General features: G+C 43.1%; 2 protein-coding genes and 4 long non-coding RNA genes across 12 annotated transcripts; 3 read left to right on the forward strand and 3 right to left on the reverse strand.

Moving 5' to 3' along the window:
• Positions 1-3,574: 3,574 nt before the first annotated feature.
• TDRP (testis development related protein) lies at positions 3,575-37,115 on the forward strand. 2 transcript variants are annotated; one of them, XM_081189221.1, is made up of 4 exons: positions 3,575-3,718; positions 4,423-4,634; positions 33,050-33,153; positions 33,943-37,115. In XM_081189221.1, exons 2-4 carry the CDS (start codon positions 4,527-4,529, stop codon positions 34,286-34,288), a joined length of 558 nt encoding a protein of 185 aa, XP_081045347.1. In that variant the 5' UTR covers positions 3,575-3,718; positions 4,423-4,526; the 3' UTR covers positions 34,289-37,115. The 2 variants fall into 2 exon arrangements, with proteins under 2 accessions (XP_081045347.1, XP_081045348.1); XM_081189222.1 differs by lacking the exon at positions 3,575-3,718 and adding an exon at positions 3,914-4,025.
• Positions 18,108-19,159, forward strand: LOC308584536. Its single transcript, XR_014006898.1, has 2 exons — positions 18,108-18,860; positions 18,974-19,159. It is a non-coding gene; the product is annotated as an uncharacterized lncRNA (long non-coding RNA).
• On the reverse strand, positions 36,637-42,192 carry LOC308584556. The gene is made up of 2 exons (XR_014006916.1): positions 40,804-42,192; positions 36,637-38,570 (listed from the first exon to the last, which is right to left on the reverse strand). It is a non-coding gene; the product is annotated as an uncharacterized lncRNA (long non-coding RNA).
• Positions 42,193-45,798: 3,606 nt separating this feature from the next.
• On the reverse strand, positions 45,799-65,173 carry FBXO25 (F-box protein 25). Of its 3 annotated transcripts, none has more exons than XM_081189185.1 (11): positions 65,022-65,173; positions 62,186-62,328; positions 57,430-57,530; positions 56,282-56,331; positions 55,665-55,757; positions 54,156-54,249; positions 53,551-53,735; positions 50,992-51,174; positions 50,331-50,474; positions 48,508-48,534; positions 45,799-46,934 (listed from the first exon to the last, which is right to left on the reverse strand). In XM_081189185.1, the coding sequence occupies exons 2-11, from the start codon at positions 62,320-62,322 to the stop codon at positions 46,845-46,847; spliced, it is 1,104 nt and encodes a 367-aa protein (XP_081045311.1). In that variant the 5' UTR covers positions 62,323-62,328; positions 65,022-65,173; the 3' UTR covers positions 45,799-46,844. The 3 variants fall into 3 exon arrangements, with proteins under 3 accessions (XP_081045311.1, XP_081045310.1, XP_081045312.1); XM_081189184.1 differs by lacking the exon at positions 65,022-65,173 and adding an exon at positions 63,794-64,084; XM_081189186.1 differs by lacking the exons at positions 48,508-48,534; positions 65,022-65,173 and adding an exon at positions 63,794-64,081.
• Positions 65,174-90,516: 25,343 nt separating this feature from the next.
• On the reverse strand, positions 90,517-111,036 carry LOC308584491. 4 transcript variants are annotated; one of them, XR_014006835.1, is made up of 4 exons: positions 110,967-111,036; positions 98,190-98,256; positions 92,235-92,353; positions 90,517-91,267 (listed from the first exon to the last, which is right to left on the reverse strand). It is a non-coding gene; the product is annotated as an uncharacterized lncRNA (long non-coding RNA). The 4 variants fall into 4 exon arrangements; XR_014006836.1 differs by having other exon boundaries at positions 98,088-98,256; XR_014006837.1 differs by lacking the exon at positions 98,190-98,256 and adding an exon at positions 102,646-102,870.
• LOC308584523 lies at positions 97,385-104,065 on the forward strand. The gene is made up of 2 exons (XR_014006884.1): positions 97,385-97,443; positions 103,007-104,065. It is a non-coding gene; the product is annotated as an uncharacterized lncRNA (long non-coding RNA).
• Positions 111,037-144,179: the final 33,143 nt, after the last annotated feature.

Raw genomic sequence — 144,179 nt, forward strand, 5'->3', positions numbered from 1 at the left:
CCTATTTTTGGGGACTCCAAATAAAGAAATCCCCCATATGCACTATCCGTGTATAAGACGAGCGCCCCCTATTTTAAATTTGAAAAAATGGGGGGGGGGATATAGTTTTACACACGGAAAAATACAGTCAATAAAATAAATAAAACAAACTTTCAGAGGAGTAACCTTATTAGTCTGTTTTAGCAAAAATAGCAAAGTCTTATAACTTTGTTGCAGAATAAGCCTTTGTGCACTAGACTAGAGCTTACTTGATGATATGCATAAAGTGTTTTACACACACACACACACACACACACACACAGAGAGAGAGAGAGAGAGAGAGAGAGAGAGAGAGAGAAAGTTATACATTGTAAAAAGATGGCCAAATAACCATGAAATGCAAGATGTGCAGTCTGTGACAATTCAATGTAAGATTAAGTGTATACCGGATTTTTAAGAAATGACTTTTCTTAACAGCAATAACAAGTAATAATGCAATGTTCCTAACTTTGCCATGCTGTTTGAACACCTGCTACAAAAGAAAAGAAAAACATTATTTCAATTAAGACCTAAGTAAACAACTTTACTTACTAATAAATTGTATTTCAGCGATTTCTAGTTCAGAGAGTTAAGAGCTGGAGTTATCAAAGTAGTTACAAGGGCTTAAATCTGGCTGAAATGGTTGAAAAATTAGCTCTTTTTGTTTCATAAAATCATCTGAATGTGGGGTATAGGTTTTAAAAATTAGTAAAGCAGTTGAAACCTTTATTTTATTTTTTATTTTTTGAATTTGGAGTGAACCAGTGATTATGCACAGGATTTTTTAAATGGAGAAATTATACAATCTGTAGAAAAGATAATTAGAAGTAGGTTACTGTATGACCCAATTATGTTCTTATTAACCTAAAGCATACTACCATAGAAACAGGAATTAATTTCAGTATTATAACAGTTGCACAGCTTTGTAATGTTAGGTACTGGAAATCATTTATAAAAAAACCACCATCACTAGGCGAATGGAGCAACAAATTTTATAATGTTGCTGTAGCTGAACAATTTATAATAGCAATAGTAGTAGTAGTAGTAGTAGTAGTAGTAGTAGTAGTAATAATAATAATAATAATAATAATTTATTTGTACTCCGCCCATCCGGTTGGGTTTCCCCAGCGACTCTGGGCTGCTTCCACAAAGATTAAAAATACATTAAAATGTCACACATTAAAAGCTTCCCCAAACAGGGCTGCCTTCAGATGTCTTCTAAATGTCAGGTACAGTGGTACCTCGGGTTACATACGCTTCAGGTTACAGACGCTTCAGGTTACAGACTCCGCTAACCCAGAAATAGTACTTCGGGTTAAGAACTTTGCTTCAGGATGAGAACAGAAATTGTGCTCCGGTGGTGCGGCAGCAGCAGGAGGCCCCATAAGCTAAAGTGGTGCTTCAGGTTAAGAACAGTTTCAGGTTAAGAATGGCACTCTGGAACGAATAAAGTTCTTAACCCGAGGTACCACTGAAATTGTTTATCTCTTCGACATCTGATGGGAGGGCGTTCCACAGGGCGGGCGCCACTACCAAGAAGGCCCTCTGCCTGGTTCCCTGTAACTTTGCTTCTTGCAGTGAGGGAACCGCCAGAAGGCCCTCGGTGCTGGACCTAAGCTACACACAGTTACAGCAGGACACCTCGCCCCAAGTGGTCCACATACATTAATTACTGAAGAGAGAAACCACATTCCTCAAATATATTTCTTATCTTTTTAATTTGTTGTGATGCTTACTAAGTGGGTAAGAAGATATTTCTGTATTTGCTGGAAATTAGTTGGATTAAGAGCTGATAATGAGCTTAAATACAAACTACTTTTATCCCCTGTAATTTTTTATGTTTATATATATAAAAATACTAGCAAATGGAAAATGGATCACCATGGGAGCTGTCCTAGCTTGTATGGGAACTCATGGGATGGATAAACAGTGAAGGACGAGACAAAACACCTTCAATGTCTCTTTGGTCCATGGAGGGGGGGGGGCGAGAGTAACAACTTTGGGAGGAGCTGTGTTTTAGTTTCTTGCAGAACAAATAACCCCAAGCAGCCTTGTGACACACCTTGTAGGCTGGCTCTTTGATTCATGAGCAGAGTCTACAAAAATCGCAGCCTGGCTCCTGCCACACCGAGCATGCAACGCCCTTTTCACATGCCACGGGACACCTTGTCCGTGTGCAATGTGCAGGGCCAGATTTAGGTTTGATGAGGCCCTAAGCTGCTGAAAGTAATGGGGCCCAGCTGTCCTTTGTCAACAACAAATTGTTGCTGTTTTTGGTGTTGGATATATGCTATATGGTAATTTATGGACCTAATAGGTATCTACCACTGTTGCTGTATGTAGGTTTTATTTTATTTGTTTTTTATCTTATATTTTGGAAATGTACATCTAGGCTTTTTTTCCCTTTAAATTTTTTGGGGGGATCCCAAGAAAGTGGGGTCCTAAGCTATAGCTTGATTAGCTTATACATCAATCCGGCACTGTTCATGAGCAGAGTCTACAAAATCGCAGCCTGACTCCTGCCACACCAAGTGTGTGACACCCTTTTCACATGCCACCGGACTTCTTGTTCGTGTGCAATGTGTGTGTTATGTGTGCACACACACCCTTCTCTTTGCCTACCAGCCTTTCTCAACCTGTGGTTCCCCAGATGTTGTTGAACTACAACTCCCATCACCCCTAGCTAGCAAGGCCAGAGCTCAGGGATGATGGCAGTTGTAGTCCAACAACATCTGGGGTTGAGAACCGTGATGTGCCCCTGCTCACAAGTTCGAGACACGCATTGAACTCATCTGGAGGAGCTGGATGGAGCTGGGGGGGGGAGCGTTGTGTGAACCTGTAGGTGGGAGTGTGTATCTATATATGCACAATGTTGGTGGGGGGAGAGTGGAGAAAGAAGGAGTGTAATTGGGAGGTGCTGCTGAATGAGCTAAGTGAGCCCTATGCTCCTGGTTGTGAGTCAGAAGGGGACGGGGGCTCGTGGCATAGAAACTGGGGTGTGTGTGCATAGCAGGCAACTCCTAGAGACCGAGGGGGCTAATAAAATATTTGAGGTGGCTGGGTCCCACCTCCTCCCCCCCCCCATATTTTTTGATGGGCATTGCATTGCGTGTGTGCCCTGTCATGTGATTGATTAGGCAAGGCGGCGCTGACCTGCCTACCCCCACCCCCACTATTCCATTCAAGCTGGCACCCCTGTGTGTGTATGAAGGAGGAAAGGGGGAGGGGGTGCAGGGGTGCCAACTTGAGTAAAATATGGGGGGCAGGTAAACGCCACCCTACATAATGGATCACAATTACGCGCACCATTTGAACGGCAATGGCTATCAACTTTGACGAGGCCAAAAGGGACCTCGGGCCCTAGGAGTTGGCGCCTATGCCAGGGTGTGTGGGAAAAAGGTGATGCGTCGACTTTAAATATATATTTAAACACACGGGCAGGAGGAGGACCAGCTCCGGTTATCAGGCAGGCTTCACCTCCTTCCACAAGGCCCAGCGGTTGCCATGGCGACGAGGCAAGCCCGCTCGAACGCCCTCCCTCCTTCCCCTCGCGCGCCCGCCACCCCAACGGCTCTCGCTCCGCTCGCGCCGCCCAGTCAGCCGCAGACATGGCAGCGGCCGCTCGGAGGCTCTGCGCTGCTGCTGCAGCTGCGGTGCTGCTGGCGGCTGGGACGGCGACGGCCGCGAAGGAAGGTCACAGGTGAGGCGAGCGGGGCGGGGAATTGAGGTGGCAAGGCAGCCCCGGCCAGGCCTTCTCCTCCTTTCTTTCTCCTTCCCTCCCATCCTCTCCCCTCAACTCTCAAACAGCGGCGCCCTCTCAGGCTGAGGAGCTCCTACCGCCTCTCCTTCCCCACCGGAGAGGAGGAAGGGGAGGCGTGGCCGGGGGGAGGTCAGGACTCAGCCCCACACTTGGTGCCTCCTCCAAACCCCTCATTCCGGCATCGGGGCTCCTTCCGGACCTCACCACGTAAAACGCGTTTTGTTTCGGGCTCTTTGGCTCCCCCTGAGTATGTACAGAGTGCATCCCACCCCAACCCCCCCCCTTGCCCACATCACAGCCACATTGGGGAGGTTTCTGCACTTCTTGCTTGAGGGGATCAAACTTGGGCCCCCAGTATTTTTAAGGTGGGGGCCGTGAACTGTGAGGCAGGGGAGGTCTGATGGTGTGGGTTTTGTTTTTTTAGTGGGGTGCATTGCCTGCACAGGGAAGGGGTTGTGTCCCCCCACTTTCTCACACCTTGTGCCTGTCCCATGTCTATCTTGCATTGGGATCCCCTTTCCTGGACCATGTGTCTCTGTGAAAGCTCATTTTCTCTCAAGAAGGGCTTGTTGAGCTGAAGAGCAAAGTCATCTCTTTTTTTTTTTTTAAAAAAAATGACCCTCTTTCTTTTCTTCTACTCTCAGGAATAAATAAGACCGGAGTCGCCTGTCCGCTACACCTCTTCCTCCTCCCCTCCCCTCCCCTCCCCCTCCCCACATCCCTCTCTTCTCACCACCACCCTCTAATAATGTGGAAACTCAACAAGAGCGGCAAAGTTCTCCTGGATGATTCTCCGGAGGAAGAAGAGAGCCAGTCCCCACCTCCAGCGACACCAGCAGCTACCTTCTCAGCACAGGTAAAAGGCACCAGACTGCTGGCTCTGTGCATCTTTGTATTTTTAGTACCTTTGCAGCCCTGGCGTCTGTCACCTTTCCTTCAGTTTTGTAGGACAGTCTCTTTCTCTCCTTCCGCCACCCCTTTTTACCCATGCCAGAATCTTGGCATTTTTATCTCTGATCTGGCATTATGAGTAATCACTTTCCATTCCCCTTGGATGCCTTAATAATGAGTCTTGTGGCAAGGAGGAATCAGTATGAACCACTGCTGTTTTGTACATACCCTCTGGGAAGCTGGTGTCAGTCTCTCTCTAAAACTTCATGCTCAGCAGTGTTAGGACTCCTGTAGTCCAGTGACTTCATACTTAAGGCTACTCTCTTTTGTCCCTGTCTTCATCCTTAGGCATAGTCAACGAAGGCACAAGCTCAGTTAAACACAGCAAAAACAGTAGTGCGTTCTGGCATAGCTGTCAACATTTCCCCTTTTTTAAAGGGAAATTCCCTTATTCCGAATAGGATTCCTCGCAAGAAAAGGGAAAAGTTGACAGCTATGCGTTCTGGTCTGTTGAAAATTTTTATGATTCTGTTGAAAAGCCTTATGATTATGATTAAAGCAAAGAGGCTTAAGATTTGAGATGGAATCTCCTTGCATTTTAACATAAGTTGTTTATGTTTGAAATATGTAAGTAGTTTTGTCTCAAGTTTCCTTTATGTTTAAAGTCTCTTCTTTTACCTTTTTGTACAAATGCAAGTTCCATATCTGCACTATAGTCTACTGAAAGCATTACAATTTATTGTTACAGTTTACTTTTTAAACAGAAGGGTGTGAAAGAGGAGGAAAATGAATTATATCATAAATGGATGGATGTATGACTTATGTCCTGATCCAAAATGTTGATTTCAAAACTTATTTAACTTAGTGAAACGTAAGTGGCGTACCTGGAGTATAAGTTTAGATCCATTAATTATAAATAGTTCATGTATTAAGACGCTACTAATTTAATTGGGATGTATGGGTTTTTTTAATGTAAAGTTTAAAGAATTCTGAACAGTACAAAATGTTGAAGGTAACTTGGGCAGTATCCAATGCTCCTGTTCTTCTAGCACAATGGATGTGTACTAGCAGAACTTTTCCACCCTCTTCTCTCTACTGCAGCCCTTTGTGTGCCCCTAAAATCAGATCCAGAGGGTTGGGGACCCCTTTAAAGAATGTTGGGTTGGGGGGAGGGGATGGAAGAATTGGAAATAGAGGTGCCACTGCACTGAAGGCACTGCTTTGGAGACAACCCCTTGTACTTAAAACTTTTAAAGGGTGGATTTAGGTTAATGTTTGAAAATATGAAGATTATTTAGAATTAAGAAATATTTATCCGACTCTGAATCCAACCACTTAGGTCTCAGTTCCAGCACTTCATATTTTGACCTGCTTTAAAAACAAAATCCTTGTAAAATACTCATAATCAGGAAATATCAGCACTGAAAAACAGGATAAAGACAAGTGAACAATTTGGAGACTGAATTGGTGGCCTGCACATTCTCACCCCAATTCAGATAAGAAGAGTCATCATGTGTAGGCTTCTACTACATATCACTTGTTAGATCAGGAACTGTGGGTGCAGATAGGATGTGAATCTAAATGCACATCCAAATTTGGACATTCTCTATCCAAGCTTCCACAATGCTTTACTTTTCCTCATACAGTATCTACAACTCCACCCACATTCTGCATAGGACTAGAGGTGTGTCAGAATGCTTATTTGTGGCTGAGCAAATTCCTTTTACTAGAACTGCAGCCCTATGCACATTTACTTAGGAATTAGACTCACTGAACTCAGTTAGACTTATTTCTGAATAAACATGCAGAGGATCAACCTGCAGATACATTGCAAAGAGAACTGCTGTCCTGGCTCTACAAGCCTGAGATGCCACAGAAGTTGTGAAATCAAGTACGTGAGGCATCCTAATGCAGAATTAGTTCACTAACAACAAGTACTCGCTCCTTGTAATTCCAAGCTTCTTGTCTTAGATAGTTCTGACAACAATAATAATTACCTGAATGTATGTTGTATGTAATTGTTCATGAGGAATATGATTAGGATTTGTTGATAAAAGATAATGAAGCTGCTTGCCTGTTTTGCTGGCTAATCCACAACTTGGTTACAGTAAAGTGCTTGGATTTAGGTTGATCAGAAGTTTATATTAATTTGGGTTGTAGATAAGCAGTAGCTTGCCTGCAGTGTGGAGGAGGTAGAAATGGGAGAGTGCATGTCGCTCCCCTTCTCCTTGGATTCAGAGATGGGCAGAGTTGGGTGGGATTGGATTCTATTACAGTTGTACTTTCAAAATTGTTTGCTTTGGTCTGCTTTGGCATTTTTGTTAAAAAAGTTTTCCATTACTAGGTTCTATAATAAGTACATTTTTGAATAGCAGATTAATGTTCAAAACATTCAGTAACTAAGCCAGTAATAAAGTGCTATAATAATGCCAATAACACAGAGAGCTGTCTGCTTGGTTTCCAAAGACCAACAGAGAGCTACTACTGTGAACAGTAACAAGGACTCAACCTGCCATCCTTAATCTCCTCATTGGATAGTAGGTACAAAACAAATGTGGCTTGAGACTCATTTGCTTCTAGAATCAATGGTTAACTGGCTACTAGAAATGGTTGACTACTAATCCCAGCCAAAATATGTGGACCTTTCCGTTCTACTCAATCAGGAGATTTGTTCCTAATAGCAAACTAGCAACTAGTGAACTCAGCTTTTTCATTTTTTGATGTGTAGCAATCTTATTCCTCAAGTCCATGACATGTTTGCCATCTTCCATCACATGACACATCCTCAAGGCTGTGTGAGACAAAGGCATTCCTTAGTGAAACCTACTGTGCATAGTAGCTCCATAGGTCATCCTCTTTGCTGGTTGTGCATTAATGAGCTATTTTGGAAAAAACTGGGGAAATGAAACTTTACACAGTATTACTAACTTCTGTTTAATCAACTGATATTATACTCTGCTTCCCCTCATAGGTGCTTGATTTGAAATCATACATGCTGCCAAATAATTTGAGGAAACACATTTCATAAACCTATCTAATGTCTGGGATCTTGGGATAGCAAGAAGCTTTTTAATGGTCTCCTCTATATCATGGTTGCACAATTTCTCCTTTATGTAGTCAGCATCTGCATGTTACTCCACAATTTTCACCTGAAGTCGTTGCCAAATCTTCTGTTATATAGAATCATAATCACTGGGGGATTTTGCCATATCATTTTAATATAACATCAACAATGAATGTTGTAAAAAAGCATTCTGATGGAATGAAAGCAACTATTTACCGTGCCAAAATGGACACATGAGGACTAAGGGCCAAACTAGTCAAGTTCCTGTCACTTTAAATATGGTTAAGTGTGTGTGTTGTGGAGAGAAAAGTGTAGTTAAAAGGCATACTTGATAAATTGGTGTGGATTGTATTTTGGATTTGCAGTAGATCTCCTAATGCATCATTTTATTATAAGCTGTTTCATTATAAGCTGTTTTGATTGGTATAATAAAAGAAAAAAGTGAAGGGTATGCTACTGCTGGCCCTGGATGCACAAACGGTCATATGGAGACACCCCATAGAAGCTTTTAAATAGCCTTCCTGGATCATTGCCAGGTTGCTTTAACATTGCTGTTTCATATAGCATTGTAGCCACATTGTAATCCCCAAGTGAAGGTCTTTATCGCTTCTTCTGGGCATTTTGAACTTCTTTGCTGTCCAGGCTACTCCTGGAAAAATGGGAACAGAGCCATATCTGGAGCCATGAAGAACAAGATACTGGATATTCCCAAGGGAGGTGCATGAGACTTTGTCCTGGAGTGTAGGGACTGGATGCTATATTGCATGCCCCAGTATTATGGCAGCTACTGGCGTCTATGGGGAAGCTCAGCACACTCTTCTTGCTTTCAGGGCCACAGGACTGCACCCGTCATCTTTTCAGATATTCACTTAATCAAAAAGGTTAATGTTACAGACACAGCAATAAGAGAGCCAGCAGGATTTCAGTCACTACTATGCTCAGTCCGAAATAAAACATCCCAGCTCCTTCATATTCAATCATATTAATGGAGTTCCTGTATAGATAGTGTGTGTGTGTGTGTGTGTGTGTGTGTGTGTGTGTGGAGGGGCTGTCTTCTAAAGCTGCTTATATATTATAGAGTGGGAGGCTGTGATTGTCCCTGCTAGTGTACTGCAGCCTGTGAAAGTTGTCAGTGATGTGTCAAACTCTAATACTTGTATTGACAGGGTGTGTTTTTTAATTTAGTTAATGTAATAAGATAAATATTGAAAGCAGACTTTAATTTTTGAACTTTGAGAATGAGCTGCCAGCTTGATTCTCCTACCCTGAAATTAAAGAAAGTGAAAAAGATAGAAAAAGAGCTGAAATTTATTGATGTTTCCCTTTGACCTGTTTTCCTTTGATCTTGTATTATGTTGTACTTAAGCAGCAGAAGTGCAGAGACATGTTTCATATTAATTGCAGCTTATGACTGCTCAGTGAATGTTTCATAAGTTGGCCATGCAATTTTATCTGTATATTAATTAATGACTTTAAAAGTTTTTTTAATACAATTTTGACACTAGCTTTTATGTTAACTGAAAGAACTTCAAGAGAGTCCCTGAGGGTATAGGAGGAGATCAGTACCTTCCAGATGTACTTTAGAAAGATACATCAAATGAGAGTAATGAAGTCAGATTTTTATACAGTACGCAACAAATAAATTGTTTGAATTGGGAAAGTAACATTTTGGGCAAAATCCAGATGAAATTACCAGTAAATAAATTCTCTTGAAATCGGAGAATTCCAAATGTGAACTACATGCATTGATAAGATGTGCCTAATATTCCCTAGATTGCACAATTTGTCTTTTTACCTTCAGAAGTAGCGTGTGATATGCAACAAATATTCCTTTGCAATGTATTTTCACCCCCCTGTAAGAATTCAGAGCTCCTGTTCCAGCCAATCAGCCACACCTTCCTCCAGGACACTAAAGATTGCCAATTCACTCTCCCTATCCCCCACATTTCTCTATTTTTTCCCCCCAAAGTGACAGTCAACATTCCCTAGTTCCTAAAGGCTACTGAACATTCTTAGTCCACCCTGGACTGATTTGGGGTGATGGTGACTCAGCCCTTTTTGGTGGTTTCAAAAATCCCCCCAACAGTATTATTTATTAAATTTATATGTTGTCTAACTTTCAACTAAAACAAGAATGACACAAATACATTTTTAAAAATCAATGCAATAACACTGATGCTACAATGTTGTTAATTCCTTCCTCTTGTTTCTCACTTCCTTTTTTTTTTTTACTGCAAACCTGCCAGCACAAGACTTTGTGCTTACTATTAGAAGTGATATTCTGCCAGCAGGTACTTTTAACACTTGTAAAGTGAGGGAAAGGGAGTTGAAGGAGTGGCTGTAAGCACAAGTGTAGAAGTGGGGTGCTTGCCTGGGTTGGGGGGGCTGTTTTTTGTTTCACCCACCACCACCATCACCTTACAAGTGCTTAGTCATTATCCCTATCTCAAGGCTGTCATGTTTATCATAATCCTGAGGCTATGTCTTCTTAGTGTCCAAAATTCTAACTCTTAAGTACATATCCCAAATTCTCTATCAGAATTAACTATGCAAATAAAATTCTTGACTTATGTACTGATATTTTTGCTTCATTTCATTCCTGTCAATCAGGTATGTAACCTGAGAGTTGTTTTCATCTCTCAGACCTACACTTTTTTGTAAGCTTAACTCATTTTTGCTGACCTTGTTGTTTTGTGTAGCTGTAAGAATGAGATATTGCGCCCAAGATCAAATATTTCTGAGCACTGTGCTCTAGTAGTGGCCCACTGCTAAGATCTTAGGGAAGCCTACATCTGGGAAGGAGATGCTTTATTGAGATGGATTAATTACTATCCCTTTGTCTTAACCACCCTTTTGTGAGTGGTAAAACTGCTTGTAAGAAGTGTGTGGTCTAAGGCAGAGGCTTGGCCCTTAATATAGGCAATAAAAGATACTGTGGTCACATTTACTGACCAATGTGACCACAGATCCCTTTTCAAGTTAGAGATGGTTGCTCCAAGATGCCTTTTGTTTTAAGTACTTCCAGGCTGGGCAAAGCTTTCCTTGGAGACAGGAGCTCCAAAGTGTCATAAGCAAAAAGTGGGAACTGATTCTGTATTCTTTCAGGAAATATACCGTATTTTTTGCACCATAACACTCACTTTTTTCCTCCTAAAAAGTAAGGGGAAATGTCTGTGCGTGTTATGGAGGGAATGCCTATGGGTGGCATGCCTACGGATTTTCCTCCTCTAAAAACTACGTGCGTGTTATGGTCGGGTGTGTGTTATAGAGCGAAAAATATGGTACTTTATCCCTATGTGTGTGCATGGCATAATATAAGGGCTGGAATTGCCTTACTCTTCTTCTTACAGATTCATAGAGTGACACTACATGTTACTTCAGCAAATACATTTGCTAGTACTGGGGCTGGGGTATCCAAAAGGAAGAATCAATGGTGGGAAAGGAGTATTTGAATCTTCATTTGCCTGCATTTCCCCCCCCCCCCATGCAACTCCTACCTCACAGGCTTTTTCTCTCATTTATTTCCACAGACTTTCCCTCACTCTTAGAACTGGGGGGCAGGCGGGGGGGGGGATGGTCCACTGGAAGGATTACGGGTGAGAATTGTCAGGCGGGAACATGTTAAATAATACTCTCCTGTCCACTGATTCTCCCCCTGCTAATAGTGATGCCCCTCCCCACTCCACTGTGCATAAGCATTATGGGACAGACACAGAGTTGTGAATTTTCTAAACCAAATAAAAAAAAGATATAAAATGCTTAACCAGGTTTCCATTTATGATTATCCAGACAAGGAATTCTCTATTTTTACAACCAATAAATTTGTGCAAGAGAGAAGGTGCAGGAGAGAAACATATTGGAAAGGATAAACTTTATTTAGGATGCCCCCCAATTTTCCAAATCAGTTATACCTTGATTAATGGTGCGCTTTGAATTTTAACATCCAGACCTTGTTGTATGAGGGTCCACAATTTGTTTTTCAGTGCAGACCCAACTATTAAAGTGAATGATCAAACAAGACTGGTTTATTATTTAACCATGAAAGAAGCAGAGGAAAAGTAGATCTAGAGTGTAATCTGTATACAAAAGAGATCTGTGTGCTTGTTGAATTAATCCCTCGAGCACCTTATGGTTTGCAGAATACTCAAGAAAAGAGCATTTGCACATTCCTCTGGAAGCACGCTGAATGTACTGGCACTATATTGCCAGAAGTGGAAGGTTGTTGCCAAGGCGTTAAATCAGGATTTATTTACTGCATAGAAAGCAGCCATTAGTTACCTGTTCATTAACAAAGGAATGTTAAAATGTTCAGTAGTAAAAACACTGTTCAAAATAAAAGTAAGAGGCAATTTCAAGCTCTCGTCATAACTAAAACATACTAGCATAAGGGAAACTAAATCTTAGATACACAGATAAAAAACTAATATCCTCATAATATTTGGGGAAAGAAATACAACCTGTTAATAGATATGTGTTAACATTAGGGCACTAGCTTAAAATAGGCCATTGAAAACATAGCTGCATATCCTGAGTGTTGCCCATCACATCCATTGGTGTGTGGGAACTTTGTTGCATACTTGGGCCTTCCCTGCCTGCAATAATTTCTAATGGAGGAATATATCATTTCTTTGGAAACACTGATCTGCTTCTTATGTTGGAATGATTAGAATGGCTTCCGAGCAAGAGGCCCCAAAGTGTATTTGAGAATGCATGAATCTCTTGAATTGATGTAATTTGCAGAACGTTCCTGCAGGAAACATTCCATATTTAGATGTGCTTGAAATTTCCTCATAACCATTGCATTTGCTACAGAATCATCACCCTGGTTTTCCTTCAAGGAAAGTAATATAGATTACTACTGCTCATAGGGAAGAACTCTGAATGAGAACTTGGCTTGAATGCTGTGGACAGAATTGCTAATCAGTAGTAAGACTGTTCCCTAAACACAATGCCCCTGCCATTTTATTGTTGTCATATTCTGTGGCTTACCTCAGTTAGAGATAAAGAATGCCACATTGTTATTACTACTTCCTGCGGTGCTTTGTTTTTATTGGAAATATGCATTTAGTCTTAGAAACAGGCACAGCCTGTTGAGCAGGCTTGACCCAGGCAACTAAATTTATGAGAGCTACATGGATTTTGCTTGAGGAAATATACCCATCAGTGTGAAAAGGCCATCTGCAAAATATGGTGCTCAAAATAGTTCCCTGTCCCCCGCCCTGAGGTAATTTATAACTACATCTATTGTAATTTTTTGAAAATCTGTTACTATGTTTTACTTCTCAGATAGGAGCAGGAGTGTATGTGTGTGTGTGTGGTCCTTCACCTTTTCCTTACCTGGCAATTTTACACTCAAAATCCCCAAGCTCCTCTTTCTACCATCCAGGGGGAAGATACCCATGACCCCATGGAAAGGCCAGTAGCTTTGAGAGGGTTTTTTGTTGTTGTTTGCAGAAAAATAGTATTTGGGAGAAAAGGTTTAGGCAGCCTTTCTTCCCATAAAAGAGCAGCATAGGAAACTTAATATAAAAGTAAAGGTAAAGGACCCCTGACAGTTAAGTCCAGTCGCCGACGACTCTGGGGTTGCGGCGCTCAACTCGCTTTACTGGCTGAGGGAGCTGACGTTTGTCCACAGACAGCTTCCGGGTCATGACTAAGCTGCTTCTGGCGAACCAGAGCAGCACACGGAAACTCCATTTACCTTCCCGCCGGAGCAGTACCTATTTATCTGCTTGCACTTGATGTGCTTTTGAACTACTAGGTTGGCAGTTAATATAGGGATGCTTAAATATATTCTCCTAAGCGCTGTGGCCTAAACCACTGAGCCTTGGTCTTGCCAATCAGAAGATCAGTGGTTCGAATCCCCGCAACGGTGTGAGCTCCCATTGCTCGGTCCCAGCTGCTGCCAACCTAGCAGTTTGAAAGCACACCAAAAAGTGCAAGTAGATTACCATTCCGGCGGGAAGGTAAATGGCGTTTCCGTGTGCTGCTCTGATGTTGGGGTTCCGCTGCGCTAGAAGCGGCTTAGTCATGCTGGCCACATGACCTGGAAAAACTGTCTGTGGAGTGGACAAACGCTGGCTCCCTTGACCTGTAAAGCGAGATGAGCGCCCCAACCCCAGAGTCGTTCGCAACTGGACTTAACTGTCAGGGGTCCCTTCACCTTTACCTTTACGCAATTAAAACATGCAAGTCTCTATAGCTGCTTTACATTAAAAACAAAATCTGCCAGAAGACATGTCTCCTGTACAGCATTTAGTTTTTTACCTGTGTGTATCCGAAAGTGAGGCTATAGAAAGGCACTGTAGATCAGAAGTATCCCTGAGATGTTTCTGCAAGGTTGGGAGGGTTTATCTGGGTCAGTGGTAGCAATTTGCTTTGTTTATTTTTTCTTAGGCATAATGTTGCTCTTCAGTAGTTCAAATGGGTGTGTACAGTGACCTTTTTTGTTTGTTAAATAGCAGTCCTTCCAATGTTATTCAGAGCATAAAGTTTACTGAGTGACTTTCAGCCTGTCATTTTCTCTCAGCCTAACCTGCCTTCCAGGATTGTTGTGAGCATGAGGTAGGAAAGGGAGATATTATTAAGCTCTCTAGTGAGTATATGTTTAGAAGTATGAGGTAAGCATGAGTGAAGGTTAGCACCTGAGATACCATCTACAACAACTGTAATTGGAGAGGAAAAGTTTGATTTAGGAAATTTCCAAATTGCAAAAGAAAATGGATTGTTATCAGATCTGAACTGGATATAAACATTTGAGCAAGCTGCAGAAAAGTTAGAGGAATCGACCCTTTTCAGTTTTTACAAATAACCTCTTATCTAAATGAGATCAGGAAAAATTACCAGCTAGATAGAGAAAATACTTACAGTGAAACTATATTATAAAAATCTATCAAATGCTCATAAAAATATTGTTGGAGAACATTACAAAACATTTATTAGAAAAACCAATACAGTGAAGTAGAAAGCGTTTTATATTTTATATACTATAACTGTCATTATATCTAAAGGCTGTAGGATTGTCCAGCTTGTTTTGAAGGTTCATTTGGCTGCTCATATTTAGCTAATCGGGAAAATATCAAGGTATATTTTTATAGTGATATGAAGATAGTTTTAAAAGGACTTGAAGTGCATTTCATGTTGTGCCAAGCCAGGAATAGAATGGAAAAGTTGGTTTTACAGTGCAGTACAATTCTGAGCCTCTGGCTGCATTTTCTGTAAATTACACACTTTGGTACCTGCATTAATTATAATAATGGGTTTAGCCAGAAAGGTGTGCTGTTTCATCTTTGATACTGGATATGGTAGCATAAAGTTCATATACAAGGGAGTGTCTGCATTTTGTTTAAATCAGAATACTACTCACTTTTCCAAAGTTTGGTTCATTAGTCTATAGATGTAGGGAGAAGGTGGTAGCTGAATGCAGCCCATTTATTACATGCACACGAATTTAAAACATGGATGAGATAACGAACAAGGAACAAATTGTACTACTTAAATGCTTACCAAAGGAGGCTGCGATCTGAAGCATCATATATGTTTGGAAGCAACTTCCATCAATTATAATGCACTTCAAAACAGAAATGGTTAGAACTGGAATGCCAATGTGTAATATATAGTGGTGCTTTAATTTAGCAGATTAGGACTCCCTTAGGTGATTCTAAGCATATTTCAGAAAAGCTATGGCAGCATCTATTGCTTGCATACAAACTGTACTGACAGTAGACCTTTGTAAAACTGCTACCTGGGCATAGATCCACATATTTAGAAAACATTTTTCTTTGGCTCCTGTTCAGATGCCAAATTTGGAAGAATAATTTTACAGTCGCCGTTTGCCTTGTACTCCTCAGTCACCATCTGGAGAGTATGCTGCTGTTTGAGCCTTCATCTGTGCGACTATTAAGAGGTTGTCAATGAAAGGGGAAAATTGTTACTGATAACCGCTCTTTTAATGAGAGATACTCTGTATACCATTTCAGAACCTTCTAAGTTAAAGGTTGCTCAGTTTAAGACTGAGTTGAGATATGAAAGAACTGAGATACTGTATAAGCACCCAACTCTTCCCTATATTTATTTGCTCTTACATATGTTTGAAGGTGAAGGGAATGCTTTCTAATGGATATTCTGAATTGGCTGTGGTTTCAAGCCGCAGAACAGTAGTTACATGTTAGAAATTGTGATGGCTATAAAATCATTTTTTAAGACCAAGCATCATGTGGTAAGCACAATTGCTGCATATACATCCAGAACTATTTGTGGCTACTGGTCATTGCTTCACTGACCCTGACCCATATTCCTTAGTGACCTACCCACCCACCCATTTAAAGCAATACATCCTGGCTGTCTGGATTCTTGAATCTTAAGAGGAACTTCTGCTGGGGAATCTTTTTAGCATATTAAGTGAAGGGGAATACTCCTTCATCACTTAACTATGGGACACTGGTGAACACAGACTTTTGCTAGAAGCTGGTGCCCCAGATGCTAGTGAGAAAGCTTTTGAGTTCCCCACAACACTTTTAAAGTTGGATATTAAGCAAAACAGCAATAGTGGGGAGAGGAGAGAACAGCTGGACATGATGTAAATGATCCTAAGTCTGCAGTCTGTAACAGTCTTAGGACAAAGTGCAGGAGATGCCACAGAGACATAATAAGACCTTGGGGCAAAACAGATTTCAGGTTGCACCAAGGACAATTTTGATGAAGAAGCAACAATGGCTGTTCCACTATCTGTATGTGTAAAGACCAGCAGTTAGTTGGATCTACTTCCAGCACTCAACTAGTTCTACAGTTTTTGTGTGTGTTGGAGAGCGCCGAAAATAGTTGACCAAAGCTACTACTGAAATATAGAATTTAGCTTTTGAGCATTCAATGGCCTCTAACCATTAGATGGCACTACCCAATTTGGCTTGTAATGATTCTTTAGAACAGGGGTCAGCAAACTTTTTCAGCAGGGGGCCAGTCCACTGCCCCTCAGACCTTGTGGGGGGCCAGACTGTATTTTGAAAAAAATCAACAACCCAGAGTGAATTCCTGTGCCCCACAAATAACCCAGAGATGCATTTTAAATAAAAGCACACGTTCTGTTCATGTAAAAACATCAGGCAGGTCCCACAAATAACCCAGAGATGCATTTTAAATAAAAGGATACATTCTACTCATGTAAAAATACGCTGATTCCCAGACCATCCGTGGGCCGGATTTAGAAGGGGATTGGGCTGGATCCTGCCCCCCGGCCTTAGTTTGCCTACCCCTGCTTTAGAAGGTACACCATCTAAAATTATTATCCAGCTCTACTGCTGCTTCGGAGAATCTCTGTATGCAGAAAAGGTGCCCAGCACAGTGAAGTGTATATTTGATTTAAATTGAAGAATGGGAGTTTCTATGGAAGAAAGTAAACTATGGACATTTAATCTATGCATTTATAGAAATATCTGTGGTTCTAATTAGTGCTTAATCATTATAAAAGTTTCATGAACTCTCTGAAACTGAAAACTGATTACAGTTTCTAATTTTTCTTTTTCTTTGAAGAATAAAGATCCATGTCTTCATAATGAAGTTACATCCTCTGTTTCACAAATTGCAACAAAGGTATAAGCTTAATATTGAGATATGAATTCAAACTTGTTTCACACAGTATTTCCTTTTCCTGGATATTTTACAGTGCACCAACTTTATCTGGGTAGGCTGACAAACAACATTCCTCTATTACGTCTTCAGTGACTCGACTTAATTGTTTTGGTATTAGAGTCACAAGCATTTTGGCCTTTGGTTTTTCATATGTTCATCACATGGTTTAACGTTTGAAAAAAATATGAATAAATAAAGAATCCTAATAGGAGTTCATTAAAACAGTTGCAGCACTGATTTATTTTGCCCTTTGAATCTTAATTTTAATGCTTTGATGTTTAACCTTTGTACTGAAAGAGCTAAGATTGCTGTGAATAAAATTACATATGGATATGTAGTTAACAGGCTGATCTTAAACTTCATATTTCAACTTCTAGCCGATTCGCATTTAGGAAGAAACACAACAGTAGCTATGATTTCACAAAACATTCTATTATGGCAGTAATAGAGAATTTTTTTTGGCACGACAAGCCGACCTGCAAGATTGCAGGTACAAATATTTCGAGTCCATGTGTCAGTATAATTAAATAATACACAGTGAAAGGTCAAATTAAGTGTGTGCAAGGAAAAATTTGACATTTTCTGACTTTCAGATGATTAATCTTACAGTATATTTATTATTATTATTATTTTAAGTATAATTTTTCTTCTTTTCAAAATTAGAAATGATAGAATTGCAATGCTTTCTTTCCTCTCCACTCATGAGATTCATGAATCACCAGCTGGTGTCTTTTTTACAGTCTTAATTATAACATTTACTGCCTGAAAGTACTGAAATAATTAACACGCGAGACTGGGATTACACAACAAGGTTCTTATAATAATGTAACTTTTACATAATGTGGTGTTATATGAGCATGGCTGCTGCCTTCCATTTCTGATTCTTCAAAGTGCTCTGTTCTAGTGGCACATCACCTGAACACCTGAATGCCCACTTTAGGCTGCAGATCATTTGCATGCCCAACAAAGTCAGACTGAGAGTGTATCTTTCCACAATACCTCCCACTTCTGAAACCTTTACTTTTAAGCTTACTCTTTTTTTTTCTTTTTTTAAAGTCGTTTAGCAATTCACAATAAAAGCCACAAAAGGATATGGAATGTCTCCCATTCTTCCCTACTTCCTGTCTTCCATACGCATTCCTTTGAAATGTGTTATTCTTAGGTGTTCTCAAAGTAGTGCTTTTCCTTTTGTTCTGAAGTTTGAATGAGGCCTCTAGGTGTTTGTATTCTGTTATTATTCTGAAATGCTGCCAATTTCAGCATTTTAATCTATGTTTTAATCTAAGACTCAGATTTTTACCAATTCATTATTCACAGGAATGTCTTGAGGACACATATTGTCATTTCCAGAGACCTTAAACCTAGGGAATTGTCAAGTCTTCTCCTTGAAGCAGTTTTCTTAGGTGCCAGACCTATGGACATGATTTTGTGAGAAGCATGATAGTTAGTGTGGAAACTGCAGTGTCACAAATAGTGGCCAAGGACCTTTAAAAAGAATATGTAAGTTCACGTTCTGTGTATGAGGATATGGGGCACAGCTGCTATATCAGAGTTTCATTCTTACTCAGTGAAACATGGTTTGCTTCTCTAGCACATGTTGTTTGCTTTTGTAGGTAGAAGAAGCCTATTCATTGTAAGAAGTGGCAATTGTGTGACTTGGATCTGACTAGAACATTTCTTAAGAAGAAACTTTGTCAGAATCTCAAGGCCGACTTCATGAGCTAATCACTGTAAATCAAGCGTGACAATATGTTCAAACCCTGTCAAATGGTTTAATATTAATGAAGAGCTTAGGCCAATCAGTCTGATCTCGATGTCTGACACATAGGTGCTAGACCTCAGGACGCAGTCAGTGATCTAGAGTTTCCTCCTGAAGGACACCTCACTGTAAGGTGGAGTTCAAGTTGAGGTCTGACATTCAGACTCTGAGAATGAGTGAACAGGAGATATCTAGCCACATGTTACCCATTGGCTGTCTGATGCAGATGAATTAAGGTAGGCTAGCAATGGTTTTCAGTTGGTGCGTTGGGATTCACTCACAGCCTAATCTAAGGTGGGTCACAACAGCAGTACTGCCACCATACAAATAGACGGTTAATAATAAATAATGATGATGATGATGATGATGATGATGATGATGATGAATTTTACCCTTCCTATCTGACTGGGTTGCCCCAGCCACTTTGGGTGGCTTCCAACATATATAAAAACATAATAAAGCAATACATATTAAAAGTCCACAAATACATTTGGGGCCACAAATTTGGGTCTATAAATATATGTTTAGGTTAGAGGTGGGTCCCAGGTCAGGAAAGCTTGAATGGCTTATCCTAGTAACAGCCCTTTCCCCAGCCAGGAAGGCAATACTTTCTCACCAGCAACATGTATGCAAGTCTGCCCGTCCCCTTATTTTGTATTACTTCTTTTTCCTTGTTGTTTTCTACAGAATGTTTTTGCTGGCATTTCAACATCAAATTATACTAGCTTTCTTCTTGTTTTGCAGCTTGTAACTTATGACACTGAAAAAATATGACACCTTGTTGTGGCCCAGGACTTGTAAACATTTCCTCAGACATGATCTAGATTTTAGTCTGGCATGCTCCCAGGAAACAAGATAATCCACATACCCGCTCAATAGAAGAGGGATTTTTTTTGGGGGGGGGTCACAGTAGGGATTGCTATAGAAGATATGCTAGACCAAAGGTAAAGAGTGTTGTAATTGAGGGGAGGAGTTTGTTAGTAACAGGTAAAAGTACCTACAATAGAAGAGTTTTGTATTCAGGAGAGAAATGAGCAGCATTGCAGTACTTAGGCGTCGGTGAATGCTGAATCCTAAGTATGCTGGTAAGAATTGATTTATTTAGGAATAGAACTTCAGTTGGAGACTAAGTATGAGTCTCTGTCTCTCTCTTTCTCTTTTTCTTACTGGAATTCTACCAAAATAATGTATGTTTTCAAGGAGCCGTGGGCTACAATTCTATACTCACCTGGGAGTGGGCTCCATTGAACTCAGTGAGACTTACTTCTCTCTATGTGTGATTGCATTGTTAATCTGAGGTGAAATAGATGAAATATCTGTTTCCTTTTGTGGCACAGAAAAAATGAATTCTGTATTTATCCAGTGATGAAAGGAGGAAGGACAACTTCACTACCCAAGAGGATGGGAATCAGTTGAAAAGTAGAAGTTGCTTTTTCCATTCAGCCATTGCTAGGCTGGTCCAGGTGCATGGTTGTGTTGAAAAGAAGGATTTGATGCCAAAGCATTTTATGTTTGAGTATATCACTACTAGAATATATCTTGGAGAGCTACAACCCTAGGCAAAAAAAGGCACCCATTCTATTAAGTAATAAATCTGTGTGTTCCAGAGTCATACAAGTAACATCTAAAACAGCAGAAGCACACCACAATTATAACACTTCAGAGTCTGTCCATATTGCATTTGTAGAGTTGACAGTCTTTAACTTTACTGTTACTAAGTCTTTGTTACCTTAGTTTGGTATCAAGGGAAAGAAATGCCTCTAGTTCCAGCTCTGCATTGTTATAGCCAAACTAAGCCTTGATAAAACAGGCCTAGTTCAATAATAACGGAGTCTCTTGTCAGTTGTGGTTTTTCTTTTCTCCATAGAACAAGATTCTTACTAGTATTTCCATAATTATTTATTTAATATTTGTTTTTCAAGTCCCAGGAACAATACTGAAAACTTATGCTCGAGTTACATAAAAGAATGGAGACACGCTCCGGTACATGCCAAATGGCTATTGCAGAGGCAGTTCAGGATCCGTCCATTGTTTCCATTGGAGTTCTGCTAAGCTAACCAAACATTAAACATTAGGCACTCCAACATGGCTGTAGTGAGGGAGAAATTACTCTTTTTGCACCCCTGGATAACACTAGCTTTTGTGGTCTTTTTATTCATGTGGCTTCAGTGAAGCTCCAATGGACATTGCTCGGGCTTAGAGGATAATATTTTTTAGAAATAGAGAGGGAATTGATCTAGGTTTCGTATGAACAAGAACTGTGCACAACAGGGGCTCAAAACTGTTAAGGATTGTGAGGCCCATTGATTTTGATAGCAGTGACATAAGCATGCTTTAATTTTCTCATTAGCACCAGAGCAACTTAAAACACTTTGGTTGAATCATGCCATAGAAGTTTTTGTAATAATAAACAACAATTTCATAACATTATACTCACATTCATTAATCTGGAATAACTACCATATTATCTCTCCATGGCAGAGAGTGCCTATCAGCAGCTTCAGCTGGTACATCAACTGCACCCTTTCATAGACAGGGATAGCTAAGCCACTATGATACCTGCACTATTAACCTCATGTTTAGACTACTACAACATGCTCTATGCAGGGCTTCCCTTAAAGTTAGTTTGGAAGTTGCAGCTGGTTCAGAATGCCACAACCTGAGTGGTGGGTGGTATCCCTTTTGGGGCACAGATCATACTCAAAGGAAGGGATCTTCACAGGCTAATTTTAAGGTCTCGCTGCTTACATACAAATCCTTAAACAACTCTGGACTAGGTTACCTGAAAAACTAGTTCCCCTCCATTGCACTATAGGAACATTAAGATAATCAAACAGAACCCATTTTGTCTTGCTATGGCCTGATGATAACTGACTTGTGGTGATGTGGAGGCAACCTATTCGCTGGTGGTGCCAGTGTTATGGAATGCAGTCCCCACTGAAATATAGGAGGCCCCAAATGTATTTACATTCTGCCAACTGTTAAAGATTCACCTGTTTAGACAGACCTTCCCTTGATCTCCCAACTTGAGTCTTCTGTTTTAATGACTATGTTCTTTTAATTGGATTTTTATTGTGCATTTTAATTATGAATAGTTATATTTTAATGCTTGTGTACCGTATTTTGCGCCCCATAAGACGCTCCGGCCCATAAGACGCACCTAGTTTTTTTGGGGGGAAATAAAGGGAAAAAATTATTTCCCCCCCAGGCGCGGGGCTGGGGCAGCCCGAGCTTCCCCCGACCCCAGCCCCCAAACAGGCAGCTCTCTGCAAGCCGTGGGAGCCCAGCGGTGGTTCCCGCTGCTTGAGGAGAGATCCGCGAAGCCTGCACGTGCTGGGATCAGCGCGCGCAGGCTTCGGGATGCCTGCAACTCTCCCCAAGCAGTGGGAACGTTCCCGCTGCTTGGGGAGAGATCCGCGAAGCCTGCGCGTGCTGGGATCAGCGCTTGCAGGCTTCGGGATGCCGGCAACTCTCCCCAAGCAGTGGGAACGTTCCCGCTGCTTGGGGAGAGATCCGCGAAGCCTGCACGTGCTGGGATCAGCGCTTGCAGGCTTCGGGATGCCTGCAACTCTCCCCAAGCAGTGGGAACGTTCCCGCTGCTTGGGGAGAGATCCGCGAAGCCTGCACGTGCTGGGATCAGCGCTTGCAGGCTTTGGGATGCCTGCAACTCTCCCCAAGCAGTGGGAACGTTCCCGCTGCTTGGGGAGAGATCCGCGAAGCCTGCACGTGCTGGGATCAGCGCTTGCAGGCTTCGGGATGCCGGCAACTCTCCCCAAGCAGTGGGAACGTTCCCGCTGCTTGGGGAGAGATCCGCGAAGCCTGCACGTGCTGGGATCAGCGCTTGCAGGCTTCGGGATGCCGGCAACTCTCCCCAAGCAGTGGGAACATTCCCGCTGCTTGGGGAGAGATCCGCGAAGCCTGCACGTGCTGGGATCAGCGCTTGCAGGCTTCGGGATGCCGGCAACTCTCCCCAAGCAGTGGGAACGTTCCCGCTGCTTGAGGAGAGGTCCGCGAAGCCTGGAGAGCGAGAGGGGTCGGTGCGCACCTACCGCTCTCGCTCTCCAGGCTTCAGCGAAAGCCTGCATTCGCCCCATAAGACGCACCCACATTTCCCCTTCATTTTTGGAGGGGAAAAAGTGCGTCTTATAGGGCGAAAAATACGGTAATCAGTTTTTAAACAACTTTGAAGCCTATTTTGGCCCATGATGTACAAAATTCATCTGTAAATACTTCCAAATATTGGTTATAAAGATGTTCATTCTTAACACACAGAATCTGAAAGTGCTAGCTGGTGCATTAAGCTATACCGTCCATCTTTATAAGATAATAATTGCAGCGTCACTGGCTGCATTGTTGCCCCTGTGTTTCGCAAGGTGACATCCATTCTTGAAGAAAGGCGAGGCTTGGAGCAGCTCTGTACTAGGCTCACCTTGAAGTAATTGTTCCAGCCTCTCATGGCTGTCATATTGTATGGCTGCCACAAACAAATATCGTGCATTAGCTGTGTCAAGGGCAGAAAGGTGGGAGGGGGGAGCAGGATTTCCAAATCAACACAGTTAAAACTTCTCTCCTTTTGCAAACTGAGGAGGGTAGGACAGGAGCAGGTGGCTCTTCCTTAAGCTGCTTCAACGCCTAGTTCAACAGTGGCCACCAAGCTCAGAGTAACTCTACAAGAGATTATGAGCCCTCTGCTAGACAACCTTTGAAAGAATGTCAGTGTGAAGCAATATTCTGGGAAGGCAATCATCTAACAGGTTCAGCCTATTGCCTACTTTGTTTCTACCCTCTCCTGGAAGCTGTAACCCTGGAAACTAGTAATTGTGAACTGGACTAAGTATTTTTGTCATCCCTCCCCAGAGGCTATGCTCAGCCCAAGGACTGAGCAAAAGCCTAATACCACCCCTTTAAGGTGGGGTTTTGTAAAATCTAGTTCCATGAGACTTTCTAGCTCATTTAAAACTGTAGTCAAGATTTTACATAGGCATACAACGATAATAAATTATGTAGCTGAAATCACTGGCAGTATATGATAATAAATCCTTGAGAATTGTTACTTTTGCGTTGTCTGTGATTTTACTATATTTAGAAAGTCAGACCTATTAATTAACAGTATTTATAAACCATATGAAGACAGAAGTGCCTGGCGTGCTCTGGTCCATGGGGTCACGAAGAGTTGGACATGACTAAACGACTAATCAACAACAACATAAACCATATTTCACCCAAAGGTCCCAGGGAAGCATACACACACACATATTTATAGCCAAATAGTATGTCAGCTGAAATCAAAATAAACAAATCGCTATATAATTTTAGAGAGAGAGAGAGAGAGAGAGAGAGAGAGAGAGAGAGAGAGAGTTAGTTGGCAGTGGGAACTAGAAACAACATATTTACAGGGATAACCATACTTCATAAGGTTTCATAAAGGCTGGGCAAAGAGATGCATCTTCATCTGATGCTGGTAGGAGAATACTTTTGAAGCATGATGCACCTCAGAGTGGCACATCTTAATATATGATGAGGACAATAGGGGAAAAGGTGTTAATGCAGCTATTTGGGGTTTAAGATTTTAGGATATCATTAGTGCTTTGAATTGGGCCTGGATGATAACTGGCAACTTACACACGCTAGCCATTATCAAGAGATACATGCAGTGTATGATGCAACGGAGGTCTCATTGGATGACTTGCCTCTAGCCATAGGAGCCAACTCCAGTGGGCTGTGGGTGCTTGGGCACCCACAATAATATAATTGTGGGGGCTGGGCACCCCCAAGGTCAATCAGCAAAGCCAGAGAGAGGCAGCCAGCCAGCCTTTGCGGCACGCCCTCCAAGAGAGCAGTTCAGCGTTGCCCTCGACAGCCAGCCAGTGAGTTACCCTTTTCTGAGCGAAGGCTCAGATGTGGGGGCAGAGTCTCTCTGTCTCTGAGTCTGAGCCCTCTCCAGAGAAAAGGGTGTCGCTGGTTGTGGAGAGAAAGAAGAGGCGATGCCACCGGCAGCTGCAACACAGGCGTGTGACGTCACATGCACATGCCTACACGTAGCCCCCCCCTCCAAAAACACAATGCAATGTTGCGTGTCGTGCGTGTGATATCACATGCACTACTTAAAGGCAAGTGTGTGTGACATCGAAGGTCTGTGTTACAGTGGCGGGCACCCACAATCCTGAGGGTGAGATGGTGCCCTTGCCTCTAGCTGCCCATTGTAATGCAGATTTATGTTCGCTCTGTACATGCAGTTTCATTCAAAAAAACCTGTTTTGGTATGTGGATCTCTTTTCAGGAGCAATTATTAGTCAAATTTCCATTCCATTGTATCTAATCAGCTAAAATGAGTATCTGTTTTCAAAAAGGCTTTGAGTCTCTAAACTGTCATAAATAATTTAAAGATAGAATTCTGAGCACGTGATGTAAATGGAGATAAATGATTCTTAACAGAACTGATTTATATTTACAGTAATTTTTAAAGAAAACATATCTTTAAAAAGCTTTCTACTTTTGGAAACACATATGGCAACCTTACGAAAAATAGACCAGGATTCTATTACAGTGGTACCTTGGGTTACGAACTTAATTCGTTCAGGAGGTCTGTTCTTAACCCGAAACTGTTCTTAACCTGAGGTGCACGTTCACTAATGGAGCCTGCCACTGCTGCCGCGCCACCGCCACACAATTTCTGTAATCATCCTGGGGCAAAGTTTGCAACTCGGGGTACTACTTCCGGGCTAGCAGAGTTTGCAACCTGAAGTGTTTGTAGCCCGAAGCATTTGTAACCTGAGGTACCACTGTATCTCTGTGTGAAACTCATAGGCTGTTATGGAGGGAGTACAGTTTCTTGTTCCATTACAATCTTTAGTTCCTTTCCCCAGTTTTTAATTAATTACTAAATAAGAAGTTTCTTAAGTCTAGGAAGCACCTTTAGATGCTTGCAGGTTGAAAATCTGTTTATTATTTTTATTTTTTAAATTATTTTATTTTAATAATTTTTTATTGTTAAAATAATTCAACATTAATACACATACAAACATACATTTCATACAACATGCCTACATACATACAACATACCTACACTCAATCCCACAGATAATTCCTATCACCATCCACCACCCCTCACCCTTTGTGTTAGACTTCCAATCTACTCAATTGCAATTTCTTTCCACTTCTATTACTTTCTTTCACACACCTTTAACCTAATTTCATACTTCTTTTTCTATTACACATTGTTATCCATCTTATTTAGTATTCCAATATTTGAAATGAAACTTGTTTATTCTAATAGGAGTTCTGATTTTTCGATACAGTTTTGCAAGTATCTTTTAAACACCTTCAAGTCCCTGTCTGCCTTCTCTTTTGAGATCCTTCCAATTTCTCCCATTGTTTTGGATATATTGTAGTACTCCAATAATTTGGTAAGCCATTCTATCTTTGTTGGTACAGTACCACTTTTCCAATTTTTCGCAATCAATAGCCTTGCGGCTACTGTTGCGTATAAATATAAGGTCTTGTCTTCTTTCTTTAGGCTTTCTGGTACTATTCCCAATAAAAAACCTTCTGGTGTTTTCCTAAATGAATATCTGAACATTTTTTTCATTTCGTTATATACTGTTTCCCAAAATTGTTTGATGTTTAAACAATTCCACCATATATGTATCATAGTACCTTTTACAGTGTTGCATCGCCAGCAGACATCGCTACAATTTTTATTCATTTTTGCTATTCTTTCAGGTGTTAAATACCATCTGTGTTGCATTTTGAGATAGTTTTCTTTCAATGTATAACACATAGTGAATTTCATATCTTCCTTCCACAATTTCCCCCATTGTTCAAACATAATATTTTTCCCAATATTTTGCGCCCATTTGATCATTGATGCTTTAACCAATTCATCCTTTGTTTCCCACTCTAAGATCAAATTATACAATTTAGATATATTTTTTTATTTTTCTTGTATTAAGTATTTATCGAATTTTGATATTTCTTTTTCAAATCCTAGCTTTTTGTCTTTCGCTAATCTGTACTTAATTTGAATATATTGAAACCAATCACTAGTATGAGCTTTAATTTCTGTATAATCCTTTAATTCCAATTCTCCGTTTTCTTCCTTTAATACCATTTTATAGGTAGCCCAGTTTTCTTTCATATTTAATTTTTTCACTGCGACAATTTCTGCTGGCAATGCCCACCAAGGAGTTTTCGGTTCTAGGAGTCTTTTATATTTCTCCCATATTTTATATATATACTTTCTGACTATATGCCCTAGGAAGCCTTTATGCGCTTTGACTTTTTCATCTATTAGATAGGCATGCCATCCAAATCTCGTCTCTACTCCCTCTAAATCCAATACATCCGAGTCATCTAATTTGATCCATTCCTTTAGCCAGGTCAGACCCACCGCATCATGATATAACTCCATGTCAGGGAGGTCAAATCCTCCTCTCTCCTTCTTATCTATCATTATTTTGTGTTTTATTCTTGGTTTTTTCCCTGACCACACGAATTTAGCCAAATCTCTTTTCCAATTATTAAAACATTTATCTCCTCCTAGTATTGGGATACTTTGAAATAAAAACATCATCCTTGGTAATATGTTCATATTTATTACCGATATTTTCCCTAGTAAGGAAAGATTTAATTTCCCCCATATTTGCAAATCATTTTTTATTTCATTCCATGTTTTCCCATAATTCTCTTTACTTAAATCTATAGTGTTCGATGTTAAATTTATTCCAAGATACCTTATTTTCTTTTTAATTTCCAATCCTGTAATTTCTTGTAATTTCACTTTATCTTTTTCTTCCATATTTTTCACTAGTATTTTGGTTTTCCCATAGTTTAATTTGAATCCTGCTAATCTGTCGTATTCATTTATACATTCCAATATTCTAGGTGTGCATTGTAGGGGATTTTCTGTTGTGATCATAACGTCATCTGCAAAGGCTCTTAACTTGTATCTGTTTATTTTTCGTTGTTGTTTCACATCATGAATTCAGACTGTTCTTCCTAGGATTTCATTATGCATTTGGTGTTAAGGACATCTATAAATTATTCTGAGCTAATGATCTTGTATCAACACAACAAAAATTGCATTCAGGGCCATCTTACCCATTAGGGTTAGTGGCACCCTGTGCCACAGTGCCTGCCCATCAGGGGTGCCCAGCAGCAGGAGTCCAGGACTGACCAGGAACAGCCGCGAGGGCATGCTGGGTAGTGACGATGGCTCTTCCTACGGCCAGCCGTGCTCTCTTGCTTCCTGCCTGGGAGAGGAGGCAGCGGTGGCGGCGGCACAAAGCTACGCAGTGCCCTTCTCCCTCCTGCCCCCCCCCCCCCGCGGCAGTAGCGGGACTGCTGAGAATGCCCACGTGGCAAGCAAGCCTTGAGCTGCCCATTGCAGGGGGCAGGGAGGGGGCGTGCCGAGAACGTCACCCCCCCACCCCTTCTGTCACGGAAAAAGGTGGAGGAGGGATACATTCAGATTTGGGGTGGTGGGAGGGGAAAGTTGGGGGGGCGCACTACCATTAGGACTCAGTTCGGAGGTAAGGATGGACTTGAGAGCGTGTTCTCCATGCAGCTAGTGGTTAAAAACAAACAAACACCAACAAAAAGTCCTTAAAAAGTGGGTGTGGGTTTTAAGGTGGGTGTGGGTTTGTACTTAAACACAAATTGGCCAGGAGCTTCATTCTCTGTCTTCATCAATTTATTTAAAGAACAAGCTGGTGATTGCTTTAAATTTTTGATGTGTGGTGATGTGAATCATGAGGATGAATTAGAAGAACTTATGAGTCTTGAATGAGTCTTGCTTTGGAATTAGATTTTCTTCTGCCTTTTCATTTTATTTTGTTCTAAGGGCTTGTTGTTAGAGATAATGTGTAAGCGTGGTGTCAGCTCCCTAAAAAAAAAAGGTCAACAACTTTGCCCCCCCCCTTAAAAAAGGTTGACAACTCTTGGAAACGGGGGGGGGGGGGCGCTGGAGGGATCTTTGCACCATGGCGCCGGATATGCTTAAGACGTCCCTGATCGCATTGCAACCCTATTTCTTTGGAGATACCAGAGTTCTATTCTGAAATGTTCTTCTGTAATATTCTGAATATTAATGACCTATATTTGATATTCTTCATTTCACAATATTCCCCAATCTTACTATTTGATTCACTGCATTGTTTGTGTGGGATCTTTTCCTTCCAAATGACAGTCACCTCTGTTTCCCTCTCCTATCTCGAACAAAATGCTTTCAGGAAAGGTTTGTCATGCACATGTTATAACTTGAGCAGCGCATTTGGATTTTTTTTTTTTTTTTTTTTAGCTGATGTACCTTATGATTCAGGGCCTCTTGATTTCACTGCTGATACAAGTAGAATCAAAATTGTCATCTTCATTTGTTTTCCTTTAACAGTGACACATAGCTGTTCATATTTCTTGTTTCACAAGCTGTGCTCATTAAATTACAATTACTTGATGGCAGAAGATTATTTTTGGGAGCTGGGAAGTTGGCTACTGAAAGTGTAGAAACCTGCTCCAAGAAGCTGTGTGAAGTTGAAAAATAAGAAGACAAAATGGCCTCTCAAGAATCTTCAGTTAGACTTTCACTACATAATCAGTTCAAGCACACTTGTGAAAGATCAGTCATGAAAACAATATAATGTATTATACTTGCTCATCTACTACTTCTACTACTTCTGCTACTACTAGTAATAATAATGATGATATTGCTTCATAAGGCTGAAATTATATAGTGTAGCATTGAATTATTTGAACATTCAGGGGAAATAAGTCAATTTAAATTAAGTTTTACATTTGGATTTTAAAAGGCTCCCATAGTGTACTCTAGGGGGCACCAGAATAGCACCCGTGAGAGTGCGTGTTAATTCCTTAAATAGCACCCACATATTATTTAAGTATTCCCTTAGAAATCTACAATGCATGGGATATTATTTGCTCTTCCTACTCAGTTCCCGTTTACACTGGTTTAGTAATCTCCTACACTGCATCCCTATTCCTGAAACATAGCCACATTTCATTGAATTCCAGGATTGGATGTGCACCTTTCCTTCCCCATTCTGGACAGAGGGGTGGTGCAAATAGCTTCTCTCTGTGAGCAAATGCAGTTGTTCCTTTCTCCCATTGATGGTGGTAGGGCATACAAGTACCATTTTTGTGGCCCTGTCTCTTTCTCTGCTCTTTTAGATGTGCAGCTATTATGTGTTATGCCACAATCCCATGGCAGCAATTATGCAACTGGCATTGGCACCACTCTCAGGAAATTTCAAATGTGTCCACTAGCCCTCCAAAGGTTGGTGAACAGTGTGTGAATGGGCCATGAGCAGCAGTCTGAAGAGACTCAGAAGCTGAGAACTAGGAGCCAGAACCAAAGGGCAATCAGGATCTTAAGGCAACTAGGAGGAAGGGCTGGAGAACAAGCTTAGAGCCAGGATGAAGGAGCAAGACCAGATAGAGTTCATGAACGCCTTGTTGCTCTAAGCCAAGCCCAGCTTGGGGGGGGGGGACTAGTTCTTTATAAACCTTTCTAGCCTGCAGGAGACAATGGCCAACCTGAGCAGGTGGAGCCAGACCAGAACTGGAAGGTTCCTACTTGAGAGGCTGCAGTTACGTGGCTCATCTCATGGGACAGTGCTCAGCAGTTCCTAAAAGTGGCCATGGATGTTGACTCTTTGGCAAGGACAGGTGACAGTAGAGTGGAATGGGAGTATGGATGGCTGACTTGGAACAGTAGAAGCAGCACTCCACATGGCAACATGTTTAAAACAGCACAACCTATATGCTAGAGTAAGGTATCAACAAGCATGGGGGAACCTTGAGGTTTGCGGAAGTAAAAAATATCTTTAGAGCATGCCCCTCCCCCAAGCTAAGCAGACCAATAAAGACTGAGTGTACTTAATGGACAAAGAATGCTGGTAGAATGGAGCTACTTAAATCCTGCACAGCAGCATACCACACACACGGTTTGGTTGCACACCCAATTGGTTGCTTCCTGTTAATAGTTCACAGCAGAGGAGCCTCTTGGTATGCCCCATTTGCCTCAGTGTAAAAGGCAACCAAGCTTGAGATGAATTTCAGTGTGCATTCAGTAACCTTAGCCGTAAAGGCAACAAATTTGATGTTTTATGTCATCAGCCAAGTAGGGGTGAACAGAACCAAGTGGTTCCCCTCCAGAAAATTCATGCCACTGCATGGAATGGATTGCAGAACAGCTAGAATGGATTTTGTAGTTAATTTAAGGCATGCATCAAGAGCCCTAGCTGGCCTACTCCAGGAGGCTATGTTGCAAGGTAAGCCAAGTACAGTGAAAAGATGCTTTCATACTCTAGCCATAATCAGGGCAAGCAAAAAGCTCTCAGTGCTCCATACAGGGTGGTAGCATTTTTGAAATGTGCCACAATATTTCTCCAAATATCAGTGATTGCTGTGACTATTCATTGGCTATAAAGACTGAAATGTGGGAGCCAGCTGTTTTCTCTCAGAACTCTCGAACAGGTTAGGCCCATTTTGCTTTGCACCTTGGGTTCTACAAGGGCTAGAGACTTCCTATTTTTTTAAAAAAAGAAAGCTGGGAATCTGGAATGGCTATTCTCTCAGGCTCCTCTGTCATACTGTCTTCTAGACCAAACAAAAAAGGAACCTATCCCACTGTAAAAGCTTTCTTATTGTAAAATAATCTGGTAATTTCCACTACCTCAAGCGAGTTCTCTTATCAGCAAAGGTGATCAGCTCTAAAGACAATTGAGAATTCCTTGGTTTCATTACAGTAGGCAGCATTCTATAGCCTTCTTTTATAACAACACTTTCAACCTGATAATATCGGTGAACAGATTAGCAAATGAGTGGCAATAGGCTTTAACTCAGTAAGAAACTTTTAAACATTTGGTTAACAGGTGGGCTTTTATTTTTTTTACTTTAAAAAATGGAGGAGCAGCTGATGTAATTTCTTCATTCCAGCAGTCATAGGTGCAACCTGAAACCTACATACCAACTAGAAGAGCCTAATTTAAATGTCTCCTACCTCCCACCTTCCATTTTAAGACTGCAACTAAATGCAGCCTCCATGCTTTCAACACCAGAGGTTTTCTCCCTCCCCTTCCCTGCTTTATTTTGCCAGCTATCCCGATAGTTATCAAGAACTCAAAAACTTCTACATTATTCTGTGACATCTTGGTTGGTCTGATACGTGTATTAACCTAATGTGGATTTTGGAACTATGCATTTAAATATCCACATTATGGATCAAAATGAAGACATAATTCTTTAAGGCAAAGAAATGAATCAAAAATATTCATAGCTAATTCCTGATTAGTATTGGAGAGTTAAACACGCATATTTAACATTTCAAAGTCCCATCATTTGAGTTAGTAGTCAAGGCTCTCCTGCATTCTCCCTGGGTCACAATTGGTGGAGCAGAGAGAATAGACAAAAATCCCCTTTGAGAGCAGGAATCCTAATGAGGGTTCATGTTTGGCAGTTGTTCAGTTTTAATGCAAAGTTACTTTAGAGATCTAACATGCTGACATTATTGTTCTGCCAGGATTGTGGGAAGAACAAAGCAAAAACTTTTCAGCAGCACGTACTAGTATACTGTACGTATGCATTAAACCATAATTTATTTTTAACTATGGTTTAATGTGCCATTTTGTGCAGTGGTGTTGTATATTGTAAATGGCATTTCCATGCGCTCTGGCTTCCGTCACGGTGTTCCATTGTGCCAGAAGCGGTTTAGTCATGTTGGCCACATAATCCAGAAAGCTGTCTGCAGACAAACGCAGCCTGAAGCGAGATGAGCACCGCAACCCCATAGTTGCCTTTGACTGGACTTAACTGTCCAGGGGTCCTTTACCTACCTTATATTTTGCATACATTAAATTTTACCTTTACCTACCTTATAGTTTGCATACATTAAATTAATTTGTAAAACTCTCATTTTTAGGTTCAAGGAGCAGGTTTTCGAGGTTGGAAGGAAGTAACATCCATATTTAATAAGGATGATGAACAACAGTTACTTACAGGATGTAAATCTCCAAAATCTAAAGGGTATGTATAATGGGGAGTGGGAAGTGATATAAATATGGAGTAAAGTATGGAAGTACCAAGGCTGCTAGAGGTGTTAAGGCTAGAATCAAGATAATCAGGTAAAAAAACAATTTAAAGTTTAGAAGGCAAGAGAGTTCTTACATCATATTTATATTATTTTTCAGCTTGTAAGATTCTGTTTAAGTTAAGGATCCACATGGGGCAGAAAAAGCAGTTATTGTAGACAATCTACTGAAGTGCAGTGGGATTTTTTAAAGACAGTTGGGTGGAAGCAAAGTACATAATCTTCTTTGAGGGCCATCAGCACAAGTCAGTCTTTGTCTTTCAACCATCTGATGCAAATTCTGTAAGTTTCAATTGAAACAATATGCTCATTATGGTATCAAATAGAGGAGCAGATAAGCCCAAAATGACAGACACATGTGCATTGCCTACCTTACCTTTCACACACAGATCATCAACACTATTCCTTATAAGACTTAGGCTGGTTGCACATAGGAATCTACAGCTTCTCTTTCTTATTTGGGAGAAAGGGTAGGATACAAGTTTAATACATAATAATGTATTCCGTTCTGATAAATTCTGTATTATTTTGTTCTCTGTTTAGCCATTTTTCTAGAGTAGAAATGTAAAACGTTTAAATAAAAATACATTTCTAGTGAGACTTGATCAGTTATACAAGGATAACGACAACATTGTTCTGGTCTTCCTCTGTCTTAAAAGTAAATATGTCAAACTTTCTTCCCCTAAAATGTGTTCCAATAAGAACAAATTTTTATTGTTCTGTAGAACAAGCTTAAAATTAAAAGAGGATGTGAAATCCGAAAAGAAAGCTGGATTTTGGGACAGTTTGGTGATAAAACAGAACATTCAGTCCAGGAAGCCAGACGAAATTGAAGGATGGGAGCCACCACAGATCCCTGCCAGTGATAACCTCAGCGACGCTGGAAGTACTCTGAGTGACTATCCATCTTGGTCAGGTTGGGAAGACGAAACCAAAGGCTCCACAAAATACACCAACCTGGCAAGCTCAGGAAATACGTCAAGATGGAGCATCAGATCAGCTGGAAGGTTGGTTAGCATAAGGCGACAAAGCAAAGGCAACCTTACTGATAACTGGGAAGAACTAGAATGACATACAAAATGTGAAATGTTCTATAAGTGATGATAAGCGACATGGTTATGTATATCTTCAAACCAAAATCAAAACTGCTTAATATTGCACCTTTACAGAAGAGTATTCAAATTGTCCAACCGTCTGCTCACCTTATCCTATGTTTCTTAGTTCTTCCGTTTTCCATATTGAATGAAGTCGAGCACCTACTTTGTGCCTATATTTCACACACATATTCTATAGCACCTTGGCTCGCTTTTTTAAAAAACAAAACAAACCCCCCACAATTTAATGAATGTATACACTGGTTGAATATTTGACTGCCTTACATAAGAACTTCTCTAGTTTGAAGTTCTCTCTTTCCTAGTTTTCAGACATCAAAGATCTATATTTTGAATGCTGACCCTGTTGTGTAAAAGTGCTGATTTGCCGTTTGACACTGCATTGTTTCAGCTTGATACATTGCTTTCTTTGTCCTGAACATGAACACATGATTCTCAGGCTGGAACGTCGAAGATCCTGCATTTCCCCTAAAGTCCTGAATTGCACATGACTTGTAAGAACCCCACACATACGTGTTTCTTCTTCCGTTACAAAATCTTCGCTGATGAATTTCAGGCTTCCTTGTATTATGTTGATTAATCAATAATACGGCTAAAACAGGTTTGCAATCATCCCAAACCACATAACCACACATGAATGAGGTGACCGCTAAGATCTGGCTTATGTTTTCCCTAAGTGCTGTAGCAGGCAACAAAAGTAGCTTTTATATGCTTGGGCTTCACATTGCAGTAACAACATACAAAAGGGCCCATCGCTTCAATAACCTAGGTCACACAGGTACTTTCTATACTAGTACAGTCTGAAATGGGTCTCTGTGTGCATTACCAATGCAGTAGGGAGCCTACCCTTATGACCATGAGTGCTGTCAGCATCTACTACATCGTTTAGGAAATGTAGGAATCAGGCCCGATTGTCAGAAAACTATCTGTTTGAAGGGTTATCATTGCTTTTTTCCTTCTGTCCCCATTCCCTCAAACTATGATTCCATGTTGCTCTTTTGCAGGACGTGTTTGATGTTCTCTTGGCATTTACAGAATGACAGTAGTTAATGCTCTGTCTCTGCTATGTACAAGGGTTATTTAAGTATGTGTATTTGCTGTTGTGAGGTTTAGTCTTACTGGTTGCTGCTACTTTTTTATTAATAACAAAGAGCTATGCATTATAGTGCACATGGGAAGTTGGAAATGTACTATAGGTAAAGTTTAGGGTATCTCACACCCCCGAGTACTTTCACCTATTCATTTTATTTAAAATTGTCCAATTTATGAGATTGGAGTGACATAAAGGCACTGTAATTCAGTGTACTCGCACCACTGTGACAGAAGAAGTCCAATACATCAATTTAACGTCTCCTTTCAATCATAACATAAGATATACACATATGTGTTACATGTGTGCCATTTTTGCATCTGTGATAGCCAAATTCTAACATTTAGCTATATGATACAAGATAATCTGCTGCATAGAAGACAAATTGTTAATGGTCAGAATAACCGAGCACCACAACTTTCATTTCTTTTGACTTGGCTCTGCGTACAACTTCCTTCAATGGCTGGAGATCTAACTGGCTCAGAATGATTTTGCCCAATTCTTCAGTTCTTGCAAAAGGAAGTCTTAGCCCTGACACTACTTGGATGAAAGTAGCAAATTGTCAGTAAAAGAGGAAAAATAGTAGACAGGAGTCACCAGAGAGCCATCTGTTCGTCTAGCTGCCACTATTACTGATCTGAATATGAAAAAAACCATGTTGAAAGTGCCTTGTTCTATAATACTGCACCATAAATGCTCAAACCTTTTAATTACTTCCTTGTTCCTTGTGAACACTTGTTTAATACTCTGTAAAACAAACGGATATCAATCCAAGATGCTAGACTTACCTATTTCTCCCAAATTATGAATCTTTACTTGACACTGATGCTGAGCCTATGTACCACAGCTTATGTAATACCTTATTCAGCAATATGGACACCTTTAAAAAATTCAAGATTTGCTTCCAGTGAGATCAGCAATTTTTAAACAAAATGAAATGTTTTATAACTATGCAGACTATCCATTTTATGTTTTCATAATTTAATAGCCCATTCCACATAAAAAGTTGTCACCCAGTGACAACAGCTGATGGTAAAGTTTCTGGCACTGGTGGATACAACCCAAAGATTTTACAGTACTCTTGTGCAGGTTGCAGGATTCTGTGGACTGGTCTGTCACAGCTAGAGAGTGCTTGTGGAACAAGAGCTGTCCTCCTGTTCTGTTCAAGTAGCCTGCAGCTTGGAATTGCACTATTAGTCCAACTCTTCTTGCTCGCTCCCCCCCCCCCCCGAAATGTATTTGAAGCCAATAGCATTTGTGCTATTTTGGCAGGAGGCCACAAAAAGCTTGTATCCTTTCCAACACCAAACTGTACCCACTTGCTATGGCAATACAATATTGTGCTTTGTAGGGTTGGGATTTTCAGCTGTCACACAACTGAACCTGTATTGAAAAATGCAGATTTGTTTAGGCAAGCTAAAAGCAGAGGATGCAAACCAGTCAAAGCTGACGCTTGTAAGTCTCATTTGGTTGAATGGAAAAGTGAAATGCATGTTTAACTTTCACACATAGAAATAAGTAAGACTTAACACTGCTTAACTTTGGCTAGACCATGTTCTGAATTTTATGTCTTAGATATAATTGCAGAATATAGCCATTTTCTTTATGCAAAGATTTCTATAGTTTACAGTCCTTTGGAGGGCCTTCATACAGCAGGAGCTGAATTGTGGGACGTTGGCACTGAGCTCTGTCTTGGGGGAAAAACCCAGGAACGATGGGGCAAATGTGGTTAGAAGCTCAGTGTTCACCACCTGTGGAAGCTTCCTTATACTGTGATAGGTAGGGGTTATGCCTTGCACATTATACTGTCAAGTGCCTGTACTTTACCTTGATAACATGTTTGTGATGCTACGGCTTGATTCCACGTGAAAGAAATGTTCACACATTTGTGCTGCATTTAGATACCAATGAAGACAAAGAAACATCCATCACTCTAGATCCTGTGTGTTGGCTTAAGCTGTTAAATAGTCTCATTTGTGCTGACGCAGTGCGAGCTTATGCACAGATTCTGACCCACTTCTCAGAAAACAGTTCCCGTTGCTCCTCTCAGTCACATGACAGGCAAGCCTTTGCTTTAGCTTCTACAAGGCCAGCAGACCGCAAGGCGTGCCTAGCCCTGCTTTTCTACCTTCCCACCACAACCTATGCTGCCATGAACAGCAGGAGCTCTGAAGGAAGCACTAGCAGCCTGCTGCTGAGCTTGATCCTGTCCCAAGCACTGATGTGAGGGGAGATGTTTCCTTCTTGATCTGTGTGCTCTGGAGGTGGGTGGCAGGCCCACAGGATCAGGCCTCAAGCGGGAATCTGAGATACATAAAGTATCATCTGATTTTTAAGCTAGGGGAGATATTTGTAAAAATGGGACACAATCCAACAAAAGTTCTGCACTTTCATACCTCATTGATTTCCATGCTATTTAATGTGTTTCTCTCTCATTGAAATCAGTGAGATGCAAGTGTCCTTCAGTTTGGCTGGATCATGCTCATATTTTCCTAAAGCATCATTCTTTAATTTTAAGGGCAGTGGTTAAATTTTAATGTAATTTATGGTTGTGCTTTTGTAGGATTATTTGTTTGAAATGAGATTACTCTTTTGTGGTATTTTATGTGTTGGGCAAATTTTTATTCTTTCAATTCTTTTAAAATATCCACGATGTAGATGTTTGTGGACCTTCCTTTTTTTAAAAAAAGGCATATATCCTTCTTTGCTTTGTAAACAGTTGATTTTATGTCCACTGGTTTTAAAGACACCATTACGATTGTATTCCAAGATTGCACATATGTAATGATTTAAATGTTTATATTGCCTTTTCGCTGCACATAAGCATAAATCTTGGCTTGAACTCCATGAAGGTGAAAATGCTTTATGTGGCTGTAACAAGTCACAATGCTCACAGTTTCTCTGGTATTTTATTAGTTTCACTTCAAATATAGTATTTTCACAGATGAATTAAAAAAAAAAGTTGAAACCAAGCTGTTGAATTATTTCAATTAAATCTATTTCTCTTAAGACAGGAAAACCTGTCTGTATTAGTCACTGAGATCCTGCCCACCCATCTGACTGCCATACTTCTCAAAGTGCCATTGGTCAATTTGTTTGATTTCACGATAGAGCTATAGAAGTCAGTTTCATGGTCCTAGAGTTTCCACATCTGCAAAAAAAACAAAGGTCCAGGGTATTACTTCCCCTGTGGTTACCATAGGTTTAGGTACTCCAATGTCAAATACTCAGCTGCAACAATGCATAAGTGTTTGAGTAAGTCATGGGCTTTTAAATCACCTCTGGCAAATGCGGATTAGTTTAACAGAGCATTTTGGAAGAAAACTACAGATCACTTGCTGCTTATTTTCTACATTTATTCTTTGCCTTCAGCCTTTCACTTACATGAAAAAATGATACACATAACAAACACAATAAACCACACTAATTTGAAAATAGCTGTAAGACATGGTAGATAAAGGCACAATAAAATACGCTACCCTCTTCCGCTTACAAGATTAAAAAGACTGGGGGGAAAGGTATTTGTCCGATGTTGAAATCACATCAAGAAAAGCACCGAACAAATTCTCCCTAGCAAAAGCACTGCAGAAGGTGCCACCCTGAAAAATACTCTCTCCCCATTCATATTGGCACAAATAAGAGAACAGCCTCTGATGATGTGAACAGGAAGAGGTTCAGTACAAGAAGTCCAACAGATACTGGGGTCCATAGCTGTACCCTGCTTACGGCGCAAGGTACTTTAAAAAGTCACATAGCTCACAGCTCTCAGCTTTAAAAAAATATGATTAAAAACATTTATCAGTTCTGAAAGATGGCCTGCATTACTTTCTCTGGTATCTGTCTCTGTTCAAGAAGGGCGGAAAACCTTGCTGGTGGTATTTATTTCTTGTTTGGCTTTGATGGGAATCTTTATGTAAATACTGGTCAAGGCACAGTGTGGTTATGCCTCCCCTTTGCACATAGCAGCAAGTGGCCATTTATCTCAGCCAGCCATATTGTGAAGGGTTTTGCTTCCCTGAGCATTAGAAGTCAAAAATCCCCACCAGGGAGCTGCGATGTTATCCCTGGCTACTTCGTTCTTTTGTACAATGCAATAGCTACTGGGCGGCTTGTCTGATACCTGCTCTGGAGTCACCACTATGGGGGTTTGCATAAATATCGAAAATAAACCAGGGATTGATGGTTGCTTCATGAAAATGTATGCAAACAGAGATCTGTGGCACCTTAAAGGCTGACAGATCCATTATGTCAAGGCAAGCATCTCCCAAACTTCCAGAGCAAATATTTGGGGTGCACGTGGGATTACAGATGAAGGAGAGAAAGGAAAAGTCCCATTGCCTCAAACTCAAACATGGGCAGCACTGAAATCCACCCAAAATGTTGACTCCCTGACCATTCCACTACTTAATTAAAAGCTTAATGTTGCAGTTCCTGCCTGTTTTACTGCTTCCTTTTTGAGAAAGAGATTTTTCCACAACAGACAAGCTGGTGCTACAATTGTTTGCAAAAGTATAATGTCCCACCCGCCAAAAGAGTCAACATGAACAGGCCTGGATAAAAACCTAGGATGACAAATAAAAACACAGGACTGCAACAATTTGACAATTTCTTCATCGCCTGGTCTCTATAAAAAACAAGAAAATCAAAGATTTTGCCTTAAATTATTTGCCTTAAAATAAGCAATGCTGGCTACTGTACCCATGTGCACAAAACTACAAACCAGAGCTGCATACACACATTCAAAGTACATTCTTTCCCTCAAAGAGTTCTGGGCACTGTGTTTAACCCCTCAATTCCAATTCCAAGCAACCCGTAACAACCTACAATACGCAGATAATTATTTGAGGTGGGAAATGTCCTTCTAGCATCCTTTAAAGGTATATCATGCACACAGCCTTTTGCCACCGGGTTTCTTTGCAGGAAGATTTCCTTGGCACTGCAGGAAGATGCCAATCACAAAGGTGCTACACTTGTTTCTGCTTGGGGTGTTGCTAAACCGAACTGCTCTTTGACCAACCGTTATGGATTAAACTGCAGCCCTCGGCTATTCGGTGTATCTCAGAAGATACCAGAATGCCCTAAAAATGCTTCTTGAGAAAGAAGCCCTCTTTAAATGATCTCCAGAAAGATTTCACAATGGTATTTTGTACTGTGTATGTTATAACCAACCCTATTTTCCCCTCCTTTGCATGCAAACTCCCTTTTGAAACATGTTTAAACAATTGGACCAGCCCTTTTTAGAGCTGTCTGATTTCCTCCCACAAAAAACCACAGCAGAATATAGCTTGGTGAGATGTGGGGAAATTCACTACATGATTGTGTACCCAGGGGCAGTTTGCAGAGGGAAGGGAAATGACCATATAAACCCAGAGAGAAAACATTACCTTGTGACCCATTTTCTGTGAACAACAGCAAGAAAAGTTAAACAAAGGCCTTCTACTGATCTCCGATTTTCTTTATCCGCCCCCTGCTGCTCAAGGACCTCCACCCTCCTCATTTTCGCCTGCTGTAGACTCTGTTTAAGGTAAACAACAGACTCATGATAATGTCTTGGCAGTACAGCATATGGCAGCTGTAAACAAGAAGGAAAACAAATCAGCCTTCGCTTCCCATTAGGAAGCAAGCTATTGTTTGATAAAGATCTATGGGTTGATTCCCTTCAGCTCGAAACAGCCCTACGGAAGATTTATTTTTTTCCATTTCCCCACCTCAACAGCAGAGTAATTAACATTCCTAATGTAAATAGATTTCATATAAAATAAATCAGCTGCCACTCCTAAGAAATGTAAAAACTATTCAGATCCGCGGGACGAGGTTGTGGCATTGTCAAACATGCCCTGTTACTATTTTATTCTTACTGTTCCCAGCTGTGTATTGGGACTTGAGCCAGGGTCAATTCTAGGTGAGCATAAAAGCCTCCTTTCCATTTGCTGGTGGGTTTGTTTTTTTGATGAGTTTGTCCTTGAGAACTTTGATTGGCTTCGCAGAGGAGAGAGAAGAAATGCCAGGCTAGCGGGGCCTAACTGAGCTCAGCCTTCTGTTTCAGACTGAAGTCACCTCATTCAGATGCCCCCAAGAAATTTCACCCAACTAAGGCCATCCTGTTTAACTAACCCCAGTCGTTTGACTCCTGCAGCACGGGGGTTTTCAGAAAAAGCCTCTGAAGCCTAGTTCCCTGGACCAAAACGAGACAGTGGGTTGGCTCCAAGTAAGTCATTGTGTGAGTGGAACGACTTCTGTTTGTGCAGTGGGACTTTCTCTCCTATGCCACCACCACACATATGTGCCTACACACACACAGAGCAAATATGCTCCAGAGTTTCCTTCACCCCCAAGAGCAAATCTGGGGGGCAGAATGTTCAGGAGAAGTCATTCCACTCACATAATGACTTAAAGTGTCAACCCTGTTAACAGAACTTAAGTCCAATTGATGTGAATGGCTCCCACTGATTTCAAAGATATGATATATTGGGACCCACTGAAATCAGTGGGACCCATTTCAGCTTGGTTAATCTGGAGCCGTTGGCTCATACATCAGAATCTGGTCTGCCAAAGAATCTCTATAAAGGAGATGGGGTAGGCTTGGGCTGCTATTTAAAGAGTGTTAGGCACTGATAGGAAGGTGCTCAAATCGCCCTCCTTACCCAAACTGCTATTTTAAAGTAGTTTACACCACCTTGTACACCATGTATGCCATCTTGAGATCCTTGGACTATAAAGGTAGTATACAAATGTAGTAAAAAATAAATGTAATAAAAAATGATGTAATAAATATTGTCTCCTGAGGGTGGTCCCAAGACTGGAATTAATCCCCATGTGAATAAGAGGGGTTTTAAAAGAAAAGAAAAACTCAGGCTGGAAGAGAGATTTCAGCATCTTCCCTTCTCAGTGTAGGGAAATCCCATTGGAAATGATGGAAATTCTCCAACGTTAACTGACTGTGATCTGAGCAACTACAACATCCTACCAGAGCAGTTCAAGCCCAGCCTTTATGTGTTAATTACTCCCACACAGTCCTCTGGTTATTCCAAGGCCACTGGAAGAACATCTCTTTCCTTCTTTCTCTTCTTACCAAACATGGTAGGAAATGGACATTATTGCTGCAGGAACTTTGGCACAATTGCTGGAAGTCATGTGCACATGAGTCATCCAACTCTGTTCACTCATGTCTTCATTGTACCAGGTCCAGAGGGCACACCTCTGAATACCTTAAAAAAAACAACAACAACCTAAGAAGGGTGCATTAATATCTTTACTGTGGAAAAAAATCACTCCAGTTTCCACCCTTCTGCACCCCAGTCTTTCAACCACTGCTTCTACAGATGGTACAGACTAGCTGACTTCATTTGCTAGGAAAATGAGTATTATCCCTGCTATTGGAAGGCCCACAGCTTTGTGATAGATCTAGCAGAGTTTGCATGCATATTACCGGTATGTATACTGTAAGGTTCAAAACCATCTGCCATATAGAAACCACAGCCAGTCTCAAGAAACAATACTGCACCAGATGCACCAGAGGTTAGATTTATATAGACTCAGAGCCACAACATGACCACATTCATACATCATGATAAACCATGGTTCTTAGCTTGCACATTACTTTTTGAGTGATACATGCTACCTGATCACTCCTACTACGCTCCTCCCCTGGAACAATCAAGAGAAACAAACCAGGAAGGCGCAGTTAAGCTTTGCTTCTAGTTGCAACCAAACTAGGGTTCATGGTTTCTTGCTTCCCAATAAGCCACACTCCGTAAACCAACCATGGTTTAAAAAGGTGGCTAGCATTTGTGGCTTATTTCAGAGGATCCCAGGTCTGGATGTAACAGGAAGCCAAGCTTCTGATTGTGACTTGTAAATGTGGCCACCAACTCAACAGCAGAAACACAGATGCAATGATATAGGCTTTTGTTCTCATATCTTCAACATTCCACATAAATGAGGGAATGTGCCATAAATAAAAACAAGTCAAGTGTACACTTTGTTATCCAGGCTTGCCTTCTCTCCAGTCATCTCAAGCCATGCCAAAACTATGCCCCAATGCCCTTTTATTTTGTAAAGAGTACCTACACTCTAGGCTACCAAAGTAGTTTCTCCTAGCCATATGAGAAACTATTGGTCCTCAGAGCCATTATTAGACACATCTCAACTTGAAGTTAATCAAAATCCATTTTTCAGGACCTTGCCAAAACAAACAAACAAGACTGCTGTGGTTAAGACCATGCTAAAGCTTGCTTCTTCACTTGAGTATTCTCCAGATCTTGTTGGACAGCCATTCCCACCACCCATAGATACTGATTATGGAGATGCTGTCAAACCATGCTGGGCGTCGTGTGCACAGGCTTCATGTCCTAGCTCCATCTCAGGAGTAGCAAGCCTGTTGGCTTCTGGATGTTGTTGGGACTCCTGCTCCCATCATCCCTCACCATGGACAATGCTGGCTAGGACAGATGACCACATAGACAGCACCACATAGACTACCTTTGATTTAACTTCCACCTCCTTCCACTGCCCTTGACTGCTCCAGTTTGCAATCAGTTTGCACCTTGGATTATTCATATTTTAAGCCTGAAAACAAGACCTGCATCTTATATAGCACCTTGTTGATCTAAGGCAGGGATAGGCAACCTAAGGCCCGTGGGCTGGATGCGGCCCAATCACCTTCTCAATCTGGCTCGCAGACGGTCCAGGAATCAGCGTGTTTTTACATGAGTAGAATGTGTGCTTTTATTTAAAATGCATCTCTGGCTTATTTGTGAGGCATAGGAATTCGTTCATCCCCCCCCCCCCAACATAGTCCGGCCCCTCACATGGTCTGAGGGACGCTGGACTGGCCCACAGCTGAAAAAAGGTTGTTGACCCCTGATCTAAGGGCAATGTGGGTTGTGGGGAAACGTATTTTATTTCCGATCAGGCTGCAACGTAAGACACTTCTTATAAGGGAAAGTTAAATCCACACATGGTAAAATTGCTTAGGCAATTGCTGTCATCACTTTTCTGTCACACGGGAAACTCAAGCTGTGCTTCGTTTCTTTATTGTCTCTGCTTCAAGCACTTCCCAGTATTCCCTACAGGCTTCTGTTTGCAGTTCACAAGATGGAGACATACATATAACTGTGGCCAGGACATTAGAAACTGATTGCTCCAAAATACAATCTAATTGAACTCAAACACAATCCAAGGCAGCAGCACCCTTTGTGGCCTCCAGGGATAGGAAGACCATTAGCACCGAGGACAGATGACAACATTTCAGAAGATAAGCCCTAACACCACCTTCCAGGCATAACTGAAGGTTGCTATTTTTATTCTCAGCAGCACCCCAACTTTGGTATGTTTTCCCTTCTGAGGGCAAACAAAGCCTGAATCCAGGTATCTTGCAGGAATAATAAAATAACTCATAAATCAGGCAAGCAGCATTTATGTTGGAGATAAGCAACAGGTTCACAGTACAAGTAGTTCCCTCTCATCTTTAGACACTGGTAGGTCACACAACAGAATGCTAGATGCCCAAAGGCCTGGGTTAATATATACTTGTTTCCACCATCTGTTCCCTCAACCATACAGTCCTGCTTCCACGTTGCTATAGCCAAGTATGACTGTAGTTGCTTGGAAACTGGAATGAGCCAGACAGAGGGGGCTAATGGGCAGTCAATCCCCTTCTTTCATCCTTTATTCATCAAGAAAAATTGTTGTATTAGGTTTGGTGTATTTTTGAGCTCTGGAGCTTTTAAAGAGATTTTTGGCATGGTTTAACCCCTGTTGCCAGTTTTCCAGGACATTTGCCCCACTTCTGAAAAATAATCCAGGACGCCATTTTCAGAGGCGAATTCCAGGACATGTCCTGGAAAATCAAGACATATGTCAGCCCTAGTTGTATGCTAGTATTAGTGAGAAGAGATAGCTATTAGGGGGCACTCATAGGGTCTAACTACACAAATGCATATAGCAAGCATCCAAATACTTTAAGAAAAGATTATTGTGAAAAAATGGGGAAACTAGAGAAGCAGCCAGGGTTTTGGTGTTGGATAGGTTAAATCTTCCCCTGCCTGCTGCTTCTCCGTTCTAAAACCACTTCTCTTTTGGCTATTAAAAAGCCAAAGACTTGTTTGAGCTCTTAGGGAAGCCACTCTCCTTCCACTCCTCATATGGGGATAATACCGACATCTCACAAGTGAATGTGACATGCAATTATCAAGATGCAGAGGATTGTTATCACATGGCCAACTCAGTCACTTTCCTGTAGATCCAATAGCCACAATAAGCCAATAGGATGACAGATGCATTTTTAAGCATTCATGCTTGAAGAAAATCACATTGATCTCAATCAAATCAAATATCAAGAAGCACTGGGTGCCAAGAAAAAGAATTCCAGACAAGAATTAATAGGCAAAAAACATGATTTATTTGTGTACAAAACTAGGTTCAAAACACACTGTGGTATGCAATGTAAGGCCTGTACTCACATGTATACATTATATTGGAATGATTGTTTCAAGATTTTCAGAACACGCTGCAAGTTGTTTTAAATTTGCCCTTTCTGAACTACACTATTACATATCAAGGTGGGGTGGGGGAGTAGCATCCAAGAGAGTGCCAGCCATTATTAGGCTATTTTCACTTCCTCTGGAGTTAGCCAATAGTTTCCACAGCAGTACCACGTAGCATTGCTGTACTTGTTACGAGAAACCACCACCATATAAAAGGATGGGACTACCATCAGAAAACTTCATCGCACTGCAGGAGCCAGCAATCAGCAGCTCACATTATTTAGGACACAATTAGGTTTGACATAATTAATAAAATATATTTTAAGAAAAATAAATATTCTGCATAATGTATTTACAAAATGGAGTTGGCTTCTTTCACAAGAGGATGCACAACAGGTACACAAAACTATGTTTTTTACTGATGTGCAGTACTCAATAGCTGACATGGTATGTACAAAGAAGCCTACAGAGAATCTCCTAACATTTATAGGATGTGCAAATTGTGCACAACTGAAATAGGATGTGAAGGGGATGAAGACAAAGATCAAATAAGCAGGTTGTTTTTGGTCACCAAAAAGGAAACTGCCTACAGTTATCAACTAAAAATCACTATAGCCGTAACAAAAATGTTGTAAATCATCAATGTATTAACAGTTCCAAAATTTGACTAAAACTCCAATGACTCCTTTTGTAGACACCTTCTCCGGCTTCCACGGTACATCTTCCCTTGCAAAATGAAATATTCCTTCAGTTTGCCTGCTGCAAACTGAACATCTTACATGATGCTCTGGTCAGTATTCTCTCCTTTTGACCCTATGACATCCCTTTATAACTACAAAGCACATTCTGGGAAATATTGCACAAAAAACATTACACATATACTGCATGACTGTACAAAAATATGTATGAAGAAATCACCAAGAATTAATGGATTGCACTTAAAATTTGAAGAGGTCTATGAAGTGCTGAGGAGAAACTGGCATGAAGCAGCTGTTGGGATCATTGGCTGTGCAGGGATGTCCTGTATCCTAAAAAAATGAAGGGCACAGTTATTCTCTCTTTGCATAGGCAGGCAATTACTGGTTGTGAAGCAGTATCCAAAGCCAACAGTTTATACATAGTAGCTGCTACTATTTATAGATATCAAAATATTGCAACAGCAGTGCCGTTTTGAGAGAAAGATGCGTATCTTGTTCAAGGTCTCCTGCTTCTATCTTTAAATCACATATGAGGCAAGGCCTGGAGCCTCTTGGGAGCTCCAGTTGTACCCAGTGACCAATCCCATAGTTGCTCATGAAGGAAGTGCTTTTGTGACTGTAAGGACATAGTAAGCTGCCTCTTACAGAGTCAGACCCTTTAGGTCTGTCTAGTATTGTATTGACTACATTGACCAGCAGATCTGCAGGGTCTTGAACCTTTGGGACATTTACATGCAAAGCACGAGCTCTTCCACTGAACTGTGGTCATCCTAAAGTGTACTTGTGCATGGTCTTCCTAAAATGCACTTGTGCATTATACAGTACACATTTTTCTTTAGGCAGGCAGTGTAAAGAATCATGCATCCTTGCTTACTGAAGTATCATGATGAGGAAAAGGGTGCAAGTATAGGCAATGTACTTGCTCTACAGCTTGCTTGCTGGAGTGCAATACACCCTGTTCTTCATCTGAAACACACAGTGGCTTTGACAGTGTAGGCTGAGCTGCAGGAGACCTGTGGTGGTGATGGTGGTCATCAAGATTAGCCCTTTTGTGCAGCAATCTGTTTTAAGACAGATGCAGAACAAATAAAAGGGATTCCAGTAAAAGTTTGATAAGGTGTTACAATGTAATGCTTATACGTCCTCTTACTACTTATGCCGAACATTTCTTCTTCTTCATGTATTGTTTGCACATTCCCTTTCTGTTGTATAGTACAGTGGTACCTCTACTTACGTTCACCTCCGGTTATGTATCCTTCAGGATGCATGTGCAGCAAACCCGGAAGTGTTTTTCCAGGTTTTGCTGTGCGTGCATGCGCAAAAGCGCTCTATGTGCCACACGCATGCGCAGAAGCGGCCCCTCCGGATACACACACCTTGGGATCTGACCAGAGCTCCGGAACAGATCCTGTGCACAACAGGAGGTACCACTGTAAATGCGCATGGCTATAAACCTTGTAAATAAAAATGAAACCATGCAAATTTTTCCATGCCTATTTAAATGTAAGCCTGAATGAGTTCAATGGGTCTTTCTTTCTCCTGGATAAGTGCAATATATAGGATTGCAGCCTAAATAAATAAAAGCATTCCTGGTCATTAGCAACCTAAAAAACACAGCCTTTAAACATAATACAACTTCTCAGGAGAATTAGCTACATTCCTGTGACAAAGTTTAAGAGAGGAGTTCATTGGAAACTTCATTTGATTACATCAGACACTGAATCTTTTTTATGTAAGATTTAAAAAGCAGCATTTTATAGCCAAGAAAAGAATTCTAGAAATCTCAATTAAGTGAGAGAACAACATGTTCAGGGCTGTGACATTACAGTAACAAGGATCTTATTTGCTTCAGCTATGTAACATGGATACAGAGGAAAGGCAGGATGAAATACACATAAAGTACCTTGAGTAACAAAGCAAGGTGGTAGTCCTTTTGAGGAAGTCATGAAGGAAGAAACAGGTAGAGGGGCAGAGACGCAAAAGAGAGGAAGATTTTATTGGATAGAATGACAAGCAGCAGAGTTCAGTACATGATATACAACAGCTTTCTGCAGGGCATTCCTATCTAGACAATTTTACTGGTTAGAAAAGTTATCCTGCTTATAAGAAATGAAAAAAAAAGGTCAGGAATTGGCATCAATCATGTGAAAGAAATTTCTTGCACTGTATGTCTGTGATAATTAAAGTCCTTGATCAGGAAACAAAAAGGGAAAATTTACTTTGCCTCTCTGACCCCAGCAGATATTTAAAGAATTCGGCCACCTTCATTATCTCAAACACCAAAGATTTTCTCATAAGATGCCCGTAGGGGGACATCATATCCTCAAAGCAGTACCTGGAAGCATGTTCTGCTAAAGCAACAGAGCTTGAGTCCAAGAAAGCAGACATGAGATCTCATTGCAAGTACCTTAGAACACTATGAGAATTAAACATCAGCGACTGCGAATGAATTATATTGAATACTTCGCCTCTCATATCTTTACCCTTTTCAGAGTTTCGTTATTACCACATTTCCACATGAGGTTCTTCAACTACCTCTGAGCTTGTATTGTATTATATGTGTTAAAAGTCCAATAAGTGCCTATGCAGATAGACATAAGATTCTAGCACATGCTCTTACTGCAAACATGATTCAAGCAAAAGCTGCAATATGCCACATGTAAATACATTCTTTGGAGCAACTTCTGTTGCTGCTAGATGTGCTAGTAAGTGGGATACTGGAGTACGTTGAACGTACAGCTTTTGTGAGCGTCTAATGTAATGATTAAAGGGAAACTCACGCTGGAGAAATCTACATGGTCCTGAAGCTTGTACAACTAAGAGTTTGTAAAATTGCTATTTTGCTATTTGATACCTCTGAATAAGGATAGGCAAAAGTCAATTTTTGTTTCTCGTTTTTCCAGTCTTACGTTCTTCATATCAGGTTGTGATTTTTCTCTTTAAAAACTTCTCTTGACAATCCACCTGCATTTTAGTGCTATTTTCTCCTAATATACATATTTTTTGCAAAGAAATTTTTCCTGTTCTACTGTATTTTTTGTCTGTTATTTTCACTAATATATGCATTTCTATGCATTTTTTGTATGAATTACTTGGCTGGAGAACTGCATTGCAAAATTCAGAAAAGTATGAATTTGGAAAATAGCTACATTTTTGTTTGTGTATTGTTTCATAACATTAAACAGATTTCCCTTCAAACTGAATTAAAATCTCTCCCCCCATCTCTATATCTGACAAGAAAGAATCACAACCAGGCAACTTGGAAAGGAAACTTTTTGCAAATGCCCATTTGTCTTTTTAGACCACAAATCATTAAAAAGGAAAACACAGGAGCAGGCAGCATAACAAGAGCTAAGGAACGACTAAGTTTTTCAGACCTATCTATAAGTCAAGTTCCCCCACTGTAATCCCCCTTTTGGTTATTACGCACAGGCTCAGGAAGTGGAAGCTTCCATTTGCAAATATTTAAGTTGCTTTCAGTGTTGTGTTTGGCAGGCCCCTGATGTGCTCTAAAAATAAATTCCCCAAATATTTAATTGTTAAACATAGTACAAAGCTGAACTTTTACATTCTGAATTTGTTTTGAAAGCTATTCATATTTCAGACCAGCAGACTATTCTAGTTTGTGAAACGGAAACTCTATATATAAGACTACTCCTCCCTCTGATTGTTTCCTCAGTTACTGAATAGTTTCCAACCTAATATTCTAGGTATTTCATTTCTTACCTTCCAGAAGAGAATACTGCAATGGCGACAGAAATGCAAGGTATCTCCATATTGTTCCTTTATAGGGTAACATTTCTGAAGTGCAAAGAACATCAGCTTCCAGTCAATATGACCTTTTTCTGACAGAATAGGGTGCCTATAGAACTGAAGAGAACGGTAACATTTGAAGGCTATTGTGCTGTTTTAACCAGCATCTGGCTCAGATTTTTTAAAAAAACTATTTAGCTATGAAAAGTAATGGAAAGTCAGATGTGAAATATTTTAAGAGACTGTGCAGATGTTGACCCCTATTTCCCATCATTTTTGACCATTGCCCATTCTGGAGGGCTGGAGGGTATAGTCCCTGTGCTAAAAAAATATTAGGTTATTATTTACAAATGGTTATACTCTACATATTTGATGTGATCAAAGCTAGTTGTAGGACTATGCATGCTTATTACAGAGCAGGTCCAAATTCAGGAAGATTTACTGAGCAGTAAACATCAGACTGTGCCATGCATTTACACTCATATGCACTCTTAATTGGAAGCAGTTCCACTGAAACCAATGGGATTGATTTCCAAATACATTTACTTATAATGAACACATGAGAACACTCCAATGTGTTTTCTGTTGGTATACACAGCCTCTCTCAACCCTAAAATAACAAAGTTCCTCTAACCTGTTTTTCAGCGAAATGGTACAGGCAAAGCTTTTTCCATAACTGCCTGTCTTCACTGAGCATATACAATGTGGGAGACACTTGGCCCAAAGTGATAATGTCCCAGCAGTCTGAGAATCTATACAAGATGTTGTTCAGCATATGTAAAGGGAGATCGCAGAGTGTAAGTCCATTGGTGACTTGCTGAAAAACAACAACAGTTGGTTATAAGTTCAAAAGTAAACTCACTATTTCAATTTGAGCAGCCTTAGGTGTGTTTGTTTTCTCCCCCCAAACACTCAAATCTAAACAGCTAAATTCATCTGAAGGTTGCAATCCTAATGCCACAAAAAGGTAAGGTAAGGTAAATGACCCCTGGACGGTTAAGTCCAGTCAAAGGCAACTATGGTGTCCTGCGCTCATCTCGCTTTCAGGCCAAGGGAGCAGGCGCTTGCCCACAGCTTTCCGGGTCATGCGGCCAGCATGACTAAAACACTTCTGGTGCAATGGGACACCGTGACGAGTGCCAGAGTGCACGGAAACGTCATTTGTCTTCTTGTCTCAGCAATATCTATTTATCTACTTGCACTGGTATGCTTTCAAACTGCTAGGCTGGCAGAAGCTGGGACAGAGCAACGGGTGCTCACCGTGTCATGCGGATTCAAACTGCTGACCTTCTGATCAGCAAGCCCAAGAGGCTCTACACCACCCGAGACCCCTAATGCCACATACCTGGAAACAAGCCCCATCAAACTCAGTGGGACTTGCTTCTCAGTAGATATGGCTAGGATTGCACTGTAATTCATCATAAAACTTGTTGAGTATACACTTTATTGTGAAAAGAAAAAGGCAACAGTTGTGAAAGTGGTCCCCAATTTTGGACCCATTTGCCTGGATCCAAAGTGGTGTGGCTTGTCCTGCAACATCTGCTGCATCCAGATGTTGTGGAGGATGCTGTCCTGTCCCTGTCTGCCAGTCTGTATGCAGAACGGGGAAGGGGCACCATCTTGCAATTTGCTTCAGGTAGTTAAGTGTCTTTGGGGCTGGTCCTAAATGCCAACTATTAATGCATTTTTAATGGTTCTGACTAAACCTATAAAATATACCGTTAGAGGACCAAATACAGTGGTGCCTAGCAAGACGAAATTAATTCGTTCCGCAAGTTTTTTCTTCTTGCGAGTTTTTCGTCTTGCGAAGCACGGTTTCCCACAGAAATGCATTGAAAATCAATCAATGTGTTCCTATGGAGACCGTCCTGGGACAGAGGGGAAGCGCCGCTCTGTCCCCTCTTTTGAAGCAAGGGGCTGCGGGGAGAATATCGCTTCTCCCCGCCGCCCCTTGCTTCAAAAGAGGTCCGGGGACAGCAGGGAAGAAGCGCTGCGCTTCCCGCTGTCCCCGGACCTGGGGCTGCGGGGAGAAGATTGCTTCTCCACACCGCCCCTTGCTTCAAAAGAGGTCCGGGGACAGCGGGGAAGACCCGCTGTCCCCGGAGCTTGCGGGACAAGCTTTGTTTTGCGAAGCAAGCCCATAGGGAAATTCGTCTTGCGAGGCAACTCGAAAACGAAAAAACCTTTCGTTTTGCGAGTTTTTCATCTCGCGAGGCGTTCGTCTTGCGGGGCACCACTGTAAATATTTTCATACAGCCACAGTACATTTTTGAAGGCTTAAATATCAGCAGCATAGCTGTCAACTTACAGATTTGAAAATAAGGGACCAGCAGCCTTGAAAATAAGGGACCAGCAGCCAAAATAAGGGACCTGCAGCCTCACCTGTTCCAGGCACTCCAGTCTTCCTGTCCTCCTGCAGTCTGGTCAAACTCATGCTGGTAGCTCCGATAACACTGTCCAACCAACTTTGTAACCAGAGGTTCAACTGAATAGAATCTGAATCACATGCACCACAAGGCCTATGCAGCCTCAACTTAAGATGGCTCCCCGGCCTGGCTTTGCACTGCAAAGTTTGCAGCAGCACGTGCAACAAAATGGCGTCCAGCATTCAAAAACCCCCTCAGCTGGCATTAACTAGCCACACACAAGGCATGCAAGCTCCACCCCCCAGGTCATTCTTAAGACTTCTTATTGGGTGAGCAACACAGCCAAGCAACACAGTTGGAGCCTCCCTCCTCCCTGGCCGGCAGGGAGGGAGGGAGAGGAGCTGCTTCCTTTGAAATTTAAGGGACATCATTTAAGGGACATCCATCAATAAGGGACAGCAGCGGGACATGGCGCTGGAATAAGGGACTGCCCCTTCAAATAAGGGACACTTGACAGCTATGATCAGCAGATACCCAGTACTTTTTTGGAAGCAACTTGGTACAGGATGATGTCTTGAAATAAAGCACTGAAAACAAAACATTGCCTATTTCACCATCACAGTTTAATTATCTTGGTGTCCGCTCTACTCAACAAATGTTGATTTTTTTAAAAAAAAAAACTGCTTTATGCCTGTTTATAATTCCGTATCAGAGAGGAGGGGGAGGACAGAGAGAGGCAGACAGATGACACCCTGGTGACACCGACAGATAAAAGGATTTCACAGCTCAAACATCACATTTAACAGAGCCATAAAAGCTGGGTATACCTTGGGTATTTGAAGATTATTGAGCTGCTGCTGCCACAGAAGGATGGTTTCCAACCGGCAAATCCAAATATTGATGTTTCCTACTAGCACCGATTTCCCCACGCCCCGTATTAATATGCACAGCGCAGAACTCAGCTCCTGAAGAAGGTCTTTGATTAGACGTGGGTTGTATTGGTCCTCCAGAACTTCAAGTGGGAATTTAGAAACACACATGAGAATCCTTGCTTTCCTAATACACTTTACATTTATTTTAAAGAGCTGAAAAGCTGATCCATTGTCGTTTTATAATCTTAAAGGTAACAGCCAAGAATGGCTGCCCCAGCAAATAAATGCATATGGCAGGACCAAGGATCTGGGGTTTCCAGCATGATGGCCTTGTTCACACAACATGGCAAGCTGAACTATAGCTTAGCTGGACCAACTAGATGTGGGAGCTCTTGGAGAGGAGCATGCAAATGCTTTCCTTCTCCAACAATCCCACTCACTGACCTCCATGCAGTTTCTTGTTATCCATGGCTACTAGGCAAGTGCTTTCTTAAAACCTAAACAGCAATTGATCAAAATGCCAAAGTGTCATTTGCAGCTATGGAAATTTGTGTCCTTACCTTTGCGAACAATTTTGTCCAAGATATTGAAATAGTTCTTTTGAGCTGCACCGCTCAATGAAGTTAACTGGGATTTTGCTATTAATTGCAAAAGCTAAAAGATAATAATTGTGTATTAGAAGATGTGTAACAAATAAGCCACAATTAGTTATGTTCTTTAGATTCCTCAACATACAGCATAGGTGGGGGAGGAAGGGGTAGAGTCCCTTCCCTTACTCCATTTCTCCCATGTCAAGTTTTAGTTTGTTAGCTCCTTGGGGCAGGGAAATAGCAATCAGGTGGGCAGGCAGATGAGCTGCCCTCATGATATTTGTGTCACTGTGGCTTACCTGCATGGGGCAGGGTGGCAGCAAGATCAGTCCTGTGCAGATGTGACAGCATGTTTACTCATAAGTGAGGTATCACTGTGTTCAATGGGGCTTTTTATTACTCTTTCTAGGCTTCTCATAGTATATGTTTAAGATAAACACACATAAACACACTTTCTCAGGCAACGTTCACATTTAAGCATGAAGTTCAGAGTCTGTGTTGTGCCAATGTCTTCTTAGCCCTAACTGTGATTACTGCCGCCGCCAATATAATAGTTGGCTTGTGGTCAAGCTCTAGAAGGGAGCTGGTTGAGTGGAGGAATGTACAACCTCTCTATTTGGCTTAGCTATGGTTGAGCAAATTATTATTATTAAATTTGTATACCACCCTTCATTCCAGGATCAGATGGTGGTTCACAACATAGTATAGTTGATCCTTAGCAGCAGTATGTCTGCATTAGCCTACAAATGTGAGCTACATTCAAAACAAAGCTACTCCCAGGAGTCACCTTTGACAGAGAAATCTGACCACCACCACCCCCGTGTCTTTGGGAACATGAATAAACACTAAACAAAAAAATAAGATCACATTTGGTCACTTGAAGGCTCATTTTGTTTGTTGGCAGAAAGTGGCAGATAAATTATAGTAAAACAGCATGAACTAAAATGCAGACTCCTAACCAAAGCTGTTTAATACATCAGTTTACAGAATGGAAATGAGTAAAATAAAGTCCAGTATCCAAAGAGATGCTTTAGGCAGGCTCAAAGATTTGTGTACAACCGATTCTGAAATTTTCATTTTCTAAATGTAGCTTGCCAGGTGACACATGGGGGGTGTCACTGTAGAAACAAGTCTAAAGTCCTTGTAGGGAACACAGGTACAGCCAAGTAGTCCTTTGGTACTGGTCTATAATAGTTCAGAACCACAAAGAGCATCATGGTAAGACTCTCAGAGATATCACACAAAGGACCCCTGGAGAACTCTTTTCTGATTGCTTGAGACATTGTCACTTTACAATAAAACCCAATGTCAGTTTTTAATCTGAGAAATGGAGGCAATTCTTTGGCTCTAGTTTAAGATGAACTTTCTTAACGTTAGCAACCTTCTGAATATAGAGATAATATATATATACAGAGAATATATATATACTACAGTAAGTTAAATTCAATCACAGAACTACATAGTACAAGAGCATCTTACTTTTACCACGTAATTGAACCTTCTGATGTCCTGAATTGCACTTGAAAAATCTAAGCGATTAAAAGCTTCTCCCAGCGTGCAATAGCCATGTCTCTTGAAAAGAAAAATGGGGGAGGGGGAGAAACATGTTAGAGTCACAAAAGAAGCCTTCCCGGAGAGGATAAATGTGCAAGCCTGGAATGTACCACCCACACAAATCACATAGCTGCTAATGTCCCACAGTCACCTAGCTACCCATTTCCCCAATACTCATGACATATGGGCTGGAAAGTAGAAGGAAAGAAATAAGTTGCTGCTTTGGGAGCCGTTGTTCATGCTACCTCATACATTCACCAGTGGCCATTCTCTCCATCTGTCTACATATGGAAAGTATTATGCAGTAGTATTGTGCTTTAGTATGTTCAAGCTAGCATATGGAAGGTATGAGGAAAACCCCACAACACTGAAGCCTTGAAATCTGAATTACTCTTCCCTATGCAACTGCTATCTGATGCTGACTCTCCCCCAACAGACTAGCTAAATAAATAAGTGTGCAGCTAGCTAATAAATACATTAGCGTGTGTGGATTAATTAAATGGATAATTACCAAAAGCACATAAATCATGCCTACCACTTACTTCTTTAGTACTTTCTTTATGAACATATATCCATTTTTCACGATAGAAGCCTGGAAGCAAGATAAGGAACACCTTTTTTAATATTCTGCTGCAGATGTATTGATTTACGAGTAAAGAAGACAAAGAATCCCCATCAAAAACTAGTAGGCAATCATAGGCAAATTCTTTTGCAAAAAGGTTCTAACAATCTTTAATAATATGTGAGGGAAAGGTTTTCCACCAATTTTTTAAAAACCAAAACTACTGTCCTGTCCACCTGTGGCACTATGCATATGAAAGCAGATTTCTCTGTGTGTATCCCTGCCTAAAGCCATGGTTTAGAGTTACAAAGACAAGTCAGTGATCTTTCTACCTCCTCTTCCAGTGCAGCTACAGAGGAGTTTGGAAGCTTCCACTTCTGACTACCTGCAGTTTGTCATGTAATATAGACTTCACCCTAGTTAGCAGAAACAAGTCCATTTCAAACCAAATTTTTGATGCTAGTTCATTTTCTCTAAGTGTAGTTAAGATTAGCCACAATTTAGGGCTCAGACACAGCACTGTAGTTAATCAAGAATGGAAGTAAAAACATCCAATCTCAGCAATTCTGTGGGATAAGCATGGCCAACACCACATTAATGAACAATCCCATCAGACACAGTTATGTGAAGGATTGCTTGGAAGAATCATGAAAGCCACTGTGATGCAAAGAATCATGCAAGAAATAAACCAAAATCTATCTGATTTAAGGGAAGCACATTTTCAAGTAAATTTCTGTAAGTCCTGGGTACATTTTAGAAATATTTAAAATGAGCTCTTGATTTTACCTCCCACCAGCAGGCTACATACACCCACAATCAAAATTGCACAGATGCTAGTTTACTAAAGTTCACTGTTGGTAAAAGTAAGCCTCCCTATTATTATGTTAAGAACAAAACCCTCAACCAAGATTATTTTTTCATTGCTTTCCCTTACCATTTTTACATGGAGTGTGCGCAGATGATTAGCATGTTACACATGTCATTTGTTTCCACTGAAATAATTCTTAGCTACTCTAGCATTCTCAAATACATAAGTATTTGCATTATGTATAGGTTCTGCTGAAATACGCTGGAAAGCAAACTTACACTGTCAACTATTCTCAGAACTAAAAAATAGTTTAGTCTTACACTGAGATTTTGCATTGTTCCTAAAATGATCCTTTTTCCTTTTCTTGCTTGCAAATTCACAGTCATCAGCACAGTATATTTCTTCATCATTATCTAAGATGCTGAAAGGGAAAAAAATCTATTTAAAGAACCAATCCCTCAGATACAATTGAACAAACCACAGTATGTGAAGGTAGGAATGAGTCATTTGCATTTCAGAGTTTCATGTTGTTTTGATGGCTGTTGGTTTTACCAGTGCAACAACTCAATCCTATGCATGTATACTTGAAGGTAAATCCCACCATATTGAGTTGTGCTTACTCTCAAGTAAGTGTTTGTGATTTCAGCCTAAGGGTTTATGTACACTTATCTGAGCATAAGCCCCATTGAACATAATGGGCCTTTATTTTCAATCAAACATGTAAAATCACACCGTTGCTTCAAACACCTAGACCAGCAGTCTGTTTTCACCATTGCCAAGATGACGCCATATGGGAATCCTGCAAACAAGACATGAGCAAAATACCCTTGCCTCATTTCTGTTCCCAAGGAACTGGTGCAGAGAATCATGCTGCCTCTGCAGGTACCATTCAGAGCCTTATTCTCTACTGAAATCTGCCATTGTAAATAATTACATGTCATCTGAAAACTGGACCACCTCACACCAACTCCAGAAAAATAAAAATGAACACGTTAGGCAGTATAATATTAGTAGAGATTAAAATAGAGGAAAGATGGGTAATCGTAGGAAAAATGCCCCAAATGAACAAGAATCGTCTTTCTACCAAAAAATAAAAAATAAACATTAGAAGAGTGTCTTTGAAGGCCCACGCCATGTCTAATCTATTGGAACTATTTTGATATCTTCAATGGAAAGTACAGTCACATTCTGTTAGGTGTTTAAATCTCCATAGATCGATTAGCTCCATATTCCTTCCCTTCATTGGACCTTATCATTTGATTTTATCTATCATATTCTGGGAATACTACCTCATTCAAGTCTCCAATTATTATTATTTTTCCATCATACAATAACCCCTCTTCTAACAAATTGGATTAAAAAGAGGTGGATCACGTGCAGTAGTAGAAAAGCAAAAGGAACCAGGAAAAGTGTGGAAGGACAGTCATATGGTATATGCACATATGCTGTATTTAGTATGGTTGTTAGTGGGACAGGGAGAGGGGAAGGAGGGGGTTAAATATGCTCTCTGTTCCTGTTTTGAAAATGCAAATAATTTTTTTTTAAATGAACAAGTTAGAAAGCACCCATCTCAATACAGATCCTGGAGAACCCTACCAATTAACATGCCGCAATTGTGAAATCCGCCTGTAGGTTCCTACTCTGCTTCCTGTTCTTTAACCCAGTAGTCTTCAACCTTTTCAGACTCAGGGCCCACTTTTAATCCAAACATGCATTGTGAGACCCTTTTCCTAACCTTTTACCTTCTATTTGCATGGTGGTAGTGCTCCTGTTGCGACCCACCTTGGATCAGGCCATGAAGACCAGTGCTTTAACCAATTACTATTCCAAATGAGGACCCACCGTCTTATCCCATAATAGGATACTATCATGGAGTCTTGGGTGAGGGACTTGGTTTAAAAACATTGAAAGTCTAAGTACAGGTCTGCTAAATCACCCCTGTCCACATGCTTGTTGACTCACAAAGAAACAAATGCATGTGTTTATTTACAAACTGCTTTTACGTAGCCTTGTGAATCAATTACCGAGAAAGCAATTTCATTTATCATTCACATATGCAAAACACAGAAAATATCTGTGGTAAATAATGCTAAAATAATTCATATTTTTCTGTTGTGAATTGTTTTGAATTATTTTAATAGTGTTGTTATATTATTATAAATCCTCTAGATATTCTTATAAATTCTACACTACTCAGACTGATCCAGTTCCAGTGATCACAACTTTAAAAATCACCCACCACCCAAAAAACCCTCATATGCAATATGTTCGTTTTTTGCAAGCTACGAAAGGGTTCTGTCCAGATGATCAGTATTTTGCAGGAGGGCTTCAAGGACATACCCATACCATGCTAAGCCTCTTCAGCACTCAAAATCAGGGGTTAGCATTACACTACCTGCAATATGTCAAGTCCTCTGAAAGAGATGGCAACCCCATCATAATGTCCTAGAGGCTCAGTTTATTGACAATCTTTTTGCAAGTTTAAAAAGAACCTAGCATATAGAAAATAAAATTGCTAAAAATGAGTTTGATGTGGAAAGCTATTTAGAAGGTTTACAACAACTTGTAAATTAAAGCTTTTTATTTTCACACAGAAAACTGAAAGATGCACTAGTTATATCAACAAAAGACAAAGCACTCAGTTTTCCAAAACACTGATAACCTGAGATTGTTTCCTTTGCAAAGAAGTTAGCCTCACACAGATAAGCAAAACTGCTGAAGCTTTACAGCACAAAGTGTACAAAAGGAAAGTAAAATTACTTTTATCTTCCCATCTTTATTCTGACAGGAAAATTGTATACATGCATTTTCCCCCACTCACCAGTGTTCACTTTTATTAAAACAGCTGAGTTTGTCAAATGAAGGTACTTATCACTGTCAATTCAGAGTTTTAAAAAGCACCCACAATATAGCCTGGATGTTGTAAATCACCAAGACAAGAAAAATAAAGATTTTTTTTTGGGGGGGGGAGGGGAGAGAAGGAGGAAAATCACACACTAATCTGGAGGATTAAACAGCAAATATTAAAATGTTATTGCACATCAAGAATTTAACAAAGCATCTCACCAACTTTCCAAATGAATCAGAGATCTAGCATAGTATTGAATAATTTCTGAAGTCTCTTCTAGTTGGGCATGGGTCTTTCTTTACAGTGGACTAGCCACTATTTGATGAGCTGTCAGAGAACAGAGCTCAATTTAAAGGAGACCTCTATTTGAGAGACTGAATCATCAGAAGGGGGATTATGGTCCTTGAAACTGGCTACCAATAGTCAGTGGTACTGGACAGGAGACCCTGAAGCCACATAGGCCACCTGATTCCCACATACTTTCCAGTGATGGTGAGATGCATCTCCACTTAGGTTATGGAAAATATTTCTAAATTTGTATATTCTGTGCAATTTTTTTCCAGCTAGAAGTTGTCCAATAGAAACCTGAATTAAGCAACAGCCTACAATCCACATTTGAAGAAGTTTAACACAGCCTTGCACTGGCAAAAACTTGTATCAAAGTCAAATTTCCTTGATTTTCTAAGACAACTGAGGCAGAGCCATTCAATTCTACCCTGCTTGCCTTACACAAGTCATGTCGCCACAGCTGGAAGCTGTGAGCAGTATGCCTGTTCAAAAGTTGTTTCATTGCAAGTCATCCAGGCAAGGAACTGTTTCAGTGTAGGAGCACAATCTCTTATATAGGTCTAGGTCTGAGCAACACCTGGCACACTGCTGACACAAAACAAATATAAGGGCTTATCTTTTGCCAGTTTGGGGAAATAACAACACAAACTAAGGGGCAAGACAAAATACCAGCCCGTGATTAGAACTACCATTTTATTATGAATACCACTTTACCATTAGAATTGTCTGGGACTGTTATCTATGTGGTTTATGTGAACGCATGATGTGCTTATTTAGATCATCGAATGTCTGCATGCCACACAATATAAAAGCTATCCTAATATACACACTTCCTGATTTTTCCCCCCTAGAAAGAAGGCTTGATTGGCCTGTTTGTTGCCACCAGCAAAACAGGTGCTTAGGTTTTCAAACATATGCATCCTTCATGCCCTTGTAGTGAAGATCACATAGCAAGTCCCTCCAAGCCTGTAATTTCAAGCTTTTCACAACAATGACCTAGTTTTACCAAAATGGATCTAATAGCCCACCTTATATTTAAAACAGGCAAGTCTCCATGACAACACTGCATCAAATAATTAGGTTGTTACATTTCTTCTGAAAGCCATATTATTTTAAATAACTAAAAAACAGCTTTTAGTTACCCTGCTCTTAAATAAAAGGTGGTGTCCCTTCTCCACAGAATAATCAGTGCATGTACCACCACACCCTATCCCTACTGCATAGGGAAAAGAACAGGATATTATTTTGCAATATTCACAGAGCTGTTACTTGTGTCATCCCACAAAATCCCACATAACCCAATGCAAAATCCAATAGCAAATTATTTTAAGTCAGTAACAGGTAAGACACCTAACACTCTTTGTAGCTAGATGCAAAGTCCAAGCGATTTAACAATGCTGACAAATGTTTTACGTGGAAAAAAATTATACTGCCTACAGTCCTAAGGTTTGAAGTCCAAAAGCAACAGCTTTACTTCTAAAATGATTTTCATCCCAAATCCTTAAAACTATGCTTAGTTTCTAATTCCATAAACTACTGCATTTCAACTTTCTGGGCTTTAAGTGGACAGAATAAATTGTCTCTACACGCTTCTCTTACCTCCCGTTCCTTGAACAAAACAATGCTATTTGTTTTGTATCCTGGTGGCAGTAATGGTCATGTGTTGTTGTTGTTTTTAAATCTAAGTGCCAGCTATGCAACACTTTACATAAAGAGGGCATCAGAAACTGCCCCTGCGTGACTACTGTTCCTGACTGTACCTGTAACTTGAGCATCAAATCACTACATGAATTTGAGGAAAAGGTTCCTGCCATGATTAAGATCAGCAAATAAACAGACGGTTTCATCTCTGAGATACATGCCCACCTAGAGAAAAATAGGCATTGATGTATAGCAGTATTAAGCTAATGAGAAGGGGCCCCTTCTTTTTCTTCTCTTACACATTATGACTGATGTTGTTAAGCTGATTGTTTTCATCTTCAAGTTCTGAGCTGCAGGGCTCACATCGCTTCCAACCATCTTCTGTCTTCATCCATCTCCACCCTGGAGATCGCCAATCCTGGCCCAGAAAAGGCATGGTTTCCTTAAAGGCAACAAATAATCAATGCAACTTTTAACAATGTTGTTGTTATGTCAGCAGGATGATATTTAGAAATTAACATCAAGAGAAACATTGTGGCAAAACATGGCAACAAAATAAAAGAAATAGCCATGAAGGTGAGAATATAAATGGCTATTAACCAATTTGGTCAGAGCATGCCTCCTTGTGTACAGTATTACGCTAAACATTTCATTGCAAGAAGATGGAAGGTAGCATGAAAGGAACAGAGGCCATGCCTGATCTAGTGCACACTTTTACCAGCACTGATCTAAATGGCACAATATGCTAAACACACAATATTGTTATGTCAAAGTAATTTCACTTAACATTTTACTCATAGTCACCTTGTAATAAGGTTTTGCTAAATAAAACAGAATATAAATTTCATTAAATAAAATAAAACAAACAAATAATAGGCTGTTTCAGGAATGGCTGCATATGGTTAAAGTGGATTCATCAATCCTAAGAATGCTATCTACTATATGTTGTACCCCACCATGTCCATCACTCTGACATTCCATTTCCACCACCTCACTTTTCTTTGAACATCAAAACTCCTGCAAATAGTCATAATAACTAGTAGCCATGGAGAGTCTTATCCCCCATGAAATCTCCTAAATAGGTTTTATAGCCATCTAAGTCAGTGGATTAATGATCAGAATATTTTGTAATACTTACCAACAAAATAAGTGTTGCAAAATATTTATTCTGACTAACCCCATACACATATATAATGTCTTTCTTCCATCATGCTAAGTAATTTAGTGATATTAATACATAGATTCAATGGCACTGAACAGCAGAATATTCAGGCCGGTGCTATTTTACACAACACACATTTCATAAGATATAGAAATAAAATTCAACGTTTTAGTTACACAAGCAACCACCTTGCCCTTAGTTTTGCTCACCACAACTGTGTTTTCCACACTTCTATAACCTCAGTGGATGCCAAAATAGATTTTTAGACTCACACCACTTCATTCCATCTCATATTCTTTATAGCTACTCCCTTCTCCTGGCAACAAGCAAAGATGCAAACAAAATTCTGACAGTCCACACTCCTATCACCTGCTATCCAACTCTGGCCACAACTCTTGACCAAGAACAGCAGTCTCTGTGGCCCAATACCAGGCTTGTGTCTTTGACAGAGTCAATAAAAAATTATATAGATAGAACTAACAGACAGAGTTTGCTGAGATTTGGCAAAAGCGTTATTTCTATGCCTTTAAAACGTAGTATTTGAAATGAGTTTAACTTATTTAAGATATGATGGGTTGTTTTTGTTTGTCTTCTAAAACTGAAGTAAATGAAAATAGCACTTTGGTTAAAGAAGGGACCTTAACACAGAAGTCCATTAGAATCTCCTACATTTAGTTATCAACATTTGTGACTAGTAGGCCCTGGACTCCCAACACTGGGACCTACTTTCTCCCCTCTTACTCACCTTCATGAAAGAAGGGTGATCAACATCACTTGTTCCCAAACACCTGCTCCAGGCTTTTAATGTACATATTTATTTTACCAGGCCTTTTATGAACCATAAGCCTGGATATCATTATTCCTATGAATGCTCTGAATCTGTTTCACTTGATTTTATATTGTTCTTAGGTTATATTTCTGTTTTAATTGATATTTTTATACTGAGCACGGTGCGCATCGCTTGGAGGATTTTAAAAACATAAATCTGTTTAGAAATGTTCTTAAATAAATAAAGTTTCAATGACCTCTACTCCTGGCTATACACACACACATACGGCATACAGCTTCCTGGTCATGTGGCCAGCATGACTAAGCCGCTTCTGGCAAACCAGAGCCTAGGACTTGCTGATCAGAAGGTCGACGGTTTGAATCCCCGTGACGGGGTGAGCTCCCGTTGCTCAGTCCCTGCTCCTGCCAACCTAGCAGTTCAAAAGCACGTCAAAGTGCAAGTAGATAAATAGGTACCGCTCCAGCAGGAAGGTAAACAGCGTTTCCGTGCGCTACTCTGGTTCACCAGAAGCGGCTTAGTCATGCTGGCCACATGACCCGGAAGCTGTACGCCGGCTCCCTCGGCCAATAAAGCGAGATGAGCGCCGCAACCCCAGAGTCGGTCACGACTGGACCGAATGGTCAGGGGTCCCTTTACCTTTACTTTATACACACGCACACACATATAATATAATATAAAATATTCTGTGTATAATATATACATATACACAGAGTAGAAAACCACACCTAAGGACAGAACTGTAGGGGGGGAAACCAACACCCCCCCCCACTGCTATGAGATATGTACCCTTCCCAATAACTTTTGAGGGGGCACCACATTCATTTTGTGGGAGGGGGCTATACTACAGGCAAGGGAGTTTGGGGGCCACTTAGAGGCAGGGTTTTTTTTTTATAAGAGACCAGAGGATTTGTGTAAAACCTGGGGGGGGGGGAGAGGAACAAACTGAAGCCCCCCACCCATTGGAAGGGCTCTTGTCCAAAATAATGAAGATGCTAAAAGCAACACACACACCCTCTTGGCAGCCCCTGCCAGACACAACCTCCCCGCTGCCTGCCCCTTTCTCCCCTGAGGGGACCCTCCTTTGACCGTTGGCCTTCCAACGGCCGCCTCCCCTCCCCCTCCAACGTCTCCCACACAACCTCCCCCCCCGCCCCGCCCCCCCTCGCCTTCCCGGCCTCCTCACCACAATCGCTCCCAGCCAAGGCTGATACTGTCTCTATTGACCGAGACGTCGACGACAACAAGGAACTTCGCTTTCTCCGCCCCCCCCCCTTTCTTCGCTTTCCCCCCATTGGCCCTCCTGAGCGGCGCTTGTTGCCACCCGGCATCCCGGCCGCCGGTTGGCTGCTCGGGGCGTTGTGACGTCCCAGGTTCCACCTCCCACACATGTCACGTGACGAGGAGGGACCGGAGCACGTGTCAATGTTTTGGTCAGGAGGAGGAGGCTGGGAGAAGGAGGCGGGGTGGGGGCGGGGGCACGCTCCTCCCACCGCCCCCTGGGCGGAGCTAGGAGAACTCTGAGAAGCGAGAGACGCGAGTTGTGCTGAACCGGCTCGGAGCGGCGTCGCTGCTTTGCATCGGATTGCAATTCATAGAACCCGCTTTAGGAACAAAGTCCCGTGGAAATAGCGCGTAGTAGGATGGAGCTCCGCAGAACATTTGCACCAGCAAATTCCAGAGGGTTGTGTGTGTGCTAAATTTCGCAATCTTACGGGTGTTTCACTGTAACCTTTCAATTTGCATCTTTTTCTTCTTCTTGTTGTATATTTACTTACATTCCCACTTTCCCCCGGACAGGGACTGAAGGCGGCTTGCGGATAAAACATAAAGATAGAGAAAACAAGCATTAAAAAGCAATTAAACATTAATAGAATATATGTATATGTAGACATACACACACATACCAGTTTTAATGAACATATCAGAGTGCTCTGTAAACGATAGTTAAAGTCTTTATATATCAACCTTTTGTGCTCTTCCACACCCGCCCAGTGTTCCTGGCCCTTCTTTTGGATTCTTTTAGATGCTTTTAAATTCTTACAGACTTTTATATTCACCTTGTGTTTTAATACCTTTTAGCTTTCTAAAGCACTTTTTAGATTTTAAAAGTTGGTCTATGTCGGTATTAAGATTTGTATTGTGTCGGGGGGGGGGCAGAACCAAGTTTTAGTTGAGTATTTTTTTTTTTACTTGATAGGGGGTGCAGGTGTGTGTGTATCTATGTGAGAGCTTTTGTTTGTTTGTTTGTTTGTTTGTAAGTCACTTTGGGTTGCCCTTGCCAAGACAAGGCAACTCACAAATTTAATAAATAAATAAAAGAAATCTATTAAAAACATACAGTCACAAGAAAAACAGCACAGCGCCAGCCCCTCTCATTAAAAACTACATAGCAGGCAGGGATTCAGGAGCTATAGCATTTCTCATATTGAGGTGTGACAATAGGAAAGTGAGCCTCATTGACAGTCATGCTGCAATTAAGAGTACAGGGCCTCTAGGGAGGTAGAAACATTGGCAACGCTGATATCCTGGCAAAGTGTAGTCAGATCCACTTTGTATTTGGTCAGCAGTTTATTAGGATATAGGCCTAATTTTGCAGCATCATATATCACCAAGCCTGCCCACCTGTATAAACACAAGAAGCAGTGTGAGAAGAGGGCACTACCTTGATTCCTATAAACACATATTACACATATGCTTGGATTGGAATTCAAGGGAACTTTCAAGCTGTCCCTTGGTTAAGGCTGCAGTTCTTCATCCCTAACCATTGGTGGTGCTGGCTGGGGTTGATGGTGCTTGGAGTCCAACAACTTCTGAAGGGACTCAGCTTCCTCATCCTTATCATATACACTTACATGGGAGTAAGCCCCATTGAATTCAAGAGGACTTCTGTGTACGCATGGCTGGGATTATGCTGTTAGGCAATAATTTAACTCACAATTCTAAACTCATTTTACTTGGAAGTATATGATTTCCTTGGAAGATTCAGGGAAGCTTACTTCCAAATAGGTGTGATATCAGGATTTGCTTCCTGTTAATCCCCATGCATTCCATTCTGTCCCAGAGAACCTTTGTTTTGGCAGAGAAATTTGCCCAGAGGACAACATGATTTATAAATGAACTTGAATGTCTTCTTTCTGTCGTGTATTTAAATCTCCGACTTTATAAAATGTATTCACTGACACTAGGCATTAATTATCACTGTTAACCTCTCCCATCAGATTAATTCTTTGGCTTTAGAAGGATGCTCCAATTACATATTGATCGAAAGATTCATCATGTCAATGAATGTCCACTCCAGGGATCAGTTTAAACTATAGACAAGGCCAGGGATATTAAGCAAGGCAGCCCTTTATTTACTGCTGCAGCAGGACAGCACCACTAGAGTAAGGCTGAAGAAAACTGTCTCCAGAAAAGGGTTCTTACAGCTTTTATACATTTCCATAAATGGCAAAATAAATCAGAGCAAGGCACACGCGCACATCAGTTCCCTTTGCATTTGTTATATGACATCTCTTTCCTGATGTTTGAGTTTCTCAACCTTTGCCATACGTCATCCTCAAGGCCTTCAGCTGGTACATGGCACAAGGTACTTGACTGTGTACACAACAAGCAATAAACCTTTAGTCAGAGACATTAAACAGAAAGTTAAAAATTAAACAGACAATCGCACAGGAAATTTTCTATTCTCTTCACAATTACTTTTTTTTTATTTGCACCTTGGAAAGATGTCATATGAATGAGCAGAAATGGGACAGAATAGCTAATGCCAAATTAGAAACCAATGGCTCCTTTCTTGAATTAATCTGAATTAATTCAAATACCAATGAAATATGCATCAGACCTCTTTAGTGTTTGGTGTGTATTGTATGTATCTAATGCAGCTTTGTACCCCCACCAGCAACTGGCAGGACACTTGACCCTACTTACAGCAGCCCTGCCCCCATGCCTCCCAAAAAAACTGCTCCTGTGGGTTTGAGGATCTTGTGGAATAGTCAGGGATATGACACAGAGAATTGAAGAAGATAGACGGGAATTGGAAAAAAAACAGGTGCCTTCCTTATTGTAGTAGAAGCAGCTATAGAAAGGGAATAAAAAGGTAAAGGTAACCCTGACCATTAGGTCCAGTTGCGGACGACTCTGGGGTTGTGGCGCTCATCTTGCTTTATTGGCCAAGGGACCTGGCGTTTGTCCACAGACAGCTTCCGGGTCATGTGGCCAGCATGACTAAGCCACTTCTGGCGAACCAGAGCAGCTGTGATGGCCTGGGTATCTGATTAAGAAGCTGAATCTGAGGAGTCCCAGCCTGCACAGGAGTCCCCGCCTCCAGGGCCGGCTGAGCTGGGGCAGGGGCTTGAATCCGAAGGGCCTGCACCTGTGCCAGGTCCTCAGGAGCAGACACCAGATGTATCCACTCTGGCTCCGGAGGTGATTGAGGACCCATTGCCTGCAGGTGCGCCTCTCCCAGCCCTGTCAGGGGAAGGTGAAGCTGCCCCTGGGTCCAGTAACCCTCCAGCTTCTCCTGCGCTGCAGAGGCTCAGGGCAGAGAGGCGGAGGGAACTAAGTTCTCTCAGGAGGAGTGCTCGCCTTAAGGCCAGGAGAGGCGGGTCACCTGTGGGCCGGGACCGCCCCTGGCCTCAGAGGAGATAAAGGCCAGTTAGCCCAGTCCCAGGTTGCGGGAGCAACGATGTTGGAAACCTGTTTCTCCCAGCACCCAGACCTGTTCTTCTGGAGTTTCTGACCACGCCCGGCTTCTTGCTTTGGACCCCGCTTCGCCCTTGGTGGACAGTCTCCAGACCCTCAACCCAGGACCGGACTCTGACCATGCCTCTCGGTAACCCCCCCCCCGGGTCCAGCACAGCAGCGCATGGAAGCGCTGTTTACCTTCCCGCTGGAGCGGTACCTATTTATCTACTTGCACTTGGCGTGCTTTCAAACTGCTAGGTGGGCAGGAGCTGGGACTGAACAACGGGAGCTCACCCTGTCACGGGGATTCAAACTGCTGACCTTCTGATCAGCAAGCCCTAGGCTCTGTGGTTTAAACCACAGTGCCACCCGTGTCCCATATAGAAAGGGAATAGTACCTGCTTAAGCATTGTGCAGGATACTATATGTTAGTTTTTATATGCCTGACTGGATTGGTTTGTCTGTTTCCTTGTTTTATAGGCATTAGGGGAGGGGCAGTACTTTTGGTCGGGAACACATTGTGCTCCTTTTGGGGTAGTTGCCCACGTTTGGTCCCCACCCTGGACTCAGCTCTCAACTGTGACTCCTAGAAGCTGTCAGCATGTGTCAGCAGCCACACCCCAGGAATAATGGCTTCAACTGACTGGCTAAACCAGGTGTGGGTAGCCAATGGGTCTCAAACCCTCAGCAAGTTATGGACTTCCCCTGCATGTGAAGACAGGCTCTGGTGGATTAAGTGGGTGAAACTAATAGTGGGTCCAATGGTCAAGAAGGCGGGTTCTGCACGTGCTGTAGAGAGAAGTGAGGGCTCACCAACCTGGGAGGTAGCCCATCTAAGAGAAGGAAAACTCTGATCCTAAACCTCTGCTGCCTTGTGGGATATCTTTGGGAGAAGAAAAGACTAAGAAGTAAAGCCTACAGGCAACCAGACTGGAGTCCCTAAGATGGTTGGATGGTGTCCTGTATGCCTCCTTCCAGTAACTCGTGCACCCAAACTGGTGCCAAGCATATTGTTCTGCTTTCTTTTAGACCACACCAACAAAAGCATGAGCAGGGGATTGTTGCTTGGACAACCTAGAACCTCATACACTGCCCAGCCTTGCGCACCATGGGAAGTCACTTGATGTTGCTAAAGCAGCCCTTGATACTGGTCACTGACTGTAATAAAATGATGGGACCACCTCTCCTGGTATGCCCTGCAGAGGACCTTAAGGTCCATGAATCATCATAGTTTAGAGGCACCGAGCCCGAAGGAAGTTAGATTATCCTCCACCAGGGCCAGGGCCTTCTCAGTGATGGCTCCGACCTAGTGGAATGCTCTGTCCCATGAGACCAGGGCCCTGCAGGATTTAACTTCCTTCCGCAGGGCCTGTAAGACAGAGCTATTCTGCCTGGCTTTCAATTTGAACTTAGCCTGATCTTTTATTCCCCTTCCTTCCCTCCCTCTCCCCTCTTTATGAAGATTACCCGCTCTGGGATCCCACAGCTAATTCTCCCCTGGTCTCCTCGCTGGCCCAAATAGGACTAATTTAGCCAGCTAGCCCTGGTGATCATCTAGTGTTTATTGGATGGATTTCCCCCCTAAATTGTTTTTTTAATTCTGAATTTATTGTTATTCATGTTTTATACTGTATTTTATGCTGTTTTTTGTTGCATCAATTAAGTGTTTTAAATTTGTTGTTAGCCGTCCTGAGCCCGGTTTTCTGAACCAGGGAGGGTGGGGTATAAATAAAAAATTATTATTATTATTATTATTATTATTATTATTATTATTATTATTATTATTTATTAAAGCAGCAGTTTGACTTCACTCCACTGTCTCTCAAGAAAGATGGATACCAAGCAACATGCCCTGACCCTCAATAAAATTATCAGAGCAGCCTACAGAACACAAGAAAAAGAAACTAATATACAACTCCCCCCAGCAAAATCAGTAGGAGCTGTATAAAACATTTGAATCCCAACCAAGATCCCATGACTGGCTCAAGTGATGTTTCCGTGTTTTGCATCTGTGTCCACTTAGCAGATCTTGGAGTTCTAAATAAAACACAAAGTGGATCTCACATGCTTGAAGTCAGCCCAAATGTGTCAAGGTTTAATAATTGGATGACTAGAACTACCATGTTTGTTACAGCTGCAATAAGGAAATCCTCTTTTACTAAAGGCAAAAAAGCATTTTCATCCAAAGTAGTTAATAGGGGGAAATGTTTTCAGGTACTGTATAGGACAGATTACTTCAAACAATAAAGCAGCAGAAACCAGACCTTGCATGTAACTGCACAAGGCATCATTTTTTACATAACAGTATCAACTGAGATCTTTCTTTGGTGTATTTAATGATGCATAATTTCAGCCAAACAAGTGTTCCACCAAGTGATTTACATTAATGCAGTATTCAGAAGCATGCTGTTAAGGGGGAGAGGGGAACCCGCAGAATCATATTGTACAACAATTGGAGACGGTTGTGAATTCTTCTGGCAGAAATGGGAAGCAGAGGTGGCAGCAATTTTGTGGTTATAAATCTCCGAGACGGGAGGATGGATGAAAAGCATTACAAAAGTGGAACATGCAGTCATTCATTCATCTGTCAATGGAGAATTTGGCATGGTACTTCTTTTCCTTTGACAAAAGACACTTTGCAAAACCATCAGTGTGGATTCTCTGGAAACAAGAGACTGAGATCAAGGTAGTGTTGTCCCTTTTACAAATTGCATCAGTGAGAAGTGGACCTTCTCATTTGCTTTCTCAGCCAACAGGATTTTTTTATTTTTTATTTAAAAAAAGATTAATCAGCAAGTAAGCACAACCGTTTTGCCACTGGGAAGCACATGGGATAATCATAAAGAAATTAATTGTGACCACTTTTGAGGAGTTCCGTAAAGCACACATAGCTGAAGAAAGTTTGGTTGATGTTCATAATAGTGGGAGAATTAATGGAAGTGGGAGAAAGACCTTTCCCTTCCTTCCATGACGGCCTGTTTTTGGACACCAGTTGTGCCAGAGGTTGTCAAGTGAGCAGCCAGCACAGCTTTCAGGTGCCTCTTACCAGTTGCTGGAAACTGCAGGAGGGGAATTGAATCCTGTTTACATAATTGAATCCTGTTTACGTGCTTCCCACTGGCATCTGGTTGGTCACTGAGAACAGGATGCTAGACTAGATTGGCCATTGGCCTGATCCAGCAGGCTATTCTTATGTTCTAAGCCAGGACAGGAGTGCTTTCTGGAAATCCAAGCCAACATTTGCAAGGAGAAGCAGGGTTGGCATCTAGATTATTTGTCCCTCTGCAGAGATCAAGGCAACTTGCTTTTCTCAGTCTTAATACTGTCATGTAATTCTACTCAATAGTGATCCAGAGTAGATTTAAATGAATAGTTAGCAGAATGAATGCCAACCTAGCAGTTTGAAAGCATGTCAAAGTGCAAGTAGATGAATAGGCACCACTCCGGCGGGAAGGTCAATGGTATTTCAGTGTGCTGCTCTGGTTTGCCAGAAGCAGCTTAGTCATGCTGGCCACATGACCCAGAAGCTGTACGCTGGCTCCCTCGGCCAGTAAAGCAAGATGAGCGCTGCAACCCCAGAGTCGGCCACAACTGGACCTAATAATGGTCAGGGGTCCCTTTACCTTTACCTTTAGCAGAATGAAAACTTAAACACGTTGCAGGATTCCCAAAATAGAAGAATAAGAATAAGAATAAGAATAAGAATTTATTATTTATATCCCACCCATCTGGCTGGGTTTCCCCAGCCACTCTGGGCGGCTTCCAACAAAATATTAAAATACAGTAATGCATCAAACATTAAAAGCTTCCCTAAAAAGGGCTGCCTTCAGATGTCATCTAAAAGTCTGGTAGTTGTTGTTCTCTTTGACATCTGGAGGGAGGGCGTTCCACAGGGCGGGTGCCACTACTGAAAACTCTGCCTGGTTCCCTGTAACTTGGCTTCTCGCAGTGAGGGAACCGCCAGAAAGCCCTTGGCGCTGGACCTCAGTGTCCGGGTTGAACGATGGGGGTGGAGACCAAAAATTAGACCAGAGGCAATTGTATTTCTGCTACTGAAGTGCCAAATCCAACACATTCAGGTTTGGCACTGTTCATAAGAAATCCAGATGCAGCAGACTTAACTTAAACTTACAATAACTTAAAATAAGTCGAAACCTTAATACTAAGCATACATGTACAGAACACCATGCCAGAAGGGAAAGAAAAAGAGAAAATGAAACCCAGGCTCCTTCTGGGCCTACTTTTATAGTCAGTATGACCTTGACAGAAGAGATAAGAGAACCAGGTTAAACTACCTGTACTCAGCTTCTATGAAGGAATAACCCAAACATCATGAACCTTCTGCTTATTTCTTTCACACAGAGAAGCTTCCAGAACCCTCTTGAATTAATTAGAAAAGAAAAGATCTCTGCATATCACATCAATACTTTCTGCACTAAGAAATGCAAACTGACAAATACAACACTCAAACCACAACACTGCGCTGTAGGGGTGAGGGACCTTTCTAGACCCACCAGCCAGATCCTTATCAGATCCTAGTCCTGCAGGCCAAATTAGACAGGTGAGTGGAGCTGCCCACATCTCAATTATATGATGTCACATATGCCTTACTGGCTCACAAGTCTCTTCAGAATCCTCACAGGTATCCTGCCTCGGTGTTCTGGACACACACACAACAGGAACCTCCGCTCAGCTCCTCTGACTGATGCTGCAGAAACAAAGCACACTGCACAGATGAGGGGAGGAGAGCCACGAGCCAAGCACGGAAAAGTAAATGACCAATGAGGAGTCGGCTGCAGACATTGGCACTGAGTTTTGCATGGACAAAAAGGTTTATTACTGGACTCTTCTGTTATACCAGCAGAAGAATGCAGCTAATACTAATACATTAGAAGAATGCAGCTAAATCTGTGACGATATAAACATACTGTATAGAAATCATTTAACATGTGCTAAGCACTGTACAGAAAATTGTGAGCAGGTGCACAATCTGTTACCCATGTCTCTGTGTCATTAATGACGCTCTTGTCGTCATCTGGCTGAACTCATTTGATGATAACCGTTGTGGGTGACCGTTGGCTGTGCAGCTGCAGTTTTCCGTTACTAACTTGTCTTTCTTGAGCGATGGTGTGTTGGCACGGCCAATAGTGAGATCAGATTGCTGGTTGCGTAGTCTGAATTCGACCGCATCAAAACAATGGCTTTAAAAGGAGCGGTATGTACATATAAGCAAGCAGAGTTAATGGAAGAAATGGAGGGTGTTAGCAAAGGTTTACAACCTCTCCTGACATAAGAAAGGCAGAAAACGAGAAAGAAAGGACTGTTTCCAGAGGCATACAAATTGTTCAACAGGCAGGTTTTCCACCCGAGTGAGATTGTATGCAGGCTTCAGTCAACAGTGCAAGGCCTTGAAAGAATTACTGTATTCGAAGTCATTTTGTGTCCCCTCAATTGTTTGTTGCAAAACAGAACTGTTCTGCATCTTCAATCATATTGTAAAAACTAGACAGACTCCTTGAAATATTGGAAGGCTTCAATTCTGAACATGCATAAGTGCTTGTTCTGACAGAGGTTTTAGCACAGGTCACAGAAATATACTTTCCATCAGGGAAGGTAATAACTGTTAAGTCATTTTAAATTTGCAGTGCAAGTACAGTGATACCTCGTGTTACAGATGCTTCAGGTTACAGACTCCACTAACCCAGAAATAGTACCTCGGGTTAAGAACTTTGCTTCAGGATGAGAACAGAAATCATGCAGCGGTGGCACAACGGCAGCAGGAGGCCCCATTAGCTAAAGTGGTACCTCAGGTTAAGAACAGTTTCAGGTTAAGAACGGACCTCCAGAACGAATTAAGTTCTTAACCCGAGGTACCACTGTATCACCAAATAGTGGTTATTGTTGCAACGTACAGAAAACAGAGCTTTAAGCAAATTGCATATACTTAACACTAGATGGCAACAGCACGCATTGAAAATAAGGGGTTATTTCCTTTGTTTGTTTGTTTTTAAGTATGCGAAAGATAGGAGATAAATCTTTTTATAGCTGGTTTGTGTTTGTTTTTATTCACGAATATGAAATCAAATCAAAGACAAAGAAAATACATTTCTGCACTGCTCTTGTTGGGATTTCCAGTAAAACTTGTTATATTTCTCAGCTATATTTATATTTCCCCTTGCTTTGACACAACATCATCTAACCTCCCCACAAACAATTCAGAATGAATGCTAATAAAATATCCAATGCCATCTGATCTCCCTTCAAACAAATCACAATGTTCAATAAACCAGTCATCTCGAAGCTACCCATGAAAGCTTGAAAGAGGGCGGGGGGCCAGGCGGGGGCGGGAGGCACAGGAACAAGAGCAGATTTGTGTGTGAGCTCCAGTTCTGGTATGGAAAATAAATTCCTGGGCTAAGCATGCATGCCTTCTTATGCAGTTTTATCCCTACCTTCCTGAGATATTATTTTGCACCTTGCTCCAGATAGACTCCAGGTTTCTAGCGCAAAACAAAGTAGCAAGTCTAAAATCTGTCCACTCCTGTGGTAACAAGTCATTGAGGGCTACCTTTCATTTTATCATTTCTTGTTTTCTGTCATTGTCATCATCATTATCATCATTATCATCAGCAGCAGATACCCTTAAGACCACTATACCACACTGGTCACCCAGCCATACCCTTTGCCACCACTACCACTTGCCTCCACTTGCCAGTGTGGTATAGTGGTTAAGAGTAGTAGACTCGTAATCTGGTGAACCAGGTTCGTGTCTCTGCTCTTCCACATGCAGCTGCTGGGTGACCTTGGGCTAGTCACACTTCTCTGAAGTCTCTCAGCCTCACTCACCTCACAGAGTGTTTGTTGTGGGGGAGGAAGGGAAAGGAGAATGTTAGCTGCTTTGAGACTCTTTCGGGTAGTGATAAAGCGGGATATCAAATCCAAACTCTTCCTCCTCCTCCTCCTCCTCCTCCTCCTCCTCCTCCTCCTCCTGTGCAGTGCTCAGTGATAGAGGAGGAGGCAGGTACACATGGAGGATGAGGAGATGGTAAAGGGGGCAGCATTTTCAGTTTTGCCTGAAAGTGGCAAGACATCCTGGGTCAGCCCTGTCCCCACTCCAAATACTTCTTTGTCTTGTCACAATGCCACCACATGTGAAGGAAATCTCCTTATTCTTTTTGGCACTTCCAACATATATTTGGATATATATATTTTTGTATCTGGGCTGGAGACCACTTGCTTGTCATCTTAAACCAATTCCCTTTTATTCCTATACTGAAAGAAAACTTGTGAGCATCACCTCAGATATCTAAAGGCCTGTTTCCCCAAATATTTTGATCCCATTTTATCATATAATTGCTTGCTTGCTCCAGTTCTTTATCATATTTGCTGAGCAACTGATATTGCTAGCACCTGTCTCTTGATCTTTGCTATAAGATGCCATTTAAAAAAAAACAAACATAAAGAATCACAGGTTCCTACACAGCTAAAATATGCTAGTACCCAGTGGAAAGAAGAGTCAACGAGAAAAGAAAAGTAACAATAATATTGAGCACTCATTTTGTAAGTCCTTGAAAACCAAGTCTGATCAATCTAGGATCCCTTAGATCAGTGTTTCCCAACCTTTTTTGGGCAAAGGCACACTTGTTTGATGAAAAAAATCTCGAGGCACACCACCATTACAGCCCCGTGACGTCAGTGCGCAGCGTCACGCCGGGAGGGACGCACGAAAGTGTAAGTTTCAATTTTTTTCCCTCCCCCTTGCCGGGGAACCTCCAAGCTTTGGGGGTGGGGGGGGGAGGAGGCAGCAAAGCGAGGCAGGAAGGAGAGCGCTGCTTGGCTGGGTGAGCTTTGGCAGGGGCAGGGAATGAGAGCCGCGAGGCGGGCGCTGCGGACAGAGGCACTGCCCGCCGAGCTCGCAGGCAGCCAGGCAGGCAGACGGCGAGAGCCCCGCGCTGGGCGGCCTCTCCTCGCCGCCGCCGCCCCGCCTCTCGCCGCCCGACTCGCCCGCCTCCCTCCAGGCAACATCTCGCGGCACACCAGGCAACATCTCGCGGCACACTAGTGTGCCGCGGAACAGTGGTTGGGAAACACTGCCTTAGATTCACCTCCAAGGGCTGCTAATGCATTAGATTCAGAAATGTATTATTGAACAAAAGAATAGATTCCTGTAACTCTAAAAAAAATATATGTGATTGTAGGCTTGTCAGTTGTGGAGTTCTCCATCTCACACACAGAATAAAAATGTATTAGCAACATTCTCTTTATGCATCTTAGCAGGAGGCCCGAGGAAGTGCTACCTACAAATCACTAATGCAGATTCCTTCCCAACTCCCTGTTCATGCTTTCTTCTCAATCTGTCAGAGAGATGATAGCAGCTTTGCTCTGATGCTCCTCAGATGTGCACAATGCGATAGTCCCTGAACGGCACGTAACCAAAACGTACACATTCTCCACTCGCTTTCCTCTTGATTAAGAACCCTAGTAGAAGATTCTGGATGTGACTTGGGAGGTGGTATGATTCTCTGCACCAAGGGAGGCGAAGAATAACCAGGCTAGCATATGGAGAACCCAGTGATTACCCAGAGCTGTGCACAGCAAGCCCCCTTTCTGTGCCACACCAAAATCAAAGGGAGGGGGAAAGCAGGGAGAAGGAAAGGCTGATTTCTAGCAAGGATCAACAGCTGCTTTCAGCTTTCTGATGGGGATTCAGCAAAACATCCAGAATGCACTAGGGAAACATATAGGGAATGTGTCAGGGATGTGGTCCGTTGATTCAGCCGCACAATTATCTGCATCTGATTGCACTGTCGGCCACTTGATAACCCATGAGAGGCCGCATGTAACTAGACAAGCTGTACAATCATAGAATCATAGAACTGTAGAAATGGAAAGGGACCCCAAGGGCCATCTAATCAAAACCCCTGCAATGCAGGAATAACGATGGGGAGTCCAACAAAACCTGCATCAAAGCCTGCACCAAATCTTTGATAAAGACATAGAACATTATTGGAATGTCGTTGCTGAAACTGAACCGGTATAAAGAAACCATGTGTCCTACCTTAAAGAGGGTGGTCCTCTATTTGCAGGAATACTTACATCATGTGGTATGGCTTTAATAAGAGGTATGGAGTCAACCTTGTCCGAAATCATACTTGGGCCATCCTACATGGAAGCTGCCATTTAAAAAAAAAAACAAAGAATCACAGGTTCCTACACAGCTAAAATATGCTAGTATTTTCCTGTCCACGGATGTGCAGAAAATGATTGATTTTTTTTTTTTTTAAAGAGAGGAGACAAAGGCACCCTGCACATGTTTCCTAAGTAAGTGCTGTACTAGTCCTATTTGCGAGGAAAACAGGAAGGCTAGAAATTGCAGCCCTACCAAGTCAGTATGTTGCCAGCTGCCACTACAGGTGGGAAAGGGATAGGCAGGGCTCCTAACTTTTGATGCGTTGATAAGGGGAGATAAGAAAGCAGCTCAGCCTCTGAGAGGGGAGAAAAGGAAAGAGGAATTATTATTTTTTTAATGGTCAAAGATTCCAAGTCACATCTGTCAGACCAGATTTTTTGGCGCGTGTTCTTGTGATGTGGAGCAGGTGTGACACCTGATTAATGCTTGTTGTTTTGTGTATCTGCAGAAAGCACTGAGGGCATAAAAAAGATGGCCTATTGTACTAAATATTTTAATATGCTTGGAGATTACATCAGCTGCTATTTTAAAAATTAATTTTAAGCATGCAGTTTAGTTCATACCACATATCTTTCTAGTTTGGGAGATGCCATAGCAGATCTGAGGATTTTTTTTGGATATTCATTATCTATTATGGGCAGCTCTGGATTGCAACAAAGAAAGTGTACTAGAAAGAGCTGCAATCCCAGACATTGATTGGGGTGGACCTAAGTGTGCATGCCTGAGGTTATCTTGGACTGCGGCCAGGGTGTTGCAAAAACAAGGAAGAGAATTTCTGGCTGGGATGTAGCTTGCCTTCCAGGCTTGAACTAATGCAAACTTGTAGCCATAAAATATATAAAAACATGTTTGCTTGAAGACGGAACTGCTTAGATTGCATTATAAATGCAGTTGATTTGAACAAAAATGCAAACTCGGATTTTAACGAGTTTTGCAAATTGTTGGGCACAATATATCCCCCTTTGGTAAAATTGGCAAACATAATTTAAACAGCTCACAGCACAATCTAGTAGTGTACTATATGCCTGCTCAGAGAAAAGTCACTGTGCATTCAACAGGATACATGTATCCACATAACTGCACGTCATGTTTGTAAATTCTCCATATCGTTAGGCAGGATGATACGGGAGGACGGTTAGCAAATAGCAACATCCTATGCATTCCATGATTAGTTAATTAATTGACAGTGACTGTATCAGCCTTTTGAGAACAGGTGTGCAGTTTCTCCAGAAAAATGAAAGTTGTGGCTGGAGTCCACTGGATACAGAATGCAAAGAGGCTAACTTTGTGATAGATAGATAGATGATAGATAGATAGATAGATAGATAGATAGATAGATAGATAGATAATAGACAGCAAGTTCCCTCTACTTATAGTTACATATGGGGAGGAGGGGGATGCCCTCAGGTGTGTTTGTAGTGCTCTTGCCATTGGATTTCTCAAACACAGCCACTAAGAGATATTTTCAGCCCCAGAACATCTGTTAGCAAGCAAGCACAACCTGTTACAAGTCTATAAGAGAGCCAATGGGGCCTAAAGTGTAGACTTGTCATCTTTTCCAAAAGGAAGAAAAGATGAGCCAATGCTTATTTGTGTAAATTGGTTCATTTCACCGCTGATTGTAAATTGTCCATTGACTAGCAGTGAGCCCAGTCTTTGGGGCTTTTTTCTTTTCTTTTTTTAGACATCCAGGAGATAACACTCCCTCCTGAGGCTGCCAAACTGATCGGGTTGTGACCTTTGTAAAAAGAGGCCAGAATTTGTTTAAGCTAATGCTGGGAGGAGGGTAGTTGCCTGAAGCAAATGTCAATGCATCCCTCAGTTGATTGCAGGAAAGACCAGAGGATGGAGAAGCATAAGGCTATGTCGCAATGGTGACAGGGTTACCGTGAGATTATGAAAAGTGTTAAAAGTAACAGGGATATGATGCATATTGGGATGCTCCCTGGAAGGACAGATCCTGAAGCTGAGGCTCCAATACTTTGGCCACCTCATGAGAAGAGAAGACTCCCTGGAAAAGACCCTGATGCTGGGAAAGATGGAGGGCACAAGGAGAAGGGGACGACAGAGGATGAGATGGTTGGACGGTGTTCTCGAAGCTACAAACATGAGTCTGACCAAACTGCAGGAGGCAATGGAAGACAGGAGTGCCTGGCGTGCTCTGGTCCATGGGGTCACGAAGAGTCGGACACGACTAAATGACTAAACAACAACAATATACAGGAGGTTTGCAATGAGAAATGATGGAGACTTTATAGAAAGATTGTGCAGAAAAATAGTGAGACATTTGCTGGGGCATTTCACGGCATGTGATAATGTATGGGAAATTTTAAATACTGTGTGATGTTGGCATTCTAAGAGTACACAATGGCTTGCCCCTTAAGTAGCTCAGGGCTTCTTTTGGGTGTGGGTGAGGAGAATAATAATAAGAAAAATTAGCTACATCGCATACTATGTGAGCACAGCAATCTGTAGCATAATTGACTGTGTGTGTGTATCTTCTCTGAGAATATGATTGATGACACAAGAGTCAGTGTGGTGTAGTGGTTAAGAGCGGTAGACTCATAATCTGGGGAACCGGGTTCGCGTCTCCGCTCCTCCACATGCAGCTGCTGGGTGACCTCGGGCCAGTCACACTTCTCTGAAGTCTCTCAGCCCCACTCACCTCACAGAGTGTTTGTTGTGGGGGAGGAAGGGAAAGGAGATTGTTAGCCGCTTTGAGACTCCTTCGGGTAGTGATAAAGCGGGATATCAAATCCAAACTCCTCCTCCTCCTCCTCCTCCTCCTCCTCCTCCTCCTCCTCTTCTTCTTCTTCTTCTTCTTCTTCTTCTTCTTCTTCTTCTTCTTCTTCTTCTTCTTCTTCTTCTTGGTTCCATCTCAGCATTAGAACTTGAGTGGGCAGTCAGGGGGCCGAGTACAGAAAAAAGAGCTATTTAAAATTAAGCCATTTCAGAGATGGGACAGCCAGAGGTGGCTGCTTTGTACATTTCAGTGGAGTAATGAAAATTCTGTCCTAGCTGCGCATAGGAAGTTGATTAATCAATGTAGGTTTCTTTCAGTTTCTCAGATTTCCATACGTAAATTCAGATTTCCACAGCAATTTGTGCTTAAAAAAAATTTATTGTGGAAATTAGTCAGGATTTGAGAGTGAATTCCTCCTAATATACACATTCTGCATGCAGTTTTGATTAGTATGCACATTTTTGAAAGCAATTTTCCCCAGTACAATGCATCTAGTTTTTCTGTAGTTTTTATGCATGCTTTGCCCTAACATATGCATTTTTGCACACAGTGGCTGGCTGAATAACAACAACAGCAACAATAATATTAATACTAATAATACTAATACTAATAATTTATTATTTATACCCTGCCTATCTGGCTGGGTTTCCCCAGCCACTCTGGGCAGCTTCCAACTGAATATTAAAAACAATACAGCATCAGACATTAAAAACTTCCCTAAACAGGGCTGCCTTCAGTTGTCTTTTAAAAGTAAAACAGTTGTTTATTGCCTTGACATTTGCTGGGAAGGCGTTCCACAGGGTGGATGCCTCTACTGAGAAGGCCCTCTGCTTGGTTCCCTGTAACCTCACTTCTCACAGTGAGGGAACCACCAGAAGGCCCTCGGCGCTGGATCTCAGTGTCCGGGCTGAACGATGGGGGTGGAGATGCTCCTTCAGGTATAGAGGACCGAGGCTGTTTAGGGCTTTAAAGGTCAGCACCAACACTTTGAATTGTGCTCAGAAATGTACTGGTTGAATAACAGCACTGCAAAATTCAGACGAGTGCGAGTTTCAATAATAATAATAATAATAATAATAATTTATTATTTGTACCCCGCCCATCTGGCTGGGTTTCCCCAGCCACTCTGGGCGGCTTCCACAGAAACCAAAAAACACTAAAATATCATACATTAAAAGCTTCCCTGAATAGGGCCGCCTTAAGATGTTTTCTGAATGTCAGGTAGTTGTCCATCACCTTGACATCCGATGGGAGGGCATTCCACAGGGCGGGCGCCACCACCGAAAAGGCCCTCTGCCTGGTTCCCTGTAGCTTCGCTTCTCGCAATGAGGGAACCGCCAGAAGGCCCTCGGCGCTGGACCTCAGTGTCCGGGCAGAACGATGGGGGTGGAGACGCTCCTTCAGGTATACTGGGCCGAAGCCGTTTAGGGCTTTAAAGGTCAACACCAACACTTTGAATTGTGCTCGGAAACGTACTGGGAGCCAATGTAGGTCTTTCAAGACCGGTGTTATGTGGTCTCGGCGGCCGCCCCCAGTCACCAGTCTAGCTGCCGCATTCTGGATTAGTTGTAGTTTCCGAGTCACCTTCAAAGGTAGCCCCACGTAGAGCGCATTGCAGTAGTCCAAGCGGGAGATAACTAGAGCATGCACCACTCTGGCCAGACAGTCAGCGGGCAGGTAGGGTCTCAGCCTGCGTACCAGGTGGAGTTGGTAGACAGCTGCCCTGGATACAGAATTGACCTGCGCCTCCATGGACAGCTGTGAGTCCAAAATGACTCCCAGGCTACGCACCTGGTCCTTCAGGGGCACAGTTACCCCATTCAGGACCAGGGAGTTCTCCACACCAGCCCGCCCCCTGTCCCCCAAAAACAGTACTTCTGTCTTGTCAGGATTCAACTTCAATCCATTAGCCGCCATCCATCCTCCAACCGCCTCCAGGCACTCACACAGGACCTTCACCGCCTTCACTGGTTCTGATTTGAAAGAAAGGTAGAGCTGGGTATCATCTGCATATTGATGGACACCCAGTCCAAACCCCCTGATGATCTCTCCCAGCGGCTTCATATAGATGTTAAAAAGCATGGGGGAGAGGACGGAACCCTGAGGCACCCCACAAGTGAGGGCCCAAGGGTCTGAACACTCATCCCCCACCACCACTTTCTGAACACGGCCCAGGAGAAAGGAGCGAAACCACTGTATAACAGTGCCCCCAGCTCCCAACCCCTCTAGACGGTCCAGAAGGATGTTATGGTCGATTGTATCAAAGGCCGCTGAGAGATCCAGCAGAACTAGGAAACAACTCTCACCTTTGTCCCTAGCTCGCCGGAGATCATCAACCAGTGCGACCAAGGCAGTTTCAGTCCCATGATGAGGCCTGAACCCTGATTGGAAGGGATCAAAGAACCATTGTGTTTTGGTTCACATATTGCTTCGAGAAGTGCAAATCAGGTCAGTTTCTCCCCCATCCTTAACTGCACAAGGCTGCTTCGGAAGGGTGTCCCAGTGCTGTGCAGAAATTTAAGCTGGTTTACTAGATTGTCCTCACATATTCTCTCCTCTGTATTCTCTGGGCATAGATTCCTTATCCCAAGAGAAGCTTGGGCCACCAATTAAGTTGGAGACATCGACTGGCCTGGGGCAGTCACCCATTTTGAATCCTTGCTCCTCTGCTGGTGTGTGGTAGGAGGACTGATATATGGTGGTTGTTTGCTGTTAAGTAGCTCACACATTGGTTTTCACTAGAAGATGGCAGATGGCTCACAGAAACAATTTGACTCGCCTCTTGCAAGATGAAAAGGTTCTGTCGAGTCCAAGAGACATTTATTATGATAGCTTGATGCTGAATGGGATGGAGAAACAGAGCTGAGATTGCGTTGATGAGACAAAATAAAGACCCATTGAGATGTGGCATCTCCCCTGTGATTACATTGTCTCTGAAGCACCATACACCAGGTGTTTCAGCCCCAGATGCCATCAAATGCTTAATACAAATTGGAGTTTTCATACACCTCACAGAAGACACCCTGTATTTTTGGTTTAATACACCTATAATATTGTAAATTATCCAGGGCACTTCAGATACACTGTAATCACAACCCGCTTCAAACGCTCCTAATGGCACACTGTCATGTCATCTTTTTTATTACAGGCACAATTTCATGGAATCAGAAAGACTAGGTGGCATGTCTGGAGATGGAATGGGAAAAAACCCACATGGTGCAAGCAGCTTATGTAGCAAAGCTTGCAGCTGCTCCTGGAGCAGCCACTGTGTGGAATCTGTTTCAAGAAGCCTTTATGTTGGGGTTGCAACATGTAGATTGGGGGTGCAGATCTGCACTGCAAAATTAAGAGGTGTGGATTTCAAAGGATGTTTATGTCTTTGTTTGCATATCATTTCAGGAAGCATGTGTTAATTATGCCCACGTTTAAATGCAAACTGAATCAACTTTCTTCCGCATCCCTATTCTCCACCTTGCAAATAAGTACTCGCCTGGTAGGCACAGAAAATGGGAAATTACCTGCTGGTAAGAGGGCAAGTGAAGGGACACGGGTGGCGCTGTGGGTTAAACCACAGAGCCTAGGACTTGCCGATCAGAAGGTCGGCAGTTCAAATCCCCGTGACGGGGTGAGCTCCCGTTGCTCGGTCTCTGCTCCTGCCAACCTAGCAGTTCGAAAGCACGTCATGTGCAAGTAGATAAATAGGGACTGCTCCGGTGGGAAGGTAAATGGCGTTTCCGTGTGCTGCTCTGGTTTGCCAGAAGCGGCTTAGTCATGCTGGCCACATGACCCGGAAGCTGTCTGCGGACAAACGCCGGCTCCCTCGGCCAATAAAGCGAGATGAGCGCGCAACCCCAGAGTCGGTCACGACTGGACCTAATGGTCAGGGTTCGCTTTACCTTTACCTTAAGAGGGCAAGTGGGCACTCCATCCCTCCTCAGCAGCCAGTATAAAAACCAAGGGAACAGCAGAAGGAAGCCTCTTCTTCCAGGCCAAGCACAGAAGGGCAGTAAGCAGGTTGCTGCTGCTGCTGCTACCGGAGGAGGACTTGAGCTTTCAGTTCCTTTTCTGGTTACCTCCAGTCTGTTGATATTTTGCGGGAGGGATATGATTGCAGGCTGGTTGGTTAGTGCAGTTGGTTCAGTTCAGTTGGTTAGTGCAACTGAAGTGGATCACAGTTAGGAAAGTGATGAGGGAAGGGACTAAAAATGTGGGATAAACAATTGACAGGAAGGTGTATGGCCACCTCTTAACAACAACAACAACAACAACAACAATTTATTATTTATACCCCGTCTATCTGGCTGGGTTTCCCCAGCCACTCAGGGCGGCTTCCAACAAAATATTAAAATGCAATAGTCTATTAAACATTAAAAGCTTCCCTAAACAATAAAGATAAATAAAGATGCATGTTTGCCTCCCTGCAAACAGATCAAAGCAAACAGTTCAGTAAAGAATGAGCATCATTTAACCTCAGTGAAAACTTTGTGCAAGCAAATTGGGACCAAAGCTCAATAGACAGGTCATCTGGCAGTAACAAAGGTCAGCCTCCAGCATTCTACTTTTTTGGGGGGGGGGAGCTAGTGTGTTTTGCAGGCTTATTTGCTAAGCTGTGCAATCTCACCAAAATATAGACAGGCACAGTACTCCAAAATCCACGGCATAAAAATATCAAGAATAAAACAGCATGCTACAACACAGAACCAATTTCAGAAAAGATATTCAGAACATACATTGCGAAAGCTCATTAAAATATCCAAGTCTTCACTGACTATGGAAAACAAGCAGTGATGGAGCCAAGGGGCTCCCTGTGGTTCCAGATTTTTCACGATCCATGTATGTTCTCTATTTGTTGGGTAATATTAAATAGACGAGTAAGCTCTGTGCTGAATAATCATTTCATAATCATAATCATAATCAGGTTGCAAGTGCAATCCTGTATGCCTTTTCTCAGAAGTAAATACTGTTGTGTTCTGTGAGGCTTCCTTACACAGAACGGTGGTTTTTCTAATCCTAATAGTCCCCTCAATCAGCTTTAACTTCAGCGGTGCAAGCAATCCATGGCAAAGTTAATATTCCATGAAGGGGAAACAACATTTTAATGTGGGTCTGGGGGATATATGGTTGTGATGCTTGTGATTCCTTTAAAGCTCAAGAATCAAGTCCATCACAGGTAAATTAAGACAGGTCTTATTTTCGTTATTGCTCTCACCTGCCAACTACCCTGCTGTTCTGAAGTCAGCAAAGGTAAGATCTGCCGACTACACGCCGAATCAGATGCGTATAGTGTGGCATTGTGAGTGCTCCAGAGACATTTGCCAGCTGTTGCTGAATTGACCCCTGCAGGTAAATCCCGTACCAGGCACACACAATGAGAGCTATAAATTCAGAGAAGTATTTCATTCCGAAAAATGAGGAACACAGCATTGCTGACTAGCTGAACAGCCCTGAGAATACAATGGATCCTGGAATTAGCCAAATGCAAATAGGTTCAGGCTCCCCATACCTTTGAAGTGCTGAGCAGTGGAATGAATATTGGCACATGCAGGGGTGGGAGAGGAGCTAGACTTGCTGTTCTCCTTCATTTGAACAAGCACAGAATGAACAATCAGCACTGCAGTAGCACGACTAGCTGGGCAAATCATCACATTTCCCCAAGTGAGAGAATATTGCAGACCGAACGCTTGGAAAATGCAATCTCTCTGCAATGCAAGCGCCAAGTGTTGCCAATTAACAGCTCTCAGGTGGTGCTTGGTATGAAGGCCATGCTAATTCAGGCTCAAGGTTATATTAAGTTGATTTTGCAGGCTTTGAAAGGTCCTATTTTCACAGCTCTCTTCACCTGGATGCTGTAGGGCCGGCTCTACCATTAGGCAGAGTCTGGTGGCTGAATTTGGGTGTCATTAAAGGGTTGCAAATGCCTTATATTTTAATGTATTATCCTTGTATTTTTACTGGTGGGGATAGGGAAGGGTGTTTGTAGGATTTTCTGTTGCAATATACAGTTACTGACTTTGACTTGAGTGCATGAAAGAGTTGCAGGTTGCAAGTGGGTGTGGCTTCGTAGGCTCTCAGCAGCCTATGTTCTCCTCTCCCCATTTCTTCATACTTCCTGGAGCAATTGAGGAAAGAGCCATGTAGTTTGGCTCCCAACTCAGGAAATGCTGCAAGTGAACTGAATTTCTCCAAAAGGGAAATTTCAAAGCCTGCATCTTTGCTAACCCAAAGATTATACGTAGGTACAGAACCAAGTACTTTTCTTTTTAAGTTGTTTGGAACATTTTAAATTTTTGTTTTGGTACCAGTGGATGGAGACCTATTTGCTGTAACTTCTGGAAATTCTGTGAGTAAAACCATTTGTTTGCAAAGCTAAGTGTGATTTATTCTAGCCTAAGTATTTTGGTGGGGAACATTTGTTTAAAGGTGGATGATAGCAGATGTAAATCTAACCAACTTTTAATGTGCTTGGAGCAATTGCCAGTGTGCTTGACTCCGCTATGAGAGAGTAGGAATCTATTTTCCAAACTCTTCTCTCCTATAGTTTCTGCCTCTGATAGTAACATGGCTCACCTTGGGCACCACACACCTCAACTGTGTATCTGTGTGAGTGTGCCTGTGTGCACAAGGCTGGCCCAATGCATTTTGGCACTTGAGGCAAACCACAAAATGGCATCCTCTTCCCTTCCAGGGAAGAAGGGGGGGGGGAGTGAAGACCAGCACCAGGAACAAAGAGGGAATAAAGATATACATCAAGATCCACTTCCCTGTGTATTTTGCTGCCTGAAGCGGTCATCTCACCTTGCCTCGTGGGTGAGAAGGCCCAGTATCTGTGCCCAGTGTCATGTATCTGGAGGATGTGACACTTTATCAAAAATGGGATAGGGGAAGCTGGAAGCAAAGGGTAGGGGACAAGTTTGATACCCAAGAAATTTTGGACCACTCAGGTTGTTCATCAGGGAGTATAACATGTAGAAGTTTAATCTTTTGTTATCCTATCTGCTTGTAGGAGAAAGTACCCCATTGCTTCCCAGTTTGCCTAGGGTTTCCTGATTTTTGCTGCACTTTATCAAGAGTGGAGTGTTTCTTGGGTGTTTGGTATTATCCACTCCTTTCTCATTACAACAGCAACCTACCAGCAGGACTTTGAATAGAGAGGATCAGCCTAAGAAAATGCATGAAAAGGTGGATGACTCATCAAGTGTTGCATGGTAGGCTAAACAGAAGCATGACATTTTATCAGGTTTGGTGACTAGACACCGATAGGCGGGCTGTGTTCTTCAGTGACGTGAAATTATAGGCCTTGTCTAGTAAAAATAGAAACTGAATGAATCAGTGACAGCTTTGGAGGGGAATTTCCTGTTCCAAATGTCAGTTAATAATACTTGATATGAAGTGTTTGATGCCAGCAGATCAAACCATTTCCAGAATAATCTGTCGTTAGAAACCAGAAGGAGAAGGCCAACACTGAAATTGAGAACGTAGAGGTAAAGAGTGATTTCTCTTAAAATGTATTCCTTCCCTGACACTGGGAAATAAGCAGCTGTAAATAAGTAGTTGGGGCAGAAATGCAATTCATCTCACATCTGAAGGTAGATTTACTGAAATTGAAGCAATATGAGAACCAAAACACAGCCGTCTTTAGAAATTTGTTGTTCTCTAAATTTCAAAATGCAATTTTCCGGCTGAGTAATATGTGCGGAAGTACATCTTTAGAGGAAAATGCACACATTAATAAAAGCAATGCACAAAAATGTGCCACATTATGGAAAACTGCTTTGCAAAAAAATAGTAGGAGAAATTTGCACTAATATGGTGGATTTTCATATGGACTTTGTAAAAATAATTAATAGAAACTAATGTGGAAACATGGAGAACTGAACTTGAGACTGGAGAGAAACCCAAATCGTTAGAACTTCCCCTTCTGCCAGCGGCAGCTGATGTTTGGAAAAGCAGACCCTAGTCCCTTATGCGGTGAGCTTTGTGTGTAGTTTTGGAAAGAGAGACATCTATGAAATGAATGTGTCATATGAGAGTGTTTCATTTCTGTATGAATTATGAAAAACAATTATGTAATGAAAGCAAATAAGCAAGGCTTGGGGGTTCTGCCTATAGGGTATGGCAGCCTTGGCCTGCTTTTGCAGTAAAGAGACCAAAATAAATAAATAAAATGTGCTTTGGCTCCATTTGCGGCTTCTCAGCTGTATAATAATAACACAGGCGTGATTAGGGCCTGAGTTCTATGTTTACTTCTAGCAGGTTTACAGTAGGAAAGAGATGATTACGCCTCTTCAGTTTAATGTGGGAAATATTTACTTATGAATGTCCCCCCATGCAGGGATAGCTGGCACTTGCCCTAGAATAATAACACTTAGCGCTTTTTGAGTGCTCTGAACATGGTGCGTGCATTATCTCAGTAACCCTGAGACTGGCATTACTATTATTACACCCATATTGCAAATGAGGAGCTGACTGGAAGCTTCCCTAAGGCTACTCAAGTGAGTTCATGCTGGAAGTGAAACCTGCATATCAAGGGCTCTGGCAATTCTCAAGTCTTTCCCCTGATGTGGTAAATGCTAGTTGAATTTCACCTCTTCCCCCCTGCCATTACCTTGCAAAAGATAGGAAAATGTGACAAGGTTATGTTGTGGAGTAAATGTGAAGATTGGACTTGAGTCTTGATGCCTATGGCCCTAGTCATGTCCCCTTGCAGTGCTTCAGATTGCTCTGCTCCTGCATCTTGGCTTGTTACATGTAACATTTTATTGCTCTTGTATGGTATATGGCGTATTATATAGTGTATGAGGTGTTAGAGGAGTGGATTGGTTTGTCTGCTTCCTTGTTTATTTTATGGAAGTCGGGGGGTAGTGCCTCTGGTGGGGGCAATGGTGTAGCATGGGGGCACAGGGATGGTTGTCCTGGGTGCAAAATTTTTAGGGGGCACAAAATTTCAACACCTGGTGCTGCCTCAATAAAGCTGGGCTTCTGTTGTTGGGCTCTGTTGAAAGTGACTTCTCCATACGAACCAGGAAGTGACCTCTCTAGAGAACAGAACAACTCTTCTTTTCTTATCTCTGTGGCTCTGATCTCCTGAATGACATGGACACCGTTAGGCAGTTGAATGTGCATGCTTACATCGTCCATTTCCCTCCTTTCTACCTCCCTTCCGTGTAGCCCTGGGCACTGGCAACCCATGCTACGTCACTGGCTGGAGAAAATGCAGTGTTTCTTCTGGGGTAGTTTATCTGCCTTTGGTCCCCACCTTGCACTCAGCTCTCACCTGTGACTTCTAGAAGCTGCCAGCATATGACAGCAGCCACACCTTGGGAATGGCTTTGATGGGTTGACTAAACCAGGTGAGGGTAGCTGATGGGTCTCAAACCATCAGTGAGTTAGGGACTTCCCCTGCATGTGAAGACAGGCTCTGGCAGATTGAGCAGATGTGACCAATCGTGGGTCCAACGGTCAAGAAGGCGGTTTTTGCACATGCTGTAGAGGGAAGTGGCATGTCAATAATTCATTTAGGAATGCTTCATTGTTTTCATGCTTGTGATGCATAGTCCAAGGCAACCCCACTTTTAAGTCTGAAATGGGCAATGGTGGTGCATGCCAACTGAGAAGAGGAGGATCAAATGAGCCTCAAGCTTCCAGGCTTCTCAGAGCTTTTGAAAAACTCCATTACATCAGGAAACATGAATATGTATTCCTAATTGCAGAGTCAAGGTGGGTCTAGTGGCTGGCCAATAGAGGAGTATCTTGTAAACCCAGATTTCAAGCTTGGTTCTCCACAGCATAGTCTTGGGACTCTGCCTACTGAATTAAACAAAAGATTGCTCAGGACTGGATTTTGACTGAAACTCAGGGTGTTCAAGGCAAGTTTAGGAAGGGGTAATTTAAAATCATGTTGTGGCACCTTTCCCAGAGCTATCTTGTAAGTTCAACAGCGAGGGACATTGAAAATGTTTATTTCAAGATAACAGCTTGTGTCTTTTGAGAGCTTCGCTGGATGAAATAGCCATCAGCGCTTTCTGATCATGCAAATATGAGTACTGGTCACTGGAGGCAAAGTTCTTAAATGATGACTTTATTGTTCAATAATTCCCATCCCAGTTTTCTTAGCTACAGAGGCCCAAAGCATGAGAGTCACTGCAAACCAGCAGCGTTGCAGACTTGTGTTTTCCATGTTTCATGACTCCTTGAGATACGGTAATTCATTTGGGATTTAGACAGCAGGCAGGAGAATAATAGCTTTAGCTTTTCATTTAATGGGCTTCTTTTCCTTTTCATCATATCCAATGTCAGTAAAATTACATTTGTAGGAGCACATTTACATCAAACATGACTCACTATTTTTAATTAGAAATGCTGGCAGAAAATGATTGGGAACATGTCTTCTGGTAACGTTCATTTCACAAAGTACATTTCAATTGCTGCCTTTTTCTTTCAGGTCACCCCAGTCAACTGCAAAGTCTCCTGTTGGAAATAGTCCTTTTGGTTTCCCACATGTTCAGGACCAGAGAGAAGGGCAAAACAGCAACGCCTCATCCGTTAGCCTGGCTAGGACCACCTGCCATTCTGCTCCTCCTTCCCAAGCACAGTCATCATTGGCAGCCTTTACACCTGGCTTCCTCAGAGGCCCCCTTCAGTTGGCATCAGAAGATCAGGCAATACATCAAGGAATCCTCCACTGGTCTGTCTACGGCCAATGGCTCTTTGGCTCTTTGTTGGTGGTTGAAGAAAGCAGTGCAGATCTGAGTTGGATGTGACTTTTATCAGCCACCTGTAGGGCCTTGGAGGTAGTGTGGCCATGTATATAATACTGAAAAAGAGGAAACACTTCACACACCCAGAAAGGACACAGATTTCCATAAAATGTGCACACACTAATTTGTATGTATAGATGCAAATTCAGGAAGGATGACACTCAGTTGGTTAGAACATGGTGCTTATAACACAAAGGTTGCAGGTTTGATCCCCATATGGGACAGCTGCATATCCCTGCGTTGCAAGGTGGGGTTGGACATAGGTCCCTTCCAACTCTATGATATGTATTGTATTTCTATTTGAATTAAGTGTATACTCAATTCAAATAGAAGTACAATACATATCACCACACTGGGGAAGACAATGATGACCTGTATGCCTGCTCAGTCTGCAATCTAGGCGTTGTTCACCATTCATGGGCAACTTTAAGGCCCCTCTTGCTGTCTCCCTTATCTTTAGGTAGACTTGGATGGGACAGACCTTCAAACAGAGGGGTCTCCTCCATAAAGTTGGTCATAGTAAAGGTAAAGGTAGCTCTGACCGTTGGGTTCAGTCACGGAAGACTCTGGGGTTGCGGCGCTCATCTCGCTCTATAGGCCGAAGGAGCTGGCATTTGTCCGCAGACAGCTTCCGGGTCATGTGGCCAGCATGACTAAGCCACTTCTGGCGAATCAGAGCAGCTCACGGAAACACCGTTTACCTTCCCACCAGAGCGGTACCTATTTATTTACTTGCATTTTGATGTGCTTTTGAACTGCTAGGTTGGCAGGAGCAGGGACCGAGCAACGGGAGCTCACCCCGCCGCGGGGATTTGAACCACCGACCTTCTGATCGGCAAGCCCTAGGCTCTGTGGTTTACACCACAGCACCAACCGTGTCCCTAAAGTTGGTCATATGGCCACCTTATTTTAAAGTCAAAAAGTGGGGTAAATATTCTAAAAATAAATAATGTATGCATGCATCCCTTTTGGGGCTTATGATCTTTCCAATTGTATGATTCCATGAATCTTAACTATTGTCACCTGGTAAATGCAGGCTTTCGTAGATGTAAAGGACAGGGCAAAATGACAAATGGATTGAACCAGGAAGATGAATGCTTTGGCTGCAATATATTTGATGTGGAGTGGCACGGTACACAGGCCTGCAAAGGGAGAAAGCAATATGCTACATTAGTCAAAGCAGGATATAATGAAGACTATCAGCCTACAGGCTGGTAAGTAAAGGACAGGTATTGAACATGATGAAGGGTAAAAGACAGCAGAATTGGGCTACGTCCTAGATGTGTGAGTTATGGGCATGGGAAATGTCAAAATAACCTTGAGTCTGTGAGAATGATTGCCGCAGAGGATGTCAATGGCATCAACAGATTTGTCAGAGGAAATTATGGAAATAAATTAAGATTGATGCAGGTATCAAATAAGCCATCAAGCCCCCACTGTATTTAGTGTAAGAAATGACAGGAGCTAAATGAACGTTGTAGAAAGGTTTCTGAGGAGCTAGTGGCTCCAACAAATTCCAAGAAACTCTGCAAAAATCGGGAAAAATATTACAGCAATTAAAATTGCACAAGTCAATTTTTTTCATTATAACCTTAGAATAAATGAGGCTTATATTCCTAAATGTAGTGACAAAGAGCTATATATAGGCGAGGAGTATTAATTATACATCTCTTGGTTGGGGAGTAATAAATCTCAGCTGAGTTAATGTCATTAATTAACACAATTTGATAGGGGACGATATTGAGTTGTGCTGAAACCCTAGGAAAGGCCTTTAAATATTCTTTGCGATTCTGCGTTTGCCTCTTTCAGTGCTCGCTTTACCTTCAAATTGGGAAGCTTGTTGATTCATTTTAGTGTGGGGAAACTTTCAGAATGACAAGCAGCTGAGAGTATTTAGCAGAGGAATAGAATATATTTAACAACTCCATGGAGAAAGAAAAGGAAGAGAAGTCCCTGGTGGGTCATGGTGGCACCTCCTCCTTCTCTTGAGGTGACCCATAGAGAAAAAGTCAATGAGTGACCATTAGTCATGATAGCCATTTGCAGGCCTCCAGTTGCTGGAGAAAAATAATAGGAGAGGATCTGCCTCCATGCCTTGCTTTTGGGCTTCCAAGAGGCATGTGGTCAGATACTGTGGGAAACAGAATGTTGGACTTGGGACCCTTTGCCTGATCTGAGACAGCTCTTACGGTGGTCTCACTTTCTAGGAAAACTAATTTAATGTAGATGAAGTATTTCCCAGCTGGCCCAGGTGTCATAGATAGTTCCGTTCAGTGGTGGCTGGTGCCCATTGGCATACCCTCCAACATTTCTCCGATGGAAATGGGGACATCCTATTCAATAATAATAATAATAATAATAATTTTTATTATTTATATTCCATCTGGGCGGCTTCCAACTTATATAAAAACATAATAAAACATTATTTTTTATTTTTTATTTTTTAAAAACTTCATTTTGTAGGACTGCCTGTCTTCTGAAAGTTGTATAGTTACTTATCTCCTTGGCTTGGGGTTGCATAACACCATACCCTCCAACATTTCTCTTCCTAAGAGACTTCCTAAGGAAAAGTGGGACATTCTGGAATCAAATCAGAAACCAGGACAGGATTTCCCCAGGAAAATAGGGACACGTGTTAGGATTTCTATCCACCCACGCTTGCTCAGCAAATAGCACTATGTTGTTTATATCATGTGAGTGCCTGAGAGCATGAGACAGGAAGTCTCAGGACTGTTGGAGTATTGATGGTGAGTTTAGTTTTACTTCTGTGTGTTAGGCTGTTCTGTACTGATGCTGAGAGAGCACAGTCATGCTGGTGTATTCTTTGTATATAGACTGTTAATAAAGTCTATATTCCAAATTGCTCTTTAACATGGAACATCAGTATATAGACTGTTAATAAAGTCTATATTCCAAATTGCTCTTTAACATGGAACATCACCACAAGAGAATAATCATGGAAGCCATCGAGATAGAGAAACACCCTCACAACATGAACAAGCGTGACGACACGTCCCGCCTGCCAGACATCTGGAAATTAGCCCTCCCCACAAAAACCGACACCAGAACCAGAGGCACACAGAACGCCATCTCCAATCAACCACACCAGACCCAAACCCAGACCCTCTCCACAGATAAATTACAGACACCATCCAGTAGCCAAACCATAGTGGCACCTCCGGATGCTGCACCCCCCTGCAATCCCTACACAGATCTGGCTGGCACAGGGCACAAAACCACAGCTCGCCCCTATACACGAAGCCAAGCCAGAGCACAACTAAGTGCAGTACAGCCATCTTCTCAGAAAAACTCTTCACAAGCTCAAGAGGTCAAGACACGAAAGCTTTAGCAACTAATCCACACCTAATGACCCTCCTAAGTGGTACTCAGAATATCACTCAAGAAATCACTCAAGATATCCCTCAAGTAATTAATGAACAAAAGAAGAAAAGGCACACTAACCTGGGAACTTCCTCTCTGCCCAGAACGTTGGAGGCTATACACCACACCCCCTCAACAGTATTTATAGGAACTCAAACACTGAGATCCTGCTCTGTCCTAGTAACAAGAAGCCGAAAACACCAGCCTGAAGATGACGAGTGAGACCTCGTCGAAACGTCGCCTAGACACCCCAACTCTTACACGGGAAGACACCCGAAGACACCAAAACCTGCATTCCTGTACCCGTGAAAATCTACGAAAGCATATATATATATATATATATATATACTGTTAATAAAGGGCTGCAGGTGGCGCTGTGGGTTAAACCACAGAGCCTGGGGCATGCCGATCAGAAGTTCAAATCCCCGTGACGGGGTGAGCTCCCGTTGCTCGGTCCCTGCTCCTGCCAACCTAGCAGTTCGAAAGCACGTCAAAGTGCAAGTAGATATATAGGTACCACTCTGGCGGGAAGGTAAACAGTGTTTCTGTGCGCTGCTCTGGTTCACCAGACGCGGCTTAGTCATGCTGGCCACATGACCCGGAAGCTGTACGCCGGCTCCCTCGGCCAATAAAGCGAGATGAGCGCCACAACCCCAGAGTCGACCACGACTGGACCGAATTGTCAGGGGTCCCTTTACCTTTTAAAAGTAGTTTTAGAGATACTAATTAACTCTTCTTCTGCTATGAGATGTGAGGAGATGAGCGTGCTCCTCTCAGGAGGGAGGGATCTCTTATCACTGGTCTCTCTGGACTGAGGAAGATTTACAGCCAGAGGGTGGCCACCGGAAAGATGCCCTGGTGTCTTGGGGGGAAGGTGGTGGCCTTCCCAGGTGTTTTTCCAACAACTTGGAGGGTGTGCATTGGGATTGGTAGGGCAGAATTCAGTGAGATCATGAAATGCGTAATATAAACAAATGACTATGGAAGATTTGTGGAAAAGCTGGAGGAAGTCCAAAAGAAAGTAATTTGTGAAAATAAGATGTAGAATTGTATGTTTGTTTTGTGTTGGTGTAAATTAATAAAAATTATGTTTAAAAAAAAGAATTCAGTGAGATCAACAGTAGGTAATGACAGAACCAATGGCAGACACTTCCTGCACCCTTCACCCCCGACTTACTATATGTAAGAAGGCTGGCAAGTAGGGCACTAGCTGAGGGCAGGCTGAGGTTGGTGGGTCAGTGAACCAGCCGCCACTGGTTCCGTTCAGGAGGGTGCCTAAAGTGCAGCGATACGAATCCCCCTCCCTCCCTCTCCTCGGTTGTTCAGCACAACTTCCATTACTGATTCCGAGATACTGCTCCGAAGTTTGGAGAAAAGGCCACAGGGCGTTTAAAGATACTGACACTCTTCGGATTTTATGATCCAATCTATTATTATATAAAAAGATAGTTTGTTCAGCTTTGTCTCCAATACTTTGCTGTGTCCTGGAGCAGGATATAATTCACTTGTGGGAAATGTCCTTATGATTCACTGACTGTTACTTTGCTCTGCACATATCTCGATAATTGCCATCTTCTGACCACACAGCTTTAGACAGAAAATATATCCTGTGCATTCATATTTCATTCACTGGAAGGCTGCAAGGGTTTCCCAGGCCTCGTTCCCCCCCTCCCTTTGTGAAGAAAAAGAATACATGTCCTGATTAATTTTAATCTATCTGAAGCCTTTTGGTTAGTAATTCTAATATCAATCAGAGTGCAATTACCATCAGTTGAGAGTGCTAATATTGATCAAGCCATAACTTGTATCATCAAAAGTTTTCTTTATTTCAAACGGCAAGCATGAAAAGCCACTGCCTTAGAGTCGATGTAAGCCATGTCGCTCCATTGTGGTTCGGAGATCAACGCTTTGTGCTCTTTGAACACATTTTAGACCATTGACTGAAAAGCCAGTCTAGACAAATTCTCCTTCAGACCAACAATCACCACCAACATTGCAATTCCTATTATACTCAGCCAGATGTGAAGGGTATAAATTTTATTTATTTATTTATTTGCCCCTCAATTCTCCACCCATCAATGCTAGGCATGGTTCTACACTAAATGCCAGTGTTTCCTAATTATAGCTCTGATCTGACTGGTATGGTCTTTGGCTGATTGACACCCTATGCCCTTTTAAAATGTCTTGTGGAAGCAGGGAATGTTGCGGTTGTTTTTCTTATGCATTTTCTGTTTTCTTATTTATTGTGTTGTTATGTTGTGAATCACCCTGAGATCTATGGGTCTAGAGCAGTGTACAAATTTAATTAACAAACAAACAAACAAATATGAAAAGTAAAGGGGAGCCACTATTTTTTGGTTTTTTGTTTTTGTTTTGGATTTGCTGGTATTGTAATTATTTGTGTGTTTTAAACAGATTTAATATGTGTATATAGTTCTAGTTCTATTGATTTTTCATTATTTTTTTAAATGATGCTTTTTTCTATGTTTTTAGTGATTCTTGTTTTTAATCTGTAAGCCAGCTTGAGTCATGTCAGAGAAAAAGGTAGGGTATAAAATCATCATCATCATCATCATCAACAACAACAACAACAACAACAACAACAACAACAACAACAACTGCTACTACTACTTGTGTGCGCTAGATCAGGTTTAGATGGTTGATATTTTGTCAGTACACACTGTGTTTGTATTCTTTTGGTTTGGATATAAGTAAATATATATTGCTTGTTTTTCATTGTTACTAGATTCCATCAAAAAATTATATACCATCATGCCAAGAAGGGTTGCCTGCAAACGTATGCGGACCTTGGACAGATAAAGGTTCCCCAGTGAAATTCATAGATTTTCTGGTGTGTGAATTTGAGTTCTCAGAATAAATTTGCTCCAACGTGCTTAAGGCACAATACTGTCTACTTGGATGGGAGAGACATGACATGTAAAGGTAAGTGAGTAATGCAGTCATGGTGTTCTTTAATGCTGACTCCTGCCCAAAGTAACACATTGCTCTGTGAGCTTCTTTCCACCTTGGATCTTGCCCCAAACAGCTTTCAAGCCAAGGTCAGAGCAGTAGTTCATCACATTCCCAGGGGCACCACACCATAGGAGAGAGCCTAGTTATCTGAGCTTCATGATTAATGAGCATTGTAAAGGCTGACAGGAGGGGTGGTAGGAGGTTGGATGTGGCTTAATTAACTCTGACATTAGCTGTAGAAATGCATGCGGATGGAAGCAATGCTTGAAAATTACCACTTGGATTATGGGTTTGGATTGGGCCTGTGTGCTGTGCTGGTTAGGATAACTGATCGCCAAGGCTGGGATGTGGGCAGAAGTTTGAGATGTCCTTAGAGACCAGAACCAAATGCTGGGCAACAAAGCTAGAGTAAATCAAAACCAAAGGACGATGAATTGAGGAACAAACCAGATTTTATGACTTAAAAACCAGGACAGAAGGAGCAAACTGTAAGGCAGGATTGTTATGTACTGAAGTTCTCACCCTGAGCCAGCAGGGGGATACTGTAGATAGTTCAGGTCCACATATGCAAATAAGGGATCGAAAATGATGTTCAGTGATTGGATAGTTACAGAAAATGGTTACTGTTGCGTTCTAGTGGAGCTCTATATAAGCAGGCTGGCTGAACCCTTCAGTTCAGTTCTATTCTGGCCTGTAAATAAACAAGAGCTGTTTGAAGAATCGCTGTGTCATCTGATATATTCACCCACAACTTAACAAGGATCATAAAGCAAGCTGGAAGTCAGGACCAAAGAACAAAGGCTACATCAGGGGTGAAGATTACCTCCAGTCCATGGGCCTAATTTGGACCATCAGGCAATTTTGGCCAAATCATGCAGGCATGCTATATATGACCTGTAAAAAAAAGTACAACGGTGGCTGGACTGGGCCAAAAAGAGTCTTCTGAAGCACTGCTGATTGGCTGTTTGTCAGCACCTCACGTGCAGTGCTTCTGAAGCCCCTTAGATCAGTTGATTGGTGGTGTTTCAGAACTGATAGGCTTCCGAAGCGCCGACGATCAGCTGCCTAGCAGGACTTCAAAGCACTCTGCAAAGAACCTTGTGCTGCGCTTTGAAGTCCCACTCACCAGCTGATTGCCAGCACTCCACCTGATGGTGAAATCAGGTGATGGACTGGTAAGTGGTCAGATCCACTTCCCCACCCCTGGGCTATTCAGTAAAGGAAGACCTTGTTGTTCAAGCAAGACATAGCTGAAATAGGAAGCCCTCTTTTACTCTGTCCTGTCCAAGTGGATCCAAAGATCAGCATGGGTGGGTGGTGTCTGGCCGGGCATTGCAGATACTCCGGCCAATAGTCCCAAAATGATTTGGATATAACAAAAAGAGGGCAACAGAAGAAGTGTAGAACCATTAAAACTATTAAGAGTGTGGAGCCATTAAGTGTAGAGTCAGACCAATTAACCATGTCACAATGAGTCTCCATGCCTACTGCCAGAAGATCCTGTAGGTGGGTGGCACTTTCCATGCTACAACCTCCACAAGGAGCAATAGTGGCTGCCAACTTTGGAATATGTGCTGCAAGGGTTAGATTGCTTGTGACCTGATTGTTTCTGGATCCTCTTCCATTTACCTTTCTGTGATTTCCGCCATCTGCCATTACAATATAAGAAAATCACTTTTTCTTGCATTAAGTTCAAGACTGGTTATATCACCCGTTACTTCTCATAAACCACTGGAGAATGCCCTGCAAACTCAGCTGTCAGAGGGAATCGGGCCCTAAAATGATAATCAGTTAATTACTGCCAAAATGAAACCATTCCTATTCCCTTTGGGTGCTTTTTGATCGATTCACCAGTCACTTTTCAAAACATATGCAAAAAAAGAGAAAAGCGCCAGGAGAAAATAGAAACAATTCCCTTATGCCTTCTGATAAACTTGCCTCTGCCACCTGCAAAATCCATGCCAAATTCGCTTGGAAGGCTAAGGGGAAATGGGAATAAGCTGCTGATTTTTGTTTGTGTGCACAGCTACTGCAGTTGCTTAATTAAGTCAGGCGGTGAAGGGCAAAGTTCAACTTTGTTCTTTTCTCTTTTCCTATTCCAGACTTTTTCTGGGATACGTTGTGTTTTTATTTAGGATGCCGTTGGGAAAAGCTGTTGCACAGCCATAACGATACCCAGTGTAATGAAAGGCAGAGTGATCCTTCTTTGTTATAGCCATGAAGATTTTGAAAACCATTCTGGCAATATTAAATTATTGCATTTGTAGCCAGCGTATCTTCTGTGAGGGAACTCAAGGTGGTCGGCAGGCAGCCTTCCACCCAGGCACTGAAGAGACCCAGACCTCCTTGACCACAGCAAGGTTGACGCATCATGCGCCTTCAGATGATGTCCTGGGAATAAGCAATCTTCACCTTGAAGTTCTTGAGCACATGATGTTGAAGGTCAGAATATATCAAGCTGTGGCACTTGTTTATGTGCAGAGCAGGACTGCAACCCAAGCCCTCTTTCCCTGCCAGTGGCGCTGCACAAAGTGATGTGCCTGTTAGGAGCTCGTCCTACACTCAAATAGGACCCTGGTAGAGACACATACCCAACTGACATGTTCCCTCCCTCCTGGTCAATCGTTCGGGAGCTTCAAAACCTTTCTTCTGCCCGAACATCACAGCGACTGATGCCAACAGACATCGGCACACTTAGGGATCTGCAGAGTCTTCGCAGCTTGTGTGACAGACCTCAGCAACTCAGCATTTTGGCTAATCTACTTTATTTACATATAAACACACACGGAGCACTGCAACATGGCTCCCTTTCTCTCTAGCATCAGACAGCAAAGAAAAAGGACAATAGTGCCACTTCACGGAACACAGTAACACAAGCATCCTGTCTCCGTCACTTCCCACACTTTGTGGAGTCAAAACATACACCGTCATGTGATAGACAAAAATCCCATGACTGCAATCACAGAGCAGGAATTCTAACAGTGCCCACTGCCACATGTACAGCCCTGCCACATCCAGCAGCCTGGAGCTGCTGCAGCAATTGGACCCAGATCAAGCCCCATGCCATAACATGACAGTAGTGAAAGTGCTGTAGAATCCGATAGATTCCAGGCTAGCTCAGCCAATCCCTGCCCTCAGAGTGCCCCATTTCAGAGTCTTCCACTGGCTGCTGTGGATATTCCTCAACGTGCACATGCCAGCTTAGCCATGGGAGAGCTGGGTGGAGGGAAGCTTCTGCTTAATGCAACACACCCACCCAGCCGTCCCTATTTTCCAGGGACAGTCCCGGATTTACAGAAGCTGTCCCAGTTTCTGATTTGATCCCAGAATATCCTGCTTTTCATTGGAGAAATGTTGGAGGGTATGGAGTTATGCAACCCCTTGAGCCAAAGAGATAAGTATACAAACTTTAGAAGACATCTGAAGGCAGCCCTGTGTAGGGAAGGTTTTTAATGTTTAATATTTTATTATCTTTTTATATATGTTGGAAGCTGCCCAGAGTGGCTGGGGCAACCCAGACAGATGGGCAGGGTAGTAGTAGTAGTAGTAGTAGTAGTAGTAGTAGTAGTAGTAGAATAGGATGTTCCTATTTTCAAGGGAAATTGTTGGAAGCTATGGAGGACTGCTTCAGTGGCTGGATGAGAGATGAGAAGGCCTGGAAAAAAGCCGGGAAAATGGGGGTCCCCCCCCCCCATGGCTTCAAAATTTCTGGAACTTTTATGTCTCTAGGCATATGTGAAGTGGTTTTCAAGCACTAGAATGATTTTTGCTTTGTGTTTTGGTACTCAAAGTTCCTTTCCATATAACCTTCACAAAATAAAAGTTTTGGTCACGTTCATTTTTTCAGCTGTGCTCAGGGTGGATGGAAACGGTATTTCTACGTTCTATATCAAATTTCACCCTCAAGATAAGCATAATGGCTGGGCTACAGTACAAATGCCAATTCATTCACTACAGTGCTGATAAGAGCTGCAAGCTTTGCTGCTATTGACTGGCCTTCCAAGTTCACTCATTTGTGGAATATCTTGAGATGGCAAAGACTTTTGGTAGAGATCGAAGGATCATTGCAGTAACAGGGCTCTTCATTAAGAGAATGCGTCACAAGAGTTCCCTTTCTGTGTGAGCGGAATAAAAAATGGGTTATCCCTTTGTTACCAGACAGAAAATAATGGTTTGGCATTTGCTTTAGATGTCCCCAGCAAGCTTCTATCTACCATATCTATCTATCTATCTATCTATCTATCTATCTATCTATCTATCTATCTATCTATCTATCATCTATCTATCTATCATCTATCTCTTCATAAACAGATATAAAACACCTGCAGGAATGGCCTTTGATGGTTTTTAGGTGGATTTCACTTTCTCATTTGAAGTCTAGGAAGCTACTCTTGCTTTCTTAATTTTAAAGCAGTGTGTTTTGAAATGAACATATATTGATTGTTCCATTTTCTAATTCTTATTTCTTGAGGGGTCTGGAATTTCCAGGGGCCTCTCGGCTTCCCTTTGCGAGTGCCAGTTCTCCTATTGAGATGGGATGCTGGTTTCATTGATCCTCTCATTTTTCATAACAAGCCACTATTAAACACATTCTGGGAGGCTGCCCTTAACTGTTTGTAGCTGAGAAATGGAACAGGACAAATACAGTGGTACCTCGGGTTAAGTACTTAATTCGTTCCGGAGGTCCGTACTTAACCTGAAACTGTTCTTAACCTGAAGCACCACTTTAGCTAATGGGGCCTCCTGCTGCTGCCGCGCCGCCAGAGCACGATTTCTGTTCTCATCCTGAAGCAAAGTTCTTAACCTGAAGCACTATTTCTGGCTTAGCGGAGTCTGTAACCTGAAGCATATGTAACCTGAAGCGTATGTAACCCAAGGTACCACTGTACTAGGAATTTGCTTTTATCATGGAACGAATGAAAACAATGAACACGAAGATGGGAGAGGAGGGGCCTTGTAGCAGAGGGACAACAGCAGACCCAATCCAGCACCCAGGTCACCTGCACACTATGAGAGATGCATTGCATTACTACTGATAGACTTTGGGGGGGGGAAATGTCCTTGGATGTATGGTTATTACCAGGTATGTTGAATTCTGCTCCATCACTCTCGTTTGTATGATATCCTGTGGTCAGCAGTCAAAATGAAGCAGGTATCTGAAGTTAGTGAAACTCAGGAACTGATATGATCATAGCATTAAATGGCTGTAGGCTGGATAGCGGAAGCAAAGGATGTAGGCTTTGATCTTCTGGAACACTCGGGGGTTGCCTTCTTCCCCTTTTCCAATGTGATGAAAGCTCAACTTCTGCTAAGAGATCCAGTCCAATTTACTGAGCGCTAAGATGATAAATGGCTTCACTGAAAACCAGTTTGACTAGGTGAGTTTTGAAACTGTTTTTTCATGGTTTTAAAAAAGTTGATAAAAGCTTATTATCTTTCAGAAGTAACGGAGGAAGAAGAAAATCTCCCAAAGTGAAAATTGTGATGCACAGTTCCTCTAAAGAAAAATAAAACATAAGAGCCTTGCATGTTCATCAAGTGTTAGTCAAACTCATCCATTTATTAACATTTATCAGTTTCTGAACACTCTAAAAATAACAAAGCGAAATGATTTACGATATGTATACTGCTCGGCCATTACCTTGATCCAGAGACAGTTATGCATGAACAGATCTAACAAATTTTTCTGCATGGGGTGAGATCACTGGGAGAGGAACAGGAGTGCGGAGGGAGTGGACCGCCTCCGGCACCACTATTCAGGTAGGAGGACATGCGCTGCACACCCCGCGCACGCCAGGTGCCATACCCCCACAGGCAGCATGCCACGGCCCCAGAACACGCACCATGCCATGGGATGCACACCATGCCCCCCCCGGAATGTGCACCATGCCCACAGGGGCCACCAGCCACACCCCTGCCTGCTCTCCGCCCCTAGTAGTGGAGCATGCAGCTTCACCACTGGGTGAGATCCTGCATTCTCACATAACCTGGTCATGATGCACAACCATATGTGTTAAGGCTTCTCCACATGACAACATGTTTAGTTAGCACTCATCCTGAGTTACTTGTGCAAAGCTTAAACGCTAGTTGCCCAGTCTTTAGTGAGCTTTCGTTCTGATTTGTTTGCTAGGCAGTTATAAGGCAATGAGCACTCATCCAGATTTGCTACTGGAGTGTTTAAACGTCTTCCCATGAATCATTTCTCCATTCCATGCTTTTGGGTGCTTTTCTCTGTCGGTTTCTTAACTACACAAAGTCCATTTTGTTTTTGTTCTTAAAGCAGATTTGCTATGTTAGGACAACTGAGACTACATTCACATGGCAGTTTATTTTCTTTTCACAGCTTTCCTCTAAGGCTGGATCTAGACACATAAAAAGTGTTTCAGGAGAACACACTGTAAACTTCATTATGGGAAATCACGTTGGTGAAAGACGGGACTCCACAGCACCATCTGTTGCTGTGGTGTTATAATGCATATAAAACACTTTTTCTTTGCTAATGTAGCCAAGTCCTAAGTGTTCTGCATTATATTTGAGCTTTTGCACAGCTTAAAATACACTTATGGAACTATAGTGGAATATAGTGCAAGCTGTGTGCTCATTTCCATGTTTTTTGCTTCCAGGGCAAGGTGGGTGGGTAAAGGTAAAGGGACCCCTGACCATTAGGTCCAGTCCTGACCGACTCTGGGGTTGCAGCGCTCATCTCGCTTTACTGGCCGAGGGAGCTGGCGTACAGCTTCTGGGTCATGTGGCCAGCATGACTAAGCTGCTTCTGGCGAACCAGAGCATCACACAGAAATGCCGTTTACCTTCCTGCCGGAGTGGTACCTATTTATCTTTGCAAATAATATGAAAATGAGAGCAGGGGTGTAGCATGGGAGGTGACAGGAGCAGTTGCCCCTGACGGAAAATTGGTAGGGGGCGCAAAATTTCGACACTCAGTGTTGCCTCAATACAGCTGTTCCCTTCGGTCACTGGGCTCCATTAAAAATCGATTCTCCATACGAACCAGGAAGCGACCTCTCCAGACAATGGAACGACTCTTCTTTTCTTATCTCTGCGACTGCAATCTTCTGGGTGATGTGGACACCATTACGCAGTTGAATGTATGTATACTCCATCCATTTCTCTCCCTCCCAACCCCTCCAGGCAGACCTGGGTGCTGGCAACCCCTGGTATGCCACTGAATGAGAGCTGAACTTGTGCTATATTCCACTATCATTCCAGAAGTGAATCAAATATAATGTGGGAGGTAACATCATGAAAATGGAATAAACTGTTAAGTGAATGCAGCCAGTGTGTTTTAACCCACTTCAACCGTACAAACCAAAAGTTCTGGTGTGTGTCTGAATCCCTCCTGAGAACTAGTGACAGTCTTAGCATCATAGAATGGCCTTTGTAAAGTGCCCTGGTCTTTTGTTGGCATTGGCACACCTTCTTTTCCATTTTAGAGCGGTGATAAAGCTGGGACAGTGCCTACAAATGGAGGAAAAGCATTTGCACAACATTGCCCAAATGGTTGGGAGTGTTCCTTTCCTCCGAGGGTGGCTGTGCATCTGATTTTACATGGAGAAGTCCTCTATTTGCAGCTGTCCTTGCTTCGTTTCTTGTTCTTAAATTCCATCCTTCCACATGCTGGAACCCAGAGCAGCTAACAGCCGTAGCCACAAAGCACAAGACCAGGATCACAAGACTTTAATTCAAGTTATCCACAGATCAGAAGCAACCTTTAAAAGCACAATTCAGCAGGCAATAAGCTCTCTTGTTTAAAATGTGCAGCAAAGTTCCAAGAGCCTGGTATTTGAAAGGCTGCCCAGCTGAGGTGCTGAGGCTTAAAGATAAAGAGCCACATGGAGAGAGAGCAAAGACCTTGCACTACACTGTGCGCACCTGGGAAACAAACAGAGAGGGCATCCAGGTCTCTGGGTCATAGCCTTTCCCACTATGGCGAGAGACACACTGTGTTTCTATTTAAAATTATAGAAATTATTTTTTTTATTTGCTCACACACATATAAATCAGCACGGGCAGATTTTATTTTTAATTTTTAAAAATAAATTTATTGGTTTTTCAAATTAAAGTTTTACAATCACATATCCAATATACATCATAAAAACAAGATGCCAAAGAATCTCCTGGACTTTCCTCCTCCCCTTTGTGGCTCCTATCGTTAGTCATTTCCTCCTGCATCTTTTATAATAATCCAAATCTTTTACAACTCCATTATATCCAAAATTCACCATTAAACTGCAAGTGTTATTCCAATCCTACTAACAGTTTTAACTGTTTGCAATGATTTTTAAGATCAATTATAAATTTTCCCCATTTCTTATTAAGATTTTGGTCTTCCTGATTTCTTTTGCCATTTCGGCATAATCCATCAACTTAATCTGCCATTCTTCTCTGGCTGGGACTTCGTCTTCTTTCCATCTCTGGGCCAATGACATCCACGCAGCTGTGGTCGCATGCATAAATAATCCTTTCTGCTCCATTGGGATTTTGGCACAGCATATGCCGATTTTAAGCAAACCTGCACCTTCTTTAATCCTCTCTCTTTCTTGTGAGGGTGACCATTCTTTCAGCATGAGATCTACTCCTAAAATAGATGCACCTTATGTAACAGAATGCAGGGACGCGGGTGGCACTGTGGTCTAAACCACAGAACCTAGGGCTTGCCGATGAGAAGGTTGGTGGTTCGAATCCCTGTGACGGGGCGAGCTCCCCTTGCTCAGTCCCTGCTCCTGCCAACCTAGCAGTTTGAAAGCACATCAAAGTGCAAGTAGATAAATAGGTACCGCTACGGCAGGAAGGTAAACGGCGTTTCCGTGCGCTGCTCTGGTTCGGCAGAAGCGGCTTAGTCATGCTGGCCACATGACCCGGAAGCTGTACGGCGGCTCCCTTGGCCAATAAAGCGAGATGAGCACCGCAACCCCAGAGTCGGTCACGACTGGACCTAATGGTCAGGGGTCCCTTTACCTTTTATGTAAGAGGACAACAACTGGCGTTCAAAAGCATATTACCTCTGCCAGTGGAAGTAAGACATAGCCATCAGTGTTAGCAGCCATTGATAGCCTCCAGATGACCTCTCCATTCAGCAGTTATGGAAGGGAGCTGCAGGATTGCTCTTACAAACCATGCTGGCACTTCCAGCACTAATGTACCACAGGGCTATATACCTTGGCAGCCCTGTGTTTGGCAGCCAAGTGAAAGGGATCCTGTATGTTTAACAACAGGCTCCTCCTACAAAGTAGAAGCCTTGGCCAGTCAGGCACAGGAGACTGAACACAGAAGTGGGGCTTGTTCAAAGAGGGATGGCATCCATTAGTGTACCTAACTAAGGCAGGGAGTGGAGCTCTTAATGCACCACCCAAGTTTTAACTGGCATTAGCCAATAGGGAAGCGTGGTATGTAGGAAGAGGTTCGGTATGGCGCAGTGGTCAGAATTGGGTATGAACTGAGGAGATTGGGATTAAAATCCCCACGTAGGCGCGAGACCCTTAAATGCCTCAATTTCCTGGCATTTCAGAGATTTGGGTACACATGGTAACTGCTTAACAGCACAGATTAAATCGACTTTCCCCCCTCCTAACTGGATCAGACAGGTGAACATTTCGAGAAAGCCTGGCTGTGTATTTGTTTTATTAATCATTCTAGTTTAGAATGAGGTCTCTTCAGAGGTATCTGAAGAAGTGTGCATGCACACGAAAGCTCATACCAAGAACAAACTTAGTTGGTCTCTAAGGTGCTACTTGACAATTTTTTAATTTTTTAAAATATATATTTCTACTGCATCAGACCAACGCGGCTACCTGCCTCATTCTAGTTTAGTTCAAGAGGAAGGGGATATGTTTGGTTCTAGAAAAATAGCAAGTGTGTCACATTGATTTCCATACTACATCCTGGTTTCACCAAGCAACTTGCTTTCGTACTTAAATGACAAAAATGGTTTATTCTCTTCTTGGAAAGAGAGAATAAATGGAGACACTGTTTGTCCTGGGTGACACAGTGACAAAAACCCAGAAAACAAGGTGTCAAAGGTACAAAAAAGTGTATTGTTAGGTGCTTTTCTTATTTGAAGTGTTGCTAAGTCTAGGATTGGCATAGACCTTTGTTTACAGCTTCATACATCTCTTTGTCTTCCACTCAGATCAAAGGTGGTATTTTTTGATCAGAGAGAGGGGAAAGGTGTCCTTGGTTTTTGATTTATTCTCTGTATGCTACAATCTGTATTTGGCCTTAAATTAAAACTTCACAACTCCCTGTTGTTTTCAAACCCCACCCGAAAGAACTTGGCACTAAAAATGGAGCTGAAATTTCACTAGACTGTGTTCTTTCCCAAAATTATGTAGGTTGGAAAGAGGGTTTGCAAATTCACTCTTACTGATTCTGTTCCTGATTCTGTTCTGAATGACCTTCCTTAGACAATGTACAAAGAGGGCCTATCAGAGAGGTCAAACTGTGAGTCCTTTGGAAAACATGGCTATGACAGAGCTGTGTTAAGAGTCGGCAAACGCTGCCAGCTCAAAGTGTGAGAGTGTTTCTTTTTGTGGCCTTCCACAGAGGTGTGGTATTCCTCCTCCCAACAGAGGAGCAGAAGCCGTGACCTTCCAGATGTTACTGGACTGCAAATCCCATCATCCCTAACCAACACATGAAGAGCCACAGGTTCCCCATCCTTGCAATACGGCCATTAGAGACTTGCTCTGATTTCTGACATTGTCTGATACTAGGCTGTCCATTTGCATGGCGCCAGCCTTCTTATGGATCTCTCCTCCAAAGGATGTTTGATGGGCCCCATTCTGTCCCTCTTTTAAAGAAAACTGGTAAACATCATTTTATTCCACCCTCCTCTGGGGCATCCCTAGTTTTTCTTGCTGTATCAAGAATATACAAAATCGGTTTGGTTATTTCATTGGCTTTGTTATTGGTTTTTAGCATTGCCGTGTTCACCTCCCCCTGCCTTGCTTACCTTGATTAATGTTATTACTTTTTAATGGGTTTTATTATTGCTCTATGGCATGTTGTTGGCCACCCTAAGGGATCCCTTGGAGCCATATGGAGTGCCATAAATGTCAACAAGCAAGCAAGCCAGCCAATTAATGCTGAAATGGAATGCTCTCTTTCAGCAAATACCAACTCAAGTCCCTGATGTGGGGAGGGCAGTTGCTTATGGAGGAACTGTTTGTATGTTGCAAATAGACACTGGGAATTTCAAGGTGTGTGTGTGTGGCGGCATCCTAGTGTATCTTTGTGTGTCTTGTGTACTGAGGTGCATTACACATCTCACCACGTCAGCTGAGGGTCGTTCCATTTGCAGGGCAGCTTTTGTATTGCTGCAAAAGTGTCTCCAAGTACAGAGATATTTTTTCCCTGGAGGTAATGACAACCATTCAGATATATGAGAGAAAGTGAAGAGATGCATGCAGCGACGCCAATGATTTGGAGACCACATTGGTTATAGAATGGTTTGTGCTGGCTTTCATATAGTATATGTGGGGCTACCTTTGAAGGTGACCCGGAAACTGCAACTAATCCAGAATGTGGCAGCTAGACTGGTGACTGGGAGTGGCTGCTGAGACCATATAACACTGGTCCTGAAAGACCTACATTGGCTCCCAGTACATTTCCGAGCACAATTCAAAGTGTTGGTACAGACCTTTAAAGCCCTAAATGGCCTTGGCCCAGTATACCTGAAGGAGCGTCACCACTCCCATCGTTCAGCCAGGGGTGAGGTCTAGTGCAGAGGGCCTTCTTGGTAGCGGCGACTGCCCTGTGGAACGCCCTCCCACCAGATTCCAAGGAAATAAACAACTACTGACTTTTAGAAGACATCTAAAGGTAGCCCTGTTTAGGGAAGTTTTTAATGTTTTATCGTGTTTTTAATATTCTGTTGGGAGCTGCCTGGAATGGCTGGGGAAACCCATTCAGCTGGGCAGGGTATAAATAATATATTATTATTATCACTTATTAATTATACACTTTGCATCTAGAAGACACCAAACACTAATCTCTAATTAGAATGGGTGTAGATGGGTGTTAGAGGGATCTTTGCTGAGACCCTGGCTGTTGGCTAAGGCCTTTGGTACTGAGTTAAACTAAATATCAATCTAATATGATTCAAAGCTTTGCTTTACTGTTTTAATTGTGAGCGAGAAATCCAGCTATAGTGTTCAACAAGCACCTGACCTTTATAGCTTCAGATTGATTTAATGCCAGATGATCTGATACTGTACAAATATTAATTTACATCATCTGCACTTTGTGTTCGCTATGATTGCCTAATTTTGGAGAAAAATGAGTTTTGGTCATGCATAGGAAAGAACCAAATTACTAATCTAAATGCTTTGAATAGTCTGAATGAAAAGATGTTTAAAGGGTATGTTGTTGCTGCTGTTAATAAAAATAAATGGCCCTAATACAGAGATGTTCATTCACTGCCATGAGTTCCGGATCGTGTTACATGGGAACATCACCTAACCTCTCTCCCAGTCTGCTCCATTTGGTGTGTGTTTAGGAAATGCATGGATTCAAATTCCCTCTGAAGAGAAAACAGAAAGCACTGTAGGCTGCAGTCCTATGTATATGCAAATCTGAACTACTTCTGAGTTAACTTAACTAGGATTTTGTGATGAGAGTAGCAATTGCCAACTTGGACCTTGCATTTATCAGGTGCAGGTCCAAAACAGGGATTTGCCCAGAGAAAGTCAAACCTGTTTCTGCCCAACTTGCCCTTATTAGATCAGGATTTTTGCCCACCAACCTGATAAAAATCGGAATTAGCGCCCAGATGACTGGAAAGAACCTTTATATGTGGGGAATTGTTATTTAAATGACATCTATTTTTCAGTAAGGAAGCTACGATTGCATCAACAAAAACCTGAACTTGCATCTACATGGATCTTTATTTTGAAAAGGAATTGCAGTTGTGGGGGGAGTGTGAGCAGAGGATCAAATCTGTTGGGAAAGTGCAACTCTGCATTCGAAGCAGGCTGCGGTTTCTTGGTAGAGAAAGGGAAGTTTGCACATGCTCTCCTCTTCAATGACCCTGCGACATTTGTCATAATAAATGAATGATGTATAAGACGGCAATCCTATACGTACTGAACGGAATGGGACACTTCTGAGTAGACATGCTTAGGATTGCTCTGTAAGGCTATTGGGTGTGTGTGTGTGTGTGTGTGTGTGTGTGTGTGGAGAACCTCTGTCTCTGGTGCCAAATATCTGGCCCTTAGGACTCTACTTGGCCCCCAATCCCAGACCACATCATTTGTTGACCCTGACCCTCATCCTCCTCAGATGTTTCAAGACATGAGTCTTCAATGCGTTCAGTGTAATCACCAAAGTTTGGGGTTTCTCCCCTAAACAATGGAACTTACCTTCCCCCCGAACAATGGAACTTACCTTCAGTTCATGAGGCCAGTCTCATTAAACCTCTGAGAGGAGCATCAGCAAGTTTTGCAATTCTCTATGCCTTCACTGCAGGGCATGCAGGGAATACTAAGCAGGGGGAAAGTCTAAACTTAGAAAGTGACTGGTTTCCTCTCCATGGAGATATGGATCACACATCTAAGTAGGAGGAAGAATGCCATGTTAGGAGATTTAAGCACCAGCTCCTAGAAAGGCTGCTACTGCACTCTGCTGGTCTGTTTCATGTCAGCCAGTAACTCTGCCAGAACAACACTGCCATAGGGACTTTGCTTTTTAATCACAATGAAAGGGCAGTAAATATGGGACCTCTACACAAAGTTGTCCAAAAAGCATCCACACAGTGTGCATATGGTTTGCCTCAGCATGTTAAACCAGGAGGCCCTCTAGAGGTTCCCACATCACAGCTCCCATAATCCATGCTGAGTTGGCTGAGGATTCAACAGCATACAGATTCCTCACCTCTGTGCCCTTCCCTCAGGCAGGAAGTTCGGGGCAACTTTCCTGTTTGAGGGGAAAAGTTCCCCGCTTCAGATCTCAAGCCGAAAATTCACTTAGCTGCTCTTTGTGTTAATCACATTTGTGTTTCCTACCTCCTCCTGTGTTTCCTGAGGCAGCACGCATGGGATGCACCCACATTCTAGCCTCGCTCTGTGAGATGGGGTGGATCGAAAGATCATGGGAGGCCAAGGAATACCTGGTACATGTGCCAGGCCTTCACGGCATATCTCACTGACAAGGATATCAGCGGCCTGTGGACTTGGACCAGGATAGCCAAGAAGCCATCTTGTCCCATATATCCCTGCCCAGCAATGGCGTTCCTCAGATAAGGCACTGCCAGGGGCACAGGCTGCTAGGGGACAAGCCTTTTTTGGGGGCCCCTATGTTTTTGTGGTAGGGGCTGCCCCCCAATGTCCCAAAAGTGCAGAGCTTCCAGTGGCCGGTTCCTTCTCGTCCTCCTCCTCCTCCTCCTCCTCCTCCTCCTCCTCCTCCTCCTCCAGTCCTGGAGAGGAAGGTGGGTTGAAGCAGCCTCTTGCCAGTCATTGAGTTGCATGGTTGCCATGTTTGGCTCCACACTCAGCTCTTCGCGACATCCTAATGTCACATGCGTGGCATCAGGACATCACATGTGCGATGTCGGCCCCCCTAAACTAGGCAGCTGCCCTTAGGTTCCCTGGACGGTACTACCCTGTTGCCACTGCTGAAGGGAAGAATCAACAGCAGAGGCGGTTTTAGGGTAGCAGAACTGGTTTTGGTCACACTGGACCCTGCACTGCAGGGGGCACCACAACAATGCTGTAGACTGGAGTGTGAGAGGTGAAGGGGCGCCAAAGTTTGGCATTGAACAGGGCGCCACTGAGATTTGAGTGCCCGACGTCTGCCATTGTCAACAGACTGTTCGGTCTACTTCTGTATATGGAATGAGGGACACCATCTTGTCCTTTGCCCAGGACACTAAATGTGTTGGGTTGGCCATGCCTCACAACCACTCTCTTGCAGACACAACCTTCTCCACTCCTGCGCTCCATGTCTCTTGAATATACACACAACATTCTTCCATCTCTCCCAGACACACACACACACACACACACACACACACACACACACGTGCTTACCTTCTTCCTCCCAGTGCAACCACATTTCCTACCCTCACACAGCCAATAGCAGTGCAGGGACAGCGATCAGAAGTGCTGGAGGAGTTAACCGGGCTCCCACAGCGATCACAGCGTACAAAGGATTGCTGTCTCTGTGCCATTAGCAGTGCAATCTTGCTGCATTAGAATTGCTGGGTGGGACAGGTTAAAGCCACCACTCTCCAGCAATCTCTTCTCGGGGCAGCAGAGAAGAGGTGGGCTGGGCTGCCTGGCACATGGTGGACCTCAATGAGAGTGATCAAGGGTTTCCTGTGGCCCACTGGCTGCCCATGCATGCATTTCAGGACATTAAGAGGAAAAGCCTGCAATATTGTTGTGCATTTAACCACAATGATAATTGCACTTCCAGCTGATTATGGAAGATCAATGCTTCAGCAATGCTAAATTCCCCAAGCATGGAGCTTCCTCATAACCTCAGAAATTATCTCTCACTTTCAGACCAGTCCCCCCTGCTTGCTCCGCTTGGTTTTCAAAACCACCAGATTGTCGGAGCCAATTTAGTGGAAGCCGAGATACAAAATGAAGAAGACTAAGCTAATGAGAAGTGCAGGTGTCGGGGGGGGGTGTGAGTGGGAGGCATAAAACATTTCTTCTTCAAATAAAGCTCAAATCCAGTGCATATAATATATGTTTGTAATTCAGGAAGCCAATGTTTTCTGCAGAAGAAAAGAAAGAAAAGGCAAGAAAATCATCTGGTTAAGGGTGGAACTTTTAAAAAGCGCAATGTAAAAAATGTGCTCTTTAACAAACTATTAAGCCTGTATTTATTCTAAAACATGGCCCTGGATTTGAGCTCCCAAAGCAGCTCCCCCCCCCCCCCCCGTTCCTGCCTTCACTCTACAGGAATTTTTCTAATCTCCCTACAGCACATGAGGTAATTACATCTAACCAGAATATATCAGCACAGACAGTTTTGATTTCAGGCTAATCTCTCATTCCAACCAAGTAGAAGTCATTGCATATCTCGCTTTTTATGCTCTCACATTATGAAGTGAAATGCCTTGGACATTTGCAAAACAGCATTATTTCAAGACCAGAAGAATATGGCAAGCACAATTCCCCTGGTATCTCATTTGCTCTTATCTGCAGGGAATTCTTGACAATGAGAATGTGTCTGTAGTAGGCATTGAAATTAGCATAGCATAGCACAGCTTCCCATCTCTGCTCCAAGGCTTCCAATTCCAGGAGGCAATCTAGGACTACAGTGCAACCATGTGGTCAAAGATATCTAAATCCTAGAATAAAACAGGCTTCAAAAAGCTGCTAAGCCACTTGTTTTGTGAGCGAAGCTGCCCTTCAAAATGAAAAGAAGCATTTCGGGAAAAACCTGTTGCTTAACTTCTGGCAAGTTGGGCTCACTTTTGCCCTTTCCACAGATGCCATACACTGTTGGCGTGTTTACTGGAAAAAGGAAGATTTCCCTCAGCACGTAAATCCAGGCATATACAAAATGATTAGCCACAGTGGAAATCTGACAAAATAGATGGCGCTCTGGAAGCAGACTTCTGTTTGTGCATCCAGGTGGTCGTTTGAATTGCAATGTTCATCTGGACCTGGCTGGAAGATGCAGGCATGTATGGACATTCCTGCAAGAGCCACTGGTTGTTGCTCTAGATCAGCGTTTCCCAAACTTGGGTCTCCGGCTGTTTTCGAACCACAATTCCCATTATCCCTGACCACTGCTCCTGATAGCTAATGATGATGGGAGTTGTAGTCCAAAAACAGTTGAAGACCCAAGTCTGGGAAAGCCTGCTGTAGGTGAATATTGCTGCAGGTGGACTGAGACAAGAACCTGAGCAGTAAGTGATGAATTGAATGAAAGTTCAGGAAAGTTCAGGAAAGCTGCTCGAGTGTGGATATGACTGTTACAGCAGGGAGGAATTCTTCTTCCTGCTTCCCTACACTTTTTGTAGAGCACACCTTCCTGTGTAACTGGGTGCAGGCTGCCCAAGGGCGGGAGGTACCAACTTTCAGGAAATGTGGGGGTGCCAGGGCCCCACAGAGTTGGCGCCTATGTAAGTATACATGGCATATATAGGCGATTACTCCAGAACGGTATTCGCCAATTACTTTTACTTGCCCCTTCTCCTATTATTCCATATAATAGGAACACCATAGGATCCTGCTCTTTTGTTCTGGAAATATACGACTGGAGAAGTGGTGTGTGTGTGTGTGTGTGTGTGTGTGTGTGTGTGTGTGTGTGTGTGTGTTATTGGGTTATTGTTCTTATTTTGATTTTATATATTGTGATCATTTATGTGAACCACCCTGAGACCTCTGCGTATAGGGTGGTATATAAATTCAATAAATAAAATAAAAGATAGTGTAGGTACCTATGATTAATGGCAACTCTTTTATTGTTCATGTTGGAGTCAGTTGTTTCTGCACATTAAAGGTAAAGGGTAAAGGGACCCCTGACCATTAGGTCCAGTTGTGACCCACTCTGGGGTCATCTTGCTTTACTGGCTGAGGAAGCCTGCATACAGCTTCCAGGTCATGTGGCCAGCATGACTAAGCCACTTCTGGCGAACCAGAGCAGCGCACGGAAACACTGTTTACCTTCCCGCCGGAGCGGTACCTATTTATCTACTTGCACTTTGACGTGCTTTCAAACTGCTAGGTTGGCAGGAGTAGGGACTGAGCAACGGGAGCTCACCCCATCGTGGGGATTCGAACCGCCGACCTTCTGATCGGCAAGTCCTAGGCTCTGTGGTTTAACCCACAGCACCACCCGCGTCCCTCTTCTGCACATTACTTCTTAATGAAGCATCTCCTTACATCTCCACCTACTGATTGAAATCGGATAAAATTTATTCGGCCGAAGTTATTACTCTTTGCAGTGATAACGGGAGTTTTCGGCATGCACCGGATAAGTTAGGAACAAAGTGCATAGGCTTTGGAAAAATGTTCAGTTTGTCATAGCCTTGACTGATCCAGGATTGCTTTCTGGCTCTCAGAGGTCCAGTGCTAAGTATGTAAATGGAGAGACAGGCAAAACCCACAGAGATTTTTTGTTTGTTTGTGTGCCTCATGTCACAATAGAGTGTGGTAGAATCAATGACATCTATATGACAGACAAAATAGTTATTTGTTTGAGGAATGCCCATTTTAATGCATTGTCCGGTTGTTCAGCCCACTTTGGGAAATGGTGTGGTTATAAATATGCTAAAGACACTATGAAGAGCTGCGTTAAAATCTGGAGTAAAACAGTCACACAGATAAACATGTGTGGTGGCTTTTATCCACAAGCAAGCATGATGAAGAGCAACAGGCAAAATCAACATTTATAAAAAAGAGTCTGCCTGTTCACAGAGTGGAGTTAAGTCATTCATGGATTGATGCAATGAAGTTGGACTGCACTGGCCTCTGTGCACAGCTATCATGCTGACTGGGGATGATGGGAATTGTAGTCCCAAACTGGAGGGTTCTTGGTTGCCTAGAAAATAACCTGTAAAGGATAGCATGTGGCACTGAATGCAACCACGAATTCAAACAAGCAACATGGGTTTGCATAGCCTCAGACCTAAGACATAGGCTGAGATTTAGCTGAGATTTTTGCATTGCAGCGGGTTGGACTAGATGACCCTACGATTCTGTGATATAACACTTGCAGAATATGATTATTGGGCAGCATAGGGATTTTTTAAAAAATGTGATAAAAGATAGCGATCGGAAGAGCAGCCGCCTTGTCACAGCAGCTGGTGAAACTAAATAATGTTACATTACATACCATATTGTGAGCTTTTAGGTCCGACTGTGCTTAATGGTTATGCTGCCAATGTTAGCAGCAGGACCAGAACAGATTATGAGCAGCTGAAGAACTTGGCGAACTTGCGAGATAATCTGAAAACAGTGATCCCAGAGGAGAGGACTTGGGAAATCAGGAGTGCTGTTATTACATGAAGGAATGTTGTATAACATATGCCATTTTTTAAAAAATGAAATGCATACAGTGGTACCTCAGGTTACAGACGCTTCAGGTTACAGACGCTTCAGGCTGCAGACTCTGCTAACCCAGAAATAGTACCTCGGGTTAAGAACTTTGCTTCAGAATGAGAACAGAAATTGTGCGGTGGCGGCGGGAGGCCCCATTAGCTAAAGTGGTACCTGAAGTTAAGAACAGTTTCAGGTTAAGAACAGACCTCCAGAACGAATCAAGTTCTTAACTTGAGGTACCACTGTATACTGAATTTTGTGGTTGCTGTTTCAACAACAAGAAAGAGAGGAAGACACTTCACGACATCAATCTAACAGCACGGTCTAAAAACCATGCCGAAGTTTGGCAATGCTATCTGGAGAGGTGTCTGGACTTATAGAGAACAAACACAGAGAAAGATAAACTGTCCCCCCCAAAAATAATAATAATAGAGGAACAATGTGTGCCAATGCGTCCCCACCCTTCGTGTCATTGGCTGGGTGGGGCAACAAAATGCCCTGCGTGATGCTGACATAGAATCATAGAGTCAGAAGAGCGCCACCCTCTGCAATGGAACCCAGTGTAGTTCTATCAGGGAAGGCATTCTATGCTGGCAGTAGGCCACTCTGTTTGTTGGGATTTCATTCTCTCCGCTGCTGATGTGTGATTGTTTTCATCACATGTCTGTGTTGACATTCCATACTATCGGAGTCATGAGAATGGAAGTTCAGTTACACTGTTCCGTTATGTTGTACTTTTGCTTTTTTTCTGTTCTCTCTCAGAGAAGAAGGAGAAGAGGAGCCATGTTTCCTTTGTTCTGTAACACATGATTCTTGTACATAATAAATTAGCTGAGATTCCACACCTCTATGCCTAGTTTCTGCTTGGACTCTGCTACAGTATTGTGTGCACATATCTGGCGTGCTCTGGTCCATGGGGTCATGAAGAGTCGGACATGACTAAACGACTAAACAACAACAACAATCATCTTTGGATATGTGTCGCAGTAGTGCATTGGGACAGAAAAGTGATGGATGATCCCAAGGGGCACTTGAGGGGGAAGGATGCAGCTGCCTGGCGTTTTCCCAAGTCAGTCACAAAGCCCAGAGCGGTACACCAACACTGGTTAGCGGCTTAGCTGCTGGATTCTGGACCTGCTACAGCTTCCAGATCAGCCTTAAGGGCAGTCCCACATAGAGTGCATTGCAGTGATCTACCCTCATGGTTACCTGTGCCTGAACCACTGTGGCTGAACTGTTTATCACATGAATCAATGTATGAAAGCGACTAAGCATTTGCTATAAAATCAAAGTGTCGGTATTTGCCACAGACTTAGACATTCTCTAAACCCATGGATTTCAAAGTAATATAGAGACCTAATTTTGTGTTGCATTGTGACCATAAAGCCCAGTGATCATGTGCCAAACAAAGCACATGCATAAATACCTCTGTGGATACAATCTTTTTAAAAAAGTAAAATTTGAAAAGCATGAAGAACAGAAGGGCATGTGGAGTAAGCAGAATGTGAATTTGAGTAGTGGGTTTTCCAAGGGATCTCCTGTTGTGGCATGCACAATAACAATATATGTTCTCCAATAGGAACATTTATACTACAAGCATACTTCCAAAAATGCCATGCAGACACCATTTAATTAGTGACAGAACTGTTGAAAAAGAGAGGCTGAGAAATAGCTTCCATATATTATGCAAACACCATTTTAGACCATGGAAACCATTTTACTTCATTTATTACAATTTGTCAAGGTGAAGAATAAAGTGACACATTGGAAGATGGTAACTGTAGTAGAAAAATGATGAAAACTATAGAGTCATTGTATGAATAATGCATTCATTCAAAATATTGCTCTTCATTAGAAAGCAAGCTATTTCAGTGAATGACATCACTGGCACATAAACATTGCTATCCGAGATATCAGCTTACTAAAAAAAATAACAAGAATGCTTAATTTAAATTCAATGTTTATTGTACACAATAAACAGTATGTGCATTATAATGAAAGGAAGCGGTTTCTTCCCTCTGCCCCATTTTCAAAGGGAGGGGAGAGTGGACAGGTGAGTGGTAGGGTCAGTGCAGTGCTGGATTTACGTATAAGCTAACAAGCTATAGCTAAGGGCCCCACTCTCTTGGGGGCCCCAAAAAGGTTGAAAGGGGGGGGGGAACTGGATGTACATTTCCAAAATATAAGATAAAAAATAAAATAAAACCTACATACAGCAACAGTGTTTTGTGTTGTGTAGGCTCCTGTGATGTAAGTAATGGGCCCCAGCTGCTAGCCTGCTCCCTAAAATATCACTGGTTTGCTCATTATGAGTCTTTGTAAATTGTGTTTCTAAAGGAACTTTTGTTATTGCCAAATGCCAATGTGTTTGCATTATTAAGTTTGTTATGAATAAAAAATCATTTTAAGTTAGAGCTTAATAATTATTTCACTATTAATATACTTCTTCATAATTGTATTTCACTATTAATATACTTCTTCTTAATTGTATTTCAGTTCAACAATTACTTTGATAAAATACATATTTTGTTATGTGCAAATGGCTTTAGATACCTATTATGTCCATAAATTACCATACAGCATATATTCAACACAAAAAACAGCAAAATTTGTTGTTGACAAAGGACAGCTGGACATATAAAAGACAAAGGACAAAGGACATATATGTTGGAATTCTGCCTGGGTCAGAGGAATGTGCCACAGCGTAGGCACCGGCAGATATTCCTGTCGACCTCCCCGCGTCTCCACTCTGCTGATAAGCAGGCGAGGTCCCGGCGATTCATCTCAGATGTGTGAGAGGAACACACCGTTCTCCCTCTCTCCCCTTTGGTGTCCCCCAGAGAGGGGAAAGAAGCAGACAGAAAACTATTTACATCCTTTATTTCTGTCTCTCATATCAGTACAGAGAAACATGTCTGCACTCGACAACAGCAAGAAGAAACTCCTCCCATGTACTTCCAGTACGGGTCATATGACACACACACTGAGCTAACATCCGGTGCTCAGTACAGAATGGACTGCCCCTTTGTTTCCATGGCAACAGTCACAAACATCCTGTTTGGCTTTCCAGCCACAAGCAGCTGACTGAGCTGCTGGAGCCTTTGCTTGCTGCAGCATTGGTGCTTTATGGTAACATACTCCCCCTAAAGTATCAATGTGTGCCGCGAGCAAAGCGTCATCCAGAGAAGAAAACAAACAGTTGTTATACTTATAACATTCCCCTGTTGTTTCAGTTCCACCCTTGGAACTACCCGCCACTGGTTTTACCAATGTACCTCTCTGGTTGTGTGACTTCACATTTCCTTGGTTAACAACTCTCTGTTGTGCCTTTGTCTCTGACTCAGACACAGCTTCAATTTGTCCTTGATCGTTTACAACAGCAACATATGCAAGGTTAGCAAACTCCTTTGAATACCTCTTGGGTGGTACACCCTTCGTTGCTCTCTCAGACCTACGTAAGAGCTGCTGCTCTTCTCTGCTTTCTGGTTCAGCCTCTGAACTCTCTGGAGAACCAGTACTAAGCTTTATCAGTGGTTTATCCTCCTTTTCTGAGGGTCTAGTCATTATTTGAGATTTCCTCTCAATGACTGTGACAACTGAGCTGTCTGAGCTATCAGTGTCATCATCATCAGTACCACTGAACTCAACAAGGTCAAACTCATCATCATCATCATCATTGTCCTCTGTGGAAAAAGTGTGAACAATCACTCTCTCCCGTTCAGGAGCACTCTCTAGAAACTTTGTGAGAATCACCTGACCAGATTCAGACAAAATTACTCTGTAGAGACCTTTTTCATAACCTACAAAGATGCCTCTGGCATTCTTTACCCCACTTGGAGCTTCTGTTCTCACATGAGACCCGAAAACCTTAAAATAGGCAACAGAAGGTTTTCTATTAAACAGCTTCTCAAAAGGAGAACATCCCAACTCTGTTGAGACTTTTCTCAACCATACATGAAGATAGGACGCTAGCGATTCGGCCCAATATTCATGTGGCAAATGTGAACTCAGCAATTGCGCATGCATCCCCTTTTGCAATTCTTTGTTCACCCTAACACAGACACATTTCTTCCATGCTTCTTCGGAACTAGCAAGTTTGTGTCTTATCCCTTTTCCATCCAGGAACCTCTGGAAATCCTGTAAAAGAAAAACTGGCTTGTCATCTGTGAAAAGACAATCAATGTTAGCATCATGCATACTTTTAACCTTGTCACAAAACTCCTGAAACTTTTCTAAAGTTTCCTGCGGTTTCTTCATCATATAAACCCAAGAATAATTAGTGTAACAATCAACACACACAAGGTAATATTTTGCACCGCCCCTAGATGGTTCTAGAGGACCAATCACATCAGCATACACCCGCTGAAAAGCTCTGTGGACCTTCTTGGCCACCTTCTTGGTGTTCACTCTGGTCACACCTGCAAGAGAAATTTCGTTAGAATCAGAAGTATTACATTTCATGTAATCACTTTGATCAAAAGTCAACAAATACAGTCCATCTTTCTCTTTGGCAGTTAGAAACAGTTCTCCATCTTTGTAGATCTTGCATCTTTTATCATCATAGTACAGTTTTAGTCCCTTCTTTGCAATCTGCGAAGCACTCAGCAGACTAAATTTCAGTTCTGGAACCAGGTAAACATCGCTTATAGTCAAGTTCAGACTCTCAAGATACACAGTTCCAATTCCGGTCGCTTCCAGTTCTTGACCGTTGGCTTGTTTTACAGTGAAGCTTTGCTTCTTCAACGTCGAAAACAGTTCTCTGTGTGGGCAGAGATGCTTCGTGGCGCCCGTGTCGATTATGAATGCGTTCCCAACATCTGGCGTGGTTCCTTTCGCCATCATAGCCTTTGCAGGTTTCATCTGGCACTTGGTACGGCTTTTGCTTGACGCCTCAGGCTTCGTAGAGCTGTTCTTGGCTCCTTTTGACTGTCGCGGCTTCCTACAATTTCGCTGTAGATGCCCAGTCTGTCCACAATTATAGCATCGGACGGCACTCAATGCTACGGCATGCTCTCCAGTAGATTCAGCAGTGGGAAGATTTGAACTCTGTTCTTGCCTCCCTCTGTCTTTCACTTCCAGTGCAGCAAGTCTGTCGTGTTCGTTCAGGACGACGGCACACACCCTTTCCGCGGTTAGCTGCTGAGCAGGTAGCGAACCAAGCTGACTGGCAACAACCTTGTAGGTCCGGTTAAGGCTGTTTATCATCATGAAGCAAAACACTTCCTCCTGTAGACGGAAATTGCGTTCCACCATCTGTTGACGCAGATACTTCATCTCTGTCAGGTGCGCTTGAATATCTCCATCAGGCGCTAATCTCAGATTGGTCAACTTCTCAAAATACAGCAACGCTGAAGAACCAGCATCTCTCTGATGCGTTGTACGCAGCGCGTTCCAAACCTCTTGCGCAAATTCCAAATGCTGTATATGCACAAGCTGCTCATCTGAGACACACAGAATTATAGCAGTCCTAGCCTTCACATTCTGTGACTCCCAAGCACGCGTTGGTGCTGCTGGGATGGGATTCTCAATCACCCCAAACAGTCTCTGATTCTGCAGCAGGGCCTTCATCTTTACAGACCAAGATGAATAATTGTCATTGGTCAGGAGGGGTGGAGAAGGCAAGCCTCCCCCCTTCTTAGCATCCATTTTGAGTCCTTGCATTGACTCTAAAACACAAGCCTCTAAAATCCAATAGCTGGCTTGTTTACACTCTTGACACCTGGCAACTCTGACACTGGCTGCGTTGGAAAGTCCCTTCCAGCAGTTCGTGAGGACCTAGTCATAACAAAAATTTGTTTTCGCCTCTCTGAGGCATAGTCTGACTGTCCAGCCCTCTCGAGTAACTTTCCATTCTCCTCTCTGAGGCACAGCCTTCTGAAGGACGTTGCTTAGCAACAGCGCATTCCTTTCCTCGGACAGGAAACCACAAAAATGCCTGGTATGCAGGCCTCTTCTAAGTTGGAGCTGCTTTCCCACACTCGCTCTCCGTGAAGCAGAGAATGAACCATTCTGCATTCACACTTTTAAGCCCTTAAAAGTCTCATACCTTGGGTATCGGCTTGGCTGTCAGCTTCTTCTGGTCAGCTTCTGGCTGCAGAGAATCAGCCTCTCAAAACAGGCTTCCATGGAGCAGAGGAGGACAATTCACCAGCCTCTCATGCAGATGTCCGATGGATCGAAACCATCCGAAGGCTGCCACTGTTGAAATTCTGCCTGGGTCAGAGGAATGTGCCACAGCGTAGGCACCGGCAGATATTCCTGTCGACCTCCCCGCGTCTCCACTCTGCTGATAAGCAGGCGAGGTCCCGGCGATTCATCTCAGATGTGTGAGAGGAACACACCGTTCTCCCTCTCTCCCCTTTGGTGTCCCCCAGAGAGGGGAAAGAAGCAGACAGAAAACTATTTACATCCTTTATTTCTGTCTCTCATATCAGTACAGAGAAACATGTCTGCACTCGACAACAGCAAGAAGAAACTCCTCCCATGTACTTCCAGTACGGGTCATATGACACACACACTGAGCTAACATCCGGTGCTCAGTACAGAATGGACTGCCCCTTTGTTTCCATGGCAACAGTCACAAACATCCTGTTTGGCTTTCCAGCCACAAGCAGCTGACTGAGCTGCTGGAGCCTTTGCTTGCTGCAGCATTGGTGCTTTATGGTAACAATATAAAGGGCCCCATTACCTTCAGTAGCTTAGGGCCCCATCAAATCTAAATCTGACCATAGGTCAGTGGGACGGTGCAGGGGGTGGTGCCCTGAATTGCCCTCCCAAAATGTTGAGAGGTATGACATTTTCCTCATAGGCTTCAGTCTATGGCCTCAGCAAGGTTTTATTCTGGACTACCACTGCTAAGGCTAACCATGGGTCTATCCTCTACATAGCTATGCATTTGAGTTAAATTGCTATTGATGAAAGCAGGAATTATCTCCTTGTCCTAATCTCCTTTCCATCATGTGTGGTAAACATCTATATCTGCTGCTACCAACATCTATTAAATTTCTCTGGTGCAACATTTGCTGAACAGAGGTAGGAACTGGAAAATATATACTCCTTGCATGTTAAGACTGAGACTGCCATCTCCAAAGACAGCCTTCTGATTTGCAACAATAAATTGCTTTTCAGCAAATGCTGCAAATAATTGTTTTCAAATCAGAAACAAAAAACAAAACAAAACAAAACAAAACAAAACAAAACAAAAAACACTTGCACCTTCTAGAATGGCTGGATTAATGCCAAACCCTTTGATATTTACTAAAGTAATTTTCTTCCTGCTTTGGTAGCTCACAGTGAGGAGTGTTGCTCAGCTAATGAAGTGCTTTCAACAAATCCAAGTCTTAGCTAAAGGCTGCTCACGAATTGCTTAAATAATGTAGAGCCCTTGATGAGAGAATATAAAGCAGAGCAGAAAAAGACTTTGGTTTGGTTTCGCTTGATGTAAATAAGGAAACTGACCCTTGCAGCTGATACTTAAAGTAAAATTAGTGGGGCAGAAGGTTTCGGTTTACATCCTTCTTCCCAAATCATAGAGCTGGAAGGGGTCTTGTTAGTCCGACTCCTGGCTCTAAGCAGGCAACCCAGAACTAGAGAATCCCTAACCAATGCACCACAAATCTAGGTACATGGGTTCTATTATTGAACTGCTGCTACTATGTGGGTGGCACTGTGGTCTAAACCGCTGAGTCTCTTGGGCTTGCCGATCAGAAGGTCGGTAGTTCGAATCCCCATGACGGGGTGAGCTCCTGTTGCTCGGTCCCAGCTCCTGCCAACCTAGCAGTTTGAAAGCACACCAGTGTAAGTAGATAAATAGGTACCGCTGCAGTGGGAAAGTAAACAGCATTTTCGTGCACTCTGATTTCCATCATGGTGTTCCCGTTGTGTCAGAAGTGGTTTAGTCATGCTGGCCACATGATCCAGAAAGCTGTCTGCGGACGAACACTGACTCCCTTGGTCTGAAAGTGAGTTGAGCACCACAACCCCATAGTTGCCTTTGACTGGACTTAACCATCCAGGGGTCCTTTACCTTTACCTTTACCTTTACTATCAGGAAGGTTCTCCTAATGTTCAGCCCAGATCTACACTCTTATAGCAATCTCTGCCTGCCCACCACCAAGTGCTGCTGAAGACGGCTGACCAAACAAAAGAAGGTAGCCCAGCTTTAATAAAGAATGTTATTGTTATCTCTGGGATTTTTAAACTTTGGGGTTTTTAGCTTTCCAATGTAAATTAGATGAGGCTTGCATGCCACTTTACATTATTATTTTATTTTATTTTTTAATTTGAATCGTTTCTATATTTATTTTTAAAGAAATCTCTAGGCAGTTCTTCTGTAACCTATCTTAAAACATCAAATTGAACAACGTAAAATATCCAGATAAAACAGTGAAAAAGAGAGAAAGAGGGAGATACAGAAGAAAGGAAGAGAATCAGTGACTATGTGACTGCCTCTGAGTATGTTTGTCTGCTTCTGTGGAAACAGATTACCGTATTTTTCGCCCCATAGGACGCACTTTTTCCCCTCCAAAAATGAAGGGGAAATCTGGGTGCGTCCTATGGGGCGAATGCAGGCTTTCGCTGAAGCCTGGAGAGCGAGAGGGGTCGGTGCGCACCGACCCCTCTCGCTCTCCAGGCTTCAGGAAGCTCTGCGCAAGCCGTGCAAGCCTGGTGGGAGTACCCGTGGGCTCACAAGGCTTGCGGGCAGCAGCCTGCAGCCCCCGCGAGTGTCCGCAAGCCTCGCGCGCCCGGCAGGAGATCCCACCAGGTGCGTGAGGCTTGGGGCGGCAGCCTGTCGCCCGAAGCACGGGGAGCCCTCCGGAGGGCTCCCCGTGCTTTGGGCGAATGTCTGCAAGCCTCGCGCGCCCGGCAGGAGGTCCCACCGGGTGCGCGAGGTTTGGGGCGGCAGGCTGTCGCCCGAAGCAGGGGGAGCCCTCCGGAGGGCTCCCCCTGCTTCGGGTGAGTGTCTGCAAGCCTCGCACGCCCGGCAGGAGGTCCCACCGGGTGCGCGAGGTTTGGGGCGGCAGCCTGTCACCCGAAGCACGGGGAGCCCTCCGGAGGGCTCCCCTTGCTTTGGGCGAATGTCTGCAAGCCTCGCGTGCCCGGCAGGAGGTCCCACCGGGTGCGCGAGGTTTGGGGCGGCAGCCTGTCGCCCGAAGCACGGGGAGCCCTCCGGAGGGCTCCCCCTGCTTCGGGTGAGTGTCTGCAAGCCTCGCGCGCCCGGCAGGAGGTCCCACCGGGTGCGCGAGGTTTGGGGCGGCAGCCTGTCGCCCGAAGCACGGGGAGCCCTCCTGAGGGCTCCCCCTGCTTCGGGCGAGTGTCTGCAAGCCTCGCGCGCCCGGCAAGAGGTCCCACCGGGTGCGCGAGGTTTGGGGCGGCAGCCTGTCGCCCGAAGCACGGGGAGCCCTCCGGAGGGCTCCCCCTGCTTCGGGCGAGTGTCTGCAAGCCTCGCGCGCCCGGCAGGAGGTCCCACCGGGTGCACGAGGTTTGGGGCGGCAGCCTGTCGCCCGAAGCACGGGGAGCCCTCCGGAGGGCTCCCCTTGCTTTGGGCGAATGTCTGCAAGCCTCGCGCGCCCGGCAGGAGGTCCCGCCGGGTGCGCGAGGCTTGGGGCGGCAGCCTGTCACCCCGAAGCACGGGGAGCCCTCCGGAGGGCTTCCCCTGCTTCGGGCAGGTGAGCGCAAGGCTTGGGGAGGCAGCCAGGGCTGGGGGGGGGGAATAATTTTTTTTAATTCATTTTCCCCCCAAAAATTGAGGTGCGTCTTATGGGCCGGTGCGCCTTATAGGACGAAAAATACGGTATATCAATCATCTATCTATCTATCTATCTATCTATCTATCTATCTATCTATCTATCTATCATCTATCTATCTATCTATCTATCATCTATCTATATCTATCTATCATCTATCTATCTATCTATCTATCTATCTATCTATCTATCTATATCTATCATCTGTTGTTGTTGTTTAGTCGTTTAGTCGTGTCCGACTCTTCATGACCCCATGGACCAGAGCACGCCAGGCTATAGATAGATCTATCATCTATCTATCTCCAATTACACCACCCTGGCTCTGATTTATCACTATATATTAACAATCCAGTTTCCTGTGACAAATACAAAGCTCTCTAAAGTGGAACAATGAAAAAGGCATGGACATCTAGGATTTTTTTAAAAAACAACAACAACAACACACACACACATTTGTCTCAACTTATTTCTGAGTTGTGAATCATCCAGAGAGGGGTGACAACTGATGGCAGATACAAATGCTATGTAAAGCAATCCCGATGCATATTCCACAGCCACATTGTGAGCCCTGAGGAACTGTCAGAGCATCTTTCAAGACTCTGGAATCTGAAAGAAGGGGGGGGGGGATAGTTAACTTTTCCCTGCCAGAGGAGTATTGGAGTCATTTTTAGCAAGCAAGAGTATTGTGCCAAAGCAACAGCCCAGCAGTTCTGTTTTGAAGACAATATTGCACTCTGGCTTGCTGTTACATTCATCTCCCACCTTTTCTCCAAAGAGCTTGAGGTGGTATACATGGTTCACCCCCCCCTTATCCTTACAACACAAAACCCCCAAGAGATTATTTGTTCCGTTTCACGCTGTGTACCCTATGCAGCCTTGTGTCTACAGGGAGGTCAACACAAGGTAGAGACTGTCGCCTGGGCGAGATTTCTTCTATGCTGGTTAAACATTTGCCTTACATCGGATAAAGATCCTCTCCTCAGTACAGTTTTGTTAGACCCCTTTCTTTCCCCAGGACTACGACAGTTTAACAAGAAGGTACAGCAATCCGGGCTGTCAGGAGAACTTTTGCGATCGATGTCCCTACCATCTGCCAAGGTTATTTGTTCGTGGCTCAAGGTTATCCCATGAGCTTCGTGGCTGAGTAGGGATTTGAACCCAGGCCTACGAGGTCCTAGTCCAACATGCTAACTATGCTGGCTCATACTGAATTGCACACTATGCACATGCCCTCCAACATTTCTCTGATGAAAATAGGGACCTCCTGTTTAATAATAATAATAATAATAATTTTATTATTTATACCCCACTCATTTGATTGCTTTGTCCCAGCCACTCTGGGCAGCTTCCAACAGATATAAAAACATAAGGAAACATTAAACATTTAAAAACTCCCCCCAAAAGGGCTGCCTTCGGATGTCTTCTAAAGCTTGTATTGTTACTTATCTCCTTGGCTCGGGGGTTGCATCACTCCATACCCTCCAACATTTCTTTGATGAAACCAGGGACATCCTAAGGAAAAGCAAGACATTCTGGATCAAATCAGAAACTTCTGTAAATCTGGGACTGTCCCTGGAAACTTTGAGGGACACTTGGATGTCTGTAATGCACCCTTTTTTGTGTTATGACAGCTATTTCTACCTGAGAGTAAATCTTCAGTACAGTCTCTTTACCAACCTCAGTATTCTTATTCAAATCCTTCCTTTGACTTTGAAAAAGACTTTTTCCTTTACCTTGCAGGGCTACCTCCAGCGGCGTAGCGTGAGTTGTCAGCACCCGGGGCAACGCAAGTAATTTGCGCCCCCTAACCCGGGGCAAGGCACGTAATTTGCGCCCCCCCTAACCCCTAACCTGCGAGTTGCCGCTGGCGCTGCCGCCCAAACGACGCCGCTTGCCCGGAGGAGGAGGGGGCAGAGAGGCGAGGAAAATGCAACGGCCCAGCAGCTGCAGCAGCACCGGCGGAGGCGGGGCTGTGAGGAGGGGCTGCCTGGCGCGTCCTCCGCGGCGAGCGCTGAGAGCCGCTGCCTGCCGGGTGCCTTCAGCCCGGACGCGCGCACAGCTCGTCGGTTCCGCGAGACATGCGGCTCTGCTACAGCCTGCGCCCGAGGCTCTTCGGCGACTCCGGAGGCAGTGAGCGCGCCCCCCCCCCCAGATGTTGCGCCTGGTGCGGCCTTCCCCCCTGGCACCCCCCACGCTACGCCACTGGCTACCTCTCTACTCCCTGGTTTTCCTTCTTGCTTTGTCTGCTCTCGAGGCATTCATCACTTATTGGATACCCAACAGCAGGAGCAGCAGGTAATATGGTGGATAGTGTTGACTTTGAGTGGGGAGACTTTGCTGGCATTGAATGGGAGCATTTCTTCCACTGCAAATAGTAGGCGTGGGTTGCCCAGTCTGGGTCAGGAGTGCTGCAGGAACTGAAACTGCTCTGCTCTACCCTGATCAAGATCAGTCCCCTTTGTGCTCGCAGCTCACTTAAAAAAAAAAAAAAAGTCATTTACACAACTGCTAATCATGTGAATGGTGTCTTACCTAGTTTGGCCTTCAGTTTTAAATCAGCTGGTTTTGCTCTCTTGTCGCACCCCAGGCACTGAAAGAGATTGCCACTGGCACATCAGAGAACTCCTTGTACATATTCCCCCCTTTAAAATATTAGAAGAATTTCATTTATAAAAAGATAGAGTGAGGGGGGGAAAGAAAGAAAGAAAGAAAGAAAGAAAGAAAGAAAGAGAGAGAGAGAGAGAGAGAGAGAGAGAGAATGAAAAAAATACATACTGTTGCATTACCATACATTAATATACAGATGAGTATATTATTTTTATCCTAATAAACAGATAACTGTTAATAACCTAATATATTCTGTGTAAACTCATTCCAAATATCATTATATTTATCCAAAGAAGGTCTGCATCTATAAGCTGTCCGTTCACATGTTGCCAATGTTGTCATTCGATTAAGGGGAATTGTATCTCTATTCTTCCAACACATCAGTATCAGTCTCTTGGCCACTCCTTGTACATCTTTACAACCACAGAAGAAAAGATGCAGCTGCTTCCTTACAGCTGATCTAGCTTCTTTTTGTAGATGGGACTCAGATACGAATTGTCACACTGTTGACATTAACAAGTGTGGGGCAAACCTTATCTGAGATCTTCATGTCCCATGCAAGGGGATGCAAAGGTAAAAAGCTGCAGAAACAAACCAGAAGCTATTAGAAGAGTCATGTTTTCCCCTGCCTCCTCATACCTGTTAGGCGACTTTCCTCTCATTATTTGACATAAAAAAATAAAAATAAAAGCTTTCAAGAACAGCTCCATTCAACACCGTCCATGGGAGTTCTGTTTTCTGCTTACGCAACTCTGAACCACAAGGCCAGACTGATGGGTGGTGACAGTAAACATTAGCCTAGCCCTTAATTTCTTAACTGATATGATTGAAACTCCATTTTGGTATTGCTTCAGTAATGTTGCCAAGATTGCTTTTAAAATATGTAATCGCTAATTCATCCATTCCTGGTGTTCCTTTTTTAAAAATTAAATTAAATTAAAAGCTTCCTTTAAAACCCAGAAACCATACCATCAAGTTTGCTTCTATTTCTGACCCTTACTGCGCACTTGAAATTCATTTGCTCAGACATCCTTGTGGAAGAATCACTTACCTTGCTTCCAGTGCTGAAAGGAGATATTTAATTAAACATCAACTCAGTCAAAATAAAGCCTGGAGCAGTATTCATCTCTGTAAGACATCTCTGCCTACGTTCTAGCAGCTAAATCGTGCCTCCTCCTATTCAAAGGCAGCTTTAAAGAAATTCAAGTGCTGCTTATTTTAGAAAATTCAAGCGCTGTTTTCTGGGAAACTATCTGAAACCCTTTCCTGAGATTTTGAAATGCCTTAGCTCTAATGCAGCATGCAGTTTCAGGAAAAGCATCATCAACACCCCTAGATATCACTGGAACTACTGGGATGCATCAGAGCTATAAATCCCGTGAAACTACTGCAGGAAATATCTAGGACTTTTGTTCTTGATCAAGGCAGAAAGAGCAAGAAAGGAGACAATAAGGTATTTGTCGGCGCTCAGATACGATCAGGGATCTTTAGAACTAAGCACACGAATCAATTTTGCTAAAGCTCTGAGTTAAGATTCCAGATTCTGATCTTGTATTTTAAGTTTAGGACACCCACTCTGTGCCAGGGACTCACGACACAAATGAGCATCTTGCACTCTAATGGCGGATTAGAAGTCTGTCCGTAAAGGTGAAGCAAACTGGGAAGATTCTTCACTGTAGAAAAATGTCCACGTTTGCAGAAAATTGGACAAGGGAAAAAGAGAAAACGCCTCACTACAAAAGAGGATGCAGGATTGCACAAAATCTGCATGTGCTAATTTATAACTATAGAAGCAAGTTTAGAAATGATTAAAAGGTAAAGGTAAAGGGACCCCTGACCATTAGGTCCAGTCATGACCGACTCTGGGGTTGCAGCGCTCATCTCGCTTTATTGGCTGAGGGAGCCGGCGTGCACCTTCCAGGACTAAGCCGCTTCTGGCGAACCAGAGCAGTGCACGGAAATGCCGTTTACCTTCCCATCAGAGCGGTACCTATTTATCTACTTGCACTTTGACGTGCTTTCAAACTTCTAGGTTGGCAGGAGCAGGGACCGAGCAATGGGAGCTCACCCCGTTGCGGGGATTTGAACCGCCAACCTTCTGATCGGCAAGTCCTAGGCTCTGTGGTTTAACCCACAACGCCACCTGCGTCCCCTTAGAAATGATTACCGTAGTTCAAATAGAAATGTGGTACATCTCACTGCAGTGAGGAAGACGGTTGCCACGTGACCTGCTCAGCCTGTGATTGAGGCACTAACTGGTGCTGGGCAACGCCAAAGCTCCACTGCCCCTTCTTGCAGTGGTCTTAAACTGAACGTGGACTGGACAGGCTTCAAACAGAGGACTGGCCCCTGTAAAATGGGATACATGCAACACCAAGCAGGAGCTAATGGGACTGCCATCATTGGTGTTGCTGCTTGAATAAGGCAAGGTGGCAGGAGTGTTATCACACCATGGGTGCCCTGGCCCATGGGGACCATGCAGTGTGCATGGCCCTGGCACCAAAATTTGTGGGTGCCCGGCCCTTTCATGGGGAATTTTGTGGGTGCTTGGGCACCCAGGGCCCCAGGGAGTTGGCACCTATGCAAGGTAGTCTCAGGGATATGGGGGGCTCAGGCCATCAATGGATTTAAATTTTGAAAAGGGCTTGGGCAGCCAGCCAGTATAATATAGGTTTATCTGTTGGGATCATGCCTGGCCATACCAAACTCCGTCTGAGTTGGTATTTGAACATATGTCTCTCCAGTGCAAGTCTGTATTGTTCCCAAAAGGGCAAAGTAGTGTGTCACGCATGTTCTCTTGGATGTGGTAGCCCTCCAATAGCATGTCTGAGACCAGCCAGCCTGCCCATTGCTTGATCCTCAAATGAAGGAGGTAGCAACCCTCTCCCTTCCTAGTCTGAGGTACAACACAGGGGGAATATTCTTTGCTTCCTCCCAGATCAAGCTGGGAGATGTCTTTGAGCCCCCACTCCATGCTAATGTGGTAAAACATCCTACTCTGTGGTCATCTCTGGTCACAACTGATGGTAAAGTGCTGACACAAAGATTAGATTACTCATTGGTTTGCTCCAGCAAAGTCATTCTTGTGCTCCTCTGTCCTTATGAAATAAACCAGAGGTCAAGTTGCACCAGTGTGCTATTTTTCTAGAAAAAGAGGTGCCTTGTTCACTTATAATGGCAATGGCACCCACCGGAGAGGTGCCGGAACTGAGTTCCTGTGAGTTCCAGCTGAGAAAAGCCCTGAGTTGTACCTTGGTGTATGTTAAACCCAAGTGTAGTGGGGGCCACCCTCCTGACACCAGCTTTACTGCTGCTCATATGGTAAAGGGTAAAAGAACCCTGGACGGTTAAGTCCAGTCAAAGGCGACTATGGGGCTGCGGCGCTCATTTCGCTTTCAGGCCGAGAGAGCCTGTGTTTGGGTCATATGGGCCAGCATGTGGCCATCATGACTAAACCGCTTCTGGCACAGTGGAACACCGTGACGGAAACCAGAGCGCATGGAAACACTATTTACTCATATGAACAAGGATGGGCTTGGTGCAAAGTTGGGGCCATGTAGTTGCTGTTTCAGCACTCTGGCAATGGCAACCTCACTGGTGCAACCATAACAACCACAATAATTTATAATAATTTATTATTTGTACCCCACCCATCTGGCAGGGTCTTTCCAGCCACTCTGGGCAGCTTCCAACAAAGATTAAAAATACATTAAAATGTCACACGTTAAAAACTTCACTGAACCTTCAGATGTCTTCTAAATGTCAGGTAGTTGTTTATCACTTTGACATCTGCTGGAAGGGCGTTCCACAGGGCGGGCGCCACTACCGAGAAGGCCCTCTGCCTGGTTCCCTATAGCTTTGCTTCTCACAGTGAGGGAACCGCCAGAAGGCCCTTGGCGCTGAACCTTAGTGTCTGGGCAGAATGATGGGGGTGGAGACGCTCCTTCAGGTATACTGGACCAAGGCCATTTAGGGCTTTAAAGGTCAGCACCAACACTTTGAAATGTGCTCGGAAACGTACCATGCAGCTCCAACCTTCCTACTGCCCTGCTGCAGCCTGTTGAAGATGCGGCAGTGACCCCAGAGTCAGGCAGCCAGATCCACCCCAGCTCCACATATGCTGCTGCTGGAGACATGCCTTAGATATCAGGTTACCAGGCCAGAATCCTTAGATGGAGTGATCTTTGCACCAACCGCCCTTCCATTTTCTGTATTTACCAGGCACTTAAACAAAAGGAGCTCCCGAGGCAATGCAATGACTCACAAGGAAGTCAGTTTAGCTACAGTGAATTAAAGCCTCATAATAAGTCCATTGAACTGTGATGACAGCTGCAGCTGGAAAGTGTTATAACATGTGTGCCCAGAGAGCCGCTGCAAAACAGGGCAGGAGGAGAAAGGAATGAAAACACAAGTCTTAGGGAGTCAAGGCAGGTTAAAGGTTCAATGGCAAGAAAGAGAAGCAATGCGGGATAAAGGGAATGAGAGAATATGTGAGGCAGAGTGAGTGGTTTGTTTAGACCAGTGTTTCCCAAACTTGGGGCTCCAACTGGGTCTCTAGTTCCAAATCCTCCGTCACCACTGGTCTTCCTAGCTAGGGATGGTGGGAGTTGTAGTCCTGAAACAGCTGGAGACCCAAAGTTTAGGAAAAACTGGTTTAGACCAATAATAGGGGATCTGTCCTCTCCCCTCTTTTGCTAGTGATTCAGATCCTGAGGTGATGAGCTAAAAGCATAAGAATCGCATTGCTGCATCAAGCCAAAGGCCCATCAAATCCGGCATTCTGTTTTCACAGTGGCCAATCAGATGTCCACAGGAAGCAAACAGGCAGGACATGGCTGCAACAGCCCTCTCCCAACTGGTGAGCCCTAGCAACTGGTATTTAGAGACATGCTGTATCCAACAGTGCAGAGTTTCCCAAACATGGGTCTCCAGCTGTTGTTGGACTACTAGCATCCCTAGCTTGCAGGACCAGTGTCAGGGATGAAGGGCCAAAAACAGCTGGAGACCCAAGTTTGGAAAACCTTGCAACAGTGGAAGTGGAACAATAGCCATCATGGCTAGTAGCCGCTGTTCCTCTATGAATTTGTCTCTAACCTTCTTTTAATTCCATCGGAGTTGACTCCGATGGAAGCGGCCATGACTACCTCTTGTTGGAGCAAGTTGCGTAGTTTAACTACGTGCTGCATGAAAGGAGTCCTTTCTTTCGCCTGACCTGAATCTTCCTTGGATGTCTGTCCCTGGGTTCTAGAATCACAAGAGAGGAAGGGAGGGGGGGGATTCTCTTTCTGTTTCCTCTGCTTTTAAATCGGTGGCTGACTGAAGTCAGAGAAAGGGTTTCCCACTTGAAAGATTCAGCTGCAACTCTACTCAGCCTGGATAGCTCAGTTGGTTTGAGTGTGGTGCTGATAATGTCAAGGTTGCAGGTTCGATTCCTGTATGAGATAGCATTGCAGGGGGTTGGACTAGATGGCTCCTTCCAACTCTATGATTCTACTAGCTATGATGGCTTATGTACACTGCCTCCAATATCAGAGGCGGTATGCTCTTATATTCTTCTGCATGAGTCCATTCAGACATAAGCCTGAGTCCCTTCGGGTTCAAAGGGACTTGTTCCTAGGTAAGCGAGTTTAGGATCACAGCCTTAGGCAGTATATTAACCTGCCAATTTCTTTCCTTCTCTTGGAGAGGCCCCTGAATTTTGTAACACCTTCACGGGAGGTGTGGAGTTGCGGTGATAGGAGAAGCTCCCTCTGCTGAAATGCTTCTTTCCTCCCAAAAAATTATCCTGAGAAGCCAGGAGCTCTTTTCCATGCCAAAACCGGCAGCGACGTTTAGCAGAAAGAAACGCTGAGCCTTCAAAGCAGCCGGGAAACCTTCTGACAAATTGTTAGCATACTCCTCTACTAGGGAAAAAAAGTTCATCTTGTGCCCCTTAACCCGCTATCCTTTTTAAAAAATCCTTACATCAGTAAGGCAATGACTCAGTGACAATGCTGCTTAATTTGAGGCCGGCTGACCTTTGCAAGTGAATACCTCGTCCGCTAGGAAAGTGGGAAAATGTAGCTTTAAAAAGGCCAGCAGCGCCATTATGTTGGAGGCATATCAGCAGTGCAACAGGAAGACAAGCCTATTGAACTGATACCCTTATCTCATTTAGAAAAGCCCTTCGTCTTAAAAGAGGAATTCTAGCAAGAGGGAGAGAGTTCCCTGCCCACCCCCGATAGGAATATCTGCTGAATTAATTGCCCTGTTTGTTGGACTTCAGCAAAATGCAGCTCCCCACTCAGGCTGCAGCAAGGGCTAAGTGGTTCTGATAACAAGCTGTTTCTCCCTCACTTCCTATCACCCCGGTGCTTGCATGAAGAAAGCCAGAAATAGCATTACATCTGGAAATTCCTGAACGAATCACTGGATTAATTCCCTAGAGGAGCCTGGTACGACACCTCCAGTCTGTCTGCTAGCACTTGGTGAATCAATATATCCTGCTACAGTATTGCCATCAGCAAAATTTCTGTTATTCACATAATTAGCTTTTACACTGCAAACAAGTTTTTAAAAAAGATTCCTTTGAAAGTGAGATGCTTAAAATAGCTGGATTTGCACTCCCATCATCTGGCCAAATTGAGTATCTCTGTACAGTTGAAAAGTAGATGGTTAACAGGTAAATCGGATTGGTTATAATCAATGACATTATTTCCAAGGGCTGCTGTGCAGAGAATTGCATAGATGTAAAAATATTTTCTTCAACATTTGGCTTTTTTTGTTTTTGTTTGCTAACCCAAACCACAGTCAGTTGTGACACCAACAAAACCCCTTCCCAGTTTCCAGTAAGTTAACATCACTTTCCTAGTTCAGGGGGTGTTGATTTCAGTCAGGTAAGCCACTGTTTCCTGTGATGACCTCTACACACAGTCACACACACACATTCAAATGTCCTTGCTGCCAAGCCTTGACTACCCTTCAGAAGGCTGAAAATCAGGAAGATGTTAAGCTGCAGTGCTGTATCCACTTGGAGAAATGCCCTTGAACCACTGTATCGTATTGTGTTGTTCACAAATCAGAGGAATATGACAATTAACTGTTGTGTTAAGCTGCTGAGTGCTATTTCTCCTTCCTAGTTGGCTACTATGGTGCAGTTTTCTTGTTTTTCTCTGTGTCAAGAGCACTAGTTTTGAGCTACCAGATGGAGCAATTTAAATAGTCTAACAGGGGAGCCTGTTGAAAGTACCCAGGCCCATAATTAACCTCTTTAGAGGAGGGGGGAAGCATTGTCCCCTTCCATTCCTTATAAAAACATCCACTATCCCATTGCCAAGTAGGAACAATGCTCAATTGTTTGATTTTGCCTTTCACAGTATATATTTGCCTCGATCCAAAGCACACCTGTGCTGACGGAGATGAATCGACTTTGGTGGGTCATGCCAGCACAAGCTGCTAGGACTGCCATTTGTGTGTGTGCTTATAAAGCAGTTACAGCATCTGGCTATTCTTTTTCCAATAGCAAAGCCTAAGTGTATGGCAAAAGGGCGGCAGTTGAGTCAAGCAATCGAAATTAGTCAACTGTAGCTTTGTGATTATGTTAAATTAAAGGGAAGCCAAAACCCAATATGTTTTTTATTACAGCCCGGAGCTAGTTTACTTCAGATTATGGAGGCGTGCAAAGGAGGCAGCCTGTCATTTTGGAACGTGCTAGAACTTTCTGCCACATAGGCCTCCCCTCAGGTGGTAAACCAGCATGTGGGCAATACAACTCCAGACTGCAGGTAAATTCTCCTCCATACGAAAACAAAAGAAAAACAAAAGCAAAACCTTACTAAGGCACCCATGAGACAAAATGAGGCAATCGCCTCAGGCAGCAGGATCCTCAGGAGCTGCAGATCATGGTGGAGATCTTTATTCCCCATTTGTTCCTGGTGTCGCTCTTCGCTTCCCACTTCTTCCCTGGAGGGGAAGGGGCACCATTTTGTGGTTTGCCTCAGGTGCCAAAATGCCTTTGGCCCAGCCCTGAACCTTACATATAAAACAAACTAACAGATTGCAAGCAGGAGGCGGGGGGCAGGGAGAGCTCAGTAGCCTTTCCCCTCAAACACTAGTTTCCTCTTACAATGTGATAAAGGTAAAGGTAAAGGGACCCCTGACCATTAGATCCAGTCATGGCCAACTCTGGGGTTGCGGCACTCATCTCACTTTATTGGCTGAGGGAGCCGGCATACAGCTTCCGGGTCATGTGGCCAGCATGACTAAACCACTTCTAGCGAACCAGAGCAGCGCACAGAAATGCTGTTTACCTTCCCGCTGGAGCAGTACCTACCGTATTTTTTGTTCCATAAGACGCACCTTTTCCGTCTTAAAATCTAAGCGGAAATGTCTGTGCGTCTCATGGAGCGAATGTGTGGTCCCTGGGGCTGGGTGGGGGGAACCCGGGCTTCCCTAGCCAGCCACGACAAGTTCTGGGAGCAGTAGGAAGGCTGGCGGTGAGGGAAGCTCAGCTGAAGCCTGGAGAGCAAGAGGGGTCGGTGCGCATCGACCCCTCTCGCTCTCCAGGCTTCAAAGATAGCTGCCTGAAGCCTCTGGAGCTCAGAGGGTAGGTGCCCCTTCAGCTAAGGCGCAGTGCCCCTTCAGCTAAGCGGGAGGAGAAATGGAAGGGGCTCCCCCCTCTAAAACAAGGTGCGTCCTATGTTCGGGTGCATCCTATAGAGCGAAAAATACAGTATTTATCTACTTGCACTTTGCCGCCTTTGACCAATCTGTCTTCCTGCCATCTATAGTAAGCCGGAGTGTATTTTTGCTCCAACAGCAAGGAGGAGAGGAGTCGGGTGAAGGAACCAAAAATCTGTGAAGCAGTAAAAGCAGTCTACAGTGGTACCTTGGGTTAAGAACTTAATTTGTTCCAGAGGTTCGTTCTTAACCTGAAACTGTTCTTAACCTGAGGTACCACTTTAGCTAATGGGGCCTCCTGCCGCGCGATTTCTGTTCTCATCCTGAAGCAAAGTTCTTAACCCGAGGTACTATTTCTGGGTTAGCAGAGTCTGTAACCTGAAGCGTATGTAACCTGAAGCATATGTAACCCGAGGTACCACTGTACTGTGTATTCTTTTGTTGACACAGAGGCTTTTGAAAACCCATTCATGTTTTAAGAACCGGTGAGTTTTCATGCATAGACTTAAGCAACTGGCTGTTTGCAACCTGACTGAAGGAAAGTCTTATCCCAAAGTCAATGATGTCCACAACTCTGGTCCTTATGGACACATCCTGGCATTGATTTTCAGTCAAGGCTTATGCCTGGCAGTTACAAATGGATCAAATGAGAAAGGGAAGGTCGGAGGTTTCTGTAACCGTTTCCACTTGTGATTTGTTGCAGTTTCTTGGTCTGAGTTGCATATGACAGTGCCTGACAGAATCAGAAAACCATTACCAAACTATAAAAATGGGATGCATTGCTCCTTGGAGAACTAATGGATGTCCATAGCGCAGTGAGCAATTGCCCTTGATATGGGCTGTGCAGTGTGTGTTCTGTGATTAGAGACACTGTACAGAACTGGCAACGCAGGTGAAAGAAACTGGCTACCTAGTCTGTCTCCACTAATGCCAGTGCTACACAGCACAAAAATCCATGTTTGAGGACCTGCTTGTGTGCTTTCCACAGGCATCTGGTTGACTGTTGGGAAAATAGGATGCTGGACTCGATGGGACATTGGCCTGATTCACCAGGCTCCTGCATTCTTACACGCCTAGAACTGGTAATTCCAAAGTTTTAGCATTTGGGGCTTAATACCCTGAGCTCTGGAAGGACAAATCCTGAAGCTGAGGCGCCAGTACTTTGGCCACTTCATGAGAAGAGAAAACTCCCTGGAAAAGACCCTGATGTTGGGAAAGATGGAGGGCACAAGGAGAAGGGGATAACAGAGGACGAGATGATTGGACAGTGTTCTCGAAGCTACCAGCATGAGCCTGACCAAACTGCGGGAGGCAGTGGAAGACAGGAGTGCCTGGCGTGCCCTGGTCCATGGGGTCACGAAGAGTCGGACATGACTAAACAACAACAACAAAACAACCCTGAGCTCCTTGAATTCATAAAGACCTTGAGCCATTGTATACAGCACTGTGCACGGCACATAATCTGAAATCCCCCAAACAACCTAAACAGCAGTGTGTGTGGTTTCAGTGAAGCCTCTCACAGATCTGCTTTATTGAAAGGAGATGCTAACAATAATTTTGCAATATCTATTTGTTTGCAGGTATACAGTTGAGCATAGGGACGTGGGTGGCGCTGTGGGTAAAACCTCAGTGCCTAGGACTTGCTGATCGCAAGGTCGGCAGTTCGAATCCCCGCGGCGGGGTGAGCTCCCGTCATTCGGTCCCAGCTCCTGCCCACCTAGCGGTTCGAAACCACCCCTAAGTGCAAGTAGATAAATAGGTACCGCTTTATAGCGGGAAGGTAAACGGCATTTCCATGTGCGGCGCTGGTGCTGGCTCACCAGTGCAGCTTCATCACGCTGGCCACGTGACCCGGAAGTGTCTTCGGATGGCGCCGGCTCCCGGCCTCTTAAGCGAGATGAGTGCGCAACCCTAGAGTCGGACACGACTGGCCCGTATGGGCAGGGGTACCTTTACCTATACAGTTGAGCAGGAGGGAAACAGACACATGCTCAGACCGAACAGTGTGATTGTTTAACATAACACTAATTTCTCCAAAGCAACAGAACATTGGAGCCCTCCTTCTTGCCAGCCACCTGCGATCTGACTGGCTACTTTCAGCCAAATCTGTCATCCCTTCAAGTATTGTGCTGTTTTGTGTCACAAACACTGCATTTTATGCCACCACCCACAAATGTTTACTGATGCATCAAATCAAGCTCCCCGCTCCCTCTGTCCAACTTTATTTTACCCCTCCAAACTTATGCCAAAGTTTTGTGTGAGTTCTGCACCACAAACTCAAGGGTGTGCAAGAGAAATATACAGTGGCTGGCCGTAGCAAATTCACAGAATCAAACATTATCATATCTCTTCCAGATTTGCACACAAAAAGAGTATGCTAGTTTTGTGCAGTTTCGTGTCAGAAACACTGGTTTTGTGATGCCGTCCCCATTTCTGCATGACGAGTTATGAAGCCAGAATCCCTCTGAGGGAAGGATCCTCCGCAACTACTTCTAACATATTGTCTGCCTTCACTGAGCCAAACAATTGCGGCAACTGCAATTCTGTTTCACACTTAGCAAGGGATAAGTTTAGTATTGCACAGAGCCAGAATCCATTTTGTGTCGCTGCCTTCGCATGCCCATTTGCAGGCAGGAGAGGGAGTGTAACCTGTAACTGTGGGAGATCCCAGAATACCCGTCAGATTCTTTAATTAGTCACTGTTTACCCTGGATCACCTTTCATTTTAATTTTGGTAGCAGGAGAATGCAAGGTGTGAGTTCCCATGTGAATGAAATAAATAAGGCACCTATCACATCGCCAGCCTGGGGCTGCAACCACTTATATACTTTATTCTGTGGAGTGTGGGGCCTCTTTAGGCTTTGAAGCCTGGAAACCCAATTATGACTTCAGGGGAACTGTGTGCCCATGCTAGATTTATAAAAGCAGCATTTGCAAAAGGTAAACCTTCAATACTTATCTACATCTAAAAGTAGCTTCTGAATAGTAGGGTGCAAAGTTCACCTGCTTATTATTATTATTATTATTATTATTATTATTATTATTATTATTATTATTATTATTATTATTTTCTACATATTGCTAGGGAGAGGGATGGGCACCAGGTTGGCTCTGCCAGGGCATTTTCATCACACCTCCCCTTTTTACCTCCTAGTAAGAAGCAGCAACATGGTCAGGTGAGTGCCCCCCCCCACCCCGCTGACTGCTAATGCTTAGAACTCAATTAGAGTTCTTTGTTAGATCCTCGCCAAAGCTGTGCCAAAGTTTTGTGCGGCAAACCTCAAGGTTTGCAATTACAGTAATGGAGCTTTGCCTTAACTCTCCACATTCAAGCGAAGGGACATTTGTTTAGAGAGCTCCTGCTCCTGATTAGGATTATAAGTATTCGATATTTATACGTTTGCAGATTACTCTAAGCAAATAAAGGTAGGTCCTCTCTGATCTGAGGAATTTGCAACCTAAATCCAGCATGTCAGTTTGTGCATTCTTCTTTTAAAGGTACTGTCCATAGGAGTCTATCCCAGCATGTCTTTAAACCATTTATTTAATGATTGTAACAGGGGTTCAATGCTTAATTTATCAAGAAAGGTACCTTAAGCATGTCCCTGAGTCTGGATAAAATGCAATTATTAATAAAAATAGCTGCCATTGTATAGTTTGGGTGCAGCAGTTAAAAGCAAAGTCATTGCAGCCTCTCATACTCAAGATGCAATGCCACACAAGTTGTTTTCGGCCAAATTCTTCCTTTTCAATACATCTTGTTTGAGAGTTGTGTATTTTTTTTGGGGGGGGGAGTTTTGACACTTGGTAACCTCACTCACCTTAGAACACTCTGCAACTATCATGTTTCATTTTGCTGCAACATGGTGGCTATTTTGCGTTTGTTTTCCTTGCTTGTTTTAGGATTACAGAAGCTGGAGTTAAAAGTGTAACCTCTTTGAGATCCCACAGTATTGTGGAACATGGCAAGAAAAGGACCTCTGTGATCCTTTACATCCCAATCCTCTCCCTCTCTATCTTTGTGGGGAGTGATAACACTGACAGGTCCCTTGCTTCTTGCTGAGCTTTGCTGGTTTGCACTTTTGTTTTCTCAGCCCGCCATTTGCTTTAATTCCACTTGCACCACTGAAATGTAGTCTCTCCATCTAACTGATGCACAAAAGGGATTCATAAACATGATGGTGTGATCTTCTTTCAGACACATATTCTTAACCTCAGCTTAGGGCTGTGGGAGGGGTTCAGCGAATGAGACCCATCAGCAGAAGCCCTGTGTGAGGACTTCCACTTGGGCAGTGGGGCTTTACCCCCTCCCCACAACCAGCTCTTGTGGGGCAGTTAAGAGAGAACCCACGAACAGCACACAGGGAGAGGAAATGGTAAGTATAGTGGTACCTCGGGTTAAGTACTTAATTCGTTCCGGAGGTCCGTACTAAACCTGAAACTGTTCTTAACCTGAAGAACTATTTTAGCTAATGGGGCCTCCTGCTGCTGCTGTGTCACTGGAGCACAATTTCTGTTGTCGTCCTGAAGCAAAGTTCTTAACCTGAAGCAATAGTTCTTGGTTAGCAGAGTCTGTAACCTGAAGCGTATGTAACCTGAAGCGTATGTAACCTGAAGCGTATGTAACCCGAGGTACCACTGTAGTTCCATGTGGCGAGCTGCAATGCTTGTGCAGATGGAACATTTGCCATAGCAAGACATTGAATGTAATCCTCTCTCCATTGTGTGTGTGTGTGTGTGTGTTTCTCTCTCTCTCTGTGTGTGTGTGTGTGTGTGTGTGTGTGTGTGTGAGAGAGAGAGAGAGAGAGAGAGAGAGAGAGAGAGATTCTCTTAGATTAAAGGCTTCACCAGGGTCCCCAAGGGCGACTACAAGATGACGACTACAAGATGCACTTCCTCAGAGACCACTGTGACTGCTGCACTGGGATATGACAAATAGATACCACTGTGGCAGGAAGGTAAACGGTGTTTCCGTGCACCCCGACACTCATCTCTGTGTCCTGTTGTGCCAGAAGCGGTTTAGTCATGCTGGCCACATGACCCAGAAAGCTGTCTGTGGTCAAGCGTCGGCTCCCTCGGCCTGAAAGCGAGGTGAGCGCCGCACCCTATAGTCACCTTCGACTGGTCTTAACCGTCCAGGGGTCCTTTACCTTACATTTTACCTATATGGAGTGGGAGGAATAAGACAATTCTCAGGTACTCTTGCCCTGAGTTTCTAAGAGATTTGTAGACCTTCACTAAAACCTTAAGCATGACTGCCCGGCAGCCAGTGTTCTATTTAACTAGTCTAAAACAATAGTTCCATTTAATTGTTTAGAACAATAGTGACTCACATTGTTGGCCAGTAATGCAAATACTCCTCAGGAATAAGCAGGTAGTTTGAAACATGGTGTGAGGCTGGTAAATGCTTTTTCGCCCTCCCTAAATGGCACTAATGCCTGCAACTACCCAAGATGCACTGTTTATCAGTGAACTGTGGGGAGCTGAACTAAGTAGCTGTGTAATAAGCATGCATGGCACATTGCCATTTCCTTTTAGGAAACTTTGCATTGAGGATTGCCACCCATTAACCAAACAGGAGATGCTGTTGACTTTTGTACCGTTGAATATTTCTACTCTGGGGCATTGCCTATTATTGAGGGAGCTAGCCCTCCTTCTGCCTAGATAAGAACTCCTTACTACTGCAACCTCACAATCCGTTTCCTGCAGCCCCATTGCACAGGACCAGCCTACAAGCGCGTGGCACTTATCTCCAGGCTGACAGTGTGGATTAAAATACGTCTGGAACAAAAGTGGTTAAGCCAGGCTATGTTCCCAGTCTGGGAAGGGAGTTTGGAAACCTACACACATGACCTTCATTTAAGCAGAGAGAGAGAGAGAGAGAGAGAGAGAGAGAGAGAGAGAGAGAGAGAGAGAGAGAGAGAGAAGGGAATAACCTTTCTCCACCATATAATACCCTTATAAGGCTGTATCATTTCTTGTGAAATGAAATCACTCTGCAGTCCTTTCCCCAATGTAAAAGGCAGCAGGAATTCAGCACTATACAAATGCACCAGTGGAGACAACCCAATGCACCTGCCAGTGTGTTTGTACCTTTCTTATTATTATTATTATTATTATTATTATTATTATTATTATTATTATTATTATTATTATTAATACCCCGCCCTCCCCGGCCAAAACCAGGCTCAGAGTGGCTAACATCAAATGTATAACACATTAACATAAAATCTGGCAATCAATTGAAATACATTCTAAAATCAGATCAGGATCAGAATAAAAGCCAATCAGAGGGCAACCCGCAGATTAGGGCTGGGGACCTTAACTGCTCACCAGGCCCAACTGTTTGTGCTGAACTTAAATGAGCCTGCGAGAAAAACTGGGAGGCCACTTTCATGCAAGTTCTTATGAAAGGGGAGAGGGAGTCAGACTGAACCCCAACCAAAGGCCTGGCGGAACAGCTCCGTCTTGCAGGCCCTGCGGAAAGATGTCAGATTCCACAGGGCCCTGGTCTCTTGTGAGACAGTGCTCCACCAGGCTGGGGCCATGGCCGAAGAGGCCTTGGCCCTGGTCGAGGCCAGTCTAAT

Source organism: Podarcis bocagei (genome assembly GCF_964188305.1).
Source record: "Podarcis bocagei genome assembly, chromosome: 3".
Classification (NCBI taxonomy): Eukaryota; Metazoa; Chordata; class Lepidosauria; order Squamata; family Lacertidae; genus Podarcis; species Podarcis bocagei.

Coding starts and splice junctions, on each gene's coding strand:
- TDRP (XM_081189221.1), top strand. CDS start 4,527: ATGTGGAAACTCAACAAGAGCGGCAAAGTTCTCCTGGATGATTCTCCG. Junction 4,635..33,049: donor CAGCTACCTTCTCAGCACAG/GTAAAAGGCACC, acceptor TCTCATTTTTAG/GTTCAAGGAGCAGGTTTTCG. Junction 33,154..33,942: donor AAATCTCCAAAATCTAAAGG/GTATGTATAATG, acceptor ATTGTTCTGTAG/AACAAGCTTAAAATTAAAAG.
- FBXO25 (XM_081189184.1), bottom strand. Junction 54,250..55,664: donor GGTTCAATTACGTGGTAAAA/GTAAGATGCTCT, acceptor ATTATCTTTTAG/CTTTTGCAATTAATAGCAAA. Junction 48,535..50,330: donor GCAGTATTCTCTTCTGGAAG/GTAAGAAATGAA, acceptor CTTCCTCAAAAG/GACTACCACCTTGCTTTGTT.